We start from the raw sequence: 144,179 nt of genomic DNA, 5'->3' as shown, positions 1-144,179 counted from the left end.
GTAACAGCTTGAGGAGAAACTAAGTCAACTCTATTAGTTATTGGGTTGCAGGTCACATCTTTCAATATATAACGAACGCTGATATACAAAGCTGTACTTAAGTTGATTTCGACAATTGGCATAGCGTTTTGGGGTACTACAAGTAAAAATAACGCAAATATAAATTAAAGATTCCAGAGCTAAGTTCTCAGGATCGCTTTAGACGACCCATGATATTCTCTTATTACCTGGCTGATCTACGATGACACAAATATGCGCACAGTTGGAGAGGAAATTAAAAGATTCGCTGTTAACCACAAATGCAGACTTGAGCAACACCCAAACGAGTTGCTGCCGCCCCTGCTATCAACAAACACGGTCCAAAGGCTCGAAAGAAAAACTTATGTATTTAGTTAACTATTGAATTGTCCTTAGTGATAAAAATATTCGTAGATGTCAAAGAGCGAAGTTATTTATTCTAGATTTAAAATGAACTCTTTAGAAGGCAATACATTCTGCTTGGAGCCTGGATGAATTCATTGACAAACTTCTTAAAATAAACTTAGATTATTTTCAAGGAGTTCCTTGTCAGAATTAATTTATTGCTTAAATGTCTGTCTTCAAACTTCAAATTCTGGTCGGTTTAAATATTTCCACTTGAACATCAATATTGTTAAAATCAAATTTTTTATGTAAAAACTGGTTAAACTCAATGCTTAAAAAACTTTAAACTTGTTTTCTTGATTTGGTACTGCTTATTAATTTTTAGTAATGGCACGAAAAAAATATTTATAGGACTATAAGTAATCTCAAAGCACTGACAAGATTCACATAAAATCTGAAGTTTGACACCAATGAAATATTTTAACAATTTGTTTGCAACTTCAAAGTCTTACTGAAAAATTTAAAAACTGCTAAGTAAGTATTGGTATTTGCGTAATCTAGGGTTGCCTACCAATCATTGAAAAAATGGCCATTTGTGTGAGAAGTTGATCTTTAATAATATTGAAAATTTAAGTATTTTTGTATGCTAGGTTCAACATTATGTATACAATTTTGAAATTTTTTGAAGCAAACATTACTAGCAAAAATTATATGATTTATTACTGTAGAAGTATGTATAGTAAATAGTATATATATAGTAAATTTACAAAAATTTTCGCTAAATTCAAAATTTTTATATAGCTTTGCAAAATTTTCGAAGCTATTTTAAATAACAATAAAATATTTCACCTTACCCTTTTATTTACTTTCTTGATAAATTTTGCAATTGAATTACAACAAGTTTTTTTATTACTCAATGACTTCATACATAAAATTTTCGAAATATTTTGGAAAATGGATGCACGTGCGCGCATGTATTTGTGTATCAGGTATATATTTATAATTATTTCCTCTGTTGAAGTTTGGGGAACCGAGCATTTTACCAAATAAATCTTTCGAAATTTAATTACAAATTTTCAGTTCATTTATTTGGCGGGCCAGCGGTGGCGATATCGGTTAGAGCGTGGGCCCAACAACAGGCAGCTTTGATGTCAAATTTCCACTTGGGGTTATAGATCACAATATAATTCCAAGTGGAAATCGTCCTACGGAAAGAAAAAATAATCGATTCTGATGAAAGGTTGTATTTTGTATTTTGTAGTCTGAAATAACATACAAAAAGATCATGAGCCTAAAATAAGCGGTTTAATTATAAAATTGTATCAAAATTTAGAATTTTGCGGTGCGCTTATGCAATTCTAATCAGATTCTATGCCAAGCTTATGAAAAATACATACACTGTTTCGTAGATAACTACTGATTACAGTTAACGTTTTACGCATTTTACGATTACGAAATAGATGAAATAAATTGTGTTATTACTGAGTTACAGACATTAAATTGCAACAATTGGCAATTGGTTTGATTAGTATGTAGAGAAATTGAAATAAACAGCGTGTTACCTAAATAGCAAAATTTTAATTCTTACAGATTTAGTTGATTATATATATATATATATATATATATATATATATATGTATATATATATACATTAAGGCAAAATACTACTTACAACTAGTTTTTAAATCATTTATGTAATGAAACTATATCTCTAATAAACGATTTTGATTATTGTAATGAAAAAAATAAAAAAATAAAAAATTATAAAGGTAAAACAAAAATAATATTTACCAATTACAATCTTTATTTTATAAAGTTATAAGAAAGTTACTTTATAAAACAAAAGTTTCAGCAATTTGTCACAAGACCCAATGTCATCACGAGTAAATTTTTAACTTCCCGTAGGATAGTGATCGCAATAAAATATAAAACCAACATTTTTAAATATCTTGACGTTTCAGAGGTTTCTGAAAATTTTGGCATACCTTAGAGAAAATAGATTTAGGTGTGTGTTTGTGAGTGTGTGCGGATGCAATTTTTCGTAGTGGATTTTAGGAATGCGGATCAACCGATTTGAATAATTAAAGGTATCGAGTGAAAGAAGTAGAAAAAATGCCATTTGGCGGTCAAAAATAATCATTAGACATATGAACAATTATTTATCAGATACTTTATGAAGATTTTAATGATAAGTATAAATTTTGTCTGTTTTCCTATAGGCTCCGTACCAATGTTTATCCGTCAGATTGTGATGCGGCGCTTACGCGCTTCGATATTTCTTCTCTAAAACAGCTACACAGCACGATTGCTTTGAAAAAAAAGTTCAAGATTTCCACAAAAATGCAAAGTATAAAAAATTCAAAACATAAAAAAACTAATTTTTTAAATGAGTCAAATAATTTCAAGAATTTCAAAATTCTCAACTCAAATTTTAAAGGTTTTCAAAAATTTTAATTTTCGATACGAGAAGTTTCAGCAATTCGCTTTAAGGCACGATGCCATGCATCACTAGTCTATTAACCGTCTTTTTTTTTTTGAACAGCAATCAGAACCTTACGTCCTGATTTTAGCTGTTGGGCTGAAACTTCTTACTTCGTATTTATTTTAGATGGTAACTCAATGGTTAATCCATCCATATTTGATGATTTTGTTATTAGAATTAATCTAATATGGCTGACATTTTATTGGTGCAGCAATGCCGGGCAAGGGCTATTTTCACTTGGAAACATATTGCTATCTATATTTTCAAGTGAAAATCGTTGTCACTGCTGCCTGACAACAGGCTGCTCGAAGTGGCTATTGAAACCGGGACCTCTGAAACAAGTCCCGTTGCTCTTAACCGCTGACCTACGGGCGAGCCCTTATTTACCATTTTGCGGTCAATAACTTCAAAAAATATAGTGAATTAAATATTATCTACGTCCAAAGATCATATATCTTGCAGGTAATAAAGTCGAAAAATCAATGTAACATAATCTATACGTATCCGTACATATAAAAATATATCAATTTCAATGTCTATATACCCGTCAAATCCCATCTTGTCCCTACTTGTCCCGTGATGGACATCCCTGGGCGATGCGTAACGCTGCAATAGTCTGGCCTCGCGTGGACTACGAACGGTTTGGTTGGTTCTCTAGGGCTACGAACCGATCGATATCCCAGTCACATGGGCTGCGCGACCCGTGCCTCGACGAGCTGTGTTTGACTTTGCTAAGTCGACGTACGACCGCACGAGCATCGCGCTGCATCCACCCACGATTGTCCGTTTTTAATTATTCGATCAGAAAATATCATATTTTTTCATGATAAACACTTACAAAATGGCAAATTAATGAATTTTGGTTTAAACTAGTGGGTTGCATGGCTTCATACCTTAAGGCAAATTGCTGGAACTAAAAATCTTGGTACGGAATCCAAAATTACACAAAATCTGTACACATTATTAAAATATCTGATAATTTGATGTCCAATAAACATTTTTGACCGCCAATAATATTTTTTTATCTTATTTTTATTAAGAGTTCATAACCGCTGGACCTGCCTTCCCAAAAATTTAATCAGTTTTTCATCTTGTCAATATAAGTAAAATGTTTTTTGAATTGTTAAAATCGGACGCTCCGTTCTCTTAAAAACTGAGTTACCGTTTTTAACACTTTTTGTCCCGTATCTTCGGAACGGCTAGAGCTAGACCTCTTTATCAATACGAATCGAATGTTTTTTGAATTATTCAGATCGGTTGATAGATGTTCCCGAAATCGTCGACAAAAATTTGTATCCGCACACACACATACATCTATTTTTTCTAAGGTATGCCAAAGTACTCAGAAACCTTTGAAACGTAAAGATATATAAAAATTTTCATTCTCGATTTTTTTGCGATTACTATAACTTACCCTACGGGAAGTTAATAAGCATTAAAAAGATCAGTATTAAGTTTGTTTCGAAAAATTATACTTGAAGTATTACAGTTAAGGACTCGTTTGAAATATTTTTGTTGTCATTTTTGTCACGAATTTGTTTTAAATATTTTTATAATTACTATATTATTAACCTTAAGTAGGTTTCTAATAATCGTACATATTAATTATTTTTTCTACAATAGCTTAAGGAAATCCGTATCTTTCAATTGTTTATTACTATGCATTCATCCTTTCAATACGAAAGCATACTGCTTATTACACATTTATCTTAATTATAAATCCACTTACCCTTCCAAAGAAAAGGACAACTTGTCTTTGCCAAAAATTAATCAGCTCGTCTCTCCGTCAATAGGAATGTTTTTGAATCATTCAAATCGGCTGATCCGATTCCCGAAAAAGTGGATAAAAAATTGTATCTGAATATATGTGCATTCATACAAACACATAAATATATTTTATACAAGGTATGCCAAAATATTCAGATTATGTATTATGTATGCCGATTCCCGAAAAAATGGATGAAAAATTGTATCTGAATATATATGCATTCATATAAACACATAATTATATTTTATACAAGGTATGCCAAAATGTTCAGAAACCTTTGAAAAATAAAGGTATGCAAAAATTCCCTTTTTTTTATTTTTTGGAGATACATACTATACGGGAAGTTAATGATTCCAACAAGCAATATTATAATTAGACATAAAAGATTTTTGAATATTTGTTTTCACATATTTAAAAATAGTTTTGATTCTATATTTTGGAATTTCTGAAAATCCTTAGAAATTTCCATTGGTTCCAATATTTGTTGCAAAAACATGAATATTTTTCGAAATGTATTCATTATATATAGTATACTACAATATTCTATGACATTTTATATGGAACAATTTTAACATATATTATTATAAATCATGAAGAAAATATTTTGCAATAATTTTTTTACAAACTTAAAAATAAAATTGATTCTATATTTACTTAATTTTACATCTATATTTGCACTTGAGTGCTATTTGTATATACTATAAACATTATTGCATTTTAAATTCATATTTATTATATCAGATATTGTTCTTTACCTTTGCACACATGTAAAATCAGTTTCAATTATTTAATGATCCATACAAATTAATTTATGTGTTCAAAAGCAAAAAAACTACGCACAAACTTTGAAGCTTTTTTTGTCATTGTGTAATAAGTGTCAAGAAATACTCGGCGAGATGAAGATGATTATTAAAAAGACAAATATTCTGACATAGATATTTATACTAATATAAATATTTATAGATAACTGAGCATGACTTTTTTTTTAATTTAACCTTTAAAGTTTGGTATTATAAGATAATTTACTTATATGATCATTTATTATGTATATTTTTTCATAACGTTTTTGCAGTATGATTTTATTTACATGTCCAGACATATTCTATTATTATAAAGGACATTGTTCTAAATGTCTTTTAAACATTTATTTTATGGTTTTACGAAAACTACAACAAATTCGAGTTTGCTGAAAGAATAACCGATTAGAATAACTTAAAGAACATTATTTTATTATTTTATGTGAAGAGTTTGTAAGATATTGGAAAAGACAGGTTCAGGAAACAGAAAGCGAATCGCAAAAAATGATCATTTTGTGTTAAAAATTATTTTTTAAATATTACGTTGAATAATATACGTTGATTACTGGAATTATCTTCAGTAACATTAATATTATGACTAATTTTTGTTATAATTTTTTTTAATCAAAGAAATGAATCAAATTTGTCAGTTAGAATGTGAAGAAGTATAAATGTACTGTAAATGTACATTCTAATAGCATGCTCAATTTTCTCAAAAACTGCTATTTTTTAACATTTTGCTCCGTATCTCCAAAATGATTAGACACGCTTTTGTCAAAAACTAATCAGCATATCTCTCCATCAATATGAATCAATCAAATCGATTTATGATTGCTTCCGCAATGGTGGAAGAATTGTAAAAGTTCAATGTAATATCTAAACCCATTAACTACATTGCAACTTAAAATATCCTATGTTATTTGAAATGTAACAATAATCAATATAATCATACCAACAAGGAATTTAGTTATATGTCTAAATCATCATCATCTAATGAAAAACTTCATGTAAAACTCATGTTGAAATTAAAATGTAAAACAGCAAAAGTAGTAACAGCAAAAAACTTAAATATAAAAGATTCTTTGGTCTTTTAGTAACCCTTTTAGTGAAATTATACTGTATATTCTAATAAAAATTTTGTTTTAAAAAGATTTGTGTGTGAAACATATTATTTTTATATATCAGAAAGATTGCGCTATAAGTTTATTTCAAAGCATTTTGACTGCATATGTTTTTCGAGATATATTATATTAACGTCTTCCAAAAAGTAAGTTCAAATTATATGTTAGGACCTGCATGAATAAATTGCCATGTGTAAAGGATGAGCTTTTATATGAAACCGAAAGCTTTCGAACTCCATAAAACAACCATCAGAGTAAGAAAACGTGCAACACTTTAGATTATAAAAAGCAACACAATCGATTTTATTTTTCACAAAGTTTAGATGGTTCAGCAGTTCTTCAGTTAGTTTTATTAACTTCCCGTAGGCTAAGTTATTGTAATGGGCCGAAAATCAAAAATGAAAATTTTTACATTTCTCGACGTTTTGAAGGTTTCTGAACAATTTGGCATACGTCAGAAAAAATGTATGTGTATATGTGTGTGTGTGTGCGTTTGTATGTGTGTATGGATACAATTTTTCGATCACGTTTTCGGGCGCACGGATCAACCGCTTTAAATGGTTAAAAAAACATTCGATTTCTATTGATAGGAAGATGTGCTGATTAGTTTTTAGCAAAAGCAGGTCCAGCAGTTACGGAGATAAAGAGCAAAGAGTGCAGAAAATAGCAATCGAGTTTTTGAGAGAACGGAGCATCCGATTTGAATGATCTAAAAAACAGTCAATTAGTAATAATTGGGAGATGTGTTTATTAGTTTTTGGCAGAGGCAGGCCCAGTCATTTCGAAGATACGGAGCTAAATGTGCAAAAAATGGCAGTTTCTGAGAGAACTAAGCGTCCGATTTAAATGATTCAAAGAACTTTCAATAATTGATTTTGGAAAAACCGAAAAACCTTCAAAACGTCGAGAAATGCAAAAATTTTCAATTTTGATTTTTGGACGATTAAAATAACTTACCCTACGTGGAGTTCATAATTTCAAATTTGCAATTCAGTTTATATAATTCTTATAAATATTAGACAATGTTACAATATTTATAATAATCTATCTGAAATCATTCAATATTCCTCGAACATTTCGTTACGGTCCGGGAAGTTCCAGCAATTTGCCTTAAGGAACAATGCCATACACCCCACTAGTTTTTAATTTAGTGTACTATTTCAAACAAGTAGTGTCTCAAAAAATATAAAAAATATGTTTTGATATAATATTTCTGTATAAGCTTAATCGGTATCTTAAAATTATGGTGAGAATGTTTATCACTTTGTTAGTAATTTCTCTAAATAAAATATATTTAAAATTTGGGCAGATAAATATTGCTAGATATTTAGAACGAGTTTCGTTAATTAAATTATTGAGTTTGATTGACATTTTTATAGATAAATCTTTCTCAAGATGTATCATTAACTTTTCGAAGGAGAAGTTAATGTTTTCGCCAAAAAATCCGAGTTGCTCATTTTATGTTTTCTCGATGTTTCAAACCATTCTGAATCGAATGAGATCAAATTTGGAAAAAGTATGCGTGCGTGTACGTGAGCCGATTTTTGACCTTCCGTCAAAATTTTCTCAAAATCATCTGGACCAATTTCAAAAATTTAAAAGCCATTCCATAAAATTCGATAAGGACTATCAATCGTTTGTCAGTTTTGCACGACCATAAGTTAAGCCGTTTCTTTGAAAATATGAGAAAAGGGAAAAAATACTGTCTACGTATTTGCACGCAATTCTGAATCGATTTTAAAAATTCAAAATTTAAAAACTGATGTTATTGGTTGGGAATAGTGCTAATTAGTTTTTGGTGAATGTCGCCCATACTGTTTACTTGCAATAATATGTTAAAAAAAATCTAAAAATAAAAAATAGATAATTTGTATAATACTTTTGGTGATAGATAACATTGAAATTGAACATTTTTGTATGTCTTTACGTTCAAAGGTTTTTGAACATTTTGACATACCTTAGAAAAAAAATGAATATATGTATGTTGTGCGTGTGCGCGGTTGCAATTTTTATCGACGATTTCAACAGCACAAATCAACTGATGTATATAATTAAAAATACATTCGATTCCTAATTATAAGGAGACTTGCTGATTAGTTTTTGGCAATGGCAGGTTCAGCAGTTTTGAAAATAAGTAGCAAAAATGGAAATTCAGTTTTTGACAGAACGGAGCATCCGATTTGAATGTTTCCAAGAACATTTTACTCATATTGTTCGAATCAAGTATTGATAAAAAATTTGTAGAAGCGGGTCTAGCGATTTCGAAGATTTAGAGTAAAAAAGTTTTAAGAAGATTATTTGGCGGTCAAAAATGGTCATTAGAGACATACAAATAAAATTATCAGATACTTTATAGAGATTTTAATAATAAGTACAAAATTTATTTCTATGGGTTTCGTACAAAGATTTATAATTCACTTATATAGTTCAAACAAACTTTACTCGATGTTTTGGACACTATGGATCAACCGACTTAAATAAGTCAAAGTTTTCAAAAAAGTTCAAAATTTTCAAAAAAAGTCGATTTTTTTATAAAAAAAGTCGAATGTTTTCAACATTTTGAAGCTTTTATGCTGTTTTAAATAATGGCACGGGAAATGCCAACAATTTGCCTTAAGGCAAATGGCCTCACTGATTAATTTTGTAAATGAAATAATTTAAAATAGCATTCAGTGAATATTTTTTTAACTAAAATATATTAGAAAGTTCGATTCACAACACTATTATTTCACAGTTTTTATGAGAGATTTTTTGAAATATTTTGTGCGTAAATTAATCACGTTTAATATTTCAAAAGAACACATCTACAAAGGAGAATAAAGATATAAGCTTCTTGTCAATGACGCTAATGTAATGAGTCTTTTTCGTGTAACAAGCATTAACAATAATAGCCGTATTAAAAGAGACATAAGTGGAAATTAGGCGTTCTGTTCGAATCGTCTTTGACAAATCCCTACTGCGTTTAGATGTTCGATATCTAGTTTCGGACAACGGCAAACGATACTTCTTATTTTATGTGAATCCAAGAGGTTCTTTCACGTTCCGAACGTCAAACAACGAAAAAGATACTCTAATTGGGTTAACCCAATCATGCAGCAATGCCGATTCAATCAAATCGAGGCTTATGTCAAATGGAACGTCGACAAAAAGCAAATCCGGAAGCATCAACTGCGGGCGATTGATCCATTATAAAATTCGATATAAAATTTTATACCAGGTTATGGAAACATTCTCTACAAAGAAAAATATTATTCATCAGTAAATTTTCTCTGTTTTAATTATTAACTTCTCATAGGGCAAGTTATAGTAATCGCAAAAAAATCGAAAATGAAAATTTTTATATATCTTTACGTTTCAGAGGTTTCTGAACATTTTGGCATACCTTGAAAAAAATTGATGTATGTGTGTGTGTGTGCGTGCGTGTGTGTGTGTGTGTTCGGATACAAATTTTCGTCGACGATTTCGGGAACACGGATGAAGCGATTTGAATAATTTAAAAAACATTCGATTCGTATTGATGAGGAGACGTGCTGATTAGTTTTTGACAAGGCAGGTCTAGCCGTTCCGAAGATATGAGGCAAAAAATGCTAAAAACGGTAACTCAGTTTTTAAGAGAACGCAGCGTCCGAATAATTCAATAAACGATCCAAAGAACTGATCCAAATTTCATGAAGGCAGGTCTAGCGGTTTCGGAGATATAGAGGAAAAAGTAAAAAAAAATGCCATCTGGCCGTTAAAAATGATCATTAGACATATATGCACATCAAATTATCAGATATTTTATAGAGATTGTAACAATAAGTATATTATTTTTTTACATTTCTATGGGCTCCGCACATGCGCGCTTTGACATTTTGTCTCTATGCAATTCAAGCAATACGATTGCTTTGAAAAAAAGTTCAGAATTTCCAAAATATGTCAAAATGAAGAAAAAAAATTTTTTTTAAAAAAAATTTTGTTTTCAAAAAAAATTTTTTTTAAAAAGTAATTTTTTGTCAAATTTATAGTTTCTCAAAAATCTAATTTTTTCGAAGTAATTTTTTTTCAAAAATGTTAATTGTTTTTAAAAAAATAATAATTTTTGGTACGAGAAGTTCCAGCATTTTGCCTTAAGACACGATGCCTTAATTGCCTTAAGACAGAATTCCACTTACAGCTAGTTATTTTTCAAATATTGTTTGGGGTATTATTTACACGGAGTATACTGTGGCCTAGTAGTAAGGTCCATTTTCACTTAAAAATGAAGAACTAACTAGATGCATGCTTTTTAAATCACTCTAATCGGAAACGCCATTCTCTCATTCTTTGCACTTTTTACTCCGCAACTCTAAAAGTGCTAGACCTGCCTTCGCAAAAATAAACTGATTTTTCACTCATTCAATACAAATCGGATGGTTTCTGAATCATTCTAATCGAATGTGCCTTTCTCTTAAAAATTTGTTGTTTTTGCGCACCTCCTCGTCAATACAATTCGTGTTTGTATTTTTTTAACCATTCAAATCGGTTGATTCTTGCTCCCGATATCGTAGACAAAAAATTGTATTCAAACATACGCACACGCATACACATACACACATACATCCATTTTATCTAAGGTGTACAATAATGATCAGAAACCTCTGAAACGTAAAGATTTGCAAACATTTTCATTTTAAAATTTTTTGCGATTACTATATCTTACCCTACGGCAATTTAGAAAAAATACAAGTAATAGCAATTGCAATTCGCTGGCGTTGTTGCAACAAATAAAAATATATCAACGATAAAAAATGTATCAATAGAACTTAACTTCTAGACAAATTGTTATAAAAAAAATATCTTATAGATATGGATATGTCAACTGTTTGCCTTTTGAAAAACGACATTGTTTAGGAATGGGGTTATCTCAAATCTCAACAGCTTCAAAGCTGATTGCGCTTTATGGAGTTTCAGGTAAAATATTCAACTGTTTATTTCTAAAATAAAAATTACGCTTTCGCTAAGAAATCCAATAAAAAATACGATTTCCAATTAAAATCTTCCAAACATACTTATAAAATCTGAAATTGCATAAATTACATTAATTTCTTTAACACACTTCATTTATTTAATCGTTTTCTAGGCATAAATTCAGATTAGAATCGCTGAAATGCGCGGCGTTATTTCAAACTTTGATGATTTTATATAATTCAATCGCTAATCATAATATTTTAGTACGTTATTTCAGACTACGAATTCTATCGCTAGATTGTCAAAATCGTCAAAAAAATATTCAAAAAATAGTGGGGTGTATGGTGTTATTTTGTTGAGACAAGCAGAAAGTTCTTTGAATCAATTAAATCGGACGCTTAGTTCTCTAAAAAAACTGCCATTTTTTGTACATTTAGCTTTGTATCTTCGAAATGGCTGGGCCTGCCTTTGCGAAAAACTGATAACCACTTCTCCCAATCATTACTAATTGAATGTTTTTTAGATCATACAAATCGGATGCTCCGTTCTCTCAAAAACTCGATTTCTATTTTCTGCACTCTTTGCTCTTTATCTCCGTAACTGCTGGACCTGCCTTTGCCAAAAACTAATCAGCACATCTCCTTATCAATAGGAATCGAATGTTTTTTGAAACATTCAAATCGGTTGATCTGTACGCCCGAAAACGTAGACAAAAAAATGTATCCATACATACATACACACACACATCCATTTTTTCTGAGGTATGCCAAAATGTTCAGAAACCTTCAAAACGTCGAGAAATGTAAAAATTTTCAATTCCGATTTTCGGCCCATTACAATAACATACCCTACGGGAAGTTAATAAACGAAATTGCAAAGTTGAAATTATTTGTTTAAAGTATATTAGAACTTTAGTCAGAATTAAAAATAAAATCTGAATTATTTTCGACAAAAAAAAAATTCTCTGAAAAAAAAATTTGAAAAAAGAAATTTCAGACAAAAAAATCAATTATTTTGTTAAAACAAGCAGAAAGTTCTTTGAATCATTTAAATCGGATGCTTAGTTCTCTCAAAAACTGCCATTTTTTGCACATTTATCTCTGTATCTTCGTAATGGCTGGGCCTGTCTTTGTCAAAAACTAATAACCACTTCTCCCAATCATTACCAATTGAATGTTTTCTAAATCATTCAAATCGAATGCTCCGTTCTCTCAAAAACTCGATTTCTACATTCTGCACTCTTTGCTCTTAATCTCCGTAACTGCTGGACCTGCCTTTGCCAAAAACCAATCAGCACATCAATAGGAATCAAATGTTTTTTGAACCATTGAAATCGGATGAGCCATGCGCCCGAAAACGTGACTGAAAAAATGTATCCATACATACATACACACATCCATTTTTTCTGAGGTATGCCAAAATATTCAAAAAACCTTCAAAACGTCGAGAAAAAATTTTCAATTTCGATTGTTGGACGATTACAATAACTTACCCTACGGGAAGTTAATAATTACGAAAAAACGGCCCGGAAGATCTTTACCAAAAACTAATCAGCGTGATACTCAACCAATATTTTTCAAACAGTTTTTAGAAGCCTAAAACCGATTCAAAATAATAGAGTCTATGATTTAAAAATATTATTAATTAATGATGTACCTACTCCATTTAGAGAATATTAAAGTTTACCCATGAAAATAAGCGTAATATTTGATAATGTATGAACTAACAATAATGAACGCATTTGAGATGTTCGCATTTCAAATATCTTACTCTACATTTATATTTCAAGATTTAAATGTTGATACCAATAAACTAGTTGGTATTGGTATTTAGCCTTGAGGCAAGTTACATGAACTTCCCGATATGTGTAAAAAATCGACTTAATCAATAATAAACAAATTAATTTATGAGTGATTAGAAGTATTCTGAGTGAATTTATTACACATAATTGAAAACAAACAAACACGTTAACTCGGAGTATTTTCTAGAAGCAAAATTTGGATTGTTATATTTGAATCAGTTTCCGTAGGACTTTAATGGTTTATTAATACCAAGTACTCTATCGTTATACCAAGTAAATCGTCTAATTTTAATTTTAGCAAACGTCAAAAAAAACTACTCATTTTCTCAAATTTTGATGATTTTTTAAAATTAAACTACTTGTCGTAAGGCCGTAATATTTCAGTAAGTTCGATAAGACCATGATATACATTGCCAAAGAAAGTTTCATAAAAATCGGCTTAATTTTTTTTTTCAACAGTTAATTACTAGAAAACGGCTCGGTAGATTTTCGCCTCAAACTAATCAGCATCATTCCCAACTCATTTCTTTCGAACAGTTTATGATTTTTTAAAATCGATTCGGTAGAATGAGCTTAAATGTGGACGAAAATTTTAACACTTTTTTTCCAAATTAAACGGTTTGGTAGATCGTCTCACAAAACTGACAAACTATATTGCTCTTTGAGATACCTCGAATGGCTTTTAATATTTCTGAAATCGGTACAGGCGTTTTTGAGAAAGCGTCGATTTACGGCACAAAAATCTGTGCGTGCACACGCACACACACACACATACGTTTTCCAAATTTTGTCTCATTCGATTCAGAATGGCTTGAAAAAAGGTATTGTTTTGTGTCATTTTATAACTATGGTCTCATAAAATTGCCAATATATCTAGGTAAAATCTGGTTTTGTTGATCTGGAACCAAATAGAAATAACAAAAATATTTATAACATTTATAAATTATTCAACTGCATAATACGCGTCGAACCACCGAGAAAGTCCAACAACATTATACAACGCACTCGCTGTCTAAAGGGCTAAATAACCTCTCCTCCATTTCAACTTGCAGTCCAACTTATTGGCCTTCTGACCCTACTAAAGTTCCAGACCTTTTAGATTTTTTTATTGTGGAAGGTATTGATCTTTCAAATCTCAATGTTGAATCTAGTTACGATCTCTCTTCAGATCATTCTCCAATACTTGTGACGTTTAGCACATTTCCTACTCCAGTTATCAACAATCATATTCTACACAACAATCTTTCTAACTGGATTCAATTCAAATCCATACTTGATTCAAAATTATTTCCAAAATCTAGGCCTACAAACGTTATTGATATAGAAAATAATATAGATAATTTTTATGAAATTGTACGTGAAACAACCAAGCAGATCACCCCGAACATTATTCCAAGAAATGATTATCTAATAATTCCGCAAGAGATTAAGAAGCTAATTGCACAGAAACGAAGAGCAAGACGTACCTGGCAACATTCTCATCTACCAACGGATAAGACATCGCTTAATCATCTCAATAACACGCTGAGGAAAAAAATGAAAGAATGGAAGAATTGTACATTCAGGTCGTATATATTGCAGCTAAATAGGTACGATAATTCCATATGGAAACCAATCAGAAACAAAAGTAAACCCCTACAACAAAACCCTCCTCTGAAAATAACCAACCGAAACGGATTCATTTGGGCAAAAAGCAACGAAGAAAAAGCGGAGGCATTTTCTGATCATCTAAGTAGCATTTTTAGCGCTCGAAATATTTCCCAGAATAATTTAATTAACAATTTCGTAAATCAACCCATACATTCTACACCGTTAGGACATTTTTTACCAAATGATGTCTTATGTGAAATAAAAAGGATAAAAAATAGATCTTCGCCGGGTATGGATAAAATTACTCCAAAGATGTTAAAAAAATTGCCTACAAAAGGTATTTTATATATAACAAATATTTTCAACGCCATACTTCAATACAATTATTGGCCCACAGCGTGGAAGACTGCAGAAATTATTATGATCGGTAAACCAAACAAAATACCATCCTATCAGTCTTTTATCGATATTATCGAAAATTTTAGAGAGACTTTTGTTGCAAAGATTGTCAGAAGATCATCCGAATGATAGTTGGATTCCTCATCATCAGTTTGGCTTCAGAAAAAATCACTCTACAATTCAACAATGCAACAGAACGGTGTCTCGTATTCTTGAAGCCATGAATAGAAAGGAACACAGCGTAGCCGTATTCTTAGATGTCAGTCAGGCTTTTGATAAGGTTTGGCACTCAGGACTCCTATATAAAATCAAAACTACTTTTCCAAACTACTTTAATATCTTAAGCTCAAATTTGCTTAATAGAAAATTTAGAATCAAAATTAAAGATGTGACTTCGAGCATCAGAAATATAGAATGCGGGGTACCCAGGGCAGTGTGCTAAGCCCTGTACTTTATCTTCTTTTCACAAACGATATGCCCACAGATGATCTTCTAACCATATGCACTTACGCCGATGACATAGCAATTATTTCATGCAATTCCGATATTAGAACAGCAACTTGTCAGTTACAAAATTATTTCTCTAGTTTCGGAAAATGGTTTTTAGATTGGAATATCAAAATCAATATCGAAAAATCTCAGCACATAATTGTTTCTCTAAAACATCACAACAGTCCACCTATCATCATGAACAATTCAATAATTTCACTATGCAATTCTGTTAAATATTTAGGCATGCACATTGATTCGAAATTGACATGGAGAACGCACATAGAATATAAAAAGAAACAAATCCAACTGAAAATAAAAGATTTTTACTGGCTTTTTGGGAGGAAATCTGAAATCTCTCTCGATAACAAGGAACTTTTGTATAAAACTATCATAGTGCCCATTTGGACTTATGGAATCGAACTATGGGGTTGCTCATGCAAATCTAACATAAACATCATTCAAAGGTGCCAGAATAAAATTCTGCGTATCCTTACTAATGCGCCTTGGTATATTTCGAATTTTTGCCTACATAAGGATTTGAAAATCTCAACAGTCAACGAAATGATCAAGATTAGAAGTTCATCTTTCAACAACAAATTAATCCAGCATACAAATCCTACAATTCAAGCGATTCAGAGACCGATAAGAAGATTGAGCAAGAAATGGCCTTCCGATCTACCAAACACCTAGCCCAATGTCTGCACGCGTCCTGACGTAGTACGCGGCATACATCTTCACGTCATCGTTCATTTATGTTATTATTTTTGTATTACTGTTTTAATTTAATTTTTATTTAACTTTTTTCATTTTATATTCAATGTATTGCATTTTTTGTTTTTTTGTATTTTTTTTTGCTCATATCAATTTTGTAAATAAGACATTAAAGTCTTGCTTAACAAAAATAAATTGTAACAAAAAAAAAAAAAAAAATCTCACAATGTGACTGTTTTTGGTGGGATTTTTCGCGGAACTGTCATGACGTTGATGTACAATAGTTGTTTGGAAGTAACTCTGCTATTTTATACTAGACGGCAAGGGGCCGCACAAAAACCACCCGGAGGCCGCATGCGGCCTCGAGGCCGCAGGTTTCCCACCTATGTAATAGACTAAAACGTCGGTGAAAATGCCGAGTCATATCGAATGGGTTTAGAATTTTTAAAATCGGTTCAACCGTTTTTGAGTAAAAGTCAATGAAAAGTCAAAAATGGGCTCAGAATTACTTGAAACGTCGGCAAAACAAAAAACTAGCAAACTCTATTGACTTCGCGAAATAAAAATATCTGAGGAGATTTTAGTTGATTTTAGATATTCGTAAAAAACAGTGAAAACATTTTAGACTCATATCATATATATAATTAGGTGACATATATCATATAAAATTCATTTTGAAATAAATAATTAATTATGTTTTTCAAATTAAAAACATAAATTTTAATATTATTTAGGTTAAAAATAACATGCTTGCTGGATATTTAGGACACAAGCAGACTATTTTGTGGAGGTAATTAAATAAATTTCCGACTTGCATGCGCGCTAACTTCAATAATTTATGGATTTATCTGCTTTTTACATTTATGATAGGTTTGAGTTTTAAATTATACGATGTCATATGCTTTGAACATAAATAAATTTGAATAAAATTTCGCATGCTGTATATTATAGTCATGTGTTTATATTATATAATACAAAAAACTAAATAGTATGGTAATTTCTGTCCATAGTAAAAACTTGATTCTGCTATTAGCCACTAATCCTGGTTTTGATACCCACATTGACCAAGTTAATATTTAACTTGGTTAATATTAAAATAATTAAGCAGTAGTGATGTAAGATTTTTACTTGAGATTATAATTTGCAAATAGTTGTTGGGTGAAAATAGCTTTCAGGGCATTATTGCAATTACATTCACTTCACTATAAGATATAAATATAACATAATCTGTGAAGAAAATAGTTTGCTTTTCAAAAACACTAGTTTAAGTCATTGAAATATAAAAATATTAAAAAAATGATAGCATTTTAATTCCATTGAAACTATAAAAACTTTAATTTAAGGTTACACGGGGCTATTCAAATACAATATTATGTACCGGGACAGCAATATAAAGTTCTAACCGGTAACCGTTACCCAGTAAAAATTAATAATTCAGTAACAAGAAACAGACGGACGTACCTCCTAAATAAAACTAAATATCCCAATGTAGAAATTAATCTCGGTACCATATATTACCAACATTGGTTTTCTGTGGCCGTGATTACCTATATTGCACAAATATAGGCGAACGTCGGTTCTGTGATGATGTCAACTAATCGATCAGGCCAAAGTTAGTCGATATTGATGCAATATTCTTTATAAATTGTCTTGTCCAATATTGGCCTTAAATTGAAATATGAATATCGCTGCAATATTTTTTATTATCGGCTAATAAATAATGTCCTCAAATAGAAGAATAAATATTGATGCAATATTTTTTTATCATTGACTGATAAATATTATCCTCAAACTAAAATAGACATATTGATGCAATATTTTTTTATCATCGGCTGATAAATATTGTCCTCAAACTAAAATAGAAATATTGATGCAATATTTTTTATCATCGGCAGATAAAATATAAATATTGATACAATATTTTTTATCATCGGCTGATAAATATTGTCCTCAAACTAAAATATAAATATTGATGCAATATTTTTTATCCATAATCCATCCAAAAAAAATTCCATAAAAATCGGCTTAAATTTTTTCAAATTACAAAGAAACGGCTTGGCAGATCGTCGCACGATAGTCCTCATCGAAATACATCAAATGGCCTTTAAATTTCTTAAATCGGTTGAGGCGTTTTTGAGAAAACGTCGATGAAAGGTCTAGTTTTGACAAATGCCAAAAAAAACGACATCAATTTTTGCAAACTTTGACGAATTTTCAAAGTTAAACCAATTGTAGGGCCGTAATATTTTAGTATGATCTAGAAGTCTATAGTATCTGCCGTCAAAGAAATAATAATAAAAATCGTCGAAAAAAAGTTTTTAACACTTGATTACAAGAAAACGGCCCGGCCGATCTTTACCAAAAACTAATCAGCACGATTCCCAATCAATATCTTTCGAACGGTTTTTGAATTTTCATAATCGGTTCAGAATTGCGGACTAAAACGTGAACGAAAAATTCTTCACTTTTCTGCTATGTATGAAGAAACGTCTCGGCCGATCGTCCCACAAAACTGACAAACGATAGTCGAGATACATGGCTTCTGAATTTTTGAAATCGGCCCAGCCGTTTTCGAGAAAACGTAACGTTACGGCAAAAAATCTGTTCACACACACATACTTTTTCCAAATTTGGTCTCATTCAATTCAGAATGGCTTGAAACGTCGAGAAAACATAAAATTAGCGAATCGGATTTTTGGATGAAAACATAAACTTCTCATTCGAGAAGTTAAAAATGATACAAATTATTATTTTAATGGAAATATTTACAATACAAATTTAAATTATTATAATAGTAATCATTCAATAGATTTGCATTTTTTTATATATCTGACTTATCAACATTTGTTTTTCATGTGAATATCAGTGATGTTTCATCATAAAAATGGAACATTTGCATGTAGCTATTAAATTATTGTAGATAATAAAAATGGAAAAATTTATTATAGAATAATCAAAACACTTCTGTTCGCTTGTAATTGATTTGTATTTGTTAATAAATCAGGTTTCCATTGAAAAATACATTATAGAATAATGAACTCTTCTGTTTGCTTGTTATTGATTTTCAGTTGTTAATAAATCAAGATCCATTGAAATTATTATATCCTCATTATCAATTAGCTGAATATAATTTAAATGAGTAGCATATTTTATATTTCCTGCAATATGAATTTATAGTTTAAAATTTGTACACAATGGTATAATATCATAACCTGTAGTATTTTCAATATATTTTTTTTGGCTGTAACATACTTTGCTTCTTCCCTCCGTCCCAGTCTCCAGAAGTCCAGACTGTGCTAAAACAACACTTATGCGTTTCATGATTCAAGCTGTATCACTTTAGGAAGATTAACTCTAATAGCCTCTGCAAATGATTTTTAATATACTTGAATATACATCAGAAATTGTTGTTAAATTATAGCTCAACATATTGCTCATGATATTAATAAACTCTTAACACATACATGTACTATTACATTATTAAACATTAAATATGTGTGTGTGTGTGTGTGAATGAATAGGGCTATAATATTTGATGATACATACTGACAACAATATCACATAACATCAACGCCGAGACTCGAAAAACTCTAACTTGTTTTTCCGTCCTCTGGCTGAATATTGCATTGCTAGAGATCTTGAAAAAACTTTTTTCATTACAGCTGCATTTAAAGTAGTCTGGCCAACCATAGACAAATGAACTATTATGACTTATTATATATACTATTATATATTATATATACTATTATTCTTACCAAATCAGAAGCAAAACCCTTCTCTGTTAAATTTGTTTCCATCTTCATTACATCATCTATACTTTCCAAAGGAAAAACGAATGTTCTAAGATTGGGCACGACAATATTACTTTTTAATTCTCTGTGAGAAGCTGAAAATGCAAATATTTCTGCCTGATTTTCTTAATTTCTTGAAGATCAAACAATAAATTTTCGCACATTGTTGATAAATGCTCAAATGACTTGTTAGTCTTCTCTTTGTTAGATACTTTCTAGATTTCTTCTCAACAATAAAAAAAGTTACAAATTATACAGTAAATAATGAGCATCACACTAAAGAATTGAAAATACATTTTGTCTGAAAAATCAGATTATAATTTCAATATCAATCTGTACTTATTACCTTTGGCATAGGTTGAAGGTATATCTGATTCTATGGCTGAATTTGTTTCAGCCTTCTGTACATATTTCTTCGTTTTTTTCAATAAAGACGAAGTCATCCAACATTTAGCCTCCAACTCATCAGAGCATAATAAACTGTTACCCGACATACAGTTATTTATCATTTTCTCTAATTTACTATGCTTAATGTTTTTTGGCCAAAAATACATTGTTTTATCTATAGCCCATGACGATGGCACATGGGAACAAGTATTATCCACGGAAAATTCTACTATATCCCAGCTTTTTTCTACAGACTATAACGTGAAAATTGAATATGTTAATTAAATCAAAATTAGATATTTCTTACTTCAATATATTTATTAAATCAAAATTAGGTAGCTCTTATATCAGTGCTCTATTTTTCGGATAATAATCCTTCACACACCACAGATTTTGAAAAAGTTTGGTAGAGATTTATCAAAGACTGGGGAAGCCACTTCTAGAGCCGCCATAAAGAACATTTAGATTAAATAGAAAGGAGTGCAAGAATTCATAAATATGAAGTTTTTGAAAATGATTAAGGTTAACGAGAACAGTGATTTGAATAACAATAAACCTACCTAGCATTTTCTAGTAGTAATTTGCCATTAATTAGTAATGTTTTTAACTTCTCGTAGGGTAGTTATAGTAATGAGCCGAAAATCGAAAATGAAAATTTTTGCATTTCTCGACGTTTTGAAGGTTTCTGAACATTTTGGCATACCTTAGAAAAAATGGATGTGTGTGTGTATTTCGTATGTCCGCATTTTTCTGTCCACGTTTTCGGGCGCACGGATTAACCGTTTTGAATGGTTTAAAAAACATTCGATCGCTATTGAGAGGGCAATGTGCTGATTAGTTTTTGGCAAAGGCAGGTTTAGCCGTTACGGAGATATGGAGCAAAGAGTGCAGAAAATACAAATCGAGTTTTTGAGAGAACGGAGTATCGGATTTGAATGATCTAAAAAACATTCAATTTGTAATGATTGGGAGAAAAGGTGATTAGCTTTTGGCAAAGACAGGTCCCGCCATTTCGAAGATAAAGAGCCAAATGTGCAAAAAATGACAGGTTTTGAGTGAACTAAGCGCCCGATTTGAATGATCTAAAAAACTTTCTGCTTGTATTGACAAAACTTTTGAGGATAAACAATCATTACATCTTTTTTTATTTTTTATGAAATATTTTTGTAATTATGGATAATAAGTGCAAATGTCGTACAGAATTATTTGCAAATTTTGTGACTATACGGGAGCACTTTTTCAATTTTTTGTAAATTAGGCAACTTTTTTGAAATTGAAATGACGAAAATTAATGTTCTGGAGATAAATTGATTTATGATTTTCATTTGATTTGCTCAGATATAACAAGATAGCAAAAATAATGAAAGTTACAGTATTTGTAATAATATATTTGACAACGTTTAAAATTTTTCGAATATTTCATTACTATACGGGAAGTTCCAGCAATTTGCCTCAAGGCACGATGCCATACACCATTAGTTCTTAATTTAAAATGTGTTGTAGGAATAATAGAAATTACAAAACAAGTTCATTCTATTGCCATGTATTTCTATGGAAAAAAGTGTTTTGCCTAACAAAGCTTCTACTCTAACAATCAAATTGGTTATAACAGGTAAGAAACAAATACTATAATTATGTGCGTTCATATATTATTACTCATTCTTACTTACTTTTAGAAAATCTTTTAATAATAATACATTAGGACCTGCTCTTCAAACAGAGTCTCGATGGCTTAAGTTACATTCAAAGAATGCACCTTGGAGAAAAAAGCTCTTACTTCAGTGCTCTATTTATTGGATAATAATCTTTCACACACCACAGGTTTTCAAAAAGTTTCGTAGAGATTTATCAAAGGCTGGGGAAGCCATTTCTAGTGCGGCCATAAAGAACTTTTTGGTTAAATAGAAAGGAGTGCAAGAATTCATAAATATACACCTTTTGATTATGACTGAGGCTAAGAAGAATAGTGATTTGTACAACAACAAGTCTACCTATCAATTTATCGTAACATTTTGTCGTTACCTAATAATAATAATATTTTTATATCAATGTAAATGTGAAAGCACATCTACTTTCCAAAATTCATTTAGAGTGATACTTTATTTGTTCCAGTAAAAGTTTTTTCCAAAGAAATACGTAGCAATAGAATTAATTGTTTTATACATGCAAGATTTTCCAAATACAGAACTAGAATGAGTAATATATTAAAATCGAATACAATATTTTTGTTTAAATGTTACACCGTAATAATTAACATGCAACTAAATAATAATTGACATGCAACTAAATTATTATTTTATCATTATTTTATCTTATTCTGTAAAAAAATAATATTGTTACATTCTGTATTATACGTAATTTTATGTTAAGCGCATTATTAATTTTACTATACATTGTAATATATATTGTAGTAGCCAGAATAATACATGACCAATGTTAATGAGGCCAATATTTAGCAATATTGGTAAGCAACATTGGTTCCAAATCGCCAGATACATCTGGCCAGGATTAATTAATTATGTGGTCAGTATAGATCAATGTGGGTTTAACTATATGGGCTCAATATAAAAAAAATGTTCAATTTTTTTAACCAGCCAATATAGGCTTCAAATTTGACCAATGTAGATTGTATATTGCTAGTAGATTCAGCCCACATTAATTTCTACATGGGTTCTTTTGAAAATATCATATTACTTAACCACCATACATTAAAGAACCACATTTTCTTGGAAAAATCTATTTTATAAATCAAGACATCGACTTGTCAACAACTTTAACAACTAACACTATTCGCACTAAAACAAAAACTCTTCATAACATCAAACAACTTAGAAAGCTCGTCTATCCAATTAACTCCCAGATTGTAATTTAATTTAAATGAAATAAACAAGCCAGAATTCAATAAAAACATTACAACAATATAAAAATAATTAAAACTACCCTAGATAATTTAGAACTATGCGCACTGACCACATTAATATTTTAAAACACAATGTGGAATTTTTTTGAGAATTTGGAAATTTTTGAAAATGTCCAATTTTTTTAAATTTTGATGCTTTTCAAATTTTTCGAAATTTAGATATTTTTTCCAAAAAGATAAAAAAATTCCAAAACTTTGATTTTTCTGAAAATTTAAATTATTTTTTGAAAATCTTTGATTTTTTTTTTGAAGATTTTCAAAACTACGGAATTTTTTGTAAAACCTTTTTTGCACACCGTCTGCACAAGCAATGAAGCAAGGTTTTTTGAATTAATCTAATCTAATCTAATGATACGTTTTCTCAAAAACTGCACGACAATTTTTACACCCTTTGCGCTCCATACCTGCGTAACGGCAGGATGTGCTTTTTGAAAACCCCTCACGATCGAGTACCGAATGTTTGTTCAATAATACAAATCAATTATTCCATACTGTCGAAAATGTCGAGGACATTTGTTTGAACCATATACATAAACTTCAAAATTGAAAATCTTGGTACGGAACCCAAATAAATTGACACAAAATGTGTACACATTATTAAAATCTCTATAAAATATCTGATAATTTAATGCGCATATGTCTAGTGAACATTTTTACCGCTAAATTACATTTTTTTTAAAAAAAATGAGAGTTCATAACGGTTAGATCTGCCTTTCCAAAGATTTTAACCGTTTGTCGTTTAATCAATACAAATAAAATGTTTTTTGAATTATTCAAATCGGACGCTCCGTCGTTCTCTTAAAAGCCGTGTTACCATTTTTGGCACTTTTTGCCTCCGCCAAAAACTAATCAGCACGTCTTCTTATCAGTACGAATCGAATGTTTTTTGAATTATTCAAATCGGTTGACCTGTGTTCCCAAAATCGTCGACGAAAATTTGTATCCGCACACACACCCACACACACTCACGCACACACACATACATCAATTTTTTCTAAAGTATGCCAAAATATTCAGAAATCTTTGAAAAGTAAAGATATATAAAAATTTTCATTTTCGATTTTTTTGCGATTACTATAACATACCCTATGGGAAGTTAAATACAAATTTAATGTTTATTGTATTGTGCAGTTTCATTTTCATACCATAAATTATTGATTTTATGTTTACAACGCTAATTTTAATAAATTGTTAGAACTTTTTTACTCTCTATAATTTCTCAATCTCATTTATTTTAGTTTTTAACTTCCCGTAGGATAAGTTACAGTAATCGCGAAAAAACGTAAATGAAAATTTGTATATATCTTCACGCTCGGGACCTGAATATTTTAGCATACCTTACAATTAAAAAAAAATTGATGTGTAAATGTGTATGTAGTATGTATACAAATTTTCGTCCACGATTTCAAGAGCACGGATTATCCGATTTGATTGATTCAAAAAGCATATGATTTTTATTGATGAGGAAGTCGTGCTGATTAGCTTTTTTTAATAATAAATTTGTTTAACAAGAATTGTATTATTTCAAAAATAACAAGAACGGAAATTTTGAGAGAACGGAACGTCCGATTTAAAGGATTCTAAAAGCATATCACTTAGCGGTTTTAGAGCTCTGATAAAAAAACGTGAGAAAAACGGTATTTGGCGGTAAAAAACGATTATTTCACTTATGCCCATCAAATTATCAGATATTTTATAGACATTTTAATAGAAAGTACAAATTTTCAATTTTGTATGGGTTCCGTACCAAGATTTGTAATGTTTAACCATTAGACATCAACGCGGTGTTACGCGCTTTGATATTTGTCTCTAAAACAGTCAAGCAGCGCGATTGCTTAAAAAATAAAGTTTTCAAAAAAAAACATTACAGTTTCAAAAACTCTACATTGCGGTTAAAATACTAGTTAAATTTTATATTAGTTTTCACCGAATGAAAACTAGGTTTAACATAGCAGAAGCATATCCCAGGGCTAGTTGTTATGCTCGATTATTAGACTTTGTTAATATATATGTCAACGATATCTTTACACAAGGAGACGGCCATAAATTTAAGAACTTACAACATTTCGCTTTGCAATGACTATAAAATAATCCTAGACCATTTTCAAAACACCACCATACCTGGATGAAGCGTGTATTTTATTATTTTATTATTTTACTAAAAACATATGTTTGCCGGTTTTTTACACTTTTGCAAAATTGGTAAACACATTCATTCAGTATTTAGACGTTAGTCAATTTGTACACACTAGAATGTAACCAAAAATTGTCAAAAATAATTAGTTTAAATGTTCCAGTTATTAATGGCTTGGTTTATCACAGTGTAATAGTGCAGTGTATTTTTGTATAATAATTTCTGTAAGTATTTATATTATTTTCCTCCTACATCATATAAAATCTTTTAGTTTTTTCCACTGAATGACGGTCTCGATAAAGACCGAAACGTATGGATAAATAAAGTATTTCAAAACTACTTTAGTTTTTTTACTTGGCGTTACTGCCCGATTCTAAATAACTCATCAAAATATATATCAACATCAACCCAAACATATTTTCAATATATATATTATATATATAATATATATATATTATCGTAAATTTACATTCAGTATTGATAACTGAATAAATATCTCAACATCTCGAAAAGGGGGCCGACCGGGAGATAATTATTTTAAGTTCGTTCTTCGCTTGGCGAAAGCTCACCGGAGCGGCACGGCTCATGACCTTATCGAATAACACATTCCTCCGGGCAACTAACGAGCGATCTCCTCGTATTACTGAATCTAGTGGGCGGCGGTTTGCGCCGCCAAAAGCGATGCCGCGAGCTTACTTTAATATCTGCGGCCCGCAACTCCGCAACCGGCAAACGGAGTGCGGAGAGCTTTTGCGGCGAAACCCATCAAGAATTCACATCAATTAGGCGAACGCGCACATGAGCTCTGTACTGCGCGCGCTTTCCCTCTAAGTACTTACTTACATCACGATAGGTGCTCATTCGAGACGATTATAAATTAAGCACTCAAGCACAATGTTTACTGTTTCGACAGTTAGACGTACCAAATGTTTACTTAAATTCAAGGTAATATCGTTAAACGTCTGGTTTGTATTTCATCGTTGAGGTAAAGGTTACGGTAGTAATAACATACATGTTAAAATGCGTTGTATTTTACACAAACATTTAATTTGTTAAATTATGTGAATGTTAATAAATAAACAGAAAAGTATGTTGGATTAATCTCCAGGATTAAACTGGGTGGTGTTGGTAGTTTTGCCTTGAGGCAAGTTACTTGAACTTCCCGATATGTGTAAATAACCGACTTAATCAATAAAAAATAAATATTTTATGAGTGATTGAAAGTATTTCAAGTCGATTTATTACACATTATTCAAAACGAACGAACACCTTAACTCGAGGTATTTCTAAAAGCAAATTTTCAAAAATCAATAATGTTTATTATTGAACCAGTTTTCGTAAGACTTTAGTGTTTAGTATGTTCATTAAAACCAACTACTCTATCGTTATATCAAGTAAATCGTCTAATTCTAATTTTAACAAACGTCAAAAAAACTACTCATTTTTTCAAACTTTACTGAGTTTTTAAAATTAAACTACATGTCGTAAGGGCGTAATATTTCAGTAAGTTTTTTAAGACCATGATATATATCGCCAAAAAAAGTTTCATAAAAATCGGCTTAATTTTTTTTCAACAGTTAATTACCAGAAAATGGCTCGGTAATCTAAACTAATCAGTATCATTCCCAACTAATATCTTTCGAACAGGTTTTGATTTTTTGAAATAGTTTCGGTAGTATGAGCTTGAATGTGGACAAAAACTTTATCACTTTCTTCAAATTGACGAGAGATAAGATAGTTCACACCGAAATACAACGACAGACTTTTAAATTTTGAAATCGGTTCAGGCGTTTTTAAATAAGCATTGATGAAAGTTCTAATTTTGACAAACGCCAAAAAAACGATACTAATTTTTGCAAACTTTGACGAATTTTCAAAATTAAACGACTTGTCGTAGGGCCGTAATATTTTAGTTTGATAATATTTGACTATGGTACCTACCATTAAAAAAATTCATAAAAAGCGTCGAATTTTTGTTTTTAAAACTTTATTATAAGAAAACGGCCCGGCCGATCTTTACCAAAAACTATTCAACACGATTCCCAACCAATATCTTTCGAACAGTTTTTGAATTTTCAAAATCGTCTCAGAATTGCGGGCTAGAAAGTGGACGAATTTTTTTTCACTGTTCTGCTATTTACAAAGAAACGGTTCGACCGTTCGTCGCACAAAACCGAGAATCGCTAGTCCTCATCAAAATGCATCGAATGGTTCAATCGTTTTTGAGAAAACGTCAGCAAAAAAATCTGTTTACATACACAAACACACACACATACTTTTTCCAGAATTGGTCTCATTCGATTCAGAATGGCTTGAAACGTCGAGAAAACATAAAATTAGCGAATCAATTTTTTTGATGAAAACAAACTTCTCCTTCGGATAGTTGAAAATATTTCATATTCGACGTACGCGATTTGAAGTTAAATGAAAAGAATATTTATAAAAATTTAGTATGAAAAATAGTTTATATGAATTAATGATGAGTGCATTATTAAAAATATTATAAATTACCAAAACTAAATTTTCACAACATTTCCATCCACATTTTGTGTATACAAAATATATGCAAGAATGGTGCATGGCATTGTGCTTAAATTCTTGATACTTCTCGTAGAGTAAGTTAAAATTTTGAAAAAATAGATTTTTTGAAAATTCAAATTTTTTTGGGATTTTTTTAAAAAAAATCTATTTTATAAAAAAATGTAAAAATTTTGATTTGATTGAAATTTTTGAATATTTTGAGGTTTAAACATTATAAATATTAGTACGAAACATAGAAATATAAATAAATGTTGTATTAATTCTGAAAATCTGTATAAAATATGTGACAATTCGATTTGCATATGTCTAATGATAATAGTATTTTTTTAAACATTTTTCTAGATCTACTAAACCGCATTTAATCAATTCATTATTTTTCGTCAGTACAAGATCCGTTCTTTCAAAAAGTGAATGGTCATTATTTTCATCTTTACTATATATCTTCCAAATGGCTGAATCTGCCTTTGCCAAAAATAATCATTATGCCTCGCAATCAATAAAAATCGAACGTTTAATTGCCCAACGGGAAGTTAAAAGTTGCTCAGATGTATATATTTGATAAGAAAGCACGAATTCTAGCTTCAACTTATATAAAATACAAAGATATACAAATAGAATATACGGCTTCATATACCACAAGCATAATAATATACACATATTTTGTTTATCTCCAGAATTGTTAATTTTTTATTCGGAATCAATAAAATCGAAATCGAAAACGGAAGTTAAAAGTTGCTCAGATGTATATTTTGATAAGAAAGCACGAATATTCATTATATCAAATACAAGATAACAAATAGAATATACGGCTTCATATACCACAAGCATAATAATATACACATATTTTGTTTATCTCCAGAATTGTTAATTTTTTATTCGGAAATATAAGAAGGGATATATTAGGTCTATATAAAAAAATTCTTTAGCACAAAATTGTTAATAATGGATTGTATATCCGTTACGGTGGAGAGAGGTTGCGCAATACATTCACGGCAAGATTGAATTATTAATTTCCACGTATTCGATGTAGGTTTCCGAATTCAAAGCTACTTCTGAAAGTAATTACTTTTACATCTACATCCATCACTTGCTATACACCAAACTATGTAATAATTATATATATATATAATATATACATATATATATACTAGCTAACCCGGTAAACGTTGTTTTGCTAAGTAAGGTAAGTAACCATTTCTAGAGAATCAAAAATATTAATACTTTAAGTGTATAAGGATGAGTTGTTTGAATGCTATATATATACATACAATGAGGTATTATAAAAACAATAAACCTTATTAGTTGTCTATGTTTTGTCAATACAATCAAACTGGAAGTTTTATACACTTTCTATAGAAAACATGGTATAATCCAAACCAATATATATATATATATATATATATATATATATATACATATATATTTGATAGATGGGTTATAATAATATGTGTTGGTATAATCAACAAGAAATGCAAATAAGAGAAAGATTAGGATGTCCCGTTTGGAACACCACCACAATAATTATGTTTTTTTTTCTTTTTATCTAGTTTACTTTTATTCATTTTACTTCTCAAACTACTTTTTGTGTCCTGTGCTTCGGCTTCAAATTCCTTGTGTTTCTTTTATATCGCTCAAGTCGTCTCCAAACTGCATTCATCTTGGTTCTAGTAAAATTAGTTCATTTTTACATTTATGATTTCCTGTTACAGGCATTATTTATTCAATGTAGATCCCATCCTGTTTTGTTTTGAAGATTGTGTCTAGTAGAGCTCCTTCATAACTAACCCAATACTTGTTAATTTGGTATTTTGTTGGTTCCATCAGTATATTTGCATATATCTAGCAAATTTTTGTCAGGCTTTCTTAGATGTATCTGGTTCATAAAAATTTATGTGTTGAATGTTTACTTCCAGATTCTTTTTCGAAATAATTCCCAGAATTCCGATAACGATTTCTTTTCGGTTATTTATTTATCAAAATTTTAGACTCTCTTCCTTCCTTACATACTAAGTACTTATATATAATACTTAGATCAGAAGGTTTGAGAAGATTTTTCAGTATATGCCTCGATTATATTATCAGATCAGCCATCATTTACACACTTTGAATTGTATAAAATCGTATTATGCAATTGCAATATTTAAAGACCGGCGTTATACAGATGCATTAGTGATAGAATAATATTCACATTATTTTACAAATTTTTAATAAAGTGTACGTATTCGATAATTCACAGTTATTTATTATATATTTTATTATACATTATTCATACATCATACATTTTATAATATAATTATTCTGCAAATTATTCGAATCCACTAAATACATTACAGATTTATTTATAGCGATTAATTCAGAGTTTACTCACAATTAGTGATTCAATAAATTGCGTACACATGTATAATAAATAGAGATGATAAAAATATAAGAATTTCTGAATATATAGAAAGTGCTTCCTCAATTTTAATCCGCTTCATTAGATATGTTTCCATTTTTACTACTATTGATTTTACATATTTATCACTAAATTAATCAAAATTAATATTGAATATATCTCTATTACGATAGTTTCATTCTAGGGGAATTACATTTATGCAGTTATCTTAAACAATTACAAACATGTTAAAAAACTGGACTGAATAAAAAAAATATTGGAAATTTGATTTGGTTTTTATTAATCACTCAATTCACTAAATAATTTTAACAGTTTTTTAACATTGATAAGCTGAATTTACAGAATTAAACAGCAAAATCCAAAAACCAAATAAGTTTGAAATATTACTTATTATTGTGATATAAAACTGTAGTTTGCTGTTTCAATAATCGACTCGACAATAAAATGCTCTCACGTTTGCGCTGTTAGGGAAAAATGGCATGATCTTCGTGCATTCAGCTATTTATATGCTCCGGAGAAAAGTTCTACGGTGTGCATTATTTAGCGCAAATTGATCGTGCTATCGCTTGAAAGAAATACTGAAAAATAGTTCTTCCAGGGTCTGCATTCGTTCAATTTTCGAATTACATTACACGATAGCACCCAGACACTTAAATTATATTTAAATTTTTCTGTAACAAAATTAATTTGAATTAACATCAAAGCCATTGGCATTATTAATATCTAATATATTTTATATAATGTATACCTGTACCATTATTACTAGATTTATTATTATTTTTTTATTGTTTCAACAGAAATCAGAACTCTTACTTTACATGTTCTATAAACTGTTTGTTGAAGACTTATAACCTAAGGTATTTTATATGAGAGACAACCCATCGGTTTACCATTTTCCTATGTGTGGGGTTTATATTAGCTCTTACGTCTAATAGTTATCATATGATTGAATGAAGCAGCTCTGTCCACAAAGGACGAATTCTACTTTACAATTACACGGGAAATTTGACATCATAGTTCCCTGAAGTCCGGCTACGGCGGTAGCGGGAATCGAACCAGCAAACCCGGGACTAGTTGGTGCTAGCCCACATTCTCACCGATATCGCCACCGCTGGCCCATTACTATATGAGACTTGAAATATTTATAACAAAATCAACACACTGATTTATTGAAAGTTGCTGTTATTTTTACCGAATTATACCGCTAACGATCACTATTTTCTCTTATGGCTTATTTGATAATATTTTTATCATTCTATAAGCAAGACGTGTTTCAATTTGCAAGCGTCTAGTCTAACTGATATAATTGATATACTTAAAAAAAGTATATTTTTGGCTCGAATATTGCATTTTGAAAATACTAATTTTTTGAGCTTATGGCTAAGTTTGTGAGAAGATTACTGTTCCTTCGAATAAACACAATATATAAGAGTTGAACTAAGAAATAACCGTTCATTGAGATGGCTTGTACTCTGAATAAAGGTGAATAAAGTGGATCTAATGCAGATTGGCTCGCAATCGCGCCGTATCGCGCTCTTCAATGGATCCACTTTGAATAGGTTTATTTTCAAATTTGCATTTCAGATTTCGGCTGACAATGCATTATATGAGCGAATTCAAAGCAATTCTCAATAAGACTGAAACGAGGAAACAGAGCCGCAATCCGAATCGTTTTTAATATACGTGCTAGGTAGAATATTCTTGGAATTAATTAATAGAAGCAAAAAAATTTCAAACACTACAAATTATATAAAAACGTGATAGAGGCGATACTATAGACAATTTTGCTGATAATTTAACAACTCATCAAATTTTTGTATTATTATTAGCCAAGAGTGGCAGCTACATTAACCAAGCAATATAGTTGCAAAAACTTGCTTGATATTGATGTTGAAACACTATCTCACGTTTCTGAAATATTTTCCAACAAAAAGTACTAACTAGTGATGCATGGTATCGTGCCTTAAGGCAAATTGCAGGAACTTTTCATACTAGAATTAAATATTCGAGGAAAAATTTAGTAATCAATAATAGTCAGTATTTATCAATGATTAATAAATATTGTTTTAAACATTTTTCAATAGACAATTATAATTATTAGATATTTTATTATTCATAAGATATACAGTGACAATATTATCGCTCAAAACACTTGAGACAGTTTACATTTTCAAGAGGTGCCGAGTATATCCATCTGAGGATATATTTCTTAGGATTAGGATAACGCATTTAAAATATATACATTGTCAAACTGAATTGTACATTTAAAATTAATATTTTAGGTATAAAACTTAGTATATTTTTGAAAATGTTGAAAAAAAATGTTTTCTCAAAATTTTGAAATTTGCTTGAACCGTATCAGCAAACTGAACTTGCTTGAACCCAACAAATAGTTGTAGTACTCATTCATATAAATTTCATCAAATATTTGATAATTTGATGTGCATGTCTCTAATGATCATTTTTGACGACCGTATATTTTTTTTTACTTTTTCCTCTGTATCTCCGAAACCGCTAGAACTGCCTTACCAAAAACTTCAATCTCATTTGCCTTCCATCAATTCTTCATTTCAATTAAATTGCTTTTTAATCCATTCAATTGTTTGATTTAAATAAGTTTCATACCTTTTTTTTTCATCCGTTCACTCAAAAACTGAATTACTGTTTTTAGCACTTTTTGCCCCATATTTTCGAATACACACACACGCGCACACACATAATACATCCATTTTGTCTAACATAATCTATGCCAGAATGTTCAGGAACCTTCAGAACGTAAAGATATGCAAACATTTTCATTTTCGATTTTTTTGCGATTACTATAACTTGCCCTACGGGAAGTGCAAAGGGTTAATATATAAAGAATTTCAAGTAAATTGAAAGTTGCAAAAAATTCCATATTTCGAAACCACCAAATACTAAAACAATGCCCAGCCGCTATAAGCATATGCATAACTTATTTGCATTTGCATTGAAATTTTCATTTAACTTTGTAAATAATTGTTAAAATATGGGAACAACTAGTAATGCATTGCATTGCAGAGGAGCTAAAGCCTATTTGTGACAGGTGTAACTAGTAAGAGGCGTTTGTCAATATCTTAAACAATATTAAAGTATTTTTTTGTTAGATTGGACATGTGCTCATAATATTGTCCCAGCTATAGTCCCACAGGCCCCATGTAAACAGAATTATACAGGTACGTCATTATTGACGGATAATATAAAATTGATCTATCATAATATTTCGGTTTGCATTTTTATTATCAACTACATAATTTTAAATTATATTCATATCTTATTTTATATTAAATGTATCAATCATCGACACATATATCAGTCATACATTTTATAAGTTATCTTTACACTTTTATTTTATTTGATTGTATATAATTATATAGTGCACTACATATCTTTTTTTTGTCAATAATGTTCAAAATTGATTGGGAGAAAGATTTTTTTCCTTATTATCTCCTCTATAGTTCTTGCCTACCATTTTCCCATTTTTGCACTCCATAATGATGTGCTCAGCATCCGCCCTAGTCGCTCCACCCAAGCAATAACAATTTGGATCGGTATTAATCCCAATTCTACAAACGGAGTGTATGTATGGTTAAATCTTAGTCTACATGTTGTAGAAAAAAGGTAGCCATTGATTAATCGAGAAATAATAAACCACAATTGCGTTTATTTTTACTTTATTAACTTTCCGTAGGGCAAAAATTTGTTGCAATTTTTTTTCCAAAATCAATTATTTTGTTAAAACAAACCGAAAGTTCTTTGAATCATTTAAATCGGACGCTTAGTTCCCTCAAAACAGGCATTTTTTGCAAATTTAGCTTTGTATCTTCGAAATGGCTGGTCCTGCCTATGCCAAAAACTAACAACCACTTCTCCCAGTCATTACCAATTGCATGTTTTTAGATCATTCAAATCGGATGCTCCGTTCTCTCAAAAACTCGATTTCTATTTTCTGCGTTCTTTGCTATTTATCTCCGTAACTGCTGGACCTGCCTTTACCAAAAACTATTCAGCACATCTCCCTATCAATAGAAATCGAATGTTTTCGAACCATTGAAATCGGTTGATCCATGCGCCCAAAAACGTGACCGAACAATTGTATCCATACATACATACACACACATCCATTTTTTCTGAGGTATGCCAAAATGTTCAGAAACTTTCAAAACGTCGAGAAATGTAAAAATTTTCAATTTTGATTTTCGGCCCATTGCAATAACTTACCCTACGGGAAGTTAATAAGATCACTGTGTCATTTTGTCTATCTATAAGATTTCGTCTCCATTTCTTCTGCATGTAAACATATATTTTTAAATGGTATACTCAAATCATCAAATTTGCTTAAATCAAAAATTAAACGTACGAGATGGCCTTTAAGTTAAAAATAAATACATCATATAATAATTTTGAATAATGTCCATCAGTAATATGGTAACACTCGTAATGTACACATTATAAATAAAGAATAAATTATAAATTTATAATAGCATTAAAAATATTTACAATATTTAAAAACAATAATGCAATTAAAGTCATACTTCAAATACGACATGATCGATTTGTCATTGGACATAGCATCCAGGACTTGAATCTTTATTAGAGAAATAAAGTAATTGCTGATTAATAAATTTTATAATATTCGTTCATACAGTGGACAGCTCTAATATAACAACCTTGAATAATTTCATTAAAATTAGCAATGAATAAACTGCATAGATGTCCATTATAAACTATATATCTGTATATAATGCTACACGGCTACACAAACTAGTTGTGCTTGATTGTTTAGAGTAATAAGTCTTAATATCAATTTATTCTTCATTATTTATAAAAATATGCAACTGTGTAATACTAAATAGCCATCATAAACGAAAAACATGTAAACTTCCTCTAAACTTCCGAAAATATCAGAGATATAATTGTCAAAATGATATATCTTCGGCATGTTAGAATAAAGCTGTACTGCTTTAATATTTTTAACATCTATAAATATGCAGAGAATTATTATGCTAAACAACGCCTAAATAAATATTGTCTTCACAATTTCATTTGTCATGTAATTGTGTTTGAAAAACTTCATGTAATTAAAATTAACATACAAGCATTGATTGCTTGTTTTCTTTAGTTTTTCGCTGGCAATACAGATTCATTCTTTGAACAGTTGTAGTATCTGTCTTGCATATAAAAATAATTTACATTTTAATAATATCAAAAATATATACGAAATATACAAATTACTTCAATAAACTTACGTTTCTTACACGGCACAGATTTTTCATTTGCTTTATTATTTGCACTATAATTATTTATAGAGGACGGGATAAAATATTCTTCCGATCCAGACATTTTTTATTAACTCAAGATTTGTACTAATATTTATTCTTAAAATATAATGCCATGAAACACCAAAAAATAAACAATATGCCTCACGCTTTCGATGACATACGCACGTATAAAGTTACGCATACAAAGAAGCCTTGCACAAATACGAAGACCAATCACAACCAACCCGTATAGAAATGAGCGAATGACGAATCATTAGCACTCGACCTTGCCGTAACGTACTTCCGTTGCATTTGTACGAATTTACACCCTAGCCGCGCCTATAGAAGTTTTACTTTAAAACATGCAGTTATATATTGTTCGGACGTCTTTTCGTTTTGTTATATTGGCCATGAAGGTGACAAACTTCAAGGCATTAAACTGTACACGCAATGGTTGCTACCCCCGGTAGAGGGGTTCACTTCTAAAAGAAAAGTCCGCTTAACAACATGTAAATAACTAATAAAAATAAATATATCTTCTTTCATTATAACTTAGTAACAAATCAGTGGTTGTAATTAGAACTGCAGCAAATACATAATATACAAACAAATCAGTGTCTAATACAGTCCACAGCTACAAGTGTTATATTATAATCCAACAACCTGAATTATCGAAGGAGAGTTTTAATAAATTCTACAACTACGTAACACAAAAATACATATACAATTCGCTATATTTTTCCATATAGTAAAATATATGTTAAGTTTGGCATTCTAAACAAATACCTTTGAAAAATTAAAAAAAAAAACAATTTGTAGCGTTCCGTAAATGCGATATAGATATGAAACAAATTTTAATGTCAATTTAAATCCTGTCATCAATCACTTAAACCTAAGCGGATGACTAGAAACCCGAGCGGTTTAGTAACCTCTTCAGAAAGTTATTGTGCACCGTTTACCCGCTTTCGATTCTAATCTCGAATGTTGGGGGCAAACTCTCAACCCGTCCAAAGGCGCAGAACACAGATTAGCATGGAATTGATTAATCAAGACTCGGTTATGCACTGTAAGACTGTCGGTATTTAGCAGACATATACACATACTTATTTACATGTACATACACGCTTATAATACATATATACGGGATACTGGGTGCGATTGTGCCATTTTTATATTGATCAGCCACAAATTTATTAGTTTACCGGTTAGCTTGGAGAGGAGTAATTTAAATGGTAATTTGAATATTTGTCTACGTGGAAGTACTGAAATTCGGTACATTAATACGATAGATTAGTCATAAAATCAAATTATAAAAGAAAGGGCGAGTGTGAGGCATAGAAATAAGTTACAAAAATAATAGATATAAACATCAAAAATACAATTCCCACAACTACCTGTTACAACCGTACCCAAAGCACACTTTTGAAAACAAATCATTATTATGACTCAACTAAATTATCTACGCAAACACTAAATGCTTGTAATTAACTACTAATGTTAAACTTACAGTAATATAGCAAACCGTTATTATTAAAAAAATCAAATAAAGGATATAATCATGTAGGGCGCTATTTGCGAATGCAATGCCAAATGCAAACATACTACATCTTTCCCCTTTTGGACTATATGTCAAAAACAGTAGTTTTAGTCGTCGCCATAACAGTTTAGCATTCATTGTATTAAATTGCAGTTTATCCTTTACCGTTAACCAATAAAAGAAGACGTATTGCCACGAAAGAGGTATACCCAAACAGGTATATTTTATCTCTGTGTGATGTATTACTCTAATAGTGATAATCTTTTTATTGATAATTTTATTGATGATATATTTTTTTAACTTGGAAACGATTTGCTTACTATATTTCCAGGTAAAAACCAATGTTGCTGCTGCTAGACATCAGGCAGACCGAGACGGCCTATTGAGCCTGGGGCTCCTGATTTAAATAATATAGCTCTAACAAACAAACAACAGAGGAGCCCAAGCTCATAATATACAAATAAGAAAATCTCTTCACACACACATACTTTTTCCAAATTTGGCCTCATTCGATTCAGAATGGCTTGAAACGACGAGAAAACATAAAATTAGCAAATCGGATTCTTTTATGAAAACAAACTTCTCCTTCGAGAAGTTTGTAATATCGAATAACCTAACTAAAATAATAAATCATTCATATTAAAATTATGCTGCGAGATTAATCAATTGCATAATGTAATACCGATTTGCTACCACTCATGTTGAGTATATCACATTTGAAAAAAAAACTTATGATCAATGATCGCCGTTGCTACAACACAATACTAAAGTAACAAAAAAAAGTATAGTAAAATTAACTTACAATTAGTGCAACAAATCCGTACTCGGAATAAAACCATAGTAGAACACGCGCATTAAAAAAACATTGTGTGATACATTAATTCATTGATTCCATTTGTTAAACGTATCCAACGCTAATAAATATTTATATGTCAACAATAGCATAAATATAAATCAAATAGGAATTATTTGTAACTTACCTATGCACCTTCCCGTTTTATCAAGCGGCTTCCATATAAGTTATCTTGCATGGCTTCATTCATTTTAAATATCAGATTTATATATACATTTATATTTATATATACACTAAGTCATTTATGTTTTCTAAAATTAAGCAGTAAGTGGTTTTCAGAGGGGATACACAAAAACACATTTTTTAGTATTAGTAGTTTAGTAGTTTACTAAGTGCAGTTATAGGATAAACAACAAAAAGTTGTGCACATATCGTTGAAGTAAGACAATTAATATTTTGCACTTTTTTTAACTATATAAGTAACAATCACAATGTATTCTAAATGTTATTGGAACACAATATATTTGAAAAGTAATTACTTCTAATACTTGTTCCAAAGAGCGACAGACTATATTATTACGTAAGGTTCAAGGGTCTTTTCAACCTTTTGCTAGGAGTAGCTGCCTGATTGACTAAGGTTGTGTGATGAGAGATGGCACGAGTTTTGATGACCTCTTAGAAAAATATTTAAATGTTTGTGTAAACTTTGATTGGAAAGAAACCAGAAATTTTCTCTGTAATTATACAAAGCATTTTATACTGGCTGCGATGATTGATGACGATGTTTGATTTGCTGGAGCAGTCCCAAAGATGAGTTCCAATTTGAACTAAGGATCATTTGGTAGACTCCAGAGATAGTTTACAAGCGTGCATTCTCAGCCAGATAAGTTTTTTGACTCTTACTTCTAGATGTTTATTATGGTGCACTTATTTCAGTCCATATACTTTGGGTTACTAATCTATTGCTATACAATTAATGATTATTTTTAAATATTTGATACACAAAAGTTTACCAATATCATTGTGTTCAAATCGCTGGTGCCATCTTGACGCAATAGGATACAAATGGTTGCTGAAAAAGATAACGCTTTTTTACCTAAATAATATTCAATAATTAATCTAACGAGGAAGCTTACTATGAACTAGAGCTATATTTTTACCTGTAAATAACTTGTTCAAGATACCGATTTCTAAATAATAATCTTATGAAATATGTAGAAAAGATAGAAAATGCAAATATTTAAACATTTCAAAAATCATTATTAACATAAATATTGTCATGAATATCTATTATTACCTTTTCCTTATCTACGACTTACATTTGAAAATAACTAACAATAAGTAATGAATGTTATTAATTTCCCGAAGAAGAAATCCGATTCGATAATTTTATATTTTCTCGACGTTTTAAGCCATTCTGAATCGAATGAGACTTGGAAAAAAGTATGTGTGTGCGTGTGCGTGAACAGATTTTTTGCCGAAAATCGTCGTTTTCTCAAAAACGGCTGCACCGATTTCAAAAGTTTAAAAGCCATTTTATGTATCTCGATGAGGACTAGGGTTCGTCAATTTTGTGCGACGATCGGCCTAACCGTTTCTTGGTAAATAGCAGAAAAGTGAAAAAATTTTTGTTCACGTTTTAGCCCGCAATTCTGAATCGATTTTGAAAATTCAAAATTTGTTCGAAAAATATTGGTTGGGAATCGACCTGACTAGTTTTTGGCAAAGATCTGCCGGCAGCACTGCCGGGCCGTTTTCTTGTAATGAAGTGGTAAAAAAAAATTTTTTTGACGATTTTTATGATATTTTTTTGTGATAGACATCATGGTCTTCTAGGTCATACTAAAATATTACGGCCCTACGATAAGTCATTTAATTTTGAAAATTCGTCAAAGTTTGCAAAAATTAGTATTGTTTTTTTGACATTTGTCAAAATTAGACCTTTCATCGACGTTTGCTCAAACGAGCCTGAACCAATTTCAGAAATTTAAAAACCATTTGATGTATCTCGATGAGGATTATCGTTTGTCAGTTTTGTGCGACGATCTGCCGAGCCGTTTCTTTGAAATTTGGAATAACGTGTAAAACTTTTCGTCTACATTTAAGCTCACACTACTAAAACGATTTTAAAAAATTAAAAACTGTTCGAAAGATATTAGCTGGTAATGATACTGATTAGTTTTAGGTGAAAATCTACCGAGCCGGTTTCTTGTAATTAACTGTTGAAAAACAAAATTAAGCCGATTTTTATGGAACTTTTATTGGCGATATATATCATGGTCACTCATAAATTTATTTATTTTTTGATTAAGTCGATTATTTACACATATCGGGAAGTTATTGTAACTTGCCTCAAGGAAAAATACCAATACCAACTAGTTTTAATTTTGATTGGGCTCGCCCGTGGGTTCGATACCCGTTTCGAGCAGCCTGTTGTCAGGCAGCAGTGACAACAATTTTCACTTAGAAATATAGATAGCAATATGTTTCCAAGTCAAAATAGCCTTCATTCGGCATTGCTGCACCAATAAAAATACGCGCCCTATTACAGAAATTGTACTTACATAAAATAGTAGTGATATTAAAACATCATATAATTTCAATGCAAATAATTTATATTTAAAAAATTCTAATTATTCTAAACGTTTAAAGTAGTTTAAACGTTTTTCAACGTTTATTGAAGTGTTTTAAAGTTTTTTTTCTAATAAGTACACGTAAAATAATAATTTTACGCGTAATCTAATTTTATCTTTCTTCATATTATTGTGAACAACGTAGAATATTTTTACAAAAATCTAGCATATAATCCGAAGGTGCCAAATAACTTAAAAATACTAGAATGAGTCAGATTAATATAAATAAATTAAATTTGCAGATGAGTTGTAGCGTCACGGCGTGGTCATTTAATGACGTACCATTTGAACTATTTATATTCTCAAAACACAAGCAATAGACAAGACTATTACGTAAAAGAAACATCCGCCCGTAAAGGACTTAATGATCTTTTGTCATATAAAAAATACAACAAAATATGTTGTAAACATGACATTTTTTATATTGAAAATTAGGACCAACCTGCCACTCGTCGGTAAGTGGCTAGAGCGACCGGAACACAATCAGAGGTCCCGAGTTCGATCCCGCTTCGAGGAGCCTGATGTCAAGCAGTAGTGACATTTTCACTTGGAAATTTAGATAGCAATATGTTTCCAAGTGAAAATAGTACTCATCCGGCAATGCTGCATTAATAAAATATGCGCCATATTACAGAAAATGAAATATTAAAATTTATCACACAGAGATGAGACAAGTTTGGATTGCTATCTGTAAAACCGATAGATGACTCTTAAGTAAGGTGGCCATATTCTTTTTTGGTCAAAACCGGGGCGGCAACTTGTAGTTGTGCTAATCCGAGACAGGCGAGGGTAGCAAATTTTCGAAAAATTGAAAAGGAAGGACGAAAGTTACTAATTTTCGTAAAATTGAAATTGAAAGTCCGAAATTATCAATGCGAAATGCTATTTTAGCACTTTAGTATTTTGCATCCGGAATGTTTCTCATTCATAATCTATTTCTTATATATTTTCTATAAGCATACTCGTTGTTTACATCAATTTCAGATATTTGATGAATATTTGTAATTTTGTTATCAAGTAATTGCAAAAATTTAGTTCAAACCTATATTTTTTAAAAACTCGGGACAATCCAGGATAAAAGAAAGAAATCTGGGACAAATATTGCTTTTAGACAACCCGGGACACAAGGTAAAAATCCGGGACTGTCCCAGACAAACGGGGACGTATGTATACGTCCCATGATCATGGTAATAAAATATTGCAAATTAACTCTAATATGCAGTTTCGGTAAATCCTATGTCAAAGAAAGTGGTAGACGCTTATACAATACATTTCAACCATCTTATGATAGTGTATTTACATATAAAAGAATTTAAAAAAAAACGTTATTAACCATCAGTTAACTATGATTGACGAGTACACTCGTTATGGAGAAGTGGTAGTGATGATTTGTATATGGATGAGTATTCTCGTCATGTATAGAAATCAAACATTGTATATTAAAATTGCAATTTGAAAAGAAAAACCAAAACATTTGAAAATTTGTTCTAGATATTTAGAATATTGTTATGCAGATTAAAAAAATAATAGTTCAAAACAGCACTTTACTTCGGTTGTGAGGACAAAAAACAGTACGCACAGTACCATGAGCGCACCACGGTTAACTGGTTAAAATAATGTATAACTAATATTACAAAAAAGTCTACCATTTCAGCATTGCAACTAAATATTTATACGACCAACATTCTGGAAACAAAAAATTGGAAAACCAGCAAAATGTAAAAAATCTATAGAATTTTGGATCTGAAAAAAAATATTTTGTATGTACAAGAGCTCAAAAGTAATAAATGGATCAGAAATTTTAAACCAGATTATTTACATCTTTTTAAGATAGAAAGCGGAGACTGAAACAATAAAGTAGCGCAGTATTAGGCTGATATATCTTCCACATAACTCAAAATACGAAAGATAAAATTTAAAACAAGTACCAACTTTAATGGTGTTATGAATTGTATTTCTTAAATTTGTAGAAGTTATTCTACAAAGTCTTAGTAACCCCTAATAAAAAAATACAAATAGGTACAAATTTTTGAATTCAAGAAATGTGAACAGTGAAATTTTCTAAATTAGTAAGAATTGATCATTATATTATATCCGAAATAAATAAATAAATAAAATAAATAAATAAATAAATAATAAAAAATAGAGGTAATTATAAATGCGATTAATTGAATTAATAAGACATTATTAAAATTTGTATTATTTCATTTTTATTTATACATTTCTAAATTTTATTATAACGTCCATACACAAAATGGAAATAGTCATCAGGATTTATGCTCTATTGAGATAATGGCAATTACATATTTAATTTAGAATTCATTTAATTTTATTACAATTTTTATTACTCTAATAAAAATATTTTTCTATCATCAGTGATGTAATCGATGCTTTACATAATACATACAGTTATATATAAAAATATTCATCAATTTAGTATACTATCCACATAAGTTGTGCAATTTATAAATGCCTAATGATATTTAATCGCTTGGATTTGCATTCTGTTTCCATGGATATATCATATTATCGATTTTATCAAAAAAGAATAAATATGCTATGTCAAATAAATATTTATTAAAATATAATTTTATTTATAAACTATATAAAGTTTATATGATTTTTAAACTATATCAAGAAAATCTTATATTTAAGGCAAGCCCGTTAAATTAAGATTATAACTAAAATTAGGCACCGCGTATTCGCATGTTAAAAATGTTAATTGATTCAGTACATTTGATCCCGACCCTAAGTGTTAACAACGCCTTGCTGGTCCCGAACCGTATGGTCTATGGCATCATTACTGTAAGATAATATCATTATTTTTGCCTTTTCTGCAATATACAATTAATATTGGCCTACAGAAACAACCATATTTTTTCTTGGAATGTCACATACAACTAGCAATGGCAAATGCTAACCTTGAGTCAACTATAATTCAATAATTTAATATACACATATATTACATAAACAAAAATCGGGACTTTTAATAATATCCTGGTCGTTTTAGCAGAAGATAGGAATGCAGCGACACACGATTCCATCTACATATTCTTTCAATATTTATTAGTTAAAAAAATTAGATTTCTATACCACACAATGCACAAACAAAAATAAAACGCTTGTTCTCTATATATCTAACCTAATTATAAGTCTTAAAAGATCACTTTCAATTAAAGAGCTGCACACAGTAACACTTACTATTATAACTTATGAGCTAAAATAATGGAAGCTTCATTATCATTTATTAAGTACATCGTTCGAAGGTGATTGGCTATCTTGAAATTATATTTCAAATTTAAATAAACTTAAAACTAGTTTCTAATCTCATTCCAACGTCATATATAAAACCCAAGGCACTTCGTGAGGGTTGATTTATATTAGCATAATAGTATTATAATTACCATTTAAGTAATGATCTAACTATGTAGCAAAATCTACCTTATCCCATGACAATGGCGTACTGTGCATTTTCAGATCTTCAATACCTAACAGATCGAATGCTCCACTGTTTGTACCAAGTAGTGGATCATAAGTAGATAAATCTGCATTTTGCGAAGTAGCCATCGATATTGGCATATGTTGCTGCGTAACAAAATATTGATGTGGAGGAGTTGACATGGTGTTATTGTCATGAAGTTCAGAAACAGGAATAAGTGAGTCAAGCCATTCATCCATCTCCATAGGCGTATCTCCTATATCCATAAACTCTGGAGGAAAAACAGCACCAAATCCATTATTACAAACATTATTGTTCGATAAACTTTGATTGTATCGATTTGTTAATGAAATATTATTTTGTAACATATCCACAGATTGAGGTCCTACATTTTCTTCTTGCATGCTGGTATTATTTTCGATTACATTTTGTTCAACAAATTCATTCACATATGAGTCCATATTACTATTGTCCTGATTTTGTACTCCATCCATTCCAATTTCCATATCCAGTTCCGATTCTAATTTATCACAGTCTAATGAACCAAAGTCCAAACAATCAAATGTTTCTAAATCTAAGCCTAATGCTTTTAAATCTAAATGTCCCTCCTCGTTTTGTTGTTCTAATAGCAAGTCAGAAACTACTTTCTGATCTTGGTCAAATTGATCATGATCCAAATGCTCCGCTGAAGCAATATCCTGCAGCAAACGAGTGCAATTGTCCATTTGATTTGTTACGTCAGGTGTTAAAATATTTGCATTTGAAGCAGTGTAGGGCAATGGAGGCGGTGGAGGAATAAGGCCGAGTTTTGGTAAACAAGGCCATTATTTAAAACAGCAGTTCCGGGTGTGGTTGGAGTAGCTGGGTCCTGGGCAGCACTTGGAGGAAGTTCTCCATTTTTAATTAATATTTCGAGAACATCATCAACTATCTGTGATTTAATATGACTTTTACTTTGAGGTTTTTTCAGCTGACTCGTAGCGATTTCATACTGAGGTGGAGATTTTATATCAAGAACTTCATTTGATTCAGGCTCTATTTTTGGTTCAATTGTAATCGTAGGCATATCATCATGCGCTAAATTTATTTCATTTGAAATATTTTGTGGAGATGATATTACATTTGTTTGTTCTGATGTCAATAAATTTGCTGGTACTAAAATTGTTGGCAATGATGCAGTTCTGTGATGTTCATTCATCAATTTTCCTTTGGCTAACTTGTTCAGTACTAAGACAGCTTGTTGTTTGTTCAAAACTATTCCAAGATTTTTTTTGCCTTTTACTGTTTGTAAACCATTCACTATCGTTGTTGAATTGTCAGTTTTTGGTGTGGCCATTATAGTTCCAATATTAAATCCATTGATCTGAATAGGCTTTTGAACCATTAACAAATTTGCTTGATTTTTTGCACTTAAACCTTGTTGAAATGCTACGTGCTCCTTCTGTTGCTTTTGCTGATTTTCTTGATGTTGCTTTGTTTGCTGTGCTTGCAAATTTTGCAATTGCTGGAGATGCATCGATATTTTTTGGGATTTCATTTTATTATGTAAATGCTGTTGTAATGCTAATTTTTGATTTTTAGGTTCTTGAGAACTATTAGTAGGAGCTTGTCGCATTTGCTGTACCTGCAATTGCGATTTATGAAGTTCTCGCTTCAACTCCTCAATTTTTCTCTGTTGCTCTTTCACTATTTCATCAGGTGCCGGAGTTTGTCTCCCGCACATTGATCCAGGTGAATCAGCTTGTAAATCCATTGCTTCGTGATCCGATGCAGGTGATAATGAGTTGCGAGGCGAATTGACTCCAACTTCTTCGCTAAAATCTCCATGTAGAGATTCTTCGCTTGATACACTAGGTGGTGCTGGGGTATCTACACTTCCAGAATCGGACTCCGATATCATAATATGAGGTTTTAGCCTTTCGATCAGCTGTGGTTTCGAACCGGATACAGGAAGATTTCTTTTCTTGAGTTCAATTTTCAAATCAGATACTTTCATATCTTCTAATTTACCAAGAGGTTTCATAAATATATCTGAATTATTTCCATTGTTAATCGTAGGAGGAGATGAAGAAGATGGAGAGGATACAGCGACAGTTACATTTTGAGGACTTGCTATTGTTACAGGCTCGCTTGAGTTAATAGTAATAGGCTTTTGGTTGGCAGGCAATATAATTTGTGGATACTTATGCTGCCATTCCAATTGCCATTGTAAGAATAATTGTTGTTGTTGTAGTAATAACTCATAAGAAGTTTCCCCAGCTGCCGCCGCTGCTCCTAAAGCAGTGTTTTTCTGAGCGCTTGGCGGTCCTTTGTATTCATGAAATTTAATAGTTCTGGCTTTTGGTAAAGATTTGCTACTTTTACTTTTTTTTCTATTTTTATCTTTGCCTGGAGCATCGGTTTTCAATTGAGCTGGCTGCAATGGTGATGGTGCTGTAGGCCTAGGTGTGACAGAAGCAGTGGAATGAGTCGACGGAGGCGATGAAATTGATGACAAAGGACTCAAACTTGATGCGGGACTTGCGGCTAACGGAAGAAATGTGGGAGTTGTGGTATTTCCACAAACAACACTTTGACACAATTCAGCAAATGTGAAACTTGCAGTTGGTAAAGGCGCTGGAGTGGCTGCCTTAGTCACATGGACTATAGGCTTAGATTCCGTAGAACGCGGCGGTGTACTTCTCGTATCAACACCGCCTTCTGAACTCTGAGAATCATCTTCGTATGTGACATAACTGCTTGGATGCTGCGGCCTATTTAATTGTCCTTCACATGTGGCGCGAAAAGGAACCAGTCCTTCTTTAACGGCGCGCTCTATTGGTTCATCAGTATGTAATATATTCTTTTTAATTAACTCTAATGGACCTGGACGATGTGACAACTGATCATTAAGCTGGTCAGCCAGCCTTGCTTTCTTTAACATGCGCTGACGTTCAGCGAGACTAGGATCCACGTGACCTTCTTGTTGTTCTAATATATGTCGTCGTTCTAACTCTTGGCGATCTGGTCGTTGTTGAATTTTTGCCTTCAATAGATCTCCTGTTTTTGCACGTTCTAGTTGCTTGCGTTGTTCATGGAAAGCCGGCGGTGTCTTAAGCGCTGAAACAGCAATAATTAGAATTATTTCCAGGGATATAATTTTTCTTATAACAATTATTAATAATAATACAAACAGAAAATAATTTATAGTAATTTTAATTTGAAATCATTTGCATTAATTTTACAGTAAATGGCGATGGATTAATGGATTTCTGAATTGTAAGCTAAAATAACAATGCTCCAACTCATTAATCACACATGCGCCAAATGTGCTATTTCAAAAGAAACACATGCAATGTATTGTACTGTTTATTCTACGAATCAACATACGAATGTTTTGCTCAATCTAAGTAATCGTGTATTGTTATTTATAGATCAAAATGAAATAATGATAAACTTATTAAATCCTTTTCAGAATACTTGCAAATAGTAGCTTTTATATCGCAGATAGAAAAATAATATAATTAGCAAAGAAAATTATTTATTATTATATGTAGGAAACAAGAAATTGAATAAATGACAGTGCATTAGACCTTTGTTTGAATCTTAAGAGCCTTTCCATACGATTGTTAAATTATTTTTTTTTTGTGTAATTATGCATTTATAATGAAAGATGCGTAATTAGTGCCCAATTAATTAGTTTATAAATTGTTGGTAAATAAAGATAAATGCAAGCACGTGTAACGAATTCATTCAATGGCTAGCGAATGAGTAAGTCTGATGTTACCACATGGTGGCGGAAACTATTATTAACTATAGATATAAATGATGACAAAATAATAATTATATAAGAATTGTTTGGCAATGATGCTATGCATCAGCTTTGCCGCATAAAACGAACAGCCAAAAACACGGAACGATATAACTTTAGAGTTGCTCTTGACAGATCCCAATGTATGGTACATCTCCCGACAGTTTACTAGGCTGAATCAGGCGTACATCAGGCAACGTGTTTATTGCGTAACGTATACAATAAACCGCGATATAAGTTCTGGTGATGGTTCAAGGTCGATTCAGTTCTTAAATAATTAAATGGAGAAAAACATTTTACGAGAAAGGATCTTTAGTACATAGTGGACAGGGTATGCATAAGACAATTGTAATAGAAAATATCATACATCAGATATCTTATCAAAAATAGGTCAATATAGTTAGATAAAATTCATCAGAAAATTTTAAAAATTCTATCATTAGTTATATTAGTTGAAATCTTATATTTAAATAAATACTAAATTTTTGAGATTATTTTGCACAAAAGATTATATACAAATAAAATATTAAACGCTTAAGTATATTAATTATCATGATAACTTACGAATCAGTTTTACACTATTTATGAGTGATACAGAAGTCTTAATGAATGTAAAAGTATATTTCGTAAGATTGCGATTTTCCATTATTAGAGAAGATTAATGATTCGTATTTTCGACATGATGCACATATAAATGATTTTTTTAACATTGTAAAAATAAATGACAATTTCGCATGTCTAGTGTCAACAAGTATTCGCAAGTAGGTTGGCAACTATCTTTAAAAGTCTAGACAAAAAAATCTTAATTTGAAACATATGTTAAATTAATTATGTTTGTTAACAAAAAAAGAAAATATAATCAGTTGTCATAAACAAATATGCTGTTTCCATTTTTTTCTAATAAAATCTAAGTAAAATGTTATAGCTTTCCTAGATTTACGTCTGCTTCAAGATGCGATATGTATAAGAATTCTTTTTAATAGATTTTCGTGTTTAGTTTTTCTTCAAAAAACTATTATGCTTTACGTTTTTATTTGCCATCGGCCTTGACTGAAAAATATCTGTTTTCGTCGCATTTAAAACTGACAGAGACCGTATGAACAACGAAAAGAAGCCAGATACTAGCACAGTTCTTTTATAAATAAAGATGTAAGCGTATAAAATATAATTCTTAGCATTACTCATTTCAAATTCTTACTTTACGTGCAACTACTAATCAAGTAAGTAATTTATAATTCAATAATTTTCTAATTATGTGCTTGATATATATTTTCTAAGAACCGGAAGTATTTTGATAAATACAATTTCACAATGTAATATACCACAGTCACACCAATTCTCGAATTAGCTTACTACTCTGTTATATCACTATAAATTTACTGAAGTATAAGAGAGCAAGAACAAGAAAGTTGTGTAAATGGGTTCAGCAGTCTCGTAAGGGTATATTTAATCAACTTGATTTTTTTAACATTTCCTAAACTTTATATTTAACAAAGAATGAAATTATAGCAGGTGTGGTTTGTGAAAAAGCTTATTTGAGAATAAGCCAATTGAGGAGTATATCAAATATTTATATTTATTTTTATATAAAGAATTATTTAGGCTATGTATAAGAAAACACACCACTCTCCCTTTTTGCAGCTAACTTTATTGAAGCAAGAAAAACTTTTGTTGCAAAGGTTTTTAATAGTAAGAGGGGCACTTTCTCTTGATCATCCATAACATTGTTAATTTACCAGTTAGCCGGGAGAAAAGTAAATTAATTGGTAAATTGAACATTTGTCTAAGTAGAAATACAGAAATACAGTCTTTGAATACGATGGATTAGTCATAAAATCAACCACACAATAAAAGGGCGAGTGGCCCAACCGCACACAGCTCCAGAACGGTTGTGACAGGTAAAAAAATAATAGATTCAAAAACAACAGCTATAAACATCGAAATGGTTTATAGCGACATTTAAGGTTAGAAATATGTAGCACAATACAACATAATCATTTAAACAAAGCTTATAAATATAATATAACAATACAATAAATATATTTTTTTAAACAATAAATCTTTGTAAAATATCTTGTTTTTTTTGTACGAAATTTTCGCTTCTCTTTCTCTTTCGTATTTTGCTTTAGTTAAGTTGTATTTTTCTTTAACTGTTTTATTTTTGTTCACTATACATGTCACATGAAACAAATCTAATTGCTGCTAATTGATAAATAATGTTCAAAATATAAGAAATCGATCATAAAAACTTACTTTTGACTTTCAAAAACTACAGATCGTGTTAATGTAAGGAACTGACTCATTGCAATAATGTAAACTTGTTCCAACAAAAATACTTCGTCTTTCTCGCTTTGAACCCATTCTCAAAATCAGCATTCAGTTAGCTTTTATAACGACTATCACTACTGTATCCTGGCACAGCCGTACCTAGTCTCATCTACTAGTACTACTTGATGACTGCCTCGAAATGCGAATAACTTATAAAAAAAACTTAAAAAGTTAGAGCGAAAGTTCTATATTTACCTTTCTCAAGTTTGGTATAATTAGTTCTTAGCAATTAACAATTAAACATACTTTCAAGTTACTATTTATTTATAAAATGTATCAATATTGTTCGTTATATTTTTCTCTATGAAAAATCAAGAAACGTCAGTTACTTATAACTTTAGACTAAAACTATCGATAGCTATTCCTACCGCGGTCTTATTGATAGGGTAGCAATAGATCAACTTTTTTTTGAGAAAAAAGAAAAAATCACTAGTAGTGAAGTGGGAAGAAAATAATATATGCGCATTCGGATAATTATCATATAGTCTCATAACAGTATTATAGCACTTTTAAGATATATTGTTTTACAAAAAGTTTACAAACGGTCAATTTGAACAGTGTTAATGAAGTTAGTGTAATTAAAAGACTGTAGTGTACTATTATTTACATAGTAAATATATATATATATATATATATATATATATATAATAAAAATATTGACTTACGAGGCATTATCCCCTGAGCCACTAATTGGTTGATTGGCCTCCGCATCAATAGCTTCACTTTCAGCGCTGGAATATCAATGACAAAATGTCATAAATCATTGTTAAAGCACAAAACACATAACACAAAAAATATTGCTAATCTTACAAATGTTATTTATTATCACTCTATTAACTCACTCACGTCAATATAAAATAGTCCATATTTTAAAAAATGTAAAAATTCTCGATGCCCACAACTCGATGTACGTTTTATGACTGCCGGACAAATTATTTATTGATAAATATATTTAGCATTCGGTATGTAAATTCATTTCAATAATAATAGCATATCATGACAGCGTTGGCAAGACGCATGATCACATTAAAACGCCTACCTTAAAAATGTTTGCAAATTATCTCAATGCCATAATTAATCATAAAGATATTTCCAGAATTGAAATCCTCTGTTTACAATAATAGTTATAACAAATGCGAAAATATAAATATAAACAGGATCCACATATTGGCATACCATCTGCTTTATACGGGCAATTATAAAACATCCGATGATTGTCGCTGATAAAACCAAAATTTAATTAACATATTTTGCATTATTTTATAACTGTTACTGTTATTTGACAACATAAGTATGCCAAATACTATTTTATTTCACTTAAGTCAATGAATTAAATGAATGCTGGTAAATGATTTTATTTAGACAATGGAGTATTATGGTCTTCAATGATATTTCCAACAAGTACGTGACGACTCTAGTCATTTGCAATCAAAACACGAGTGTAGGACCACAGGAAGTCAAGACGAATATCACATACTAAAAGAAATATAATGTAAATCTTTAAAATGCAATGTATTAAGACTATAAGTTCAAATGAATATATTAATTGAAAATGTGGAAGTCTTTAATAACAAAAACATAATAATTTATCAGATTCTTAGCATACTCTATTTCAAACGTATAATATTAGCACATACTATGTGTATGCTATATAGCATAAATATTTTTTAAATAAAGCCCTATTTTTAGGATAAACTCAAATTAATATAATCGTTATATGATCGATGATATATTATTGGTCTTATTATTTTATAATAGGCTGATTTGTGAGTAATTATAATATAAATAATGGTGCATGACATGATGTTTTAAGATAAATTTTTGGAACTTTTCGTACCGTACCGTACGCTAATTATTTTTTTTTTAAATTTTGAAAATAGCTTTTTTGAAAATTTGGATTTTTTTTATTTTTAAAGAAAATTTTGAAATAATTCGACTTTACTGAAAATTTTCATTTTCGATTTGTTGAGATTACTTAACTTACCCTTCGGGAAGTTATTAAATGACAGATAATTTATAAAATAAGCAATAAATATATTCGAGAAAGTACATTGCCGATAAATAAATGATATACATCCTGACTAAAAAGTCAATGATTCCATTCGAAGAATGTATAATCAATTTGTTTTGGTTGCTGTTTCGGATACCATAAGTATTTTATGTTTGGGCAAATGTGCAAGTTCTAAATGTGTAATTTCTGAACCGATGGTATTTTTCTCAAATCACATAATAAATTAATTGTAATATGTACGTAGTCCTTTTATAATTAAAAATTTCAATCAAAATTATTATCTCAATACCTATATTGAACAACACTTCTAAAATATAGAGAAATAACTAAATAATAGTAATAAAATAATTTCGAATAATTGCTGAATCTATGGCCGGCCCTCTGTATTTAACACTTTTAGAGTTCCGAAATTATTAAGCCCATTTGACACAATAAAATTTTGATGAATGTACACATATAAATCTTAAATATATTTTCATACTTTTATATATTAATATAATTCAATATTACTTTTTACAACATACATTGGATTTTAGTGGAGTAATGAAGTACATGTAAACGTTCTATTCAATACCTCGCAAACCCCTTTATTTCGAATTTTCGATCGTGGTATACTTATTTTCACGGCGTGAGCCAATTTGACTCAAAGAATGGTTTAACAGTTTTTGCCAGAAAAACTGATCCGCAAAGGTAATTATGTAATTTATATTGAAAAGTATTTATAGGAATCGAAATTATATCTAATACGGAATTTGCATGGATTTAAAAAATATGGGAAAAATTTATAGAGAATAGTCAAGTTTGTTACAAACGGTAAACGGTTTTTCGGTCTTGGGAAAAGATGAAATCCGAGGATTGTCACGACATGCCAACTTTTATGAATAATCAGATTTTAATACAGTTTTTAACTCTTAAAAAGAGTTTGTTTTTCATTAATAAGTTCCATTACGATTATTTTACTTGCAAAAACGTTACTTATAAACAAAACTACTTTTGTTGGCACCATACTCCAAATCGAAAAAAATCACCTCAACAATCTGAAAAGAGAATTCTACCCTGACCATTTATAAAAGAATTTCTGATAAAGTACAAAAACAAAAGTACAAAACAAGTAAATACAAAACATAAAAATATAAGTATTGAAAAAATTAAAAACTTGTTCCATACTTCTAACTTATTGTAATAGCACCAATATACGAGGTCTGTTCAAAAAGTACCCGGAATTTTCGTTTTTTCAAAAAAATATTTATTTATTCGTCTACATTAATGTGGTCCCCTTCAAAGTAGTCCCCCCCAGATATAATACACTTATGCCAGCGTTTTTTCCAATTTTCGAAGCACCCTTGATATTCACTTTTTGATATGTCCTTGAGCACTCTCAGCGATTTTCTTCAATCGAGGAAAACCGCCGTCCTTTCATGGGTCTCTTCAACTTTGGGAATAGGAAAAAGTCACACGGAGCCATATCTGGTGAATTTTTGCACTTTGCAACACTTTATTTCATTTTTTACGCAAAATTTAATACAAATTCTTTGACTTTTCAATTCTTCCATTGTAAAAATCGCCGAGCTCAGAAAAACACGTCGAACCTTAGCGACTACCACAGACAAAGTAAACAGTGAATATAGCTGAAAATTTCATCATACTTTAGGGGCATGTATACCAACACAATAAAAAAAAATTTTTGACAATCAGACACTCCAGACCCGCGAAATTTAATTATTAGTAATTCCGGGTACTTTTTGAACACACCTCGTATATATATATATATATATATATATATATATATATATATATATATAACCAATATGTATATGGCGTTGATGTTCTTGACCAAATGGTAGAAAATGTTATTTATAAAACATTTCATTTAAACTTTCTTCAATTCCAAATTAACTTCTATTTTCTTCAAATTGAGTCACTTCAGTAAAGACAGGTTTATATTTAACATCTGCAAATCTAGTGTTATATTCATACTACGTTAGCAAATGAAATCTTCCCGAAAGTATTGACGCTTAAAAATCCACTATTTGGATTAGACATTGGATTAGGTGGATGCTTTCAATTACTCTGTGTAATTGACCTTATATATTATATAATATAATGAATTGAATATAAATAGTACCAAAATCAATTGATCAAATAAAGCGCCTTATCATAAAAACTAAATATAAACACATTTTAATTCATTCAAAGTTAATTAGGATTTTTGCATCTTTAAATATTCATGCTGGATATAAGTGTTACGATACGGTTGCTGCGTGAGGCCTGAATAAAAACAAAAACACTGAATCAAAAAGAAGCCGATTTTCCTCATCTCACGGCCAATTATCAAGATGGCGCGACATTAATCATTAACTCCGCCTCCGACATAAAAGACGTGCCGTAGTAACATTAACCAAAAAAAAACTATGACAAAACATAGCAATGTGCCATACAGAAGTAGCATAAGAAATGAAAACACAAAAATATTTAAAAACATGGAATTCTAATAAGAAAAAAACTGCCTACACGATCCCGCGGACCGGATTTATTTTCGTTCTTGCGCATTGTGCAACATGGTTAGCAAACACTCAATGGAAGTAAACATTATCAAATACAACTTATATTTATTTATATTCTTTTTAGGTCGATAGACTTTCACACATGATGATAACGAATTAATTACCAACATATTTTTGCACCATTGTGTATTTTTGCATATTATATTAGTTGCGACGAGAAAGATTTTAATTAAAAACATATGCATTCAACATTTTCCATAAAGCAAGTCATGTTTATTTTCCAAGTAATGTTTTACTTTTGATGACAGCAATACAAATTATGTCGTGTACATTAATATTTCTTATGTAAGTGTCACAAATAGTCAGAATTCAATTAGCTTGAGTGATATATGTTTCACCAAAATAAATTAACCATAATAAAAATTATTAATAGTAAAACAAAAGTTCGCTAATTTTCTAATCACGTAGGCATATGATACAATGCCAATTTTAATAAGATAGAAAAACGTCAAAAATGTGACGTGAATATAATTATGTCGCGTTCTTAAGATCGCGGCGAAAGCCCTAAATTTTTAGTTGTTTTGTCTGCATAATACTACAATGGGCGCTACAAATTTTCTCGATATGCCCGTAGAATTATTGTACATGATAACAGATTATATACAAAATTTCACAGATTTAGTTTATTTGGGAAAAACTTGTGTGCTGCTGAAAAATGTTTGCGAAAGGACCACCAAAAAAGCTCTCCTGCGACTTCAAAATTTAGCAAGTAATTCGAAATCGAAAAGTGCATTTCCGGCCGCGCAGCTAACATTGGTATACCATAGCAAGTTTTCCATCAAATGCTAACCCAAACTTACATTTCTAAATAAAAATTGTATTTCAATAAATAAATAAATAATGGGTGGTACTGCTCTAGGGCAGGTCCGTGAGCTGGTGAGTTAAACTCTAACTTGATTCAGGGAAAATAGTGTGAGAGATTTCCCATTGCCATTTTACACCGCAGCGACAGAAATGTGTTTATTTTCAATTAGAAACAAATTTTTTATCAGTAGTAAAAATAGACATTGCGATAGGGGGGTCTTAAATTAGCAACCCCGTCCACACGAGGTAGCGCGCGTTAGCCCGCTACGCTATAGAGCACTCATTTCAATATATGTTAATAATAATTTATCATGATTTGTTATAACAAATATAATATTAGAATTAAATACGATTATCTATCCAGCTTAGGGCAATTGCAGGCGAAAATTGCACGATAGAACTTGCCCAGACTTTGGATTGTTTCTTAGCATTTTTGCTTGGGAAACCGACTCTTATCAACTGCAATACAGCTGCTAATGAATTTCTACGAAAAGATAGAAAAAGAGCCCATAAACTTTATCGAGGAAATGAAAAATTGCTGAGATACTACTATGCCTCTTTATATATAAGGATATTAAAGGTAAACAGAAAAAAGTAGCACTTTAATTGAGCCTTACTTTACAACTAAACCCTCTATCGGTTTGAAAATATTTAAAACAGTTGTTATTAATCATTGATCAATATTTATTGATTTTTCATCAAAACATGATAGTAACTCTAACTTCCCGTAGGGTAAGTTATAGTAATCGCAAAAAAACGAAAATGAAAATTCTTGCATGTCTTTACGTTTCAAATGTTTTTGAACATTTTGACATACTTTAGAAAAAAGGGATTTATGTGTGTGAGTTTGTGTGAGTGTGTATGTATGTATGTTTGGATACAACTCTTCATCCATGATTTCGGGTGCATCAACCAATTTGAATGACTCAAAAAACGTTCGTATCCTATTAAAGGGAAGATGTGCTGATTAGTTTTTCGTGAAGACAGGTCCAGCCGTTTCAAAGATGCGGGGCAAAAAGTGCCGAAAACGGTAATTCAGATTATGAGAGAACAGGGCACCTGATTTGAACAATTTCAAAAAAGCATTTTGCTTGTATTGACAAAATGAAAAATTGGTTAAATTTTAGGAAAGGCATAACCAACGGTTTTGGAGATACAAAGAAAAAAGTGAAGAAGGAATGATATTTGGCGGTCAAAAATGATTATTAGACATATACTCATCAATTATCAGATATTTTCTAAGGATTTTAAACAAAAGTACAAATTTTGTTACAATTGTTTTGGGTTTCGTACCAAGTTTTTTAATTTTTAAAGTTCACTTGTGCGCTTCAAACAAATATTAAAATTTTTGGAACAACTTTTTTTCACTATTTTTAAAAATATACAAGTCATTCGGCATGTCTTTTATGTGATAAGATCGTCCCTATACAATATTAGCGACAAAATATATAGTAATTATAATGTTTAAAACAATTGTTATAAATCATTGATCAATATTTATTGATTTCGGATTTTTTCCCCTAGAGAATTTAATTCTAGTACGGAAAGTTCCAGCAATTTGCCTTAAGGCAAGATGCTAAGCACCACTAGTTTTGAAAACCTTTGAATGCAATAAGTAATATTGAAATAAACCATGAGATGAAAATAATTAATTCTAGCAATTTTCATTGTTTTGTACTAAAAAACCATGGAACAAAAAGTTAAAATAAATAATATACAGTAATATTTCTGTATATTTTTTGCTATTAGAAAATCTGCATTACAATAGATTTATTAAGAAAAATATTCATATGTTATTAACAGTAAAATTATCGTCATATTTCTCATTTTTATCCAACACAGGCATTCAAAACAATAAAATATACGGAGTCAATGTTAGCGCCAGATCACTTGCGTTTGAATTTTGTCGTACCAGGGGCATGGATGGGAATCCTTTGGACTTCGCGCGGCGGTGGATGCAACTTTCGCTTTCCGGAAGAAAGTATAGTACTATTCAATATACTTTGTTCGCTTGCTACTGCCAGTGAAGCCGATGTAACATTCACGTGAGTTCATTGATAAAAAGTAAAGAAGATAAAAATTACATGAGGTAGACAAACGAGGGATTCAAGTTGATGTTTTATAAGAAAAAAATACAACTAAAAATATTAGTGGGTAGAAGAAAAAATTAATGACTATCAAGGTCTGAGTCTGTGTAATTTATATGTGCAAAGCATCACAAGAAAATATAGTTTTTCTATTTTTCTAATAATTAAAATATTTAGATCATATAAATTTATACGTGGGTATTATTAGGAGACATAACACATACGAAAAATAAAATCCATAAACCTCAATAGAATTCTTTATTTAAATACAACCCAAGCAATTTCACACAAAATAAAAGTTATAGTGTGTCTAATAAATTACACTGAATACATTAATTTTACGATTCGAATTTGATCGTAAAACTTTTCTGTTGTGTAGGTATAAATGTGGAAACTAAAAGGGACTCATTAGACATATTGCGGATGATGCTACAGATATATAAAATGTAACAAGCATTCAGAACTACCAAACACAGTTCTATAATTACACGTCGATAAAATCTCATGTTGATTTAGATTTCTAGCGAGGTTTGACAGTTTTCTTTCGTTGGTTATTACTCCACATCTATTTTAACATACGGAGTTGCGTTGAAGAAGAACGCTCAGTTACTGTCCCAATATTCATCGTTCGTACTCGTACTTGTACAAGTCTAGAAGCATATGGAAAATTTATTTCTATTTCATTTAACATAAAACCTAGGGTCATTGTCTCATAAAAACTAAATATCCTGAACTCAGGAGGATTCAAAACAAAATTTTATGGTTTGATACATAAACATAAATTAAAGAAGATGTCTCACCATTATAATTTCGATGTGACACACTTTAGAAATAAGTCAAACATCTTGAAACAGAAATAGATTTATATATATATACCTATATATGTAATATATATATATATATATATATATATATATATACTTATATATGTTAAAATATATGCGTGAAAATGTGAATATGTTCCTATGTCTGTTTGAGACGCAGCATCTTAATAATTATAGTTTATATGCCTATATCTTCAGAAAATATTATAATTTTTATTAATAAAATTTGAATTTATATAATTTTTAAACAATATGAAGGACAACAATATTTAATTTATAATTTGACATATATTCAGCTAGTTTGCCGGTCTCCCAGTCGTGATTAAAAAAAATTGATTTCAATATACTAGAAATATACACAAAATTTGATATAGAAAATGACAATAAATTTATTATTTATCTATCTTTAGGGTATATACCTGCAAAAAACTCGATATCAATGCAACTGTGCACTAATACATAAACTAACAACAACGATAAAAACTAGATTTCGAGTCGATTTTACGTTGCCCGCGAAATTTAAATCTTCACGATTTTTAATGAATATATTGATCATTCATATATTTCATGGTCTTGATAATATCAACTTATCTATTAAGTTTACTTTAGAAAATTATTAAGTTATTTCGTATAAAAGGACTGCGTAGAAAATATGCAATTTAAATGATCAACTAATTTTTACGAATTTACAGCATTATTACATAATCAACATGTTTTCTATGCGCAGTTTCTTCTAATATTCTTTCATCAAGATGCGTCAGATTAAGAAATCCTTTCAGCAAGACAGAAACTTTTATGACCGATAAACTCGATTATAAATGACAGCACTATTCCTGCAAAACATGTCAACAAAACTTCGTGGGCTCTAGGGTCCATCTTGGTAATTTTCCTCGCTAGTAAATATCAGACACAAAGTTCTTGGTATCTAAAAGTATTCCCCATCGAGAAGCCGTTGACCGGAATCGCGCAACAACAATCAGTCAAAATCTTTTTTCATAAATCGGCGCACGATGCGTGGCAAATGAGTTTGACTAGCCCAGACAGTTTGTTTCTGTCTGAGTAAACCTTTGAAACTTCTAAATGAATAATGTTTACCAATATGTAAACGTAGAGGGAAAATACTTATGATCACAGTTATGCTAGAAATAGTGAATTGATCAGACAGACGATGCAATAGTGTTTGGCATGGATTCGATGTTTGTCTGCTTAAAAAAATAGCTACATGCCAAGCAGGTACTCTTATACGTCATTTGTACCTTACGCTGAAATTCATTCATATTGTAAATGCAATATTGACGAAAAGTTGGTGTAGGATATCCATTTGCAAATTATGAAAATCATGCTCAAAAAATGTTTAAAATATATTCCATAATATCGATGTAGTTAAGTTGGATTAATAAATGATAGTCATTAGATAATGAAAGTAGTCACATTTCACAAAAAACATACGACTGAATGATGATAAAGGATGTATCAATGTTTAGGTGAATTAATTATTAGTCTCAGAAACCTTCAACCCAGAATATATTCTTAAGTGAATATGAAGAAAATCATGATACGAAATATGTCATGATAAAGATAACCCTCAAGATGTACATCACATCATAAATGTTATTGAAGGATCCTTAACACCCCTTATTATGGACACTACATCCCTTTGACATAAGACCTATGCACAATAATCTTTTGTGCGTGTGTACGTATAAAGGGTTTACTATATACCCCATTTATATGAAAGTTCAAAGCCAAAGTTTGGTGAAAAAGTACATCTATTTTTCGTATTATACGAGTACGCATGTAAAAATATAATAGATTGATAGAATGCTTGTTAAGATAAAATATAATGCGTTTTTGTGATGGCGTTATTCATGAACAATTTTCTATTATGATCTTTTTGATTTTTCATCCATTCTTCACTTATTGAATAATTTTTGTTTAAAGAAACAAATTATGTATGCGATTTCTACCAATATTAGAGAAGTTTGTAGTAATATGAGATTTGATTATTGATTTTTTTATTGCTACTAATAATCTGATTTGCTTGCACATTTTTAACTTACATACCATCGTATATTGCTTTTAAAATAAAATTAATCATAACTGGCGCAAAATTATTAGACAATTTTTATCTTTTTACTAGTTTCTTGTAAGACATCAATTATTACTGAATGTTAAAATTCTACACTTATAGAGTTCTTCGAGGGTATATGGTAACAGATCGAGTGGTAGCCTACGGTTTCTATTCTAAAACAAATTCTCCAAACGTGCCGTATTCAAAAAATTTAAAACCTTTAAATATAACAATTAATATACGAGGAGAAGAAAGCTGGCTGCAATCAATAAAGAATAACATGTGAGTTTATAAAACACAATTAGTGTTATTAACGCTTTTTGCAAATATAAAAAAGATATTTTAATACTAAAAGCCTAACAATAACTATTTAGATTTACACCACCAATTCAAGACTTCAGTATGGTCATGATAATTGATAGTAAGGTAGCGCAGAACAGGGGATGTCCAGGAAGATACGAATATATTATGGAGCCAAGACAATTTTCTGCATCAGATAATATGGTAAGTTAAAATAAATGTCATGGTACATATATATTTTTTTACTTAATGGTTCAGTAACCACATAAATCACTTACAGTGCAGTGACTTGCATCCACTAAATTGTAATAGAAATATTAAATTCAATTTAATTATATATAAACATATTGCTTTGGGCTTTTCTTATACAGTGTTCTGTCGTGAAAAAAATTATCTCACGTTGTTAAAAAATTGAGGTTTCAAGTGCTTCAGTAGAATTATGACTATTTTTTGGTTATTCTAGTTAATTTTTATTACTTTTGTTTAATTTGAAGTTTGAAACCGTAACCATGAATAACATTTTAAGGACCACAATCAAAAGTAATGACACAATATCCGAAACAAAAACGGTTTTCGGTTTTGATTTTTTTTCTCATTTTTATCCTTTTATAAAATTATCAAGTATTTCACCCTTTTACAATCCTGTCAACACACTATAGTACATTTTCGAAGCCGACCGATTTTAAACATTTTAAATCCATTTTAAGTTCAACAAAAAGTCTTAAATCTTTAAAACTTGGAGCAATTTTGTCATTATTTTGACTGTGATTTTAAAAATGTTATTCACGGTTATAGTTCCAGAGTTTAAATAAACAAAAATTAACCAAAATAGCCGAAAAATGGTTACAATTTCACTAAAGCTCTCGGTTGCACTTAAAAGCCCATGATCTCCAAACAATATGAGTTCTTCAATACTATCGCCCCTTCTCGGCTTGACCTTGAGTTCTGGAACTCGCGATGTACATTTCATATGTAGATTAAATGTAAACTAGTGGGACGCATGGCATCGTGCCTTAAGGCAAATTGCTGGAATTTCCCGTATCAAAAATTATTATTTCTCTAAAAACGAATAACATTTTTGAAAAAAAAATTACTTCGAGAAAATTATATTATTGAGAAACTATAAATTGGACAAAAAATTACTTTTTGTTGAAAAAAAATTTTAGAAACTATTAAGGCTCTTAATAGAAAAAGTTTAAATTGCTTTAGAAAATGGAACACTTCCACGAATTCAATTTTACTCTTCAGCTATACTTTATGCAACTTTAAAACATGCCGCACACGAATAATGTTTTAACGAGCCTACATGTGGAATTTCAAACAATGCCCAATATGAAACGCTATTTTTTGAAAAGTACGAATGTCATAAATAACTACAGAAGTCATATATTTCATAACTAATTATTATCATGAATTTAAGACATTATGTTTATAAAATTGACAAAATAATTCAGACAAATTCAACTTTGAAAAATATAAAATTTTGCGTTTATCACGACAGGACATGGATTCCTACGATGAGCCCGGGAAGCCTCCGAATAACTGGGACTATCCTGGAACTGACTTGTCAAAGAAGCTGCCCAAGCGCCACTGAAGTGAGCAATAACTAGCAATCACTCCGGATGTCCGCATTAACAACGCGACAAGCGGTGTACCGACATCGTGCGCGACGCACGTGATTTGACTGGGCGCTTGGCACGTCGGTTTGCAAATGCCAAGTACTAGTAACTTCCATAGAATCATACACTGCAGAGCTGATAATGATAGCAAATGTTGATTCTGATCTTGTTTTTATTTTGTGAAAAAGTTTTCCATGTATACTGAATTAAATTGTTGCTTGTAGTTACGTTTTATTGTTCGGTTGAATAGCTTAAAGCAATCATGAACAAACAACAGAGTTGTTGGGAACTGCCTGTACAATTAAAATTTCTGAGATTGAGACAGGAATAAAGAATATTTTAGTATCAGTTTATTAACTTCCCGAAGGGAGGTTTATGTTTTAATGAAGAAATCCGATTTGCCAGTTTTATGTTTATCGACTTTTCAAGTCATTTTGATTCGAACGAGACCAACTTTGGAAAAAGTAATTGTGGGTGCATGTGAACAGTTTTTTGGCCTTTCTTCGACGTTTTCTCAAAAATGGTTGAACCAATTTCAAAAATTTAAAATCCATCGATGTATCTTATTGAGGACTACACTAGCGCAATTGTCATCCAAGCCGTTTCTTTGTAAATAGAAAATTTAAATTAAAAATTTAAAAACTTCGAAAGTTATTGTTTTACGCAATGATCATCCAAGCCGTTTCTTTGTAAATAGAAAATTTAAATTAAAAATTCAAAAACATCGAAAGTTATTTGTTGGGAATGATTGGTTTTTCATAAAGATTCGTTGGCACAAAATCTTATATTTAAATGTTGAAAAAAATTTTTCGACGATTTTTATTTTTTTATTTGCATAGTTTTATTGCCAATCAAAATAATATACATTTTTTAAGACAATATGCTGGGTGTAAATGCATTTAAGAGATTATCTCCTATAAGATATCTCTTTTTTATTTTTTGTCATTTTATTTAAGATCGTATGGCCATATTTTTTTTCAATCTTCGAGTGGGATATTCCTCGCTTAATTCTTTTAAATATATGTTTGGGTGACTTGGTAGTTTTTCGTGGTATTTTTTGCTCCTTTCTTCTATCATTCCATTAATAGTTTTTATTTTTAGGTGTTTATGACGGTTTTTATGAAATCAAAACAAAAATATACGTATTATAAAGTGTAGGGTAACATGTACTAAATATATATATTTTTTGTCAATCAAAACTTTATTCAAGTGGAATAAATATGAATGGCCATTTCGTGGTGCAACGGGTATAAGATCTACCATTAGCTGCATTATTAATTTGTTATCTTTATAAAATGATTTATACCTGTTTTTATGCTCTACTTTCAAACAGTTAACTGTGATTGACGAATATAATTGTCATGAAGGAATGGCAGAATTTTCATGCGTACAAAACAGTGACCATTTTGTGACCAATTGTTATATAAATTAAAATTTTTGAGATAAAGATTTGTAATACATTCTGAAATATTAAGTTGTTCAGAATATTTTGAGACTAATTATATAAAATAAGTAGTTGTAAATGACATTTTACCTTAAAAGCAAGTTTCACAAACTTTTCAAATGTGGAAATATTATACTCAATCAATAATAATTAAGATATAGCTATTTAAGTAATATTTTCTACTTTTTATTTTAAAAATTTATTTTTGCTGTCCAATAAACGCTATTCTAAATTTCTTATTTGTTTCTATATTGTCTGATCATTGAGTTCAATCCGTAATGGTATATAATACACATATGCTCACGATAACAAAGAAGTAAAATGTAGTAATAACATTTTCTCTTTTTATACAATAAACCTATATTTGACATTCGTTATCTTTAAGATGACCATATTTTTGGGTCAAAGCAATGGGAGTGTGGCGAGGTACACGACATGGATCTTTGAATAAAATCCTGTCATTGACTTAGAATTTATGAAAAAAATATGTGTAGATAATTTGAATTTTTAATTAAATAAAATTGTTCTTGTTAAGTAGAAATTGAATAAAAATTAAGAAAAATAGGAATTACGGAATTCGAATAGCTGAATTGTATTAAGAGTAAGAACAAAAAATATTACGCAAAGGTTACGATAAATAACTTAAATTTGATTTAAAATAACAAATACTATTAGAGGATACTATAAAATTTAGTATTTTTTAAAAAATAAATCATTTTTTAATCAGTATTTGACTTTTAGTACGGACGTTATTATTCAATTATTTGTTATATCTTATATCTTTCATCAATGTCTTTTCGCTTTTAAGTCTTGTATAAAATTCTATTCAACTTTCTTCATAATTAATTCACAATTAAAAATTCTAAAACTGTACCAGGCAGTCAAAAAGTTCAACCTTTATAATTTTTGCTCATTTTTATAAAATTGAAAATAAAAGTTTTGTTATTAAATTATTAAAGTGAGACTCTGTTTTAACCCGCTTAGAATTTTAAATTTGGCAAGTTTCTCATTCATAAAACATTGTGTGATATAAGCATTGTATATGCATATCATTTTCAGATATTTCATGAGTAGTTACAAATTCATCATCAAATAATTGGGAAATTTCAAATTGAACCTATACTTACACAAAAAGTCGTCAGAAAAATACTTAAAGCTTTTAAAATAAGCTTATTTTAAGAATTGCAACTATTCAAAATACAAATTGCATATAAATCTAGCATCTTAGTATAGCCTTTCTTTAAAAATTGTTCACACTAAACTCACACATTAGATCAGAAAATGTTGTTTCGAATTATTTAAAGTACCCTTTATAAGACTTTAAATCTGAGTAAGATTTACTAAAGCACGCATGCTTATAATAGTTCATCCATTAAAGTCGTAATAAAATTCAATGAAAGTTTAGCTTTAGTCCAAGATACCTAATTCCACGCCATTAAAAAGATTATTACAATATATATATGTTCGCCGAACATATAAAGATAGTACTAAATAGGTCCTTTAATAAATTGGAAAAAGGGCGTCAAGTAAATGATAAACATATTATTGAAGAAATGCAACGACTGCGCCAAAATGTTGAGTTTACATGATTAATTTTGGACGTCTGCCAGATCATCGGTATTTGCGTTTAATAGTGGTGTAAAAGATATTTAAATCAGCTATTAATTAATCAATCGAACACTATTTAGTTATATCACCCAAAAACATCAATTCATTTAGACTATTGAACAACCTTGCAAAATGTGCTTATGCTGAAACAAAGTGTACCAAATGATACTTCTGAAAAAATTATTTCCTTTAGGAATGCTTTGCAATAGGGCAAAATCGGAAGCCTTAATTCAATTCTACTAATCACATGCTGCATTATTTAATACAGGACAATAAAGAAAGAGAGAGTTCAAAATAAATAATAAAACTAAAAAATATTGAACATACAAGTGGATATGACATGAATATATCTTACTAAAACTATTAACGAGGTTATTTATCGCAAAAAATGTTCTAACGGGGGATAGTAAATACATTTCTAAGAAACTCTAATGTAGGTCAAGAAATGTTTTCCACAATTAGCCGTTTGTACGTAAATAAATTATAACTTCCTTCTTGTATTTGCCAAGTTTTAGTAAATAAAGAATTATGTCAATGCACACCTACACCTGTGAGTAGTCTTTTTATAAATTTTCTACATTTATGCGCTAAAAACAATAAAAGATTTATTCATTTTTGCTATATATATATATATATATATATATATATATATATACCCATGTAGAAATCAATATCGGTACAATATATTACCAATATCGGTTTTCTGTGGCCGTGATTACCTATATTGCAAAAATATCGGCGAACGTCGGTTCTGTGATGATGTCAACTAATCGATCAGGCCAACGTCAGCCGATATTGAGGCAATAATCTCTATAAATGGCCTTGTCCAATATTGGTCTCAAACTAAAATAGAAATATTGATGCAATATTTTTTATCATCGGCTAATAAATATTGTCCTCAAATAGAAGAATAAATATTGATGCAATATTTTTTTATCATCGACTGATAAATATTGTCCTCAAACTAAAATAGAAATATTGATGCAATATTTTTTATCATCGGCTGATAAATATTGTCCTCAAACTAAAATATAAATATTGATGCAATATTTTTTATCATCGGCTGATAAATATTGTTCCCAAAGTGAAATATGAATATTGATGCAACATTTTCATCATAGGCTAAAAAATATTGTTCTCAAAGTGAAATATAAATATTGATGCAATATTTTTTTATCATCAGCTGACAAATATTGTCCACAAATTGAAATAGAAATATTGATGCAACATTTTTTATCATCAGGTACAAAATATTATCGTCAAATTGAAAAATAAATATTTATGCAAAAAATTTTATCATCGGGTACAAAATTTTTTATCATAAGCTAATATTGTCCTCAAAATAAAAAATAAATATTGATGCAACATTTTTTTATAATTGACTATTAAATATTGTTCTAATGTTAATAATAAATATTGTTTCCCACAGTAGAGGTTTGTTTTCTTGGGAAAATCCACATTGCTAATTATATGTTTTGTCGAATTTTGTCATTCTGAATAAAATTAGCCCAAATTTAAAAAAAAATCTTAATTATTGTTATTATATTTAAAATAAAAAACAAAAGTCTTGTCTGGGATCGAACCTGAGACTACGAGGCTAAGAGCCAGCAACGCTACCGCTTGGCCATAGACTCGCACAGAATGAAAGCAATATATGCGAGACATAAGCCTTTGAATATTTAACCATGTGATTTTTCACGAATATTCAATACTACAAGCTAAAAGGTTACAGATACGTAAAAAGGTTATTCGGACAAAAGATGTAGAATAAAATTACGAATAAAATGATATATAATTCAATATGTGTGTTCATATAATTATTTTCAGATTTTTCAATTTTTCTTGAATTTTAGCACTGCAACTCGCCCATAGGCCAAACCGTTTGAAATACAAAGTTGTGATATATGGAGAAAAAATTAAAAATTTTGAGACGATTCTAACAATGTATAATACTTTACATGGTTTATTTATGACAATATGAATTTGGAATTTTTTATTAAATTACAGGACTCTGACTAGCTTATTTTCCAAACGGTTTACAATACGAAGATTAGTTATATGAGAGAAAAACTAAGTATTCTAAGACAAATTTAATAATATATAATAATATATATTGTGATTTCTTTACGAATTTATTAAATATCTTGAATTTAATAAAGCTATGAGTTTTCTACTTTTTGACGCGGACGAATACGTTTCTAGTAAATTCGATGATTGACGCGCATTAACACAACAAAATGGTTGATGCATAGAGAAAGCGGTAGCGTCACTTAGTGAAATGTATTTTTTGTTCGTTTGTAAATAATCAAATTATGTTTTAATTTAAAAAATAGTGATAATGTGTGTATGTGTGTAGGTTGTGTTATGAGCTATAAGTTGTAAATAAAATATAACAGTGAGAAGTGTTGTGTCGTGCTGAAATGAAATGAAAAAGCTGAAATTTTTGAGAATATTTTCAACAAGATTTGCATGTCTTCAATAACATTTTTACACTAAGATTTTCCAATTTGATCAGGAGTTTAACAGCGTTGAGAAATCTGCCGTATATATTATGTAAAATATATTATAGACATCAAACATAACATAACCTAATTTCTGGCAAGGATTATTTTACGAGGTTATACTACCAGGTAAATGCATATAATACTTCTCAATATTATTCTGTCTATACATTTAAAACTTATACTTACTTATTTTCAGGAAATAATAATATAGTAGAGAGAAAAAATTTCTATACTTTCATATTTATAAAAGGTAAGCTTCAATAGTTGCTATAATATAATTATTTCCTTCTGCATTTAAAACGCAATCTTATTTATTTTCAGGTAATATTGTTGTAAGCGCAGAAAATAGAGAAACTGGTTTGCTTAGTAGTAAAATGTTATCGAAAAGTTTTTCATCAAAAGTTTGTAACTAAATAAGTTCTAGAAAGGAAAGATATAAATTTTGACAGAATAGTCATAATGTTTGATTATAATAAATGCAATGTGGAATGTCAATAAATCTGTACATTTGCATAGCAAGATTCTAGACTATGATATGAAGTCATTATTTTTTAAGGTAAAAGTAGAGTCAAGTACATTTTACAATCTCATTTTAACGCTTTCATAAATTATTTATATTGATAATATATAATGATATATAATAAATATATTAACAAGGAATACAAGGTTTTAGATGACAATACAAACTTGGACAAAAATATTTTGGCGTTATGGTTAAAAAAGTTTCCCAGTCACTGTTCTAGACGATAAGATAATCATATCTAAATCATTTCTAAAGGAAAGAGTTAAGTCAATCCTATTTTACAATCTCATTTCAATGCTTTCATAAATATTTCATATTGAATAATAGATATAATAAACAAGGAATACAAGTTTTAAATGACAATGCAAACTTGGTCAAAAATATTTTGGGGTTATGATTGAAAAAATTTCCCAATCACTGTTCTAGACGATAAAATAAATTTCATAACCTCATTTCAATGCTTTCATAAATATTTCATAATGAATAATATTTATATTAACAATGAATACAATATGTTCAGATGATGTACAGTGTTTTATCGAATGACGATGTTATAAACAGTTAAATTAATTTAATTTTGTTGCTGTTATTCGATTTAAATTGAGTATATATGTATGTCTATCTGTATGTAAGTAGATGTGTATGTATGTGTATACGTATGTATATATATGTGTATATATCTGTGTGTATATGTATATAGATATAAATATACAAGTTATGAATTAGCAAACAATATTATAAAACTGTATAAAGCCGATTGGCGTATAAATAAATAAATAAATAAATAATTTACTTGATATATATCAAATGTAATGTAGGTTTCCCAATGACTGTTCTAGATGATGAAATAAATATTTCAGTTCAGGTGCTGTACAATATTTTATCGAGTGACGATGTTGTAAATAGGAAAGTTAATTTGCCTTTGTTATTGTTATAAAAAAAAAATACTTCATATGTATTAATAAATATCCATTAAAAAATAATCAATATTCATGACACTTTTGTGTTTTATGAATAATCATATTTTTAATGCAGTTATATATTTGTATCATTGTTTATATTTAATAAATGAATTTCCACAAAAACATTTTTAATAAATTTACGTTAATGTTCATTTCAGGTGTTTTATTGTTAAATAAATGATATTGATTTATGCGTTATATTATTTCAACTTCAAATCTTCAAATATTTGTGTAATATTTCAACATCAGTTATAAGTTTCAGAATAATTCAATAATTAATAATTCTAAATGTTTACCAGCTCTCTGTCTAATTGTATATTACCTTACCAACATTCAACAATTCGTAGGCAACATTGGTTCCAAATTTCCAAATATAGACCAATATAGACCAATTGTTGGTTTACCTATATGGCCTCAATATAAAAAATGTTCAATTTTTATGACCAGCCGATATTGGTTTCAAATTTGACCAATGTAGATTGTATATTGCTTGTAGATTCAGACCATATTAATTTCTACATGGGTATATAATGCATTAGAGATGATAGATTTAAATCATATGATTAATATGTAAATCAATTGTAAATATATTTGATATTATGTAGCGATTCATTTTGATATCATCCGTTACTATCCTTTTAATTATTAAATGTTATGATTTTACTAGTATAAGGCTAATTATGAGAGGCTTAATTAAAGTGAAAAGAACTACATACATGGAACTGTATTAAAAGAAATACATGGAAAAGTTAATTAAAGAGAAAGAGAGCTACTAAAAAGACCGGAAATACCTTAGTTAAGACATTCCAAAATTAGCATTTTGTATACTATATTTTTGCAAAATAATTCGTTGTGCGGATTCTGCTGCGGTTAGGTAATGTGAACAAAAAATCATAATTTGCGTATATGCGTATGGTAAAATAATATATATATATATATATATATATATATATATATATATCAAATCGAATTATTATAATTTCTTTTTTAAATTGTTTTTGCTTTGCTACAGTAGTAGCATGTGATTGTTGTGATTGTTGTGTTTGTGGTCATAGTAACATGTGTTTTCTCCTGGTCTGGTTCGTATAATTTGGTTCTTTTAATTAATTTTTCTAATGTTATATTTTTAATTCTAAAACTTTTCCTTATATTGAATATTTCTTTTAGCTGAATGATGAGACAGATCTAGTCTCGAAACGTATAAACATTTCTACATTCGACGCACTGGCTATTTTATTGAATTCAATTTCAAAGTTTCAACGTCGAATAAAAAAATCCTCAAGATATATATATATATATATATATATATATATATATATATATATAATATATATATATATATATATATATATATATATATATATATATATATATATATATATATATACATATATATTTATATGCTTTTGCTGAAAGGATACAATTTTTCAACTAAATTATATTCACAAAGTATTCAGTTAAAGGTAATGTACCATTATATGACTAACGAGTATTAAATAGAAATTATTTATACTATCATTAATGATCACCAAAAATGTGAACAAGTGGATTAGGGGGACAATTTGGTAATGATTCTTTTTTACAATAATAGTATCAAAATGTAAGCACTATAATTAAACAAATTATAGTATTATCTGCCACCATAAAATACTTGAATCATAATCATTATAAATTAATATTTATGTACATATATATATATATATATATATATATATATATATATATAAATGCATATCGTTAAATAGAATTTTTCAGTAATAATATTCCTAAGATACATTGAAAACTTAATTTGAACATAATTTATGAAAACTATTAATACACGTATTGAGTGGCAGTTTGTAATCTAGTAAGAAAGACTAACTTATATTTATAAAAAAATATATGTAATGAAACATAGTATGCATTATTAGCAGAATAGTTCGCAGCATTCGTTCGATCATTGTAACTAATTTATAATCGCAAAATTTATACCTTGTGGTATAGGCTAAATAGAAGCTTGACCCAGTTTGATCTTGATGGGTCTACCATCCTTGATACAATTTTAGTTTCTATCTCTGTTAATCCCTCTTTCAAGGGATTAGGCTCTCGCTCCATAATATATACACGGGTCCCACTAATGGACTTTAATTTTAGATTATGCGTACTTTGCAAAGTTTATTGCGCGCAATTTGTTTTCACGTTGCATTGTAGTGAAGTGTGAAATAGGATATAAAATTTGTTTATAGCAATAAAATGAGTTTATAATGTCGAAATAGTAATATGTAGATCAGCTCGGAAGATTAGTCGGACAGACTCAACAATGCATGCAAAGAATTATTGATTTTTGTCAACAAATTAGCAAAAAAAAAAACTTTAAAAATTTAAAATACACACTTTTGAAATACACATACACGCGTACACACCCCCGCCCACACGCATACGCATACAAATACATAAATTTTTTCTAAGGTATACGAAAATATTCAGAAACCTTCGAAAACTAAAGATATGCAAAAATTTTCATACGGGAAGTGATAATCACTGAATTAATAATAACAGTTATGACAGATGATAATGTACTATGCAATAGGAATAATGATACTTTGTTATATACATCAATGTGTACAACTGTTCATTTCTATTACTTCAAAAAGCAAAGTGAAGTGTATTAACAATAACTGGAAAATAATATTAATACTATATAAACTATCTGGAGCGTATGTACACATTCAGATGTTATAAAAATGTAAGAAGCATGTAAAGCTACGTGACTTCACAACGAGAAGACCTCATAAATGTTCGTATGAGATTGGCTACGGACGTGCACTTCGGCTATAAACAGTGTTCATGAAAACGCAACAATGACCGCTAAGAAATATTTATATGTTTAGAAAATGGTCCCCAACTTATCTCGCCAAAGTCATTCTGCACTTGACCCTTGTTTTGTTGAGTTCAGACAAACACAATATAAATTCTATTTTCACAAGAAAATCCGGATGTGCAACGAAATAATATTAAACGATGACGATGCTCACGCGTATGACCGAAATGCAACCAAAAATAACTTAAGTATGACAAAGCTAATAAAATAAAAATTAATACAATGATTCTTAAAGCGCGAATACGTTATACAAATTCTAATTTCATTGTGGCATCAAATGTAAAATAGATGAACTGAAAGGCGAAAAAAGTCAAGTAATATATATACATATATATATATATATATACATATATACATATATACAATTAATGTATGAATAGCAATCAATAACCAAATAGATCACAATTCACATAAAACTCCCTGTACGTGCTCTTTATGCCAGCCAGTTGTGTTCGGATTATAAAAGCTTAAGTAAACATTACGATGGTCTACGTGCAGTGTTTCAGATAATTAAAATAAGACAAGAATAGCAGGTAATTATCATTAAATTAGTAAATGTTCTCAATAAAAGCTTTTTGTTCTGATTGAATTCGCTTTTACGTTATTAAAAGGAATAAAAAAATGAAAAAAAACTAATTTAAAAGCTGTAGTTAAAGAAAGTAATTTCATCTAATATTTCAAAAATAATAGTGATTATGTATTCAAATGTTGCAGCTTGTCAATTAAAATTACCTCATTTAACTGCAAATTCAGTGTCTGCCAATTGTATTAAAATTACTAATATGTTACCAACTAATAACTCAATTTTTAAAACCAATTATATTTTAATGTATAAAAGTATCTAAAGAGAATGACAAAAATTCTTCTGAAGTTTGATTCAAGATATGTATTTATAAAAACAATATGAAACCACATGTGATCTTACATTGTTAAGAAACAAGAACATGTAACATACTAAACTTCATTGATTGCATAAATCAATTACAAATGTATACAACGATATATTTCAATTGAAGAAAAGTCAGAGAATATTAAACTCTACCACTTACTACACTTTAACCTATTCAAATTAGGTTCCATTAGTGTAAAGATCCGTCTCAAACTACAAAAGTTTTTAAAAAAATCCACGAATTATGATTAGGACTGATTCACCACCCTCCATACTTACTAGTTCTAAACAACTTTCTTTTGTTTGGTTCATCGAGAAACTAAGTTCGTATGATAGAGATTTTAGTCAAATGCTGATGTTTTATCTTTTCTAGCGATTATTTGGAAATTAGTCGAAATTGACATACGTGTGAAGTCACCAGGAGACTATATACAAAAAAATTGCATCATAGTCATTAGATCCAAGCAATCTCACATACAAGAAAAGTGAATGAACTGCAGTTAATATATTCAAATATATTTTCATCTATTGAAATAATTCACTCACTCAATATTAATTTGTAGTGTTTAATAACTAGATAAATTTGAATTTCGTATATGAATAACAAATATTGAAAAACTATGGAATATATTGTCGATATGATCTATATGCGTGGGTATAATTATATAAAGCAATGATTGACCTTTGACAATCAATGCCATTGCAAATTAACTCAGGAGAATTTGCCGGGCGATCTGATTATATTACTAGCAGTGCATAGCATTGTGATCTAATAATAAGACAAATTACTATAACTTTAAATTTCTAAAAAAATGCAATAGTCAAGATACAAGCATTTAAAATTTGTAGTTGTCAATCCAAACAACAATTGAACAATTCGAAAAAATATAAAAGTCACAACATTTTATTGTTGGACTTATCATTATTGGTCTATTGTCATCACGATAAATTTATAATTAAATATCGTAAGAAAAAAACATATAAAAAATCTTTTAACGACAAAATGATCGAATTAAATTGCAAATTAAATTAAATGGCATTATTAACCTTTCTAATAAGGTTAACTATGTGGACGCTGCATGCCACCAATCGAACGTAGAGTACGTTCGATTGTTTATAATATGAATCGCACAGTCACTAGATAATATTTGAATATTTTACAAAACGAATTTACAGGTAATATTTAATTACTAATAATTAGACAACTTTTCATCAATCATTCATTAACTAGCATGATGTCCAACACATATAATTTGAGCGACATTTGCATTTTCCAAAACAGTTCAAGATTTTTATTCAACTGTGGACATAACATGAATCAGTTATAGATGTTGTAACATTGGGACCCGATGATTACTATAAATATACAGTGCATCCAAAACAAATTTTAATTTTTTTTAAAAACTCACATTCTTTATTTTTGTCCATCGCCTGTTGCAGCGGACTTGCATCGACAATTGCTTTCGGTGGCGATGCTCTAGATGGGGACACGAGCAGCGGTGGCGGTCTGGCGGTATTAGCAGTCGTGTCCTCCACCTGGCCGCTGCTCCTTTTCTGTTGTCCGCCATCGTCCGCCATAGAGGCGACCACTACGAGAGCGGTCCGCGGCGGACCCTGGCGGACTGTTGAGAGGGTGACAGGCCCGCCGTTACCCCCGCCAACGAGAACTGTAGTCGTAGTGCTTGTCGATGCCGCACTGCTTGAATTCTGATTCTGATCCACCACTGAGTTATCGTTGTTGTTGTTGTTGCCGCTGTTACTGTTGTTGTTGCTCAGATCACCCCCGTTTGGTGTTGATTTGAACCAGTCCGGATAGAGAGTACGCAATGTGTCGACCAGATCTTGATCCAGAGTCAATCGCCACGAGGCTGGACCGTCCGCGCCGTGAGTCGAATCTGGTAAATATAAATAAAAGTTAGGAATAATTACAAAAATAATCAGAAAATAATTTAACCATATAACGCTTAGGGGCCGTTCAAGTATTACGTAAGCACTATAGGGGGGCGGGAGGGTTGTTGATTTGCTTATTTTGAGTTGACATGGGGGGCAGGGGAGTCTGGATGATAATTACGTCATAGGTAGTATTTTGATTTTTTGACATTAATTGCAAAATGTTTACGTAAGCGTGGGGGAAGGGGGTAAGAGCTTCGCTTATTTTTGCTGACAAGGGGGATGAGGGATAACTAATTGTAATAAATCTGCTTACGTAATACTTGAACGATCCCTTATTATATTGTGAATATTCGTACAATTATATTAGATATAATAGTAATATATACAATTATTTTCATAATTATTAATAATATTAATATAATGATATAACAAATCTCCGTGCTATAACCGAACATGTACTCCGTGCTATAACCGAAATTTGCGGACATAGTCACTCCCCATTGCCCCTAGATAATCTACAAACACACATTTGCAGTTTGCAAATAGATATTCCATAGTGTAATGATTTTGAATCTCGCTTTGGACAACCTGATATCGGGCAGCAGCGATGCCCATTTAGTTCGAAAATATAGATCAAAAATATGTCTCCAAATGAAAATAGCCCATTTCGGAAACTGCAGTATTTAATGGCAATGGGAAATCTCTCACAATATTCTTCACTGAATCGAGTTGGAGTTTGACTCAGCTCACGAACCTGTCCTAGGGCAGTACTACCCATTATATTTGCGAAACTACAGCTGGAAGCTGCAAAAAGATACTCTACAAAGATGAAAAAGCGTTGCAGAAATCTGTTGCACAGGTCAGTTAGGGAGAGAATGGCCAGAAAGCGATAGGAATAATAAGATTTCAATTGTCATGCAAACATTTCTGGATCGGAGACTTTGTAACATTTTTAAGCATATTTTTCGCAGTTTGACACCCAATTTTGACTTTAGATTCGTGTTCAGCGGTAAAAATATATTGGAAAAAATAAATCGCTAATACAAACAACTATTTTAATTTTGTGGACCTGTATTATAAAAATTCAAAAATTAGGCATATACGAGTACATAACATAGAAATGTGAGTTGTTTTCATTTACAATAATTTGCTTGATTTCATACAACCAATTGTGGCGAACAAAACAAAAGCTTTCAACGTGTTTATAAATAGTAGTAACTAGGAGAATTATGATATTCCTTTGTCAGAACTTGGAGTAATTTTAGCAAAGTTACGTACACATTATCTGATGCTTGGTTTATGCATACTACCACAATAGATTCGTTTTATTTCAACAACCAAGTAAATGTTCGCAGTTTCTAATAAAAACACAAATGATTATAGCTAAAATATTAGATTGAAGTAATATTAAATCATTCGGTTTGAACATGTGAAACATTACGTGAAATTTATATAAAATCAACAGAGCCTTTAGTATAATGAAGTGTGGAAATAATGCGATGTTATAAACGGTTTACTTTTTATGTTATTTTTATTATAAGATCGTGACATATAACATCAGATTTATAATGTTATTCTTCTCATATCAGACATTTTATTGCATCAGCAAACAAAACATTTTTGCATGTGAGTCACACTGGCGAGTCAATTGTAAAATAAAACTAGCTGTAAGTGGAATTCTGTCTTAAGGCAATTAGGGCATCGTGCCTTAAGGCAAATTGCTGGAACTTCCCGTACCAAAAATTATTATTTTTTTTTAAAACGATTAACATTTTTGAAAAAAAATTAGTTTTAAAAAATAAGATTTTTGAGAAACTATAAATTGGACAAAAAATTAGTTTTTTTTTAAAAATTTTTTTTTTGAAAAAAAATTTTTTTTCTTTATTTTGACATATTGTGGAAGATCTGAACTTTTTTTTCAAAGCAATCGTACTGCTTTAACTACCTAGGGACAAAATATAAAGCGCGTAAGCGCCGCGTCGCTGTCTAACGCATAAGCATTGGTACGGAACCGATAGGAATGTTAACAAAATGTATACTCATTGTTAAAATCTCTATAAAATGTCTGATAATTTGATGTGCATATGTCTAATGATCATTTTTGACCGCCAAATGGCTCATTTTTTTACTTTTTTCTCTATATCTCCGAAACCGCTGGACCTACCTTCATGAAAGTTGTATCGATTCTTCATCTTATCAATACAAATAAAATGTTTTTTGAATTATTAAAATCGGACGCTCCGTTCTCTTAAAAACTGAGTTACCGTTTTCGGAACTTTTTGCCCCGTGTCTTCGGAACGGCTTCACCTGCCTTTGCCAAAAACTAATCAGCACGTCTCCTTATCAAAACGGATCGAATGTTTTTTGAATTATTCAAATCGGTTGATCCGTGTTCCCGAAATCGTCGACGAAAATTTGTATCCGCACATACATACACACACATACATACATACACACACACACACACACACACATACATCCATTTTTTCTAAGGTATGCCAAAATGTTCAGAAACCTCTGAAACGTAAAGATATATAAAAATTTTCATTTTCGATTTTTTTTGCGATTACTATAACTTGCCCTACGGGAAGTTAAAAATAAATCTTGACACTTAATATTTAATTAAAGATACGCCCGCAAATTTAGTTATAAGTCAAATTTATATTCAGTTATAAGTGAAATTTATATTCAGTTTGAATTAACGCTATCAGCAACTAATATATATTAAGCCACACACACATATTTATAATATATCAAGTTTTCTTTCGAATTTTGCTTCTTGCCTCACTTAGTAAATCAAATAATCATTGAAAAACTATATGATAAAAATTATAAATATATAATTTTTTCACATTAAAGACTTTTATTTAAAATCATCTAAAACTTATCATATAAACCTAATATATTTAAAATAAATATATTGTTGGAAATTATATCAAAATCTACTTGGTAAGCTTTCGTTTCATTAATATACTGAAACTATAATATCTGGTTGAAATGTATCGGAAGTAGAATCGAGACAAGAAAAACAAAGATTTTTATTCTAAAACTTGTGATAGAATTGATTATGTGAACTCACTAATAAAACTGGCGAGTATCGATGTTTCAATGAATCGCTAATAATGAGCTGGTGCATTGTGCATGTTTATATAAAAAATATTTTGGTATTGGTATTTTATTAATTCATGCTACCAATATTTAAGCATAATCTCAGAGTTTTACAATTAACCCTACAATATATATTAAGCTTTCCATAATTTATGCGAACACAAAACATCAAAATGATTCTAATAATACAGCCACAATGTTGCATAAGCTGCGAACAATAATTTGATAAAATTTATAAATTAGCAAGTGTCCAAAACGTTTATATTGGAGTTGGCGCGGATGACATGTATTGCTTAATTTGATCTAGTTTAAGTTGGCGTTCTATTACTGTTCTTAACGATTGTGAAATGCAGAAAATTATTTATTTGAAATGATTGGTCTGGTAAACATGTTGATTCAAATTAATAAATGCCTGGCGAAATTTGGAAAATCTCATTTAGTAAACGACTCATTTGAAAGGAATTGCATTATGTATTGAGATAGAAAATAAAGTTTCACAGACCAATATCGTTGTATTACAGATTCAAGATTACCTGAAAAAATATTTCTGTTCAAGGCTTTTGATAAGATGCATCGATAATGAACCGACGTAATTCCTAGATAAGATATAAGATAAAATCCAATGTTGTTGTAAAAATTATATATTATTTAATATATAATAATTTTGAGATGTGATCATGAGAACCACTAGCCAAAATAGGCTAGGTAAATAATGTTGATAAATACATTTAGTATGCTTACTATTCTTACATATCATCACGAAAATGCATTATTAAAATTGTTGCCCTACTTTTCTGTATGGATTATATATTGTCTTACCAGTGTCTATCCATTCTACTTATCAGAAGTTCTAATTCGGTTTCAGTTAGTGATAATACCACTACCTCCTACAGTGTACTTTAAGGTGCTGATCGTTCTTCCACTCAAAAAAGTTCTAGTATCTTCGAGTAGCTAATTAAACAGCCTCTTGCCTACAGATAGAACAGAACCGGCGACATATACGAGGTCTGTTCAAAAAGTACCCGGAATTTTCGTTTTTTCAAAAAAATATTTATTTATTCGTCTACATTAATGTGGTCCCCTTCAAAGTAGTCCCCCCCCCAGATATAATACACTTATGCCAGCGTTTTTTCCAATTTTCGAAGCACCCTTGATATTCACTTTTTGATATGTCCTTGAGCACTCTCAGCGATTCGGCCTTTATTTCTTCAATCGAGGAAAACCGCCGTCCTTTCATGGGTCTCTTCAACTTTGGGAATAGGAAAAAGTCACACGGAGCCATATCTGGTGAATATGGAGGTTGGGGCATGACTACGGTATTGTTTTTGGCCAAAAAATTACGAACAAGCAACGACGAGTGAGCAGGTGCGTTATCGTGGTGCAACAGCCATGAATTGTTTTTCCATAAATCGGAGCGTTTTTTTCGGATTGCTTCACGCAAACGTCGCATCATTTCAAGGTAATACTCCTTATTAACCGTACGACCTTGTGGTAAGAACTCTTGATGCACTATGCCGTTATAATCAAAGAAAACAGTAAGCAAAACCTTGACATTCGATCGAACTTGACGTTCTTTTTTCGGTCTTGGCTCACCTGGGCTCTTCCATTGGGACGATTGGGCTTTGGTTTCGACATCATAACCGTACACCCATGTTTCATCACCAGTTATGACCCTTTCAAGCAAACTTGGATCGTTGTTGACGTCATTTAACAGCTCTTGAGCGATGTTCATGCGATTGCTTTTTTGGTCAAAATTTAGCAGTTTTGGAATGAATTTTGCTGCCACTCGTTTCATGCCCAAACCATTTAAAAAAATGTTATGACATGAGCCAATTGATATGCCAACTTCATCAGCAACTTCTCTAATTGTGATTCGGCGATCATTCATAACCATTTTTTCCACTTCTTTCACATTTTCATCGTTTGTTGACGTGCTGGGTCGACCGGAGCGTTCGTCATCTTCAACGTCTTCGAGGCCATCTTGGAAACGCTTATACCACTCGTAAACACTTGTTTTTTTCATAGCAGACTCACCATAGGCTTTTTGTAACATTTCACACACTTTGTTACACTTTATTTCATTTTTTACGCAAAATTTAATACAAATTCTTTGACTTTTCAATTCTTCCATTGTAAAAATCGCCGAGCTCAGAAAAACACGTCGAACCTTAGCGACTACCACAGACAAAGTAAACAGTGAATATAGCTGAAAATTTCATCATACTTTAGGGGCATGTATACCAACACAATAAAAAAAAAATTTTGACAATCAGACACTCCAGACCCGCGAAATTTAAAAATTCCGGGTACTTCCTTCCTGATGAATATGTGTATACAAATGTTATGCACGAAGTGATTAGATCATTTTCAATTATCAGATATAGTTGTACAAATCATTTAAAATACACTTTGTAATATCTACACCAAATGACGGTTCCCTTCGTGTTACTACAGAGTTTATTTATTCATATAAACTAATCTAATTATTTTATTTAATATATTGGAAATAACTAAAGAAAGAAATTAGGCTCTAGGATGTAAGTCATTTATCACGTTTAGTAGAAATAACAAATAAATGATGTTTCTTCGAATTTGAAACGCAAAAATATTTATAGTCATATAGTAATACTTTCATAACTTGAATATTAAAACTAAATTATCAAATTTAATTCTAAATACCCTTTGAATGAGTATATTAATAAGTCAACTATTTAGATGCGTCGTTGGTGGTGAATGGCTGTTACAAGATGAATTGATATGAACCTCGTATGGCTAGTCAAATCAAATATTATTCTAGAAATAGCAAATGAATATAACGTTGAACCCGTACCAAAGTTAGTCTAGTGATAAAATTGCTTAAAACTGTAAACATTTAAGCTTTATTAACTTCCCGTAGGGCAAGTCAGAGGTTTCTGAACATTTTGGCATACCTTAGAAAAAATGGATGTATGTGTGTGTGTGTGTATGTACGTGTGTGTATGTATGTGCGGATACAAATTTTCGTCGACGATTTCGGGAACATGGATCAACCGATTTGAAGATTTCAAAAAACATTCGATTCGTATTGATAAGGAGACGTGCTGATTAGTTTTTGGCGAAGGCAGGTTTAGCCGTTCCGAAGATACGGGGCAAAAAGTTCCAAAAACGGTACCTTCGTTTTTAAGAGAACGGAGCGTCCGATTTGAATAAATCAAAAAACATTTTACTTGTATTGACAAGATGTAGAATTGATCAAATTTTCATGAAGGCAGGTCTAGCGGTTTCGGAGATCTAATGAAAAAATAAAAAAATGCCATTCGGCGGTTAAAAATGATCATTAGACATATGCACATCAAATTATCAGATATTTTATAGAGATTTTAACAATAAGTATAATTTTTTTTACATTTCTATGGGTTCTGTACCAATGCTTATGCGTTAGACGGCGGCGCGGCACTTGCGAGCTTTGACATTTCGTCTCTATGCAGTTCAAGCAATACGATTGCTTTGAAAAAAAGTTCAGAATTTCCAAAATATGTCAAAATGAAGAAAACATTTTTTTTCCAAAAATGTTTTTGTTTTCAAAAAAAAAAAATTTTTCTCAAAAAAAAGTAATTCTCTGTCAAATTTATAGTTTCTCAAAAATCTATTTTTTTCGAAGTAAATTTTTTTCAAAAATGTTAATAGTTTTTAAAAAAAATAATAATTTTTGGTACGGGAAGTTCCAGCAATTTGCCTTAAGGCACGATGCCCTAATTGCCTTAAGACAGAATTCCACTTACAGCTAGTTAGTAGAATGAAGTATTATTACCATTGTTGTAAGCATGCAAAGGGCGGAGTGGACGTTGCGTACCTTATCGAAATAATGTTCAATATATATTTATATATTTACATTTGAAATATACATAGTATAAAGTGGGGGCACAAAGGTCAAGTTTGACGTTTTTCTTAAATTTATTTGAACAGCGATCAGAACTTACGGGTTCTATGAGCAGTTATGATTAATATCTTACAAACTACGTTCAATGGGCTGAATTTTTATTATTACAATTACTGTAAATAGTGATACATTTAATTGGTGCAGCAATGCCGTTTCGGGCTGTTTTCACTTGGAAACATATTGCTATGTATATTTCCGAGTAAAAATCGTTGTCACTGCTGTCTGACAACAGGGCTGCTCGAAGTGGGGATCAAACCCGAGACCCCTGATCCAGGTCTAGTCGTTCTAGCCACTTACCTACGAGCGGGCCCAAATTTGACGCCTTTATATTGTGAAAACAGAAACAATTGTGTCTTAACGCATATTAAACAAACAACTATCTGAATATGCTCAGTAAAAATCACAGCTAATTCATCATTCTAGAAATGTTTTAGCTGTTTTTCAAAAACTTGTAACATGAACTTTTCTACCTCATAAACGGGGTAAATTGGAACGGCTAGGAGGCAAACAGGTCCAATGTTTAATTTTAATTTTAAAAGGTTAATACAAAATAATAGCTACATTATTCAACCAATGCAAAATGTAATTTTCATGGGAGCATTTTTCACAAAGAGAACACTGTAATTAAAGTTGATCTGGTTTTTCATCAGCAGAGTTGGAATAACTACTTATTCAATATTTCTCTTGTAAATTTGCTTATTTTAACTTAATTTACTTTTTTATTTGCTATTTTTTATTTCATACACCTTTACCAGGATGAAGGTTTAGTTGGACCCTTTAACCCCACCCGTTTTGAATATAACTTAAAATTAACATTAAATAACGAATACTTAACTTAACTTAAAAATTTTGATATGAATTTTTAAACATTGCCGGTTTTCTCTCGATAGCAACGTTGTAAGAATCAAGGCAGTGTCAGGTTATACATCTTTTTCTCTCTACTTTCAAATATTATAATTAAAAAATTCCTAATTCCTAATTTTACTGGTTTTTTAAATATCGCTGGTGAACCGCAGACCTTTAAACCTATTCTATATATGTCAGCAAATAAAAAACAATTATATTTTTTTGCAAAATTTATAAAATGCTATGAACTTAATTATTCTAAATTTCAGCTACATTTCTTTATACTATTTAAGTGGTTAACACTAGTTCGAACACTAGTTTTCCATTTGTGAACTCTAAATATAGAATTGAAACTGGCGCGTGCTGTCTACAGTTGAAGGGACTCGCGTACCATAAGTTTGTTTGGATATAATGCACGCGGCCCATGACTAAATAGGTAGATACACGTGGATAATAGTTAAGATTTTAAGATACAGCATGGCAGATAATTACATCCGCTTTAATTAAACCAAAAATATTATAATTATCCATATTATAATTATCCATAGCAAATAACCAGAAATTGTACTAGATTTTGTTTATGTTAACACACTTTTTAATAAATAATTTTGACTATTTATGATTGCGGCAGAAACAGCTCAGTCTGTAGCGTGCCCGACTCAAACGCCAGCGATCCTCGGATCGATTCTTAGCCGTGACATAAAATTTGAAATGTTTGTCGAAACTTAAATACCATTTGAAATTGCATAAAAATAGAAGTAAGAAGAATAGAATATAAAAATAAAATGTTGTAGGTGGTTAAATGATCTAAGAGCGCAGCGAATGAAAAAAGACTGTTTACGATCAAGGCGTGAAAATTAATACAGTATCAAACTCCATAAAAACAATACATATGTAAATGTAATTTTTCGTCAAGAACATTCATTCATTCAAAATGAACAAATAAGCTTAAATCCAATCGCAGTAAGTTCACAAAATATGCAGTTTGTTCTAATTATTACTGAATAAATTAATGTATATAACATTTAATTATAAATTTAATTGTAAAGATCGACTAAACAGGTAAACAAATTATTTATTTTATAAACACATTAACGCAATATTTATGATTCCGAATAAAATTCTATGATTGATATATCTGTTTAAAAATTGTTTACAGTACGTACGGATTGTATGGACAAGACTCGCAGATGTGCTCTATATGAGCGCGCAAATGCTGTAATTTTTATTGCATATAGTTACTTCAAAGTGTTTCATCCAAAATAGATTCAAAAGATTACAGCAAAAACAAAATCCCAAATAAACAATAATAATGACCAATTCTAAATACCGACACAATACAGTTAATTTAGTAAATTTATAGCCAGCAGGTCTCAGTTGTCTTTGCGTAGCATTGCATAATAATGTCTGAATCAAATCAGCAGCACTGACTCATTCACGAAGCGAGGGAGATAAATTAGACCGAATCTAAAGTCGATCAAACGCAAATACAATATATTACCAACTCTAATAATTGTAAAAAAATTATAATGCTTGTAAACCACCATATATAATTATGTTATTTTACATAAAAAAAAATTGAATGATCTATCACAATGTTACAATTAGCTACTCTATTAGCCCTTTGGTACTAGTAAAATTGGTCATCAATCACAGGTCAACAAAGAAAATGGTGCAAACGATTTTAATACTGTTTTTAAGTATATTTGGGGCGTTGATTTCAAAAATGACATTGGTTTTTTTCTATGAGCTTTAGTTTTCAAGATACGATATATATGATATATTTTGCGATATTAGGTGCGCAACTAAGTTCTCGCTGTTTTTTCGATGAAAATGTAACTTTATTATAAAAAAATTGCATCAATTGAGTTCGATACAGTTCTCCAGTGATGGTTTCACTCGGTTTCAACAGCTCATAACAAATAACACCGACCTGGTCCCACCATATGTAGAGCCATAACCTTCGAAGTGAATATTCGGCCGAACCGAGATTTTCTCGTCTTTGGATTGCTGTAATGTATTCATTTTTTATCACCTGTCACGATGTGATGAAGAACCTCTTCTTTTCTCGCCGCTGGAGCAGTTGTTTACAGGCGAAAAAACGACGCTCGACGTCTCTTGGCTTCAACTCACAAGGAACCGAAGTTTCTTGCTTCTAAGTCATCCCCGACGCATGCAATAGCTTGGAAATGGCTTGATGGGTAATTCCTAATTCTAAAGCAAGATCTTCTTGAGTTTGGCACGAATCCTCTTCGAACAAGGCCTTCAATTTAGCGTTTTTGAAGGTTTTGGCCTTCCTTCACGAGGGTGGTCGTCAACATCAAAATCACCATTTTTGAAGCGACAAAACCCTTCACGGCCTGTTGTTTCGCTCAGAGCAACATTTCCGTAGGTCTCGATGCACTTAAGTTCCCGTTTTTTCTGAATGGAAGACGAAAATCAACACTACTCGCAAATAACGATTGTTTGGCATAAAATTGGACATATTCACTTAACCAGAAGTATATAATGCAAAAACGAAATCAATTATGTGTCGCAGCAGTTTGTTTACTTACTCTAAGCTTGCTTCAAGACGTTTTGGATTTGTCAAAATCGACCAACCCTTACTGCTAGAGCCATATACTGACAAACAGCGAGAACTTAGTTGCGCACCTAATATAAGGAACAAAAGTACAAAATAGTAATACAATTCCGAATGTTATTTTAAGGAGATATGACTACTAGTACATACAAACTCACAAGACCCATTCGGCCTTAGTTGGGACATTACTTGACACTATTAAACTTTGGAACCATAACCGTGAATGCCAACTCTCAGGACCACAGTAAAAAACCACAACTATAAAACCTAAAAAAAAAATCCCCAAGATTTCAAGAATTGAGACTTTTTGTTGAACTATGCATTTAAATTTTTTATAATGGGTCGCCTTCCTATTAAATTTTTTATAATGGGTTATAATGAGTAGCCCTCCTTTAAAAAAAAGTGCTTAAGTTCCATCAAAAGATAGCGAATTTGATCAGACTTGTGAAATGGTAAAATATTTTGATATTTTTATTATGGAGAAATTTCAAGTGAAAAAATAAAAACCAATGATATGTGTTTTGTTAGTATTACATTTTACTCACGGTTAGTTCAAAAGCAAAATTAATAAAAGAAATCACAATAACTGATAAATAATGATTTTACCTAAAGCTCTAAAGTTGCACTTGAAAGCTCATAATGTCCCAACAATGTACAAAGTGTCCTATACCTCTTCACGTAAAGCAGGAATGGGGTAAAAAATTATCTCACGTGAGATAAAATTATAAATGCGTACAAAGAAATATAGAGAAACAAATCATAAAACATAAATTTTTGCGTGAAAAAAGTAAACTTCTATAAAACACAACAAATACTTAATATTAAAAATATCTACTGCAACTGCAATGATTAATAGCTCTTAGAATTTTTCGTTTATTACACATATATTTAAAGTTTCTATCGATGTTTCGCATGATTTTATGTGGCTTTTTGCATCTCAAGTCAGCGAAGAATTCAAATTGATGACAGGCGATTCGATAGTTTTGCTCTTCCCGCATTAAGAATACGCCCGAACTAAAGCTGCAAACGCTCGGTTGTGATTTTAATGACGATGACACCAATATGCTTAACATCTAATGCCGGCAATTACACTATTTTAAACTGATTACCTTGGATATTCATTTAGATTTCAACTGAAAGTCATCTTTATTAAACCAAATTAGAATATCAAAGAAGTAATATAGGTAATAATGTCAAAATTCTGCAATAAGCAAAAAGCAGTGAACAAATTTAACTCATGTAAGTATTAGAAGATGCTTTCGAATAATTGCATAAATATATCGATTGAATTAAATATTTCACAGTTTTATTACACAAAATTGTTTGCAATAATCAGTATTAAATAATTTATATTGTTTAACTTCCCGTAGGGTAAGTTATAGTAATCGCAAAAAAATCGAAAATAATTTTTTTTATATTTCTTTACGTTTCAAAACCTTCTGAACATGTTGGCATACTTTAGCAAAAATGGATGTATGTGTGTGTGTTCGGATACAAATTTTCGTCGACGATTTCATGAACACGGATAAAGCGATTTGAATAATTAAAAAAACATTCGATTCGTATTGATAAGGAGACATGCTGATTAGTTTTTGGCGAAGGCAGGTCTAGCCGTTCCGAAGATATGGGGCAAAAAGTGACAAAAACGGTAACTCAGTTTTTAAGAGAACGGAGCGTCCGATTTGAATATTTCAAAAAACATTTTACTTGTATTTACAAGATAAAGAACTGATCAAATTTTCATGAAGGCAGGTCTAGCGGTTTTGGAGATCTAGTAAAAAAAGTAAAAAAAATGCCATTTCGCATCTAGTAAAAATTTTGTTTACATTCTTATGGGTTCCGTAAAAATGTTTATCCGTTAGACGGCGACGCGGCGCTTACGCGCTTCGATATTTCGTCTCTATGCAGTTAAAGCAGGACGATTGCTTTGAATAAAAGTTCAGAATTTCCAAAATATTTCAAAATAAATTTTTCTTCAAAAATTCTTTTTTTTTTTCAAAAAAAAAGTAAATTTTTGTCAAAAATTTTTAGTTTCTCAAAAATCTAATTTTTTCAGAGTAATTTTTTTCCAAAAATGTTAATCTTAAAAAAAAAAAAAAATTGGTACGGGAAGTTACAGCAATTTGCCTTAAGGCACGATGCCATGCGCCCCACTAGTTATATATTTTTTGAACAGCGACCAGAAGCTTGAGGTAAGGTATTGTGGTTATTTGATCTAACTGATTACAGCAGTTTTATAGATGGCAAACGAAACAGTTGTCCAATCTCTGCTGATAAGTTCTCATGAATGCAGCAATGCTGAATAGTCGCTATTTCTACTTATTATTAGGAACATATTGCTATCTATATTTTCAAGTAAAAATCCAAGTCACTACTGCTCAATATCAGCTGCACGAGGCATGTATCGAACCTGAAACTTCTGATTGAAATCGCATAGATCTAACCTCTAATCCACGTGGGTAACCACTATTAAACCAAAGTATAAAATTTATATATAGTAATATAACATCATTATTAAAGATTGAATAGCAGTCGTTTTGATTTTAAGTAATTTTATTGAATCATTGCACAAAATAATGCCTATTAAAAAATAAATTCAAAAATGTTAATAGTTAGGCTTGAGCCGTAGTCTAATGCTTATAGCTATGGGCCAAGAACTGATTTTCACTTGGAAATGTAGATAAAAACAATACGTTTCCAAGAGAAATAATAATAATTTCCTGGGCCTAAATAAAAAATTCATCACTATTACTGAATTTGTAATAATAAAATTTTACACATAGGAAGAACAACAGTTTGGTTTATAATCTATAAAACCCAGGTCGTTTAAGAAGCTAGCTCAGCTCATAGGTCATGTTAAGTTAGATTAGATTAACGTTAAAAATAAAATATAAATTAAATATTATAGTCTTTTCTTAAATTTTCTTAAGATGTGCTATATTAGATCAAATATTAAAATATTTAAAGTAAATTAAATAATCATTTTAACATCGATATAAAATTACTTTTAATCAGCAATAGTAGTCGAAATAAAACTAGAGAGAACATTGGCGGATAACTATGCTATTATCTTTCTTATGTGTTATTGATGAAGCTAAAAATACTTAATAGTTTTTGAACATATGCTCTTACTAACCCATTGGGTAATTATTACTGACAGATCTAGGTCAAGGACAATTTAACTTCAAAATACAATGACGTATAAGGTAAGCAATGAAACTGGCCAATCATTAAAAATTTATCCAATGCATAAGCTATACAAAACTTTCATATAACCTTATGACACTACAGGTGAGAGTAAGAATATTCGAAGCTGTACATCTCTCAAAATACACACACACGTGTGTGTGTGCATATATAAAGCTACTTCACTTTTATTCATAATAAAATATTACCTTTCAAATCATAATCCAAAAAATGACGAAATGTTATACACAACAACACAATCACATTTTTTAAAAAACAATCTGCTACAAGTTCATCAACATCAGCACTACTATTAAAACATTTCAGTTATAATGTAAACTTGATAAAATAAATTTAACACCTATTTTGATCGGTTTATTCGTATATTAGCAATACGTTGAACAAATAATATCAAACAGTTGCGAAGTAAAACAAAATCCGAACTGGGGGATCAACCCACGCAATTAGCGCGAAAAGATTTTATGCACAAAAACCTGAACTTGACCAGACAGGGTTGAGATAAGAATAATATAGTATTTGTTAAAACAGGTGAGATTGTCATGCCTTGCGGCAAGTTACATGAACTTCCCTAAGTGTAAATAATCGACATAACCAATAAAAATTAATTTATGATTGATTAAAAGTATTCCGAGTGGATTTATTACACATAATTGAAATCGAACGAACACGTCAACTCGGAGTATTTTCTAAAAGCAAATTTTTAAAAATCAATAATTTTTATAATTGAACCAGTTTCCGTAGAACTTTAATGGTTTCTATGTTCATCAAGACCAAGTACTCTATCGTTATACCAAGTAAATCGTCTAATTTTAATTTCAACAAACGTCAAAAAAAACTACTCATTTTCTCATACTTTGATGAATTTTTAAAATTAAACTACTTGTCGTAAGCCTGTAATATTTTAGTAAGTACTATAAGACCAGGATATTTATCGCCAAAAAAAGTTCCACAAAAATCGGCTTAAATTTTTCTTTTAACAGTAAATTACAAGAAAACGGCTCGGTAGATTTTCACCTAAAACTAATCAGCAACATTCCCAACTAATATATTTCGAACAGTTTTTGAATTTTCAAAATCGATTCGGTAGTATGAGCTTAAACGTGGACGAAAAGTTTAACACTTTTTTCCAAATTACAGAGAAACGATTCGGCAGATTGTCGCACAAAACTGATAAAAGATAGTCCTCATTGAGATACATCAAATGGCTTTTAAATTTCTGAAATCGGTTCAGGCGTTTTTAAGAAAACGTCGATCAAAGGTCTAATTTTGACAAATGCCAAAAAAACGATACTAATTTTTGCAAACTTTGAAGAATTTTTAAAATTAAACGACTTGTCGCAGGGCCGTAATATTTTAGTATGATCTATAAGACTATGGTATCTACCGTAAAAAAAAAATCATAAAAATCGTCGAATTTTTTTTTTAACGCTTTAGTACAAGAAAACGGCCCGGCCGATCTGTACCAAAAAACTAATCAGCACGATTCCCAACCAATATCTTTCAAACAGTTTTTGAATTTTCAAAATCGATTCAGAATTGCGGGCTAAAACGCGGACGAAAAACTTTTCTGCGATTTATATAGAAACGGCTTGGTTGATCGTCGCGCAAAATGGATAAACGCTAGTACTCATCGAGATACATCGAATGGCTTTTAAATTTTTGAAACCGGTTCAACCGTTTTCGAGAAATCGTCGATTTACGGCAAAAAATCTGTTCACATACACATACACTTACACACACACATACACATAGAAATCCTCCCCCCACAAAGTAATGCCTAACGGCGGTTTCCGTGGGGACCAGGGGCAAGGGCAAAGCGGAGGTTTTAGTCGGTATTATACCAGGGCGGTATTGGAGTCCGACATACCTAAACAGAACACCAGTCTGGGACGCATAAAGGCATTTCCTTCGCTATACAAAAAAACACGCACACACACATACTTTTTTCAAATTTGGTCTCATTCGATTCAGGGTGGCTTGAAACGTCGAGAAAGCATAAAATTAGCGAATCGGATTTTTTGATGAAAACATAAACCCCTTCGGGAAGTTAATTATAATTTATAATAAATGAAATTTAATTTGAGAAATAACTAGTTTAATCCTAGTTCTAACTTACGGCAAGCTGAATCGATTTTATCTATATAGAAAAACTTAAAAGAAAAATCATTTTCAGTTTCAGAAAATTTGATGTTAATTTGAAATATGTGGAAGAAATATAGAAAATAAAATATTCCTTTACAATGTTATCAATAATACTAACATTTTAGTTGCCATAAACTTACAAATGATTTGAATACAATGATTAGTAAAGACGACTATAAAAATACGATAAATTTCAACCAAAAACAAATTAACATCTAAAGCACCTGACTGCACAGCAAATACATAGCATTTTGACAGTTTTTAGTACCATTTTATATATAGAAGCACCATATCATAGCGTTACCATTACATTGATCTATTTTACGGCAGAATTGAACCATAAATTTTGAATTATAAGATATGATTTACTTGATATCATTTACCTATGAATTCCAGTGGAAAATTTTATATATTAAGATAAAACAAGAACAATATTGCATACAAAATATTTTTCACGTCCCTGTCAAAGAAGACAACATAATTTACCATGTGAATAAAGCCGTTCGCGCCAGGTGACCACATGTGAGTATTAAATGATTATGTGAACAAGTTCGCCTACTTAAACCGTGACGTATAGATTTAACCTGAACGAATAGAAAATTGCCATTGAACGATAAACAAGTTACTTAACAATTCCACCTTTCCAATTTTATATGCTTTATCAAGAAATGATAATTTTGACATCAAACAATACGCTGCTACGATCATCCAAGATTTATCCGTTACCCTCAGTAGGCTATATCTCTTCGCGTTTTTTTTATTTAAATTTTCGTATTTTCTATATAAGTTTAAATAATTCCATTAAATTTATCTGTATCCAAAAAAATGTATAGCCTATTCTATTATGATACTGCAAACTTATTTTTTTCACAAATTGAGAGAAATATAACTTTCACGCAGCGGATATTTATAGGATTTAATAATGTAAAAAAACGCGTCGTTAATTTAAATTGAAATAAAATATATTGCACGTGAGTATGACGTATGTTCTTGTACTAGCATTTTATGAAAATATATATGAAGATAATATTATTCAATTTTGTAGTTCTCAAATTATATCTCTTGAACTTTAATTTTCAAAATTGCTTATTATCATTTTCATTAGCAGTTTAAAATGAAGCATTTACCATTAGGTTTACAATTTAAGTTCTTAAATTATGATTCACCTCATTTCCTTATCTATGATTCACCTAATCCTAAAGTATGTCTTAACTGAATAAAATAAAAAGAATCAAATACCGGAATAAGTGTATCAAACTCGTATAAGAAAAGTGAGTGATTAAAAATATATTTTTTTACGAACTTGCCAAGTTGCATAAATTTAGCACACCTGTCTGTTATGACATACACGGCAATGAGCTCAGTCCTTGAATTCTCATTTCAGAAAATATATAATCTATTTCTCATACCAATACGTAGTAATTTTTTTATGACAATAAGCTAATTTGCCAGAACATCATCAATGAGATTAGTGAAATGAATGATGACATGTTATTTTAAAATTTAGATAAACATTAGATCTCACCAAAAACATAAAATATTAACAATTTTCATTAAATATATTATGAATTGCAATTATATACTTCTTTTTAGCACACAAGGAGACAAAAAAGGGCTTGAAATAGCGATCTGAAAAAGTAGTAAACAAATATTCTCTCGAATTCTTTCATTTATTATCAATTAAATTATAAAACGCTAATATTAAACTATTCTATGCAAATTAATTTTTCTCGATTATCCTTGTGTTGGAAAAGTTGAAAAAAATCTTCCAATTTAATTCCATCTATTATATTTTAACTATTAATATTTTGAACTGTTGTAATTATTAAGTTCTTAACTTCGCTTAATTTTTTAAGAATTTAAGAATTATTACCACTTAAGTTGTGATCTACTTTTAAATTGGTCTAGATATTCCAAAAAGGGCTTCTTTTACTGCGAAACATAATTTCATCTACATTTTCAAGTGAATATGGACATCACCAGATTAGTTAGATACCAGATTATCCTTTAACGAAAAGCTTTCTAACTTCAACATCTGATTTAGAATAGTCACGAATCTAAATAAATAATACACATAAGTTTTACATAAGCTACCGAAAAAATACTAATTAATTCAAATAATATTAGATATTCCGCAGTTAAACAATTAAATCCTGAATATAGTTATTTTAATTCATCGCCCACTTATGTCATACAAAATGCAAAGGTGAGAAACGTGACAGGTGAGAAACGTGACAGATGTGCACGTGAAACACAAATAGAATAATAAAATTCAGATTGTGCAATAGAATAAGAAAACTTTAATATTAATTTTGTTGTTGACAGCTGATAATATTAATCAAAGGCTGCAAATTACTTAAAAATAGTAAAGATGATAATAAATGTTTAATACTGTAAAAGTTTCATGCTGAACAATGAGCGTATTTATGAAAGCGCCTGCATCTCGAAAAGTAGCAATTGCAAAAATCAATCAATCTCTTAAACTGTTATTGAAAATGAAATTGCTTATTTGATAGTTTCTTTGACCGTTCGATATTGACAAGTCAATTTTATTTTAAAGCGACTCATGCATTTATCATTCACTCTCTCTTTCAGAGGCCGCGTACGAGTGACGTGTAAATGACGAGATCTACGTCATTTATGTGGCGCATGTGGCAGAAAGTTCTCTTATAAAGGAAAGCTTTTCAATCAAAATATGACAATAATATTTTAAAATGATTTTAGACTGAAAAAATATTTATTTTGAACCCGAAAAACTTGCTACGTATAACATCAACGTATACTATACATGCTATGCTGGTATGAGTTCCCTGAAGCTTCCTTTAAAAACCCAACATATTTTGTATGTACATTTAATGCATACTTATAGCTTAACAAAAAAAAAGAACTAGAAAGAAGAAATAAATTAGAGAAAGACCATCGAAACTGATTGTTATGATTTAATTAAGGTAATCATATTATGAGTTTGCTTTTTCTAAACAGTTCAGATTATTCAACATAAAAATTATCAAAATTAATTTGTGTCAATGTGCGCAAGTATTCATTTACAAACGATATGTTCAATCTTAATTTTCAATTTTATTTACGAACGTATTTTAAATTAGATCATTGCTCATATAAAAGTAATTGTTGATTCATTAGCTTAAATATGCACGGAGGCGTTGATTACACAAATATCGCGACGCAACAATACGTAGGACGAAAGGTAGCGACCGGGTTGACAAATAAAGCGGAGCAAAACAACTTTAGCAAGAGATAGGGAATGCCGAAACTTTTCCTATGATGCGTTTTCGAACAAAAAACAATATTTCGTAATTAAAGTAAAACGTGAAAAATTTGAAAAAAGACGGTGTAGTGTGGTTCTAGACACATTTTTAGAATCAAATTCTTCATAATACAGAAAGATTATTAATTTTTATGGTGAAAATAAAAATTACAAGCTTGATATAAGATATTAATACCAAGGCTTTGAAGAAACCGGTGTATGTGAGTACATACATACAAATTACATTATTGATTATGAAAATGTTGATTCAGGGGTTATTTGATCTAAATGAAGACAATAAAAAAATACTTGCAAAGAAATGCCAGAAATGCTTACACTCCATGACCCGTTTGTTTCATTTCTATAACTTTCTTCTTTAAATGTACTTAGAATTGTACGCTGATTTCAAATATATCTTCCGTGTTTCCACAACAACTCCTGTTTTTGAGTTTCGGAGAACTACCCTCATTAGTCATTTTGGCTATTATTATCGCAGTCGAATAACTATAATGGTATTGGTATGGCTTCGAATCTAATACGTTGAGTGCACAACTCAGATAGTTTTTTATTCATCTGTGGTAAATTTGCTTTAGACCAATATCGAAAACCTGCGTAAAGACAGCATATTTCCACCATTCTAAAATTGAATTTCACAATCAAAATAAGACATGGGCTTTCATACTATGTGTCAAAATTATGTAGTAAGTTTACTCTAATGTTTCTTCGATCGATACCTCCGTAATTTAGAAAACAAAAAACTTACAGTCACCACGACGACTTTTTCTTCTGTGTGGTGAACATCAAAATCAAGACAAAAGAGCTAAAAACCGATATAATTATTCTATGATCAAAAATTAGTCAAATCGTAATAAGTTCACTGTTAAAACCAAGGAGTCAGGCAATAAAATCTACCAAAACATCAAGAGTTTGGAAAAGCTGTATCAAGGGAGCCTGACAAGACATCCATATGATGCCTGTTAAATTCTCGAGTCTTCGAATTACTTAAAACTCATCATAACATTTCAGAAAAAAATACTATCACGCTGTGATAGTCTAATCTAATAAAACGTGCGATCAAAAACATTATCTGAAAAAATTAAAAACTGTTCTGGAATGTGGACATATTCAAAATTTAAATAACTACTTAAATTTCTAGTTGAATATCATATTGTTTTGAATTAATAAGAGTAGAGTTTCCCTAAAAATTTACTTAATAATTAAACGTATGGAACTGCCTTTTCTGAAACATAATCAGCTCATCACACAGCCAGTACGAATCTAATACTTTCCCAACCATTCACATCAATGGAACTTTTGAACTTGCAAATACAAACCTACTATATAAATACGTGCACTGTATCACTTTCGTACCCAGTGATAGAGTAATCAAAATTCCTATGAACACCAAATCATTTTCTACTGTAGAGGTGTCACAAAAATTAATAACCAGCGAACAAATTTGACTGTTAAAATAGATACCATGAGCTTTAAATGTCATGCTTTCAGATTGCAAGTGCTGCCAAATTGACAAAAAGCAAATCAGTCTAAAGTGCATTTAACTCATAGTTCATAAGAATATAATTAATTACTGCCGAATAAATGTGATGCCAAATATAATGCCGCGTGTAACAATAATTTCATTAAATTTGACAGTTAGAATCGTAAAATAAAGAAACGGTTATAATTCACATTCCTATAATTATTGATGTATTGCTACACATATTGTCATTAAATACCAAGATGAATGCTTGAGCAAGTTATATCAATCATGCATTTAAATGTAAGCGTACTGGTGGTTTCTCAAAATAACAAAACGTCCAAAACAATGAATTGAAGTGATCGAGCAACAATTTTTGATATTCTGTTGGTAAACAAGCCTTATACCTTTCTGTCGCAAATCCCAAATGTCCCTAATATTTAATAAAAGTAAAATAAGTTAGAGTATTTAAGAACTTACATATAATTTATAATATAAAGGGTTTGATTGAATAACATATCAAAATATTGAACTTATATTCATTCTTAATAAATTACAATTTGATAAATCTCAATTTAGGGGAAAGTCCCGTAAAGCCGGACAGCACCTAATACTGGGCACTCTATTTAACACGTATTATATAAGCGAGTATAAATCTTTTTATATCAAAATATAAGTGAAAGGGGCGAGGAGTGCACACAGGTGCAGGATCACCCGCCAAGACTCACCTGTGACGCACACGGCCACGGCGTCACCTAAATATCAATGGAAGTAATTCTAGTGTATTTATGCATTCATATTTGAGTGGCATTCAATGGTAGAAGTAGTACTTGATTATTATCCGTAAAATGGTAGAATATTATTAGATAGTTTAAACAATCTTGGTAGGTACCACCAAATGAACGAACATGCCTGTCCCCTGGACACTAAGTCGTCCCTTAGCGCCGGACAGTAAACATATTAATATTTCTTGTAAGAGTTAACGCAATTTATTTTAATTATTTGATTTTGTTCTGTATGAGTGATAACGCTCATTACATACTCCATTTTTCGTATTTCCGAGTCAAAGAATGAAAATCTTATGACGAATGCTCCAGCATGGCTCCAGCTGAGATCATCGGTGTGATCCAGCCAAAAGGGTGGATTAGTGATTTTTTTTTGCAATAGATAAGAATATTCGTCAAACATCGGTGTGGTCCAGCCAAAAGAGTGGTATAGTGATTTTTATTTTGCAATATATAAGAACATTCGTCAAACACACATGTGCAGGCATTCCAGAGTGTGGAGATGGCAACATATGTGATCAATGCAGGTTATTTTGAAATGTCCGGTAATAGGTGCCCCTTTTTAAAATCATATTTTTTGATACCAAAGTTTGATCGATAGTATTAATTATTTTTTAGCAAAGATTGCGGTTTTGTTAATTTAGTTTGATTTCTAACTTTGTTATCTAACATAAATCATAATTTCTTATTTTTTTGTAAAATATTTTTTTATTTATTTATAAATAACCTTAGGTGTCCGCCACTAGGACACTTCCCCCTATATAAAAATTCCGATTACTCACACATATCGGGAAGCTTTTGCAACTTGCCTTAAAGCAACATTCCAAATACACTAGTTATAAGGAAAATACACTAGAAATTTCAACGGTCTTTTAGTAAAAATCGACAGAAAATTTTTTGTTGTCGATTACGGGAGCAATTTTGTAATAATAATTACACAGGCTAATCTCAACCTTATATAAATATATAGCAAAATTCTCACGGCAAATTTAATTCAAAATTAATAATAATTATATGTTTTAAATTTTAACATTCGGGAAAAATTCATATCTATTATATATGATATAACATTCTCAAATGCACGTAAAACATCAGATCACCGTAAGAAATCGTACAAAATTCCACTTTTCATGTACAATTATATTTATATATCACCATCAAGCTTAGGTAAAGCTGTGAAAAAAAAATTCCATTATTCGTATGTGTAAGATTTATTAAAATGTCAAATTGTATGATGTTTTACTTTAATACTATATAATTTGAGTCGTACTAAAACCAACATATCGCTGTGATGACACACATAACGTTAATGGGAATATGCAGACAGTCACATGTTGTGTCTGACTATTTACAGATCTAGAAAAGAGAATAATTCGAGGAGAGTAATCCGAATTTAAATTACATCCTTCTAAAAGCTTTATCGAGTATTTCGATTATGTTATAAAATTAAACCAACATATAGGTCATTTCTTGGTCCAAATCTTTAATTATTAAATTTGCATTTTATTTTCATGTTCAAAATCTTGAAATAGTAACTTTGTAAATTGCATAGTATTTTCATTTACTGTTCATTTCTGTAGTATTTATGTATGAATCTATTATGGCTAAACCGATATCAATAGTTAAAAACACAAAGTCTCTTAGCTTTTTTTATAGAGACATATAAATTCAACCGCCTTGGAGTTACGAAGAAAAAGTACTAAAACGGACTTTTGGAGCCAACAAATGATCATTTAACATATGTATAATTATGAAATGTCACAGTAATCTTCTCTAATTTTAAGTTCCGAACTAAATATTAGTTTTCTCATAACAAATGAACAAATAAGTAATACTACCTATAAAATATGATACCTACTCATTAAATCATTTGAATCATTTGAATCATTTTGAACTTTCGTGTAGTAAATATTTTCGAATCTTTTGTAGAAACTAATATAAGTATACATATATCATTATTTACAGAAATTTATATTTATATTCACAATTCTCAACGGTTTTCACAATAGTTACAAATTAATTCAAATATTTCGAAAAAAAATATAGGTTTGAAATTTAATTGAAAATAATAATTCATTGGAAATAACAGTGAAAATATTTTGTTACATTTAAAATATAAAAAATACTACAATGCAATAATTTAATTTATTTTTTGTAACTTTCACATTTTTTCTGAATTCAGTATTTTAATCACCATATTTATAATAAGGCAGGATGTTCCAGGGTGTAATTAAGCTCACGGACATGCGTGGACGAGGTATTGAATTCGAACCCCTAGACATACTGACATCGTGCAGTAGCGATGTCTATTTTATTTATATAATGAGAAATTATAGCAATTTGCCTATAGGCACAATGCAATACCCCAATGTTATATTTATTAATTAAGATTTTGTAGACGTTTATTGAAGATAATTATGGATCACTATATAAAACCTACGACAACATATTATATGTAACAATTATTATATATCAAGTTTTAAGCACGTAAAGTGCAATAAAATTCGTAACGAATGATAATAAAACGTTCATGTAAACTAGTAAAATTGAGGAATTTCTCAGCATTAAAGCGACTCAATGTGTCTTCATTAAGCAAATTAAAAGCGCCAGGTAAATAACAAATTACAAAACAAGCGAGCAGAAGCAATGCCAACTTTTTCAATTACCCTTCAAGTTTGATAATGCAACATAAGAGTGGGCGATATTTTTTCTATGAGAAATGTTGTCACGTAGCCATGATTTGGCACACTTCATTGTGCCTTCGATTCATGAGCTGAGTTTGTTTTCTTTTTAAAAACAAAAGAAGTCGATTTATTTCGTGCTTGAGATTTTTGTAACGTCGCTATAAAAAATACAAGTATAAGAAAACAATTGAGTCAATAATCATTTAGGACATTAAATTTCAGTGCCATATATAAATTCATAAAACTATTTTCAAAATACCATTGTAAATAATAGTAAAAATACGTTCTTATGTCATCCTTCCTATAATTAAATAAGTAAAAACAAATATCGATTCAAAAGGCTTGAAAAAAATTCTCGGGAGTTATTATTTATGCAAATATTTACGAGGGAATTGAAAACCGATATATATATATATATATATATATATATATATATATATTTAAATATAAATTTGGCTTACCAAAACGAGCTACAATAACCAAAGTGACATTAATAAAAATCTATTACAACATCGTATAGAACGTGAACAATGCCGCCGGTAATCCTGCCGATATTGAAGTGGCCTATCACAAAATTTGTAAGCACTATTTAAGCTATATTTACCATGTAACCAAGTGTCGCGGTGGCCGCTTTAAATTCTAGCGAACGGATTTGAAAGAATCTAGGGAGAGTGATTTATCAGGATGGCACAAGTGTGAACTATGCCAAAACAGTGCCAAGTATACGCGATGCTCCATCGCCTATTGGACTGTTACATTCACTGCCCGAGTGTATAAAATTATCACATTATATGGGACTGTAAGTGTTAATTCGCAATACGATGACATAATTTTATATGTACAAACTCATTTTCATTTAGCTGTATTCATAACAAAAAATCGAAAAACGGCATATATTTTTTTGATTTTACTTGTAATTTATTGCTTGAGAACTCGATCATGGCTATGCGGTAAGAACGTGGATTAGCGATCACTGTTTCCGGGTTCTGTCCTCATTTTGACAAATCTGATATCAAGCAGCAGAGATATCGGATTATCACTTGAGATTCAAGATCCCAAAAATGATTCGAAAAGGCAATGGCCTTTTGAGACACTGCTGGAATATATATCCATGCCACTTAGATCAGGACCTGTATGGAATCGAGTATGCATAATATAAGGACCGCCAACTCTCTTCAGATTTTTTTACCTGTAATGCCAAATAAAAAGAAAACCCATGTTGCCAGCTTCGGTGTAGGTCGAATTTTGCGATCTAAAAACCAAGTAACATGCGATACAAGTTAGATGCTAAAGTACGTTCGGTAAAGTCTGTATTATTATTATGTTTTCATTTATTTAATATTTGCTTGGATATAATGCTTTGTGAATATTTTCTCCTAAATGTGGTTTTAGTTATTCTACCAAATCATCTGTTTCTCGAAAATCGCTTCTTAATATTTATCACCTGCACCGACAGTGTCAGCATTATTGTTTGAAAATAAAAACATTTAAATATAAGTGAGTCTAATCAAAATTATATTATATGACGTGAATACGAATAAAAGTAAAACATTATTAGTTTTCTACTGGCTACGTCGAGGGCTACGACGCATGAAGGCATGGGTAAAGTAAAAAGACAGGTTCAGGGGAATTCGACAACCATCGAAGCTGGCAACATGGATTTTCTCTTTATTTGGCATTTCAGGTGAAAGAATCTGAAGAAAGTCGGCCGTCCTCATATTCGTAAGTTAAAGAGTGCACAATATCAACAACTCCTAGAACACATAGTTCTGACTGTTGTTAGAACACGAACCGTAGATGTATTCTAAATGCCCCCTGTAAGAGACATATTCATAGATTTAGAGATTCACGGTCTGCTTCAACCAGCATTCATATTTTCGCGTTTACCATGTACCATAACTACTAAAAATATACTACCCACATCCAAAATAAATAGACCATACGCTACGACGCATGAAGGCATGGATAAAGTAAAAAGGCAGGTTCAGGGGAATTTGACAACCACCGAAGCTGGCAACATGGATTTTCTCTTTATTTGGCATATCAGGTGAAAGAATCTGAAGAAAGTTGTTACGTCCTCATATTCGTAAATTAAAGACTGCACAACATCAACAACTCCTAGAACACATAGCTCTGATTGTTGTTAGAACACATAAATTTAGAAATTCACCGTCTGCTTCAACCAGCATTCATATTTTCGCATTTACCATGTACCATAACTACTAAAAATATACTACCTACATCCAAAATAAATAGACCATATGTGGATGATACGGGAAAACTAAAAGTACAAGATTACAAAATTTGATTGCTTTGATAGCTTATATAATTTTGTTTCGTTTGAGTTTACCTATAACAACGCCTCTAAACAACAATAAAAATCTGGTATATTTCGAAATATGCAAAATTAACAATTGCTCCACAGAAAACTTCTTCTTGCTCGAGTTTACCTATAAAAATACTTCAAAATCTTACGCAAAATTAAAAATAATGATGGCAAAAATAGAAAAATAAACAATTGCTCCACGGACGACTCGTATGCTTTCAAGCTCGTGAAGTTTTTATGCAAAGTTAAATTTTCCTTGAACTAAAATGAATATGAATTCTCGATCTTCGAAAGAGAGTGCGCTGTTATTAAGCACACATTTCTAAAGTCAAGAGAAAAAAACTTTAATAAGACAAAATAAGCAAAACAGAAAACTAGCAGCAAAATATTCATATATAATATAAATCTTCCATATTTAAATCAGTTCAGAATGCCATAAAACGCACTGGTGTATAACTTAAACGAACATTTTAGTAGCATTGCCAAATAAACCACAGAAATAAAACGAAGGAAATTTTGAAAACTATTCAAATGCGTATTTGAATAATCTCTAAATTAATCTGAATTTCAACAACATAAAGTTCTGAACAAATTATCACTGAATGTTTTTATCAAATTATCGAAATTGAAGTTTTATAGTTGGAATATTGTAATAACTATCAATAAGCATCAAACAGCATGATTTATATTCAAAAGCTCATAAAAGTAAATAATAGCTTTATTTATTAACACTCTGTTCGTGTGATATTAATATATTTAATAAAATGAATAATGATATGCATCTGTTTAAGATGCTCTCGTGAAAACTTTGCTTGCATAAATATAATAACGTACATTACATTTAATATAAACATTTAGTATGAGAAATTTCAACATAATAATGTAAATACATTGAAAATAATGTTGAAGTGTTAGCAGCCATTAAGTCGATTATAAAATTATAAAATATTTAAAATGTATGTATACAAATTTAGTAATGTGCCCTTTAAAACTCATTAAGTAGCAAGCAAATTATAATATAATAACGTGACAGTTATTAAGGAAAAATAATCATGGCTAAATATTCTCGAAATGCAAATAAATATGTGGAAGTTAGTGAAAACTTTCGACGTCACTATGTCATTCATCAGCAGATACATTGTACTACTGATGTACTCATATATAATAATCTATAAATTACATAAGTATTCGCTAAATTTTACTCATGTTAATTTGATTACTATGACCATAAACGACTATAAACACAAGTAGAAAGTTAAATTTAGCGAATGCACACGTCATACATGTTGTTTCGCGGACATTATGACCAGCTACTAGATAGTGTTGTTTTAGACGTTTCAAAATCTATGACGTTCAAATTTGGCACATTACCCGGTACGAATAGTGCATTCCTTCTGCATATATCACATTGTAAGATTGTAGCATGTGACGATAAACACGGTTATTTAAAGATCAGAAGATTATTTAAACAATAAAGCTCCGTTAAGTATTGTCAAATACCTCTTAATATGGTATTATTTCATTTCGACTACGAACACAATTCCACCATAAAAAGAGGACAACCTAACTATGCTATCATTTTGAGTATTCACTTTTTTGAGTTTTGCTCTTGTGATAAATTTTAAGTATAAACTAAAACAAAATTGAAAAACAACTGCTTGAATAATCATCTAATCATTTGCAATAACATCTCTACTAATGTGTGTACAGATTGATCATTTAAAAATATATTAGATTATTTAAAGAAGCACTCTGTACAGGTATACTTCATTCAGGTCATAAATCCGATTAATGAATTTGAAGAAAAATCATAATTATTTAGGTAGTATCTAGCCGAGATTACTAAAAACTAGATACAATAAACTCTTGAATCAAAGTGTTTAAGAATGAATCATGAGAATGATTGTTTAAATGGTATATAATCTAAAAATATTTTTCTTCAAAACATACTGTAATTTATTTTTGATGTTGACAAGTCATGCGTAGAAGCAAGTTACAAAAACCCCATCAACAACTTTGAAATAAATGACATATGAATCAGTCCAGTTGTATGTGTAAACAAGTTAATTTCCCGATCCTGTTTTCGAATGTGCGTCAATAATTTGATTACATTTGTTTCCGCGAAACAAATGTTTAGACAATTTTAAACTAGTGAGATTTGGATTAATAATAACCGCACCGTAGTCTAGATGTACTACGTGCATGCTATTTCAATCCATTCACAATATTTATAATGAACAAACGAGATTAATCGAGGCTTAAACTTTTAGAGATTTAGATCTTTCAACATCATTGTTGTTTCATGAATGCAAACATGAAGAGACCTCTTCAATACAGTGCAGACTGCTCTATTCTTAATATAAGGCCAAGTTTTACATTAAAAAATATAACAAAAGTCTGCAAATAAATTAGCTTTACCCAATCCTTTAATTATCAATACTGAGTATAATCTCAAAAGCAATTTTATTTTACAATTCATACCAATTTGCAAACGCATTATTTAGAATAGCAAAAAGTGACATATATATATATATATATATATATATATATATATATATATATATTTATATATATGCTAAGAATAGTTTAATAATGAAAAACATGTACCATTCAATAAAATTCTTTCAAATGTCTAAATTCAAACGAATAAATTCACGCGAAAAGTCTTTCAGTTTGTTTCGACTACAGTTTTTAAAATTAGCAAAAATACTTTTGCGAATATATACTCTAAATTTATAAATACAATAATTTATACCCACGTATTTATTCCGATGTGAAGGTCGGACAGGAATTAAATTTGAATATTTTTCACTGCCAACAATCTTGAAAGTTCCGCTATTATCATTGCGAATTAACCAAATATATATTATGTCACAATTTGACTTCTATATGAACTTGACCGACAGAGAAGTTACACCCACAAATATTTTTATCAATCAAAGTGGAAGAATCACGCAGAATATAAACGATTCGTACAATCGCGAGCGGCTACGGGTAATATTCATTCATATATCATATCGTTTATCTCACATTAGCAAACTAGTGATGTATATCTCTGCAGGCAAATTGCAAGAATTTCTAGATTTCTTAATAAATAATATACAAAAAGTTATTCTAAAAATAAATTGCCTAAATTTGTACTAAATGTGAACATTTAGAAATATGTTAAGATTTAAAATAATGATACGGAACTCTGAATGTATAAAAAGTTAGTAGCAAAGAAAAGAAAAAAAGTTCAACAAGTTCAATCCAACCGTGGTATATGTTGTATGTAATTTGTAAATTTTTTTGCTTGTAATTCTATGTAACTTACAATGCCAACATTTCGTATATAAAAGTTGCAATCGTTTGTTTGAAGTATTATTACAACTAAGTTTTGAAAGTTCTCGATATAGACCGATACTGACCACAAAGGTTTTTACCGTCAAATGACTTTTATGCACTTACTCGAAAGAATCAACTCTTCGCGCCGCCTGTCGCAAATCGAATGTTTTCTAACAATACACGGAAAACAACTTTTTTTTGAAGAAATGCCAAAATGATCAGAAGGCCTCGAAGCATAATGATATCAAGAAATTTTCATTTTAAAAAATCAAAAATGGTTGCCCAATAAATACCATATTTTTTCCAGTCGTTTCCACAAACATCTACATTAAGGGTATATGACCGTTGGCATCCATCAATAATACAATTATCCATGAATCTGTTTCTGTTAAAATTTAGGAATGCATTAGGATAGCAAGTTAAACTGGATTACTCACATCAACAGTAAAACAAAATGGATGAAAAAAAAATGTGATCACTGTTCTGGTATTTGGAAGTAAATCTAAATCTATTATTATAGAAAACAAAATATTAATTTATCAAACGATCATAAAACCGATCTGGACTTATGGCGTTGAGAAGTGAGGTTGCGCCAGTAGATCGAGAATTTCATCTATTCGAAGGAAATAGTCAAAATTCTGGTATATTGCAAATGCACCTTTGTATATTAGCAACACAATAATACACAACCGTCGGAGAATTGACACTGTCCAGAAAGTAGTAAAAATAGAAGTGGAATCCATCACAATAAAAGATCATTAACCACAATAATCCTGCATTAATTCCCCTATTGATCGCCCATCATATATTAGAAGATGAAAAACAGCACCCCTTCAATAAATTAATGCATTAAAATGGAGTTGGACTTACTTTCACGTCATGTATGGATGTATGTAGAACTCCACTACGATTACCAAAATTATAATAACGAGCACAATAGTTTATATTTTTTCTGATTACTACTTAATCATAGTTAAAAAAAATCATTTTAGATTTTTTTGCGGTACTAGGATTTTGAATGGTGGATATTGTGAATATAATCAAAACTAAAACAATATTTAAATTCCATTATAAGTCAAAAATAACTGCGTATGAGTTAAAACATGTTCGACAATTCATTTAAATTTACAAAAACACGTAATGGAATTTTGCCGATTATATATTAAATAAAGTCTATAAATAATATATATATTTGCATTAGCCTTGAAAACACAGTTTTCAATAAAGATCGAATTATGAATGTGCATTTGTAGATAGGCTGTTGTGGTATGAATACGCGATGTGTGTATAATGCTGAAGTCCGATTTCCGGGCCATTTTCACAGTCAATATATACAGTTACGTTACACCTAACACGCGAACGATTATACATTAGCAAAAGATCTGATACATTTCGCTGGCACTGAAGAGACGGTTGCTTGTAATTCTATGTTACTTACAATGCCAACATTTCGTATATAAAAGTTGCAATCGTTTGTTTGAAGTATTACAACTAAGTTTTGAAAGTTCTCGATATAGACCGATACTGACCACAAAGGTTTTTACCGTCAAATGACTTTTATGCACTTACTCGAAAGAATCAACTCTTCGCGCCGCCTGTCGCAAATCGAATGTTTTCTAACAATACACGGAAAACAACTTTTTTTTGAAGAAATGCCAAATGATCAGAAGGCCTCGAAGCATAATGATATCAAGAAATTTCATTTTAAAATCAAAAATTGGTTGCCCAATAAATACCATATTTTTCCAGTCGTTTCCCCACAAACATCTACATTAAGGGTATATGACCGTTGGCATCCATCAATAATACAATTATCCATGAATCTGTTTTCTGTTAAAAATTTAGGAATGCATTAGGATAGCAAGTTAAACTGGATTACTCACATCAACAGTAAAACAAATGGATGAAAAAAAATGTGATCACTGTTCTGGTTATTTGGAAGTAAATCTAAATTATTATTAGAAAACAAAATATTAATTTATCAAACGATCATAAAACCGATCTGGACTTATGGCGTTGAGAAGTGAGGTTGCGCCAGTAGATCGAGAATTTCATCTATTCGAAGGAAATAGTCAAAAATTCTGAGGTATATTGCAAATGCACCTTTGTATATTAGCAACACGAATTAACAACCGTCGGAGAATTGACACTGTCCAGAAAGTAGTAAAAATAGAAGTGGAATCCATCACAATAAAAGATCATTAACCACAATAATCCTGCATTAATTCCCCTATTGATCGCCCATCATATATTAGTCCGATTTCCGGGCCATTTTCACAGTCAATATATACAGTTACGTTACACCTAACACGCGAACGATTATACATTAGCAAAAGATCTGATACATTTCGCTGGCACTGAAGAGACGGTTCAAGTTCAATATTGAATTTATAGTGCGTGCAGTCAAAAATAATCTATGTTTATCATAAATCGAAACAAAAAAGTAAAGAAGTAAATAGGATATTCAAGTAACACAAAAAGTAAAATGATGAATAATATAATAATGAACACTAAAATTACTTTCTAGACATTTGATGGATAAAATCTAATAAATTTCTCAGTAACGTCAGCCATATTGAGAGGTTGGATATTAAACAAAAGCAAAGAAGTTGTAATAGTTCTACTTCTACTAAAACAATTACAGTAAGAAATCGATTATGATAAAAAAAATCCTTCTGTTTCAAGCAATTGTCCCTTATTTTATATTATAATTTAGTTAAGTTAGCATATCTAGCAAAAGTGTCAAATATTTTATGCATATTTTGTATCCAGATATTACAAACTAAAAATAATATAGATAGCTGCATAATTACAAAATGGGGAGCTAGACCAATGCACAATTAGTCAACGTGATACTGCCTTGCATTCGCATTGATTCAATGGCAATCTTTATTAATGATGGTATATAAAATGAAGCATGAAAACTGCAAAATGGCATTAAAGCATTTTAAGTTGAAACCTGAACCTTCAAGAATGCATTCATCAAAATTTTATGATTTCTTTGAAGTAAGCAGTATAATTATTTAAATAAATTAAAATTGATTTAAAATAAATTCTAGAAGAATGAAATTAATAAATTTATACAGGAATTATTTCTCACAGAGACTTTGTATATTCTAGAATATTTTTCATGCTTATTTTGCCAATTGCTGATCAGTATCTTCAAACAAAATATGTGTAAAAAATAAAAAAATAATGTGTACTTTGTTCGAACATATTTATAAGTATTATGACAGTAATTGAGAACACTGGAATTACTAACTATTTTATATTATATAATACTAATATAAGATGAATATTTAACTTCCCTTAGGGCAAGTTATAGTAATCCCAAAAAAATCGAAAATGAAAATTTTTATATATCTTTACGTTTCAAAACTTTCTGAACATTTTGGCATACCTTAGAAAAAATGGATGTACGTGTGTGTGTGTGCGTGTATGTCTGTGTGTGCAGATACAAATTTTCGTCGACGATTTCGGGAACACGGATCAACCGATTTGAATAATTAAAAGAACATTCAATTCGTATTGATAAGGAGACGTGCTGATTAGTTTTTGGCGAAGGCAGGTCTAGCCGTTCCGAAGATACGGGGCAAAAAGTGCCAAAAACGGTAACTCAGTTTTTAAGAGAACGGAGCGTCTGATTTGAATAATAAAAATAACATTTTACTTGTATTGACAAGATGAAGAATTGATCAGAAATTGAATTTTCATGAAAGCAGGTCTAACGGTTTCGGAGATCTAATGAATAAAGTACAAAAAATGTCATCTGGCGGTTGAAAATGATCATTAGACATATGCACATCAAATGATCAGATATTTTATAGAGATTTTAACAATAAGTATAATTTTTTTAACATTTCTATGCGTTCCGCACCAATGCTCATGCGTTACACGGCGGCGCGGCACTTGGGCGCTTTGACATTTCGTCTCTATGCAGTTCAAGCAATACGATTGCTTTGAAAAAAAGTTCAGAATTTCCAAAATATGTCAAAATGAAGAAAACATTTTTCTTTTCAAAAAAATTTTGTTTTCAAAAGATAATTTTTTTTTTTTAAAAAAGTAATTTTTTGTCAAATTTAAAGTTTTTCAAAAATCTAATTTTTTAGAAGTAAAATTTTTTCAAAAATGTTAATTGTTTTTAAAAAAATAATAATTTTTGGTACGGAAAGTTCCAGCAATTTGACTTAAGGCACGATGCCTTAATTGCCTTAATACAGAATTCCACTTACAGCTACTTTTACGTTGTCAATACTGCTTGACAACAGGCTGCAAGAAGGGAGATCCAACCCGGGAATTATGATAAAACAAATATGAATCAAGATACACAAAAGCTCACATAAAAATATTAAATTCATACACTCAAAAATTAATATCGATCGAATTGTGCTGATTCTATAATCCACTATAACTAGGTAGCAAAAGAAAATGAAACGGGCGCCAAAGTGGTTGCATCAATAATGGTCTACGCGTAGTGCACAATATCACTACGAGCATATTTATTAACACATGCACAATATAGGACAGTCATTTGAATCGCACCGTTAAAACTGAACACCAGTAATATGAAACATACAAATTTAAATGTATAATTACCCGCATCTGTCAATGTATACAACCGTCGGTTAGTGAGAAGTAACTAATCGCGGTAACTCATTGTAATACATGTCCAAATGGATACATTTTGCCATGCTGGGAATAAGATAACGATAACGATTATCATATCATACAAATTATCAACATTAATCCTAGAACGAACCAGTGAGTAATGGACACGCCTGATGATATGAACTCTGAGATAATAGATAGAAAAAAATATAATACGACTGAATTAATATAATTATAGTATAAGCAGTATATAATATATTAATTTCTAGAATAAATTTTTTGATTTCGTGTATTCCTTAAATCATACTGTTTCAAGTAGTGATGTGCCAAGTCGAATCAAGTGATTCGAATCATTCGAATCAAGCCTTTAACGACTTGATTCGAATCAGATTTTACTTGATTCGAATCAACTCGCATCAAGCCGCGAAATATTTACTGTGATAAAATATGTATTAACACAATTTTCATAAATATAAAATTTTTTATAAATATAAATATAAAAAAATGTTTTAATTCAATTCAATATTATAATAAATAAAAAATAAATATCATAAATATAAAAAATAATAATGAATTAAATCATGCGAGCCACCCGACTTTCATATGCTTAAATGTATCAGCCCACTCCAATCGTCTTTATATGACTTTAACCGCATTCATCGACTAACTATATCATCCGACTTCATATGAGTCAAACCGAATCAAGCGGCGTTCTGAGTTATTCCGACTTCATATGAGTCAAACCGAAACAAGCGGCGATATGAGTTGTTCCGACTTCATGAGCCAAACCGAATCAAGCGGCGTTCTGAGTTGTTCCGACTTCATATGAGTCAAACCGAATCAAGCGGCGTTATGAGTTGTTCCGATTTCAATTCTGATTCGAATCATCCCGACTTGAAGCCGTTCGAGCGATATGAGTTCAAGCGATATGAGTTAACCGTATGGGCGATACAGTGCGTCGTCGTTCTTGCGTGTTTGTTTATTTTACGGAGCGCTGAGAGCGATTTTGTTCGTGAAATATCAATACACATTTTGATAATAATTAAGTGTTTTAGATTTTAAATGTTATCAGAATAAACCACTGGAAATTATGAAACGAGTTTCGGGAATCTTTCAATATAATTCTCTTTTGAAACAATTACTAAACACCAGAAAGTCAGTAAATAATATGTTAACTTCTGATTATGTAAGTAATGGCAAATTCACATTAATGAAATTAACTTTTCAGCTCTCAGTTTAGATGCGATCCTTTACTGATTACATTAGAATAAACAATCGACCCATGATTCCAAATATTATTTTATATGCTTTAGTGATGACACAATTGTTTGGTAATCTATTATTGTAAATTAATTTGAAGATATGTTTCAGCCGTCCTCAAAATTTTATTATTTTTAATAATTTTCAGAATATACTTTTTGATAGTAATTTATGTTTACAATTTCTACTTTGTCGCGGTTATATTGGTTAAACTGACAATTTTGATTATAAATTTCGATCACTTTTACTAAATTAATACATCCATGATTTTTTTCGTCCATATATATATACACCTAAGTCTGTTTTTACACGGAGATTGGTTCCAGAAGAATCTGTGTAAAAAAAACGTGTAAAAAAAGACATTAATCTTATACAAAAATGGGTGATTTGTTCCTAATCTCTAAAACCTATTAAAATTGGTGAAAAACAAGAATTTTTAAGAACAAGAATTAAATTAGTGCTATTCACATTTGCTTTGACCAGTAAAAAGTTTGTACGCGCTAAAGGGGAATTCACTTAAATCTTTAGGCTAGTGTTCGCAAACTATCGATACTAGTTCAATAATAAAAATGTTTTAGTATTATATATAATAGTTCGATTAAAATGAAAGTAAACGAAAAAATGTAAGTTAACATTTTACATATTCTCTCATATTTAAATTATGAGTAGGTACATCAATACTACATCAATAGCATACATGGCAAGCAAGTAAACTTCAAGAACTATTACCAATACTTTTGCACAATTCTATAAATACCGAATCAGCATAATATTTAAACTATGCAAACTTAAACATTTCTAATGTTCAATTGCTGGAAATAAGAAAAACACGGACTGCAAGCTGAAACAATATTTGGAGTTACTTTTGCGTTTGTTTATAGAAGAACACGTAATTTATTTCTTTTGCTAGTTCGAGATGTATTTCAAAAATTCATATGATGTACCACATCTAAACTATTACATTTTTGAAAGAAAATATTCGAATAATAGTCTGTTAACAACATCAAATATGTCAAAGCTTGAATAACTTGTCAATAACTCAAAAACATTTTTTCTCTCCATCAACTATAGGATGTTATTTTTCTTAAATAAGCATTTCAAAATTTCCGATTTTAATAGTAAAAATACTAAAAAAATCAATAGATACAAATTTTAAAAAAATTACATGAATTATGGCTATTATAATATGAGATATTCTTATCGGTATGAATGATTATTAAAAATCTGCAAGTAGAGGAAATCAATTGATTTTCGGATCTATAGTATATTTGCATAAAAGAAGTACTATTTCAAGGGCTTTTATAAAAAATATCAATGAATAGTTGCAAAAGTCTATCAGGGTCAAAATTTAAATATTTATATTTGACTTAAATAAATTATAATCACAAGGCAGTAACTTCTAATGTTACTGGCTAATTACAGTAAAGAATGAGTAGTTGAACTAATTACAAGTATTGCAAGTTGGATTTAAACATTTAGTTTATTTGAATTATCCTAATCGGTAATAGAGACTGCTAGTAATGTATTTAATTCATTTTGGCTCTAAACCGCTAAGCACACAATGTATCGCAACTAATGACCAACCAACACTAATTTATAACTTGGCCGTAAATTAATAAACAGTCAACAAAACGAAATTTATAGTTTTAACTATTAATATCATTCAATTTGCCTAAGGCAAAAGTTTGTAAAGGGTTTGTAAAGTTAATGCAGAATTTTACAAAAGTGTTTGGAAATGAATATTTGTTTTTTTTATTCTGTGCTTGATTAGCCAAATATCAAATTTAGAAATGCCATAACATAATGATAAATAAATAAAACTATATACTCAACTACTTTTTTGAACAGGTAAAGAACGTGATAAAGATATACCCACATATAAATTGATATCGAATGCAGACATTTTTTATGTTGTATTTATAATTATAATATTTTATACTATGACATTCAGTAATTGTTTTAACAATTATATGGCTTTTTGAATGAATGCCAGTTCGGTAGTTGTCCAATCCAGTTTTGACTAATTAACTCTATTGGAAGTATTTGTTAAATACTTCGAATTAAATATATTCGAAGTATATGTTGACATTTTATGAATATACACGCAGCTATACCTACGAGAGTCCATTTTCACTTAAGGTTGTATTTAAGATCTATAACCTCAAGTAGACAGACATCAAAGCTGCCTGAAGTCAAACTTGGCCGTGGCAGGGATAAAACCAGCGAACCCCGAACTAGTTTATGCTTGTGTTTGTAATAAAAGACTGGATATAATTGCAATATATCTTGATAGACAATGAACTATTTAGGAATTGAAACAAAATTATGCCTTTGGTTCCATATTAAAAAAATGTCCTACCTCAAGTAAAAGCATTGAAGTTTTAAAAAAATCAGATATTCAGTTAGGAAAGCATGTAAAGCTCATTATGATATTATGATGACGATCATCAAATCGTCTAACTCTGTCAAGTTCAATACGACGATCTTTTCATTAGCAAATTTCCACTTCAAATTAAAATATTACATAATTGTAGTAGTAATATGCTTCGTTCAATCAATTGTCATTTATCGCGGTGCCAAACTGTCAAATAAAACGTATTTGGAAATTCAATTACACAACGAAAATTGAGTTAAAATTGAATCAAATCTCATATTCTTCGCCAACTTCAAAAAAATGTAAAATAAGCGTACTGTCAGCATGCGAGATTTTTAGGTCCATTATTTAACAAATGTCTGTGTCATATTAAGAGACAGATTTTTTTTATATATTTTAACAGCAATCAGAACCTTAAGTCCTATGAGTTGTTGGGCTGAAACTTCTCCTTTCTTTGTATTTTTTAGATGGTAACCCAATGGTTAATCCATCCATATTTGATGATTTTTTTTATTAGATTTAATCTAATAGGACTGACTTTTTATTGGTGCAGCAATGCCGGGCAAGGGCTATTTTCACTTGGAAACATATTGCTATCTATATTTCCAAGTGAAAATAGTTGTCACTGCTGCCTGACAACAGGCTGCTCGAAGTGGGTATCGAAACTGGGACCTCTGATTCAGGTCCCGTCGCTCTTAACCGCTTACCTACAGGCGAGCCCAAGAAACAGATATTAAGAAAAATATATATAATATTTCTGTTTACTCCTTACTAACAATAAGAGTGAATAAACGTCCTCGTTATGTAACAAGGACAATAGATTATCCAGGAAGAAGTCTGATGTAAAAGCAAACTGTGTCTAGCAAAAAGAGGAGTAAAAGATTCCAATGTGTAGATTGAGTTTAATGACGAGAAGATTACAAGCAGAAGCGGAGGCAATCGTACGAGAGTAGGACCAGAGACATCAGAATATGGAACGTCCATTTATAAATAGATCTCTAAACCGCAGGTTCAGGGCTGGGTTTTTTTAATAGCAAAGTTAATAGCTTTGGTTTTAGTTTGCACAATAAAGGATACAAATCACTACAACATAATATACAAAATTTAAATTTTAAAAAATTGATATCCAATTCTATCCAGAATTAAATCATTAAATTTCGCATAAAATTGCAATAAAACATTTAAAGACCTTAGTTTATAATGTTTATTTGTTCACGTTTTTTTTAAATATTGGATTGACTTATGAATCAGAATATTGTCAACGGATGGTTTAATGCTTTTGGCACAGCACGAAAGTAGTACTGTTGCCAATAAAATTTAATGACATACTAAATCCAGCCGGAAAACATTTTTGTGGGAGAAATATTTACTACGGTTTGATCCTAATCCTAATTCATATCTAATACTGTATTAAATTAAGTAATGAGATAATATTATCCAATAAGTCAAATCATTTCTATTTAAAGAAAATACTCACAACAAAAAAATCATGAATGAAAGAGGAATCAGGAATGCTTCTTCTAAATTATATGAATATACATTTACTCTATAAGAACTACTTGCTATAAAATTATCAAATTTTATAAATAAATTTTCATAACTCTATCCGGAGCTAGAATCCAAAACCCTTACCTTTACAGTTCAATTGAATATTTGATATATTAAGAAAAATAATTAATTACTCAGTTAAGCTTATCATAAACAATTATGTTTAACTATGCACAAATCTATCCAAAACTTATGTTTCAAGAAAGGTACAACATGAAATATCCGTAAGAAGTAACACTAAAATAAAAAAATAACCATTATGGTGTACTTCTACTTTCAGGTAAAAATCACAAAAAATTACAATAACGCACAATTTTTTATTAAAATAGCCTATTTTGGGCACAGCGGTGTGAAATTGCAATAGGACTCAGCTCACGGACCTGCCGCCCTAGGGCAGTTCTATTCATTATTTCATTATATATGTGTATATTTATTTATACATATCATCAAAATATATCAGAATCAAATCTCAAATTTCAAATCAAATATCAAAATACAGTAAAAAAAACTTGACATAAGTTATATATAAGTTTCCTCACTTATGTGTAAAATAATCGATATGTGTAAATAATCGACTTAATCAACAAAAAGTGAGGTACAGATATTTAGATAAAATTTGAATTAGCTTTTACTGCTGATATCACTTTTACCTTATCATTTTAATCGATAAAATATAACCAATTATACAGATATATATGTATATATATATATATATATATTATATATATATATATATATATATATATATAACTAGCAAACCCGACGAACTCCGTTTCGCCACCAGATGGTTTTGTGAGAAAGATGAAGAAATTTTTTGTTTGTTTTATGTTTGAAAAGGAAAAAATTGATTTTATTACACAATAAAAAATTTATTACACTAAAAAAAAAAATACTTGACAAGAGCCTGAAATAATATCTATTATTATTGATTACGGCTTGCTTATGAATAAATAAATAAATAAATAAATAAATAAACAATAGTAATGAATTTATTTCGATTACAAAAATGAAGTGTTTTTTAGTTGAACTTCTCTAAGTAAATGAAAGTGAATCCGAAAATTATCCGTTTCATTGAAGTCCTTATTTTTTGTTTTTTGGTCTGACGTTAACACAAACAAAGCGTATGGTTTCTAACCTCGTGAACAGACAACGTATAACTGCCCATGTGAAAAACAATGATTTTCTAACTAATCCATTTGAAATTTATCCCGCAAACGCTAAGCGATTGGCCTTGCGACTTGTTAATTGTCATTGCGAACGCAAGACGAACTGGAAATTGAAGTCAAACGGAAGACCAGTCGGAATCATCGGTATGTCACCAAATCGCCAGCAATTTTTGATTGAATGGTGAAATTCAGTGCGTGTACACCATTATTGTTTGCGGCAAGAATTGCTTGTTGACTCTACCAAGCATAATTCTGATAATTCTCACTAGTGTCATTACTCGAATTTTTAATTACGGTGCGTGAAGTTATAGCAAGGCACGATGCCATGCACCACTAACGTAATAAACCTTGCAAAGCCCGAGACCTTTCCAACGAATGCAAAATTGTCGAAATCGGTTTGTGCGTTATGGAGTCATATCGTCAGGAAGGAAATTCCGATTTATTTTTATACATATGTAGATTACAAATATAATTATATTTATACAAAAATTCCTCAAGATATATATATATATATATATATATATATATATATATATATTGAATGGTAGAATCTTGGATTTGTGTATATTTTGTAGAGTTTCGAACAAGAATCCAAAAATAATAAAAAATAAAAAAACAAGAAAAGTTTTTAATAAACAATTTCTTTATTTAATTATTTCTTTACTGTCAACGTTTCGGGACTAGGTACGTTCCATCTTCAGGACATCTGTCAAGAAACATGATCTTGATGAGATTTAAGCAAACAATATGTTTAGGAATAGAAAATAGATTTTTCTTAAATAATAAATTAATTGTAACAAATAATAATGTACAGAAATATGATAATATGATCAAAATGAAAATGATAAAAATAAATGAGTGGATTATCAGAACAGGATATTAAAAATGATAGAAATTCTTTCAAGAAATCAAGAGCATGTTTCTTGTGACAGATGTCCTGAAGATGGAACGTACCTAGTTCCGAAACGTTGACAGTAAACAAATAATTAAATAAAGAAATTGTTTATTAAAAACTTTTCTTGTTTTTCTATTTTTTATTATTTTTGGATTCTTGTTCGAAACTCTACAAAATATATATATATATATATATGCATTACTTAGCTGATACCACACAATGCTTCCCTTGATAATATTAAAATGGAATTTCTGGATATGGTATAATTTTTCATATGTCAAGGTGCCCAGTATGCTACATTTTATATAGTTTATAATATACTGTATAATTTAGAAATGTAAAAATATGTGAATGATATTCGGTTTGGAAATCTAAATATAAAAAATCCTGAACTATTAGCAAAGCAGTAAATCAAGAGTCGATTGAGCGTCGACGTTAAAAACCGTGCCGATAAATGAAATGTTGAAATGCGTTGTAAAAGGAGAGCGCATCAACATAGTTTCAAGTGGTAATACTCGAATTGTTTGATATCTAACAGCAATGCGGAAGAACAAGGCCAAATGCAATACACACAGTACGCAATACGCGTGTATATCTAGCTTTAAGACTTTATTGCGGACTGCTAAATCAGATCCAGAAGGAAGAAGTAAAAGTGATCCAAAACTGGTATATGTAGTCACTTATTAGCAACATGCGGTTTCAGCTGCAAAATTGTTCATGAATTGATCAATTAGAAAATAGTAAATTGTTATAAATAACTATAGTGCAGAGAGGAGTTTAAAGTTCCGCGGGCAAAAAGGTCCATCACCGATATCTCAAAAACGAGTTGAGTTAATTATTTTTTCACAACAATAATTGAAAATAGTAGAAAAAACATGTATGACCAGACATCACCTCTAGTATTACGGCGACGCTATCGAAAGATAAACGGCAATGTTTAAAAATTCATAACAAAAGTATATTGTTTCGTTGTTAGTTTTTTTACCGTGAGCACTGTTGTTTAGATAACGAGACTTTGCTATTATTTTTAAATATACATTATTTAAATGTTGTAAAATTTGTATTTTAATTTTTAAGTTAAATTCAACAGTTTTTTATATAAACTCTATAAAAGTTTACAATGGTAAATTGGATAACCCGAATGTTTACACTGACAAAAGTGTGAACAATAAAAAATAGTAATTAAAAAAGTAAATTGAGTTACAAGCAATTTTACAAAAAATAAGTAAATAATTAGTGGTGTATTGCAACTCTGCTAATGATTATTTTTGACAAAACACCAGATCAAGGTTTTATACAGTGTTATTTCTGTAAAAAACTTACCCTTATAATTTATATTTTGCATTGGTTGAACAATGTAGCCCATTATTTCGTAAAATCCCTTCAAAATTAAAAATAAAACATTGGAACTGATTGCCCTCTTGTTGTCTCGTTTCACCCTGCGTATGGGGTGAAAAAGCCCGGTGTCAAATTTTTGAAAAACAGCAAAAAAGAATATTTCTATAATGAGGAATTAGCTAGGAGTTTCACTGAACATATGTGTTATTTGTTGTAATATAATTAGTTTGGTTTTCACAAAATAATTTCTCAAAGTCAAATTGGACCTCTGTGCCCCGCCCTATCCTATATCAATTATTGATAAAACTAATTCACTAGACATGATAAATTGTGATAAGATTTGCATGTTTAAGAACTAATTCGGTGAAATTCATTTCAGCAAAAAATAAGTTTTTTTTATTTTTGAAACATAGTTTTAGTTTTTCTCTATAAGCTATAGTGATAACGTTTCTCCTGAATAGAGCGTGAACTTTAGAAGCTAACTCTACCGTGACGTATCTATATTTGAAATAAAATTATTTATAGAATTTTCTAATACGGATGACATATTTTTAATTTGATGAAGCAATACTGGGAAACATATTTTAGATCTATATTTTCAAGTAAAAACTGATATAACTACTGCTTGATATCAGTCACTTCAAGGAGGATCGATCCTGGAGACTTCTGGTTGCAGATCAAAGTCCTACTATAAGCAAGATCTTGGTACATTACATTTAAAGATAGTGGGACAATTTGATATTTTCCGATAGTGAATAAGAATTCTTTTGAGGACAAAATAGAAGTTTATATCAGTGATTGTTTTCGTTTCACAAAATATTAATAAATATTATTACTGATTAAAGGTTAAGTGATATTAACACTTTGGGGACGGCTGTCCACCTCAGTGGACAAACATACTCTGTGAGGCACAGGCTATTTTATAAACAATGACTCAGTTTGCATAGAAAAGTTTAATAAATTACACATAGCAGTGATAAACAGTATTGTATTTTGAAAATAATTTTAAGTTATTTTAGTAGTATTTTTAGCCTTTTTCTTAGCTAAATGGTCATTTTTTTAATTTCTAAAACGATCGAGCGCCTTTAAATATGGCAAAACGACTGGTAAATTTTGTGAATTAAGCAGTAGTGAAGATGAGTTTCAAATAGACATTCATACAGACAAATTTTACGAAATTACTATTCGCACCGATGATAGTGATGAATGTGATGATGATATTATCCAACCAACAAAAAGAAGAAGAAGTTCGACAAAATAAATGAAGAGCGGGAAGACATTAGCAAATGTGCCGATCCTCCTTCAATAATCGAGCTTGACATACATCAACAAACACCCCGACTACAAATACCAAGCAATATAAAACATCAAATAGATTATTTTACTTTATATTTTACAAATGAATTATTAGATAATACAATGGAAAAAACAAACCATTATGGCTGCAAAAAATGAACAAATATACTGACTAATCATTGTTCTAAATATTCTAAATGCGGGAGAAAGAAAAAGGAATTGTATTGTCTGTTCTGACAGAAACGCACCAGACAGAAGGCGGCGAACATTTTATTGTAAAACATGTCAAAATCAACCAGCTATGCATTTTGGAAATTGTTTTGAACGTCACCATTCTTTATAAAGTGATAAAAAATAAATTAATATTATAAATGTATGTCCTTCAATGACACAAATTTTTATCAAACAAATTTCATAACATACACAATGAAATCAAGTTTACAGCCGGTAAAGTAGATTGTTTTGAAATCGGTGCCGTCCCGAAAGTGTTAAGTTATTCTGGGATTGAAAAATTTTGAATTATATTAAATTTATAAAAATAATGTATACGCATATAAATTATTTTTATCGCAGCTACACCTTTTCTCTCATAAAATTTCAAAACCTTGCTAATTTACGTACGAAAACTTAATTACCATAATTCAGACATCAGAAGCCATCAGAAAGGCAAGTATGCGGAAATACATATGGAACATTTAAAAATACCAATTCTCTTAACACAATAACTTAAAAGAGTGCGCTTGTCTATATCTCTCGCGTACATCGTAAACAAACAATCCATCAAATCTACTAGACGCGTCATTCTTTGACAGTTCTAGACCGTATTCATCCTACTTATTTAATGAGAGTGTCGTGGAAAACATAAAAATTTTACTAATATTTTAATACAATCTCTATTAGCACGAAGGTTATGTTTTTGTCAAAAACACTTCAAATACTTATAGAAGTAACTTTTGCTTATAACAAGAATATTTCAATAGTAAAACTTCTCAACTTCTCGTAGGGTAATGAGACAAAAATGAAAATGAAAATTTCAATTATCTTCCGACGTTTCTGAGGTTTCTGAACATTTTCGAATACCTCAGAAAAAATAGATGTGTGTGTGTGTGTGGGTGTCTGTAGTATGTATGTATGTATGAATACAATTTTTCGTCGAAATTTTTGAATGCACCGGTCAACCGATTTGAATGATTCAAAAAGCAATCGATTGCTATTGATAAGGAGACGTTTTTGGCAATGCAGTGCAGAAAATAGAAATCGAGTTTTACCAATTCAAAATCATTCAATTTGTAATGATAGGGAGAAGTGATGATTAGTTTTTAGCGAAGGAAGGTCCAGCCGTCGTAGATCCGGAGCTAAATGTGCACAAAATAACAATTTTTGGAAGAAGTAAGCATCGAATTTGAATGATTCAAAAAAATTTCAGATTGTGTTAACGTAACGATAGCTTTTAGGGAAAGCAAAAAAAAACTTTTTTAATATCAAAAAAAAATTTTTTTTTTGAATATAGAAAATAATTCAGATTTGAATTTTAATTCTAGCTTAGGTAGTAAAGCTCACTTATATACTTCAAATAAAGAATTTTAACTTTGCAATTCAATTTATATAATTCTTAGAAATGTTCTTAATTTTAAATCAGATTGATTAAGTTTTGTTTAATTACTTTTCAGTAAACATATATAAACATCGTCAACCAATTCATAAGCTCTTATATTTTGTCTATAAAATAAAAATAATAAAAGCTAAAGCATTTATAATAATCTATTTGAAAACATTTAATATTCCCCGAATATTTCATTACATTACGCGAAGTTCCAGCATTTTGCCTTAAGGCACAATGCCACCACTAGTTTAATTAATATTTAATAATTTTATTCTATCTAACTAATCATATCATAATCTAATAACATTCTAACTATCAAATACAAAATAGCAAATATATTCATATTATATTATATCATATTTCATGTAATAAAGCAAATTACATTTATTAACTTACCGAAGGAGAAGTTTATGTTTTCATCAAAAAATCCGATTCGCTAATTTTATGTTTTCTCGACGTTTCAAGCCATTCTGAATCGAATGAGACCAAATTTGGAAAAACTATGTGTGTGTGAACAGATTTTTTGCCGTAAATCGACGTTTTCTCGAAAACGGCTGGGCCGATTTCTAAAATTTAAAAGCCATTCGATGTATCTCGACGAGGACTATTATTTGTCTGTTTTGTGCGACGATCGGCCAAGCCGTTTCTTTATAAATCGCACAAACGTGAAACATTTTTCGTCTACGTTTTAGCCCGCAATTCTGAACCGATTTTAAAAATTCAAAAACCATTCGAAATATATTGGTTGGGAATCGTGCTGATTAGTTTTTGGTTGAGATCGGCCGGGACGTTCTCTTGTAATAAAGTTTTTTAAAAAAAAATTTGACGATTTTTATGATTATTATTTTGACGGTATTTACCATAGTCTTCTAGATCATACTAAAATATTACGGCCCTACGACAAATGGTTTAGCTTTAAAAATTCGTTAAAGTTTGCAAAAATTGGTATCGTTTTTTTGACATTTGTCAAAATTAGACCTTTGATCGACGTTTTCTCAAAAACGACCTAATCGATTTCAGAAATTTAAAAGCCATTTGATGTATTTCGGCGAGGACTATCATTTGTCAGTTTTGGGTGACGATCTGCCAAGTCGTTTCTTTGTAATTTAAAAATAAGTGTTAAACTTTTCGTCCTCATTTAAGCTCATCCTACCGAACCGATTTTAAAAAATCAAAAACTGTTCGAAAGATATTAGTTGGGAATGATACTGATTAGTTTTAGGTGAAAATCTACCGAGCCGTTTCTTGTAATTAACTGTTGAAAAAAAAAATTAAGCCGATTTTTATGGAATTTTTTTAGCGATATATACCATGGTCTTATAGAATTTACTGAAATATTACGGCCTTACGACTAATAGTTTGATTTTAAAAATTCATCAAAGTTTGAGAAAATGAGTAGTTCTTTTGACATTTGTTAAAATTAAAATTAGACTATTTACTTGGTATAATGATAGAGTACTTGGTCTTGAACATAATAAACCATTAAAGTCCTGGAAACTGGTTCAATTATAAAAATTATTGATTTCTGAAATTTACTTTTAGAAAATACTCCGAGTTAATCTGTTTGTTTGTTTTCAATTATGTGTAATAAATCCACTCGGAATACTTTTAATCACTCATAAATTAAATTAGTTTTTATTGATTAAGTCGATTATTTACTCATATCGGGAAGTTCATGTAACTTGCCTCAAGGCTAAATACCAAACCAACTAGTTTACTCTTATTATTAACAAAATAGTTGTAGTAAATTGCATTTGGAAATGAAAAAAAAAACTGCGGTTGCTATTGATTATTATTCTTATTATTCTTCTAATCATTAATAATTCTAATCGTACACTTTCAGATAATTGAGAATTCACATTATTGGATCTTCAAAATCGTGCCTTGAGTTTTGCGAGGTTTAAGTAATAACTGTCACAGTTTCATATATAAAACTTCTACATACTGAATTATGCAAAGAATCTTAATAAATTTAATCTATTCCTATTGCTCACGTACACGAATAAATTAATAAATCTTTTTGATTTGAAAATAAACTGCTAAATTACTTCTAGCAGACGTATCTGTAGCGAAAAGATTTAGACATGGCCTTCAATCTATTTATCAACGTATAAATACAGTTTTCTTAAATTAAAAAGTATTGAAAAGCTCAAGGTTTTAAATAGTGTGAAAAATTTCGAAATGTGCCAATACAAAATAATAGGCTGAAACAATTGAATAAAAAATATTAACTCTGTTAACAGGGCGTCCATTAATCACGTGAGGTTTTTAGGGGGAGGGGAGGTTTGACAAAAAATCACGAAATATCACATGAGGGAGGGAGGGGTATAGTAAGATATCACGTGTATTTATTTTTTAACTGTTTTTTTTTAATCAAACATTTTCAAAAAAAATTACTTCATTCAAAAATTTTACAGTTTTTTCACATAACTAAAAATACACGTGATATTTGGTGAGGGAGGGGGGGTAATTTTGAATACCACCATGTATCACCAAGGGGGAGGGAGGGGTCCAAAATCCTAAAAAACTCGCTCACGTGATTAATGAACGCCCCTGATGCAGTTTGTACACATCCAAGAAGATAAAATTTGCTGTGCAATCGGATTTGGCTGAAATTTTTATTACTTCTGATATTCATGTGGAGAGTGAATGCAATGACATAAAAAGCCGTCGAGAAATTCGTAAAATTAGTGTAATAACTGCGCATCATAAAAGCCATCGTCTGTTATTTTCGTAAAACATTTTAAATAAAACAAACTCGTAAATTGTCCACGCGAATGCAGACGACTCATCTGATCGTAATGACACTACAAACACTAAAAACACAGCCAAGACGTAGAAAAATGGTGGGAGATATGTTACATAAATCCATGAATATATAGAGGAATGTGCCAATAAAAAAGAAAAAAGGCAGAAAATAGCCCACAATGAAAAGAAGATCAATAATTGTGCCATCAGATATAATAATACGCTACAGAATTTTATAATTAGATATAACAATTTGATCAAAATTTATAAGTATATCACATATGCCAAGTAGTTCATTCAGTAGTATTCCATTCAAAATCGAATACATAACAAACATGGTAGGAAAATAAGAAAACATGAATAAAAAATCGTTTGTGTTCAAGTACTTAAAAAATGGTAAAGTAGTGCCATGTAAATAAACTGGATAGAAAACAAAAGATCAATTGAAAATAGACTGTCTACGCATACATTTTCCATATTAAAAATATCTCCTTCCGTTACACACGGACATCCAGACGGTTTGGTCATCAGTGTGATGCAAACATGCTGTCAAATATTAAATATCCAATGCATTAAAAAATGGCTCAACTAATGAAGAAAATTACTGCTTTCAGAAGATTAAAATGGCTATGCGTTAAAAATACATGCTTGAAAAAATTTCGTCATTTAATTTAAATGAGCGTTGAAACACTTAAGAATCGTATATCAACTAGTTATATCGTATTCCAAAATGCCATCTTTTTGACAGGTGGGATGAAAGAAGCGTAATGAAGCTTATAAACCATATATATATATATATATATATATATATATATATATATATATATATATATATATATGTGAGTGTGTGTGTTTTAAATATAAGAATATATCATAAAACATTTCAAATACGCATACATTCAAATCCGCCATTTCCATATAATTATATTTCCAAAAACTCCTTATATTTGCTTTCAACATGCAATATGTGTAACAGTATTCAAATATAAATTTTACTCCTTATAAAAATAAATTTTGCTGTTCCTAATCTACATCAGTAGTAGTTTGGTGAATATGGGTATATGGCACATACATTGTAAAGATAATTATAGACTAGTGACAAACCAAACGCCAAGAAATAAACAGAAAAACAAATATCGATAAAGCATTAAAAATTCTGAGGCAAAAATCACTAACGACTTGGATTTTCCTACCGTCGCAATGCTTGCAGCGTTTGGCGCGTGGCTCTCCGTGACCTGCCGGACCAGTGCTAACGGGCATCGTCGGCTCTCGAGTCGATCTCAATGCTGATCAGCATCGACCCGATCGAAATTAACAGCCCTGGGCAACGACATCGAACACCCCTCGGCTACGGGGGGCGTCTTACGTTGCGCCCCGCGCACCCTCACCGTATTGTCAACATTGATAAACAATCCAAGCAATAACAAGGAAAAACTCAACCTGTTCCGCTTTAAGATACAGGCAATTTCAACGAAACACACCACTTTACCCGACTTTTGATCGTTCATAAGAATATAAAAATATGTATAAAAACTGGAATCACGTGGAAGTATTATGAAGCATTAGTTGTGATGATTGTGTATGCGTGATATATGATTAGTGGCTGATAAATTAATTTTTCTGTCGCCTCACTTGGCGGTTGGCGCGGTACTGATTTGCCTGCTGTTAGTCCGGCATCGGCGTTGCTTTGGACCGTCCGCGATTTATTTCGGGAAGCGCCGATTAGAGCCACGCGTCGCCGCTAGGAGGCCGAAGCAGTATCAGCAGCAGATCCAAAAGCCTACTGTTCATCTAGCACGTGCTATATCTACAGCTTCATAATACACCTGCAGTACGACTCGATGCATCGAATAACTACAATATAGTAAAATGGGCTGGGCAGATAAAATATAATCCAGATTTGATGCTATCTATGCATATTCTCTCGATCAGTTAAGTGTATTGTCGTCTGATTATTATGAGTTGCGTTTTACCACGGTCAAAAATGTTCGAGTTCAACAAACACCATAATTTTTTTTAATTCAGAATATACAACATCTTTAATTGCAAGTTTATAATTGAGTATTTTGGTATATGTAATAAATTGTAACATTCATTTTTATGAATGTGCTAACGTTGTTATCAGAAATATTGAATGAAATCTTAGATATTGTAAATTGAATGCATCAATTAATTGCACTGGGCTGATTTTGATGCAAATTTTCTCGAACAATTGAGCATATGGTTGTCTGATTATTAGAAGTTGCGCGTGTTGGTTTTATACCGATGCCATAAACGTTCAAGTTCAACAAATACCAAAATTATATTCAAAATATGAAACATCTTTAACACTTTGGGGACGGCTGTCCACCTCAGTGAACAAACATACTCTGTGAGGCACAGGCTATTTTATAAACAATGACTCAGTTTGCATCGAAAAGTTGAACAAATTACATATAGCAGTGACAAACAGTATTGTATTTTGAAAATAATTTTAAATTATTTTAGTAGTATTTTTAGCCTTTTTCTTTGCTATTTGGTCTTTTTTTAATATTTAAAACGACCGAGCGCTTTTAAATATGGCAAAACGATTAGTAAATTTTGTGAATTAAGTGAATTAATAGACATTCATACAGACAAATTTTACGAAATTACTATTCGCACCGATAATAGTGATGAATGTGATTATGATATTATCTAACCAACAAAAAGAAGTTCGACAAAATAAATGAAGAGCGGGAAGACATTAGCGAATGTGCCGATTCTCCTTCAATAATCGAGTTTGACATACATCAACAAACACCCCGACTACAAATACCAAGCAATATAAGACATCCAATAGATTATTTTACTTTATATTTTATAAATGAATTATTAGACAATATGATAGAAAAAATAAACTATTATGGCAGCAAAAAAAATGATCAAATATACTGACTAATCAGTGGCATATTCTAAATTATAATAGAAAAAGGGATTGCATTGTCTGTTCTGACAGAAAAGCACCAGAAGGAAGGCGGCGAACAACATTTTATTGTAAAACATGCCAAAAACAACCAGCTATGCATTTTGGAAATTGTTTTGAACGTCACCATTCTTTACAAAATGATCAAAAATAAATTAATATTAAAAATGTATGTCCTTCAATGACCACAAGTTTTTATCAAACAAATTGCATAACATACACAATGAAATCAAGTTTACAGCCGGTAAAGTAGATAGTTTTGAAATCGGTGCCAGTGGCGTAACTATAGGGTGGCGTGGGTGGCAAAATGCCACGGGCCCCCGACCGAAGGGGGCCCCGGCCCAGAAAACCGCGGACTCAGAAATACATTTTTACATTGTACATTTGAAAAATTACACTTGAAATTTCACACAATTTCACTTGAAACTTATATTATATTTTCAAAGTAGGAGTTAATTACTCAACCAGGCTTGCATCGAACTTACATTCCGAATATTTAGTTAGTTAAAACCAAAGGAGTTGCCGACGCACAACGAAAGTATTGTGTTTTATCTTTTAATAATTTATAATTTATCAACTTTTAAGATAAAAATCACGTGAAGAACTCTTTTCTCAATAATATGAGGGCGTAGCGCGCCTTCGCGGGGCCTCGTATGAAAATTTGTTTGGGGGCCCCCTTGAAAAGAACTTTTTTATCACAAAATACGAAAATACATAAAATTTAAAGAATAGTTATTTATCATTCTAATTATTTATCAATCGAATATTCGAAAAACTGAATTATTAAGTGATCTGATGCCATTCTTGTTTAAACCTCCGTTTTATTGAAATTCCAAATGAAACTATTTCACATAAAAAGAAGTTTACAAACTGCAATTATTTTATTATAGGTTTTTTGTTGTAATATTCAGAAAATTATTGACATGAATTTGAAAATTTAAAATTAAACGCCACTAGTGTAGTAGAAAAATGATTTATCAATCATGATTTTTTTAAAACTCGTCACAGGAAGGTAATACGCTATTTTGACAAGCTTTGGAAATCAATATTCAAGATACTGGAAGTTTGTTAAAAGTGAAAATATTTCACCGAGTATTGGACATTATTATTAAACAAATTAAATCTTGTTTCTTCCGATGAATTAATATGTTCCAAATTTCAGTACTTTGCTACAATACAATAGAAGTTTCCAATGATACTGATCAATTAACTAAAAGCTCTATAATTTGTTTAGATAAAAAAGACATATTAGAAATTCAGAATAAACAAATTTTATAATTATTATTTAATAGATCAGTGCCATAAAAAAAACTTTTGTTCAGATTCTGAACCATTTGCCAGGTAACTATTGTTTCTTCAAGAAGTTAGATGACAAATGTCTTCATCTTCGTTAAAAACAATCGTCCAAAAGGTATTGAAACGGATTGGATTTCCGAGAAAATGAATACTTTTTAATACTGTTTTGAATCAGGGGTATTGTTTAAATCATAAATTTTCATAAAGATCGAACGTCGCTACTTAATCAATAAAATTAATTACAGTAAAATTGTTAATAGAATGTTATGTAATAATTAAATTTAAGAAAGTGGTATTTTTTTAAACTGTTATTAAAAAATTTTAAATTATTAAAAAACGTTTAATTTTAATTTCCATTTATTCTAACGTTGAAATTATTCACTAATATTTCATGTTTGATTTTCAAGGAAAATTATGTTTTATTTAATTACAAGTAAATTATAATTATACCTCTAAATCAATACTTTACTTTTCTACCTTTTGTGTAATTTCATAATTTAAAGCCATAAAATATAAATTAGTCGAAGTTGGTTTTCCAAATATGATAAAATTCATTAAAAATTGTTTTAGCCAGTAGTAAAACAGCGCGTAAATAACTATTAACGTTTATTAAACAAAATTAGATAAATTAAAAATTGAGTACCACGATAGGGCCCCACCGGATAACTTTGCCACGGGCCCCAGAGGGTCTAGTTACGCCACTGATCGGTGCTGTCCCGAAAGTTAATTATAATGAAAATGTTCATAATAAAACATTTTGGTATTATATAATAATGTGAGATGGCCCATTGTTATGGTTGTGCTTACGTTGTTTTTGGATGAAAAATCCTAAATAGTTCAGTAAACGGAGAGGAAAAAAGGTATATAACCTCTGAATTTTTTTACTGTGTTCCGAATTGCATGAAATTTTGGAATTAGGTTCATCCCTCAAGTCCAAAAGTGAAAACAATTCGGGTTCCGCCACTACCCCTTTGGTGGGTTTGCGACCCCTTAATAAATAAGTGGACATTGAGCCGATTTATCGCTAGTAAACATTTTTAATATTATAGGATATAATTAAAAAATATTTTTTAATACATTTACCTTGCTATAAAATCATTTTCAACTCTTCAAACCTTTCAAACAACCTCTAGATTAAAAAAAAACACCTAAAAATAAATTTAGGTATGATATAATAAGAATTACGTATAAACTAAATAATATTTTATGTTTTCTATCAAATTTTTAACCCTTTTAGACCCTCAAAAACAACCCCTTGATGAAAAATTGTTTAAAAAAATAATTTTGAAATTGATAGAAATTAAAAATGATATGAATGTTATTTCAATTTCTCGAAAATAATTACCATATCCATAATTTGTTCAACTCTTAAAACTATCCTTAAATAAAAACAGTTAATATTAGGTTGTCAAATATCTCCCTTCCGCTCTTGGTTTATAATACAAAAAGGCGGAAGGGAGATATTTGACAACCTAATATAACACTAATACCCAGTGTAATTTTGTCTAATTTGTATAGTTTTTGTATATTTGTTGTTCTTTTTACTGCAATTATTAAACTTTCATCTGACTATAGTGATATGAAACTATATTAATTTATTTAACAAGTTGACCTTTCAGCCATAAGATACTTTACTAAAAAAATAAATCGCCTGCCAAAATTCTGTACCATGAAGATAGATACATTTCATGATCAACATAATAATACAAAATTTTGTGGTTGAGAGTTTTCTGAAAATAGTTTGTACTAAAGTAGTGAATCTGCTAGAATCCATCAAGATGTCTATAATGAAGTGAATTCTAGATTGAATGTAAATTAGTTTAATTCTGGTAATATTTCTGGTTTAATTCAGTTTAAGAAACAACAATTTTGTTTAATTCAAAATATGCAATATATCTTTAATTGTGATGAATTTTTTTATAATATAATATTTAGGCATTATGAAATAATGTGAGATTATTCATTTTTATAATTGTGCTTGTTGTTCTGATTTGTCTCCATGCATAAAATTATATCCAAATTATATGAAATCAAAAACAGTAAAACGTTAATTTTGATACATATTTTCTCTATAAATCGAGTGTATAGTCTGATAATTATAAGTTATTGACATTGGTTTCTACCGGTGTCAAGAAATTTAACAAAAACCAAAATTTTATTTAATTCAAATTATGAAACATCTTTAATTGTGATAAAAAATACTTATTAAAACATTTTGGTAATATATGATAATCTGAGATTATTCATTTGAATGGTTGTTTTCTGTGCTATTAGAAATATTGCATAAAATCCTAAATATGCCAAAATCTTAAGAATTGAATAATTAAGATTGTTGATATAGTCAAAGTGTGCTATACAGTGCTATACTTTCATACAGACATATACATATATAATTTGTGCAAGCGAATAGACATGTATAAATGGATACCATTAAGTCATCCCAAAATATACTTCCTGGAAACTACAGTCGATGTGCAACAATGACAGAGACAAACATAACCGAGGATTTTGGAAAACTGAAATATGTACCTTTATATACGAATACTTTATCGACGGAGAATTTTGGAAAACGGAAATACTCTTATATACAAATATAAGCTATAGTAATTAATATTGAAGCCATATAACCAAAAAACGCAGCTGCTGGATCATTATGAACTTTAACAAATTCATAACAGTTCCTAAATGCACGAAAATAATTACGATGTTAATGTACTTGTATATATATAAGGCAGGTCCGTGAGCATGTTGTGTGTTAAACTCCAACTCGATTCAGGGAATAGAGAAATATGCCATTGCCATTTTACATCGCAGTGCCCCAAATGGGCTATTTCAATTGGGAACATATTTTTGATCTATATTTTCAATTAAAAATGGACATCGCTGCTGCCCGATGCAGCTTATTCAGAGCTGGATTCGAATTCACGAGTCCGTGAGCTTAACCATTACACCTTCAAACACAGATTGATATACATAGATACATATGTATATAAGCGTCATTTAAATGCATGACAATTATTTCCAGTTTTATCAATATTCATCTATTTAGTTTTCCATATATTGAAATGTAAAATTTTGAAAGATGAATTAAATGGCTCGGGAGATGATTATAATAAACTGTGGGCAAAAATGGTTTTCGAAATCGATATGAAACATTTTATGAAATCCGTAAGTTCATTTACTGTATTGAGAAAATTTTGTTTCAAGTTGCACCAGTTATCTTATAAACATTATTTCCATTATGAAAATCGTTCATCATTTTATAAATTGATATGAACATAATATATAAGCAATTCGAATCAATTATCAATAAGTAAACGTGAGTTTTTTGTCTGTTAAAAAGTCTACTTTAGGACACAGAGTTCAAGTCTAGTTTCGTCTAGTGGTGCATGGCATCGTGCCTTAAGGCAAATTGCTGAAAGTTCCCGTACCGTTTAAAAGCTTAGAAAAACAAAATTAGATTTTTATTGTGATTTGGAAAAAAGTAAAATTTTGAATTTTTCTGAAAATTTTGAACACATTTCAAGAATCTGAATATTGAATTTTTTTTGAAAAACTTTTTCGAATATACTGATATTTTTTGGAAATTTAGAAATTTTGTGAAATTTTTTGAAAACTGAATTTTTTTAATTTGAAAATTTTGAAATTTCTTGAAAGGTTTTGATATACGTCCATATATACGTCGAAAATATCTAATTTTAGACCGCTAAATAGCTTTTATTAAAAAAAAAATTCTGGAGCTTCGCAACCGCTAGACCTGTCTTTTCAAGAAATTTATCAATTCTTCATTACGTCAATACAAATGGAATGTTCTTGATCTTGAATCATTCAAATCGGATGCTCTGTTCTCTTATAAAATTGGTCTCTATCTGCACTCTTTATAAGATGTATTAGGTTATAAACCCAAATTTTGTATCTGAATTAGTCTATATATTGGAATATAGGTAGTGTTCGAGTATATAAAGCCATATAAATGAATTTAAAAAAAATAAACAATGATGTAAATATAGTCTCAACAACGCTACAACATTAGCCGAAAACTATTCACTTTATACATTTTGAATATGTACTTAATCTAACACATATTTTCAGTTTACATAAAGTAAAATAAATTTTATTAATCGATATCTTATTGATCATATTAATCCCAATATTATATTGTAAAAATGATTTGGTATCGATGATAAAAGTACAGATAAATTTTCAGGTTACCATAATATAGTTTATATAATCACAATCGGAAAGCAAGCGTAACACATTATTTTAATATTAAATATTAATATAAATAATTATAAACAATTTATATGACCGTACTAAATCTGAGTTAACAAGAATAGATCTAAATAAACACATTCTATTTAAGCAATATGATGCACGCACAAAGCAGTCAATCAGAACTGTCAAAATCTATCTATTGAACCCAAACAATAGAAAATGACGTTTTAAAATTAGATCAACTACATTACATTTAACAATTCTCCTGGTATATAAGTATTATATATTTATTATTAGCATAATAAAAACATTCTATTACACAAAAGTGTAACTCTTATATGTGAGTATCTTGTACAATGTGCAATGACGTTCGTGCGATACGTACCTTGAGCAAAACTTCAAAATGTCACGAAATGTGGTATCCTATAGTTAAAGCACTCACTAATATTATTTATTCTATCAATAACACTTATAATTAGTCACAAAACATTAAGAAATTCACAATTTAGGGTTAAAAGTAAGAACGCTGACAGACGATCGCCCATTGACGGCCATGTTTGATTTTAGCAAACCTACCGGAGATCTTGTAAACTTCGTAAACGGTTTCTCTAAATTAGGTTTAGATGGCGCCACGGGTCCGCTACAGAATTATCTTTCTGGATGAAAATTGTGTTCTATGGTTTAGTAGTAAAAGCTTTGGCCTTGCAATGAAAGGTCGATTCCTACCCAGGGAATCCAGCCTGATATCAAACAGTACTTTTATTAGTTTTTTCCTGAAATTGTCCATAAGCATTTCTTGCAAGTTACGTGAACTTCTCGATATGTGTAAATAATCGACTTAATCAATAAAAAATAAATTATTTTATGGGTGATTAAAATTATTCCGAGTGGATTTATTATACGTAATTGAAAACGAACGAACACGTTAACTTGGAGTATTTTCTAAAAGCAAATTTTCAAATATCAACAATTTTTATAATTGAACCAGTTTCCGTAGGACTTCAATGGTTTAGTATGTTCATTAAGACCAAATACTCTATCGTTATATCAAGTAAATCGTCTAATTCTAATTTTAACTACCGTCAAAAAAACTACTCGTTTACTCAAACTTTGATAAATTTTTAAAATTAAACTAGTTATCGTAAGGCCGTAATATTTCAGTAAGTTGTATATATATGGCCATGATATATATCGCCAAAAAAAGTTCCATACAAATCGGTTTAAATTTTTTTTCAACAGTTAATTAGAAGAGGTAATATGAGCTTCAACGTAGACAAAAAATTTTCTTTTCGTCTAAACACTTTTTTCCAAATTACATCGTCTCACAAAACTGACTCACGAGCTTTTAAATTTCTGAAATCAGTTGAGGCGTTTTTGATCAAACGTCGATGAAAGGTCTAATTTTGACAAATGACAAAAAATGATACTAATTTTTGCAAATTTTGAAAAAATTTTAAAACTAAACGACTTGTCGTAGGGTCGTAATATTTTAGTATGATCTTTAGAAGACAAAGGTATCTACCGTCAAAAAAAAATCATAGAAATCGTCGAAACAAATTTTTTTAACACTTTATTACAAGAAAACGGCTTGGCCGATCTATACCAAAAACTAATCAGCACGATTTCCAGCTACTATATTTCGAACTGTTTCTGAATTTTCAAAATCGATTCAGAATTGCGGGCTAAAACGAGGACGAATTTTTTTTAATTTTTTGCGATTTACAAAGAAACGGCTTGACTGATGATCGCGCTATTGATAAACGCTGGTCGTTATCGAGATGCGAATGGCTTTTAAATTTTTGAAATCGGTTCAGCCGTTTTTGAAAAAACGTCGATTTACGACAAAAAATGTTTTCCAAATTTGGTCTCATTCGATTCAGAATGGCTTAAAACGTCGAGAAAACATAAATTTAGTGAATCGGATTTTTTTATGAAAACATAAACTTCTACTGCGGGTTGTTAGAAAAATCACGGTTATTGTAATGATCGCGAGGGAGTACCTGGTGAAATGAATCAATTATAAAAAATTTGATTTTCTATAATGTGTAATAAAAAAATTGTACAAAACTGAATAATCTGCAATAGTTTTTCGCATTATGAAACTGAACAACAACTCGAAATACTTATAAATGACTCTAAAAACCTGTAAATAATTCTTATATTGATTTATAATTGATATAGTCCGACTAAATTAGTCGATTATTTGACTATGTAACCTATGTAAATTATTTGTTCATGTAACACAAACAAATGTAACAAATTAAGACAAAATGCCACTTACAACTAGTTAACTTCCCGTAGGGTAGCTATAGTAATGGGCCGAAAATTGAAAATAATTTTTTTTGCATATCTTCACGTTTACAAGGTTTCTGAATATTTTGGCATACCACAGAAAAAAATGATGTGTGTGTGTATTTTGTATGTCCGCATTTTTTTTTGTCCACGTTTTCGGGCGCACGGATCAACCGATTTAAAAGAAAAGTGCAGAAAATAGAAATCGAGTTCGGAGCATCCGATTTGAATGATCAAAAAAACATTCAATTCGTAATGATTGGGGAAAGTGGTGATTAGATTTAGCCGATGGAGTAGACACAATTATATCTTCAATTTTTGTAAAAATGAATACTTTTAATTTATTTTAAATTAACTCAAAATCAAATAGAAAAAAATTACTAGGCATTAGAAACTAGAAGTCTAATTTAATATATATTACAAAATGCTGCAAAGGTAAATAATAGAGTCTGAATTTTGTCTACTGAAAAACCGTCTTAAGTAATGTCCTTAACAAAATGACAGCATTATGCAAATAAAATTTATTTCAGATACATAAAAAGTATAGGTAAGAATGTTATTATTTCGGTTAGCATTAACCGCTAGTGATTGAAATTAATGATTGGAGTATATATTACTAAAATAATTAATAGGGTAGGGCGGCGCTTGAAGGTCCGGGGATAAAAAGGTTCCTCATCTATATTTCAAAAACAAGTCAAGTTAGAAAGTTTTTAACATATTTAAAGGTAGAAGGCATAGAATGTGTTACCAGCCATCCTTATATAAAGATAAACATCCATGTTTATAATCAAATTATTTCTTTCGTTTTTAGTTTTTTTAATTGTGAGCACTTTTGTTTAGTTTAAATATTTAGGTTTCTTAATTTTCTATAAGATGTATTGTCAATATTAAGGTAGATTCAACAGAGGTTTTTATATAACCTCTACAAAAGCTAACATGTGAGTAGGGTAAAAGGGACGTACTGAATCTTTACCCTGATAAATGGCAAAATTAAAAAAAGTAAATCAAGTTAAAAAAGCATATTTACAAAGTATGAATTGACATCAATAGTTATCTACTACAACTCTGTTGACGAATATTTGTGTCGAAATACTAAATCAATATATTTTACTGTATTAGATTCAGCGTTAGCTTTGGAAAAATGTGCAGATGAAATTTATATTTTGCAATGGTTGAATAATATTGCCATGTTTTTGTAAAATCTATTCAAAATTAAAACTAAAGCATTAAATAAGTTTGCCCCATGGCTGTCCCATTTTATACCGCATATGGAATAAAATGTCAATTTTATTGAACACAGTTCAATAGTTGTTTATTTGATTGTCGTGATGTAGTTCATTTAATTCAGACAGTATAATTGATTACAGTGAAATCGGACCCTTGTGTCCGCTCTTTCTTATTCTAAAAATATGTTTCTTTGAAATAGTTCATTATTTTTAACTTCCCGAAGGAGAAGTTTATGTTTTCATCAAAAAATCCGAATTGCTAATTTTATGTTTTCTCGACGTTTCAAGCCATTCTGAGTCGAATGAGACCAAATTTGGAAAAAGTACGTGTGTGTGTGAACAGATTTTTTGCCGTAAATCGACGTTTTCTCAAAAACGGCCGGACCGATTTCAAAAATTTAAAAGCCATTCGATTTATCACGATGAGGACTAGCGTTTCTAAGTTTTGTGCGACGATCGGCCGAGCCGTTTCTTTGTAAATCGCAGAAAAATTAAAATTTTTTCGTCCACGTTTTAGACACCAACGAGTGATTTATTACTTTGTACAGGAGAAACAACAATTATTTAATGTAAACAATTTCATAAATATGATGACAAACGTATGTAGGCAATCAAATAAAATAAATAAATCGAGATCGAGATCACTGATCCCGATGCATAATGCACAGAAATATGCAATAACGATAATATAATATATTTGTGTTCTTATCAGCGCCGTCATCGCAATGGATATAATTCACTGGCATTGGCACGTGCGACAATACTATTTCATTCATCAGTCCAAGCTCGTTAGAATAATAACAACATGAAGGACGCCTCATGGCGGAAGAGTACCAGGTTCAAGGTCGTTCAAATGCCATCACAGTTTTTCCGTTTTTTTTAAAATAACACTTTATTTTTCAATATGTAATGAACATGCGCTGATATTTTAATATTTAAAGTGCGGTAATTTGCTGCAAAAGTAATTTTGCTGAAAAATTTGCTCTTCGCAAATATTAAATTATACTTCTAGTTTCTAATGTCTAGTAGCAAGAAAGTTGCATCAATACCTAGTCATTTTTTATCTCATAGTCAGAAGCAATGACATTTTGAGTTAAAGAAAAAGAAAGAAAAGGTTTTTTTATATTTTATGAATTGCGATCAGATTTCAACGGTCCCATAAGCTGTCGATTTGACCTAAATAACTCGAAAACCCAACCAGTATTCCTACCCCTATGTGATAATTTTAGCGTTACAATACATTAATAATATTCATGATTTTTTTAGTGATGCACCAATGTCGGGCAAGAGTTAATACTTGCTTGAAACCATATTGCTAACTATATTATGGAAAGTATTAATAATAGTTCGAATCATTCGAATCATAAATCTTTGGATAATGTAAATTTTTACAAACTACTCGGTGGACCCAAATTTACACAAAAGTTACTTAATATGATAATTCTCTGGACTCTTTATTATTTATATATTTTTTAATACTTTTTCTTTGATATGTACTCAAATTATTCTAGATAGACAAACAAGGATTCAAGTACTGTTCAAAAAGTTATCGATTCATTATAAACTTTATTAGTTTGTGGAAAACTAATTGGATAATCTTATTATCACCTCAATTATTTTTGATATGTGAAAATTCTTATAATTTTACCAAGTTTTTGTGTCAAGTTTTTGCTTTTTCCTGCCGTAAAAATTTTATGTATATCTGAGCCAATTTATATATTCCCATAGTGTAAGTAATAGTTATCTCAAAACAATTGAAAATGAACATTTTTGCATATCTTTAAATTTCAAAGGTTTTCGAAAATTTTGGCTTACTTTAAAAAAAATGGTCGTATGTGTGTGCATGTTTTCGAGAGCACTGATTTGAATAGTTCAAATATTTGATTCTTATTGATGGGGCAATGTGCTGATTTGTTTTTGAAAAACGGGTTCAGCCATTTTGGATATACAAGCTGTGTATATACAAGTCTGTATTGACCGCTAGATGCGCTAACTAGTTTTTGGCAAAGACAGGTCCAGTTGTGTTAGAGATACAAAACGAAGAGAAATTTAAATAAAACGGAGCATCCGATTTGAATGATTTAAAAAATATTTTATCTTTATTAACAGAGTATAAAGCTAGGATAGGTAAACATCTAGACTGTTAGATCGACTGATTAAATCGATTATTTGCACGTAACGGTAAGCAAATGCAAGTTGCCTTAAGGTAAAATGATACACTTTAGTTTCTTATTTTGTGAGGAATCTGTGCCTTTTTTAATGGTCTCAGAAAAATTTTAATGCGGAGCTCATCCAAGATGCACTACACTTTGCATAGATTGCTATGATTTTGAAGTATAAATGAATAAAGCATGTAGCTTTTATCAAATTTTAGTAAAGGAAATATTAATTATTTAATTAATTTTTTTTTTTTTTGTTACAATTTATTTTTGTTAATCAAGACTTTAATGTCTTATTTACAAAATTGATATGAGCAAAAAAAAATACAAAAAAACAAAAAATGCAATACATTGAATATAAAATGAAAAAAGTTAAAATAAAAATTAAATTAAAACAGTAATACAAAAATAATAACATAAATGAACGAGGACGTGATGATGTATGCCGCGTACTACGTCAGGACGCGTGCAGACATTCGGCTAGGTGTTTGGTAGATCGGAAGGCCATTTCTTGCTCAATCTTCTTATCGGTCTCTGAATCGCTTGAATTGTAGGATTTGTATGCTGGATTAATTTGTTGTTGAAAGATGAATTTTTAATCTTGATCATTTCGTTGACTGTTGAGATTTTCAAATCCTTATGTAGGCAAAAATTCGAAATATACCAAGGCGCATTAGTAAGGATACGCAGAATTTTATTCTGGCACCTTTGAATGATGTTTATGTTAGATTTGCATGAGCAACCCCATAGTTCGATTCCATAAGTCCAAATGGGCACTATGATAGTTTTATACAAAAGTACCTTGTTATCGAGAGAGATTTCAGATTTCCTCCCAAAAAGCCAGTAAAAATCTTTTATTTTCAGTTGGATTTGTTTCTTTTTATATTCAATGTGCGTTCTCCATGTCAATTTCGAATCAATGTGCATGCCTAAATATTTAACAGAATTGCATAGTGGAATTATTGAATTGTTCATGATGATAGGTGGACTGTTGCGATGTTTTAGAGAAACAATTATGTGCTGAGATTTTTCGATATTGATTTTGATATTCCAATCTAAAAACCATTTTTCGAGACTAGATAAATAATTTTGTTACTGACAAGTTGCTGTTCTAATATCGGAATTGCATGAAATAATTGTTATGTCATCGGCGTAAGTGCATATGGTTAGAAGATCATCTGTGGGCATATCGTTTGTGAAAAGAAGATAAAGTACAGGGCTTAGCACACTGCCCTGTGGTACCCCGCATTCTATATTTCTGATACTCGAAGTCACATCTTTAATTTTGATTCTAAATTTTCTATTAAGCAAATATGAGCTTAAGATATTGAAGTAGTTTGGAAAAGTTGTTTTGATTTTATATAGGAGTCCTGAGTGCCAAACCTTATCGAAAGCCTGGCTGACATCTAAGAATACGGCCACGCTGTGTTCCTTTCTATTCATAGCTTCAATAATACGAGACACCGTTCTGTTGCATTGTTGAATTGTAGAGTGATTTTTTCTGAAGCCAAACTGGTGGTGAGGAATCCAACTATCATTCGGATGATCTTCTGACAATTTCTGCAACAAAAGTCTCTCTAAAATTTTCGATAATATCGATAAAAGACTGACAGGACGGTATGAACTAGCAGTGTGGTGGTTTTTGTTTGGTTTTGCGATCATAATAATTTCTGCAGTCTCCCACGCTGTGGGCCAATAATTATATTGAAGAATGGCGTTGAAAATATTCGTTATATATAAAATACCTTTTGTAGGCAATTCTTTTAACATTTTAGGAGTAATCTTGTCCATACCCGGCGAAGATCTATTTTTCATCCTTTTAATTTCACATAAGACATCATTTGGTGAAAAATGTCCTAACGGTGTATAATGAATGGGTTGTTTTACAAAATTGTTAATTAAATTATTCTGGGAAATATTTCGAGCGCTAAAATTGCTACTTAGATGATCAGCAAATGCCTCCGCTTTTTCTTCGTTGCTTTTTGCCCAAATGAAACCGTTTTGGTTAGTTATTTTCAGAGGAGGGTTTTGTAGTAGGGGTTTACTTTTGTTCTTGGTTGGTTTCCATATGGAATTATCGTACCTATTTAGCTGCAATAAATGCGACCAATTCTTCCATTCTTTCATTTTTTTCCTCAGCGTGTTATTGAGATGATTAAGGGATGTCTTATCCGTAGGTAGATGAGAATGTTGCCAGGTACGTCTTGCTCTTCGTTTCTGTGCAATTAGCTTCTTAATCTCTTGTGGAATTATTAGATTATCATTTCTTGGAATAATATTCGGGGTTATCTGCTTGGTTGTTTCACGTACAATCTCAGAAAAATATTCTATTTTATTCTCTATATCAATTGCGCTTGTAGGCCTAAATTTTGGAAATAATTTTGAATCAAGATTGTTGTGTAGAATATGATTGTTGATAGCTGGAGTAGGAAATGTGCTAAATGTCACAAGTATTGGAGAATGATCTGAAGAGAGATCGTAACTAGATTCAATATTAAGATTTGAATGATCGATACCTTTTACAATAAAAAAATCAAAAAGGTCTGAAACTTTAGTAGGGTCAGAAGGCCAATATGTTGGACTGCAAGTTGAAATAAAGGAGAGGTTATTTTGCCCGATGGCTGCATGAAGTATCTTACCTTTGGCTGTAGTCAGTCTAGAACCCCAGGCAATATGTTTACAATTAAAGTCACCACCAATGATAAATTTATTATTTAATTGAGAGAAAAATGAAGAAAACTGAGCACAAGAAATTTTGAATCTTGGTGGACAATAAACAGCAGAAACACAAAAATTATATAAGTTTGTTTCAACAGAAATTTAAGTAGCTTGTAGAAAATCATCACAAATACTAGATAGAACAAAATGCTTTATATTATTTTTGATTAATATAGCCGAACCGCCACGAGCCCTGCCACTTGGGTGATTTGAGTTATAAGTAGTGTAGTTATAAATTTTAAAGTAGTTTTTTTCAGTGAAGTGTGATTCTGAAACTAATAAGATATCTATTAAGTTTAATTTTAAAAAACATTCTACTTCATTTTTGTGAGGTAATAAACCGTTGGCATTCCATTCAGCAATTTGAATTATTTTTGCCATTGTTTATGTTATTGACTAACGTGGATAACATATTTATTATAACGGTGTTCTGTTGTATAAGCTGATTGAAGACATTTTTAAATTCTAAAATAAATGTTGCTAGAGAATCAGACTCAGGATTTGATGGTGAATGATTAGAAGCAGAATAATTGTTTTTTGCAATGTCTGCATAGGAAGAGCTATGAATTGTTGGCTTCAAGGCCGGAGAAATGTTGTTTAGATTATTAGTATTTTTAGAATTTTGGTTATTTGAATTTGGATTTATGACTGATTGATTTACTGGAGTTATGTTTCTTTGTTCTTTGATTTTTTGGAAGTAAGAGCAACCGCGATAATTAGCTGGATGAGCACCGTCGCAAAAATAACAGCATGCCGGAGCATTCGGATCTTTGGTACAAGCTTTTGTATTATGATTGTCACCGCATTTTAGACAAGCAAATGGTCTATTGCAATATTTTTTGGTGTGATTAAAGAGTTGACAGCGAGTGCATTGTATAATGTTATTAGACTTTCTCGGTGGTTCGACGCGTATAATGCAGTTGAATAATTTGTAAATGTTATAAATATTTTTATTATTTCTATTTGGTTCCAGATCAACAAAAAACATATTAAGAGGTTCTTTTGTTATTCTATGTCTAATATTTATGATATTACGTACGACATGACCCTGTTTTAATAGTTCTAATTTAATTGACTCTGTGCTTGTTGAATATTGTACATTTCTAAGAACAACCCTATAAGCCTTCTCTTCTTTCAATTGATATGTATGATATACAGCATTAGTTTCTTTTAGATGTCTGGATAATGTTCGAAAATGGTCTACAGAATTACATTTAATTTTAAATGTATTGTTAGCTAAACTTCTCAGGAAATATTGATCGTGCGGAATTATTTCATTTAATTGATTTGACATATCATTAATATCGTCAACTCCGTAAATAATTATTGGAGGGGGCTTACTGATTGGAGCCGGTTTAACTGAGTTGTCATCGTTAGCTGTGTCTATTGTTGAAAGGGCCGAAAATCTGTTTTGAATTTTGACATCTATTCCTAATGGCTCAAATGATGTTTTTCTTTTTTTTGAAATTGACTACTTGCCATGAATTAGGAGGTTTCTTGACATCAGATTGTGGATGAGAGAGACTTGTAGATGCATTATTACTAGATGATAATACTTCCTGCATTGAGTCAGAAACTGATGAAGTTGAACGCAGCGAGATCTTTTCCGATGTAAACATATTGGTCCGACCTTCTTCGCGAGGAATCTTGCTAAATTTGCTCGATCCAATTACGGTCCTTCGTAGTTTTGGGATTTCTGTTGGTTTACAGTCCGATTCCATTTTTGCTTCTAAATCTTGATTAAAATGTGAGACATTTTTTTGATTCCACAAACGCACATTAGAGTCTCGATTATGAATGGTTTAAATAAGCAATTATATAATTTTCTGTACACTTTTGTAAGCTTTTCATGCAATTATAATAAACCGTAAAATTCAATCTGACATGCCATTATTTAATTAATGACATAATCTACAGCAATGAAATACTGTTCATATAATAGCGCATCGGATTACCCGATGTCAAGCCGTGACATCGCTTTTTACTTTGAAATATAGACCGCGATATATTTGCAAATGAAAATAGTCCTTAGCCGGCATAGCACAGAAAATTTACAATAAATTCATTAAATAACCCTTAAATTCTGGTCGCTGTATTATACAATAAGTTCTATATGTGTATCCTTTTATCCTTTTCTATTTCAACAATTTTGCTGAAAAAATCTCAAAAGAGTATTTGTTCAAAAGAGTATAAGTATTTGAAAGTTTAGGTTTTTTTTCAATAATTGTTTTTATTGTTATAAGACCAACAATTTTCTTTTTCAATTTCCAGAAGTACGTTTCACACACCACCGTCTACATTTAATTAAATTAACTTGAAATTATTCTTCAAACTATTCGACAACTCTGTCCGCCGCAAAGCTTTAACTTTGTTTTGTTTGAACGCTCATTAGAAATATTATTTGTAAATCAAATTTAAATGGTATTTCTCCAACAAGTTAAAACTAGATTTTACTCGTTTTTTAATTAGAACATTCATGCTAGTTATGAGATCCCATTTTAATTTTATACTGAAATAAATATTATTGTAAAAAGTCAGTTCAACCTTTCTTGAATGTGTTTGCTAGATTATTAGTATAAACAAATATCACTCTACAAAACACAAACAATTTACCGAATAAACTCGTATTATCCTCGGAAGTTGAAAATAATATTTTTGGACGATGTGTATCAAAATGATAAATTTTCTTTGTGATTTTAGCAAGTGATTATATTGCACAAAGCATTAATTAAAATTTCAGTAAACTATTTTCTGTTTTTTTTTTTAAATGTAATCAACAAGTCAATCTATATATTATTAATTTTGTTTAATTTATATAGTGTATCCTTCTCTTGAACTATTTTGCATTCTACAAATTTAGCAAGTAAAAATAAGTCATTTTCAAATTATAATTGAACTATGTATTTTCTTCAGCTGAATGTCAGTTTTAATTAGATATTTAACAATGCATGGCGTAATTTAGGCGTAGGCTGCATGTGATTTTGCATATATTTTTAACACTTCCGTCGCAAAGTCTGTGAAGAGATTGAAATAAATAACTAGCACGAGGATTACTTTTCACATTTTCGGATATATAATGTACCTACAAAAAAGATTTAAAAAATAGTAACTACAAACTCGTTCAATTAGCCGCCCTTTCAAGTGATATAATATTTCAGGCGTCGCGTGCTTTATAGGTATAAATCTGTATGCAGTTCAAAAGAAATGTGCTAAAAACAGAATTTGTTCAGAGTTCCTTCTTGCACGCTCCAAACGGTTTCTGGGTTACCTTTTTTCTGCTACTGTATTTTTGTATGATTTATTATAATTGATGATATAATAGATTGCTTCCGCAATTAGTGCTCTACGAGATTCACATTTGTTGTGCAAAATATATTTTTATGACCCCTAAGTTCATTAGTCTACACAAAAGTATAAGTAATAATGGGACACGATGATACATA

General features: G+C 30.3%; 1 protein-coding gene across 1 annotated transcript; it reads right to left on the bottom strand.

The window, feature by feature from the left end:
- Positions 1-43,360: 43,360 nt before the first annotated feature.
- Positions 43,361-125,401, bottom strand: LOC113387657 (MKL/myocardin-like protein 1). Its single transcript, XM_026625015.1, is given in 6 exon segments — positions 43,361-44,584; positions 44,822-45,088; positions 45,091-47,404; positions 51,089-51,154; positions 74,903-75,388; positions 125,080-125,401. Coding segments are annotated over 6 exon segments (3,495 nt in total). The 5' UTR covers positions 125,147-125,401; the 3' UTR covers positions 43,361-44,289.
- Between the last annotated feature and the right edge of the window lie 18,778 nt (positions 125,402-144,179).

Source organism: Ctenocephalides felis, unplaced genomic scaffold (assembly GCF_003426905.1).
Source record: "Ctenocephalides felis isolate EL2017-DRISC unplaced genomic scaffold, ASM342690v1 CF-g0.4_SCAFFOLD_03572, whole genome shotgun sequence".
Taxonomy (NCBI): domain Eukaryota; kingdom Metazoa; phylum Arthropoda; class Insecta; order Siphonaptera; family Pulicidae; genus Ctenocephalides; species Ctenocephalides felis.
Note: the sequence above shows the minus strand (reverse complement) of the source record. Positions and strands in the feature narration are given on the sequence as shown.